The sequence below is a fragment of the Ochotona princeps genome, chromosome 13, assembly GCF_030435755.1.
Source record: "Ochotona princeps isolate mOchPri1 chromosome 13, mOchPri1.hap1, whole genome shotgun sequence".
NCBI lineage: Eukaryota > Metazoa > Chordata > Mammalia > Lagomorpha > Ochotonidae > Ochotona > Ochotona princeps.
Genome location: NC_080844.1, coordinates 32,213,582 through 32,328,851, shown reverse-complemented (window position 1 = coordinate 32,328,851; position 115,270 = coordinate 32,213,582). Strand labels below are relative to the sequence as shown.

The 115,270-nt window shown below is 53.7% G+C and overlaps 2 protein-coding genes across 5 annotated transcripts; one reads left to right on the top strand and one right to left on the bottom strand.

Moving 5' to 3' along the window:
• The first annotated feature begins 24,649 nt into the window (after nucleotides 1-24,649).
• On the top strand, nucleotides 24,650-28,566 carry PRF1 (perforin 1). The gene is made up of 3 exons (XM_004583453.2): nucleotides 24,650-24,805; nucleotides 25,651-26,222; nucleotides 27,295-28,566. The coding sequence occupies exons 2-3, from the start codon at nucleotides 25,684-25,686 to the stop codon at nucleotides 28,421-28,423; spliced, it is 1,668 nt and encodes a 555-aa protein (XP_004583510.2). The 5' UTR covers nucleotides 24,650-24,805; nucleotides 25,651-25,683; the 3' UTR covers nucleotides 28,424-28,566.
• A 13,179-nt stretch (nucleotides 28,567-41,745) lies between these two features.
• On the bottom strand, nucleotides 41,746-94,262 carry PALD1 (phosphatase domain containing paladin 1). 4 transcript variants are annotated; one of them, XM_058671497.1, is made up of 20 exons: nucleotides 94,152-94,262; nucleotides 66,627-66,843; nucleotides 64,711-64,813; nucleotides 63,685-63,864; nucleotides 62,656-62,820; nucleotides 62,233-62,393; nucleotides 62,052-62,127; nucleotides 59,462-59,613; nucleotides 59,103-59,190; nucleotides 58,867-58,959; nucleotides 56,316-56,411; nucleotides 55,956-56,084; nucleotides 55,542-55,658; nucleotides 55,308-55,463; nucleotides 55,015-55,197; nucleotides 53,641-53,781; nucleotides 53,358-53,429; nucleotides 51,923-52,063; nucleotides 43,274-43,429; nucleotides 41,746-42,195 (listed from the first exon to the last, which is right to left on the bottom strand). In XM_058671497.1, the coding sequence occupies exons 2-20, from the start codon at nucleotides 66,812-66,814 to the stop codon at nucleotides 42,043-42,045; spliced, it is 2,550 nt and encodes an 849-aa protein (XP_058527480.1). In that variant the 5' UTR covers nucleotides 66,815-66,843; nucleotides 94,152-94,262; the 3' UTR covers nucleotides 41,746-42,042. The 4 variants fall into 4 exon arrangements, with proteins under 4 accessions (XP_058527480.1, XP_058527477.1, XP_058527479.1 ...); XM_058671494.1 differs by lacking the exon at nucleotides 94,152-94,262 and adding an exon at nucleotides 93,375-93,666; XM_058671496.1 differs by lacking the exon at nucleotides 94,152-94,262 and adding an exon at nucleotides 80,242-80,410.
• Nucleotides 94,263-115,270: the final 21,008 nt, after the last annotated feature.

Genomic DNA, 115,270 nt, shown 5'->3' with positions numbered 1-115,270 from the left:
TCCATAGCCGCTCTGCCCCCGTGTCAGCCGCAGGACCCGCTGCTGCAGCTGCGGCTACAGAGGCTGGGTGCCAGACTGCGTTTGGGGGGAAAGGGTGGCTGAGCGTCCCTAGGACGGACATCTCGTTCTTTCTCTTCTAGTGATCATGGTGTCCACCCTTTCACCTACCCATTCTGCAGACTGTGGTTCCCTGGGCCCGGGGCTGGCTTGTGTGCTGACCTAGAACAGAGCTGTACCAGGTGAGGGAGCAACCTCCCTGTCCCGACCCCCAGCTTCACAGAAGGCCCTGATTCAAATCAGCCCTAGCTCTGTGCCTATTCCTGAACAACGCTCAACAAGCAGCCACCCTCTCCCAGGCCTCCCCTGGCTTCAGCACCTGCTGTGGCCTAAGGAGGTAAGCAAGCAGGAGTCTGGTCTGAGACTGGTATTGAAAACAACTCAGGAAGCAGGGCCCACAGCTCCCCAGGTTGCACTTAAACCCTGTTCCCTCTCCTCCCAAGGTTGGAGAAAGAAGGTCCTGGTTCGTTCTGGGAACTGTGGCGTAAAGACCGCAGGGCCAGCACACTGTGCAGCAGGTCCAAGAGCAGAAGGCTGGGTACCAGGCAGCATCAGCGCGTCCAGTTATTAGCAAAATGCACAATCAAACCACTGCACATTAACTTTACAGAGTTCTTCTTTCTCCTCCTTTTGAGAAGCCCAAGGCCAATGGTGTTTTCTGGGTGAGGACAGATGGAGCAGAAATATGGGAAACTAAGAGACTGGGGCTTGACCAGGCTGGAGTCATCCAGTCTTGGCCTTTCCTATCCCAAAGTATCAGTTTTCCAAGCGGTAGAGTGGGGACAGAGGTGAAGCACTGGCCTATGGCTGGGTTAGTTTCTCCCCTCTCTACAGAACCCCAGGGAAAGCCCAGGTCCACTCCACCCCCTTCTTCCTGCCTCTAGAGGAACAGGACAGCTGGCCCCCAGGAGGCCTGACTCAGGAACTGAGAGCCAGGGGCCTTCCCTGGAGCAGTCTTGGCCAACAGCAGGCCAAAACTCACCCAGGTTCTAGGCTCCACCCCCTTGCCTGGGGTCACAGTGGTCACTTTGTTGACAGGCAGTTGTGTGTGGACGCTCTTTTCCATTGAGTAGGACTTTGTTAGTACAGGGGTTAAGGGCCCTAACTTGGAGTCTGGGACAGATATGGGGAAATGGCCGGATGGTCCCATTCCTTGGGCTGAACAAGGCCAAAACAAAGAACTCACAGGAGTCAGCTGGGTCACTCCCTGGGAAGTGAGTTCTGGGTTTCCGAGTCTTCTGCCTTGGGATGGTGCACAAAGAACAGCTTGGTGTCTCTCCTACTGGTGGTTTCCCAACACCTACCCAGGGCTCCTTCTCAGGTCCCGGGCCAAAGGATGCCTACAGCAGGTGCTTCAGACAGCCAGCAACTTAGAAGACATGGCCACTGTGAGAGAAAGCCTGGAAGCCAGGGAGGGCAGTGAGGGGACAGTGCCTAGGGTGAGGAAACAGTGTTACCAGTCCTCACAGGAGGCTATAGGGAAGGGTTCACAAGAGACAAGGATGGGAGCTAAGGTATCCCAGGAAAGGTGGGGTCCCTGGAGCCCCGCAGAGCATCCAGGCATGGGCAGTGACCAGTGAGCTCTCCAACACCCTGGAGGACAGACAGCACCCCAGCTCAGGGAAGCCATCACCACCACCCACCTTACCTGCCCAACTGGGAATCGAGATGGCCAGGACCACCCAATCCCCTCCCACCTGCCACGTGTACCACCTTCAAGCCCAACAGGGTCTTCCAAACACAGCCATTCCCGACTATCTCAAAGGCATGCCTGCCCTTCCCAGTCACCAGCACCACTGTCCAGACACTGCCACAGTTGTATCCGAATGCTTCTCCCCTTTCCCCTCTGGCCTCAAGAGCACCTCTGCAGCTACATCCAGAGAGATCTGAGACCTCTCCCACAGCCAGCTCCCTGCTTGCATACGTCCAGAGCTCTGTGGTTTTTGAGGAAGACTGGACTCCCAGGTGCCCATCCTCTGCATCCCTCCTAGGCTTCCTGCCTCAGGGCCTTTGCACAGGCACTTCCCTCAGCCCTGGAGATTCTGTATTCCCTCCTCACCCAAGTCCCTGCTACCTTCAGACTCTAGCCTCCAGTGGCTCCTGGAGTCCTTCCTGGCCTTCCCTTCTGCCTCCCCACTAGGCCAGGTGCCCCTGCCCACCTGCAGTCTCCTTTGCAGCAAACCTCATGGCTGACATTCACCTGTTTCTACATGAGCCACAAATGAGCATCTGCTTTTCCCCAGATGGTAAGCTCCCCAGGAAGCAGACACCCTGGGACACCTGTCCTCACTGTGTCCCCATTGCCTGCTCCAATGAGGCACATAGTGGACCCTTAATAAATATGGGCTAAATTTCTCCTACACAAAGGGGAATCAGAGAAAGAACAGGCCCTGGAAAGCCTGTAAAGGCATGATTTTCACTGGGTATCCACTCAGGGAAAACTTGAGGTGCCCTTGGAAGCTCTGAACTCCCCATCATTCTCCACCAGCAGGTAGGGACTGGGGCAAGCCTGTTCTCCTGCTCCTTCAAGTCTTGGAAAAAGCAAAAATAACCTCCCATCACCACCACCACAGCTAACACTGCTGGCCAGGCACTCAACATGCATGCCTCCATTTCCCATGGCAACCTCACAAAGTCATCATCTCAGCCCCACATGCACACAGGGCCAAGGCTCTGCCCGGCTGGGTGGTCTGCCCCAGCACCAACAGCTGCTGGATATCGGAGCCATGTCCAAACCTAAGGTGGATTCCACTGCACAGGCTCCCGGTGCCTCATATGCCTGCCACAGATGCTTCTGCCTCCACGCCCTTTGGGTCACCCAGTTCATTCTGTTTCCTTTCATGTTGTAAAGAATGACAACATGGAGCCCAGCACAGTAGCCTAGTGGCTAAAGTCCTCACCTTGAGCACCCGAGATCCCATATGGGCACCAGTTTGTATCCCAGCTGCTGCACTTCCCTTCCAGATACCTGCTTGTGGCCTGGGAAAGCAGGGAAAGCCTTGGGACATTACACCAGTGTGGGAGATTCAGAAGAAGCTCTTGGCTCCTAGCTTTGGATCGACTGAATTCCAGCCGTTGTGGCTACCTGGGGAGTGAACCAGTGGATGGAAGATCTTCCTCTCTGCCTCTTCTCCTTCACTCTGTAAAAATCTGACTTTCCAATAAAAAAATAGTTCTTTTTTAAAAAAAATGACAACATAGTAACACAGACAGAGACTACCTGCTCATACTACAGATGGGCAAACTGAGGCCCAGAGAGCAAAGGTGACTTCACAAGACCACAGTGAGGTCATGCAGGATCAGGGAAATACTCCTGGCTCCTGGCCTGCCCAGGGGTCTGTGAGCCCTGGAGACCCTCGTTCCTCCCACCCACGACCCCGGCTCCTCTGTGCGTTCACAGTTGGTTCCCACCTTAGGAGGGAAGGTTCTGAACAACTTCCTTCTGTCCCCCTGACCAGGAGCTGCAGCTCCGCAGATAAGTTCTCAGTCAGCAGATCTCAAGCCCAGGTGGCTGGCAGCATCATCAGTATTGTGAAGTTGGTAGAAATGCACATTCCCAGCCCCTTCACAACCTTTCTAAATAAGACACTATGGAGGCGGGACCCAGCACTATATTTATTTGAGATGCAGAAAGAGAGACAGATCTTCCATCTGATGGTCCACTCCCTAAAAAGATGCAACAATGCCTGGAGCAGGGCAAGGTTGAACCCAGGAGCCTGGAACACTACCCAGGTCTCCCACGTGGGTGGCAGGGGTCTAGGTACTTGGCACCAACATCCGCAACTTTAGTAGTGTGAGCAGGGAGTAGTTTAGGAAGCAGAGCCTCTGGGCCTAGAACCCAGGATCCCATGTGGGATGCTGGCACTGCACACGGCTGCCATGCCACAACGCCTCCAGCAGTCTGTGCTCTGACACCGTTCCAGGGCATTTGGCTCCAAGATCCAGCTTAAGGGTCTATGTTCTCAGCCAAGCCTTGAAAATCAGGACCAAGTCAGGGCTAAGAAAAAACTCACTCACTGAGGCCCCGCGACCTGCACCTAATTAAGGGCTGCCCTGGCTACATCCCAGCCTCAGTCCCCAAAGCCCAGGGCCGGCTGCATCTGAACTCCAGGATCTGGGCAGAGCTCCAGGAGCAAGAAGATGAGCCAGGAAAGGCCATACCCATGGCCTTCTTCCACATCACCCTTCTCCTTCTCCCTGCAGCACTCACTCTGCACATTTCTTGGAAAATATCTGACAAGCGGCTGTAGGCAACCCGGATGGGTTAAGTTAACCACAGTGATTTGTCACGCATTATGAAACAGCTGATACCCCCAAGGCCAGCTGTGCCATGAGATCAGTGAGCAGCAGTGCCATGCATGCCTGGGAGTGGACATGGGGTGGGGTGGCAGGCACATGGCGAGGCGGTTCCCTTGCCCTTGGAAGTAGGGGCCAGGAAGACCAGCTGTCCTTCCGGAACTCCGGTTTGGCCGCCTCCTCTCCTGCAGCTGTAGGTCTGTGATGCCACATCGGCGCTGGTGCTCTGGGCTCAAGGGAGGTGAGGCAGAAAGCAGGGCCTGCATCTATTTCCTGAAACCCTCAGGTATTACAAAGGGACTCAGATTTGGAATGGGCTCATTGCTCCTGCTGCCCTCTTAGACACCATGGGTGATGTTCCACAGCCACAAGGGACCAGGCCTCCACCACTGTCCCTTTCTCCAGATCAATTACCATCCTTGAGATTACACATAAAAAGCACAGTACAGCAAAATTAAAGGAATCCTTGGAGGCCAGCACTGTGGCTCAATAGGCTAATCCTCCATCTATAAGTGCCAGGATCCCATACAGGCACTGGTTCTAATCCCTGTGGCCCTGCTTCCCATCCAGCCCCCTGCCTGTGGCCTGGGAAAGCAGAGGAGGATGGCCCAAATCCTTGGGACCCTGTGCCCACATGGGAGAGCCTGAAGAAGCTCCTGGTTCCTGGCTTCAGATTGGCTCAGCAAGGGTCTTTGTAGCCATTTGGGGAGTAAACCAGCAGATGGAGGATCTTTCTCTATGTAATTCTGCCTTTCTAATAAAAATCAGTAATTCTTTATATAAAGTTTTAAAAAGAAAGAGAGAGAGAAAGAAATCTGAAAAAGCATGGCTCTGAGTCTAGTTAATTTAGCAGCCACACAGAATCATCTAGAATCCTGGCTGCTGCTTCTTTCCATTTTGCCCTATCTGGTTGCTAGCTTTCTTCCCAGGTCTGTCCGCTCTGAATGAGAAAAAGGCTGCATTTGTTCCAGCAATCACATATTCACCAAATATCGTGGTGACCAGACAGCAGGGCAAGAGCAAACTCTTTCTTGCTCCTCTCCTTTAAATATATATATAATTTACACAGAAGAAGAGATCTTCAGACCACTGATTCCCTCCCCAGATGGCTTCAATGGCCAGGGCTGAGCCAGGCTAAAACCAGGAGCTTCTTCTGGATCTCCCAGTAGGGCGTGGAGACCAAGCACTTGGGCCATCTTCCATTGCTTTTCCCACATCATTACCAGAGAGCTAGATCAGAAGTAGAGCAGCCAGACTGGAACCAGCACCCATTTGGAATGCCAGCATCACAAGTGGAAGCTTATGCCACAACACCAGTCCCTCCCCTACATTTTTATTTTTTTTTTTTAAGATTTATTTGTTTTTATTGGAAAGGCAGATTTACAGAGAGAAGAATATACAGAAAGATCTTCCATCTGCTGATTCATTCCCCAAGTGGCTGCAATAGCCAGAGCTTGGCTAATTCAAACCCAGGAGATTCTTCTGGGTCTCCGTGGTGGGTACAGAGTCTCTGCTGCTTTCCCAAGCCACAAGCAGGGAGCTGGATGGGAAGTGGGACAACTGAGATCCAAACCAGTGCCCATATGGGATCTTGGCACCTGCAAGGGGAAGATTAGCCAACTGAGGCATTGTGCCGGGCCAGCCCCTCCTTCTTTTAAAAGGTTTTATTCTACTGATCCTCAAACAAGCACAGAAGAGGACAGGAAAGTGTGAAGACCACTCCCCCACCTACTCAGCAGTCAGTTCCATGCCCCGTGATCACAGAGCCAGCCTCACGTCACTTGTCTCCCTTTCCCACCACTTCTGGACATTACCTTTCATGTAGGATCAGAAGCTAGCAGAGAATGACTCTTTTCCAAAACACTATCCACAGCAAAAACCCCAGTGTCACTATCATACTTCACAAATCTTATCCACTGTGATTCCTTAGAGTCTTCTTAAGCCAATTGTGCAGGTCTTCCCAACCATCCCAAAAATGTTGACCTTGTTTCATTTCGAGTCAGGGCCAAAGTCAAGCCTCCACGTGGCACCAGGCTGCTGTGTCTCCTAACCACGCTGAGTGAACTCTACCTGCAGCCAAGCCCAGACCAGCCCCAGCCTGCTCTGTCAGGCATCTACCCAGGAGCCCAGCCTCTTCCCTATCTGGGTTTGCTGTGGCTTGTGTCATGCTGTGGAGACAGCACGGTCACAAAACCCAAAACATTGACCACTTGCCCACTACAGAAAAAAACCTTCTAGGCCCTGGCCTAGAGCATTCACTCTCTTTGACTTCCCAGGGTTCCTTGAGTTTTGATTTTGGTTGGTTCTTTTGACTGGATAAATCAGGACACCTGTTCTAGAAAGTTGGTAACATTCCCACACCTCTTTCCACAGACAAGGCCAAGCTTTGAGAGGCCGCTAGCAAGTACAGTGTGCTTTCAAGGGTGAGGGCCAACCTACCCCAACGAGGATGGCACCAGGCCACCCAGAGGAAGGTGAGCAAAGCTGGGTTCCCAGCAGACAGGAGGCAAGGGAGGGCATGGTTACAGGGTGGGAACTTGAAGGCAAGTCCGGTTTTCCCTCCCCAGCTAGGCTCTAACCTCCCAGGGGCCCCACACCTCAGGACACCACCTGCCCCACTTGTCAAGTCCGGTTCTGCCTGCAACACCAGCCAGAAACCAGCTCCTTTCCAGCTTTGTGCTGGACATCACAGGTGCACAGCTGGCCATGGCATGCCAGCTCACAGGAAGGCACAGGTGTTCCATGGTGGGGTGGAATATGGAGACAGGACATGCATCAGTGCTGGGAGGGGGCCAAACCCAGGACTGAGCTTCCTGGAGGAGATGTCATTTTGAAAGGGACCCAAGGGTGATCAGGAGTTAGCCAAGAGGAGGGAGCATGTTTCAGCACAGAGACCTACAGGGCTGGTGGAAGAAACTGAAAGGAGGCCAGAGGACAAAGGCCAAGGGGCATGGAGGAGTAGTGTGAGTGGGGCCTGAAAGACCCCATTAAGAGGGCTGGCCCAGGGCCCAGCGGCGTGGCCTAGAGGCTAAAGTCCTCGCCTTGAAAGCCCCGGGATCCCATATGGGCGCTGGTTCTAATCCCGGCAGCTCCACTTCCCATCCAGCTCCCTGCTTGTGGCCTGGGAAAGCAGTTGAGGACGGCCCAATGCATTGGGACCCTGCACCCATGTGGGAGACCCAGAAGAGGTTCCAGGTTCCCGGCATCGGATCGGCGCGCATCAGCCCGTTGCAGCTCACTTGGGGAGTGAATCATCGGACAGAAGATCTTCCTCTCTGTCTCTCCTCCTCTGTGAATATCTGGCTGTAATAAAAAAATGAATAAATCCTTAAAAAAAAAAAAGAGGGCTGGCCCATTCACAGAACTCTCAGCAGGCACTAGGGGGTTCTGCGAGGGGCAGGAACAGTGTGGGGCTTTGGAAAGCTCGAGAAATGCAAAACCTCCTCTTGGGCAGTGACTTGACATGGCTGCTTCCATATTAGAGTACCTGGTTTGAGTCCAGCTACATCCTTCTAATCCAGCTTCTGATAATGTACCCTGGAAGGCCACAGATGATGACTGGTTGGGCCCCTGGAAGATCCGGATGGAGCTCCAGGCTCCTGGTGTCCCACCTGGCCCAGCCCAGGCTGTGAAAGGCATTTGGGGGGTAAAGCAACAGATGCAAGATCTCTCTTGTCTCTTTCAAATAAAATGAAAGTCAATAGATAAATAAAATGTTAAGCCTCACTCTCACTAAGACACTGCAATTAGGGTTGTACAATGCCATTTTGAGAACTAAAATGGTCTTACGAAAGGGTGGGAGAGGCCAGCACTGTAACGTAGTATGTAACGTTGCCACTTGCTACATTGGCATTCAATATGGATGGCAGTTGGAGTCCCGGCTGCTCCACTTCCAATCCAGTTGCCTGTTAAGGTACCTGGGAAAGCAGCTAAGGATAGGCCAAGTACCTATGCCTCTGTCACCCCGGTGAGAGACCTGGATGAAGCTTCTGGCTTTAGCCTGGCCTGGCATTAGCACTGCAGCTATCTGAGTAGTGAATCAAAGATGAATGGTCTCTGTCTCTCCAGTCTTCAAAATATATAAATAAACCTTAAAAAGGAGAGACAGAGAGAGAGAGAGAAAGAGTGGGAAGGGTCCTTATAATAGTACCCTATCTTTTTGAAAGATAAATATGTATTTGTATGTAGCAAATATGTATTAGAATTTATATCTTGGGGCCAGTGTCATGGCATAGCAGGCTAATTTTCACCTGTGGCACCAGCTTCTCATACGGACACCAGTTGGGGCACCGGTTGGAGTCCCAGCTGTTCCACTTCCTATCCAGCTCCCTCTTTGTGGCCTGAGAAAGTAACAGAAGATGGCTCAAGTCCTTGGGTCCCTGCATCGATCTGGGAGACCTAGAAGAAGCTCCTGGCTCCTGACTTTGGATCTGCTTAGCTCTGGCCACTGCAGTCATTAGGGGAGTAAACCAGCAGAGGGAAGCATTCTGTCTCTCCTTCTCACTGCTTCATAAATAAAATCTTTTTTAAAAATAGGAAAAGCACATTCTCCTAGAAATTAATTTTTCAAAAAATCTGTCTTGTTATCATATATATATATACATATATATATATGTTTGTGTGTATATATATATATATATATGTATATATATATATATATTTCACTTGGGGAGTGAACCAGCAGATAGAAGATCTTTCCATCTCTATTTCTCTCTGTAAATCTGCCATTCTAATAAAAATAAACATTTAGTATATATAATTTCTATTCTAATACATTTATATGATAGTATGTATTGTATAATACATAAAATCATGTACTATAAATAGTAATAAATTCATAATTCAACATAAAGCATTTAACAATTCAATGTATACATGTAATGTATACATGTTTATTTTATCAACATAAAATATAATGTAACAATGCATAGTTTTTTGTAAGGCATATTTCACAAATCCAGAAGAAACAGCCTTGCTGAGGCCTGGCATTGGAATAACTGCAACTAGAATGTTCTAGTCTGTATATTTAAGGTGTAGTGGGGAAGCAGTCCTGAAGCAGCACCTTCAGGTGACTTTCCGTCTGCCTGAGCCAATTCTGCTGCAGCAGGTGGCTTAGGTGATGACACCTGTGGAGCTCACTTTCCCAGTGCAGAAGATGAGCACAGGAATGTGTACATCCTGCTGGGAAGGACACCAGCACACCAGTCCGCCCACGTCCAGAGGCTGCTGAAGAGACCTCTTGTTGCGACATTCCTCCCTTATACCTGGGCCTGTGACATGGAAATGCCGATAGGACTCAGACAGCCTGCTTGCAGCACCCACGCAAACTGCAGACAGGCGGGGTGCCAGGGAAAATGGTGCAGCTTCATTTCCACGACGACTTGCCCCCCCTCCCCAAATGGGAGACAGGCAACCATACTCAGCCTTGTGTAATTCAAGCCCGACTTCAAATAGTCCCAAGTCACAAGCTGTCATCTGTGGGTCCTCTGTAGGGTTAGGAGCCTCTACCCACCATCTGGTCACACGGGAGGTCATGGATATTGACTGGGAACCTACGAGGGGCCTTGGCAACAGGGGATGCACTAACCAGAAACTGCTCTCCACTCCCTACCTTCCAACTCAGTTCAGATGCCTCAGGTATCCACCTGCCTGTGGTGCAGCAGGTAGAAAGGATGCCTACCATTTGCTGAGGTAAGGCCAGGATCCAGCCCAAACACCGCCACTACTCAGCTGCATGGCTCTCAGCAGTCCCTCCAACCCTGTGTACCCCAGCCCCAGCTGCAGAACCGTGTTTTTGAGTGGGTGAATGAGATCATTAGGGGGACTAGGGAGGAGGCTTGAGCCCTGAGGTGTCATGACACCACTCACAAGCTCTAAGTCAAGCCTGGAAGCCCTTGGTCAGCAGCCACTTCCTGTGTACAAGTCTGGTTGGCACAGGAAATGCCATGCTCTCCCACCAGGTCACTAACTGCTCCCCCTCCACATCCATTCCTGGGACGCTGGCTGCTTTGTAGTTGCCTGTGCCCAGATTACTCAGGGGCTTACCAGCAGCCACGGAAAGGTCTCACAACTTCCTGTGTGCAACAGAGAACTCCGTCAGGCTCTGACGCATCTGGGAGCAAATGCACACAAGAATCCTGCATGGCCCCTGAGGCATGCGGCAGTGGTGGGAAAGTGCTACCGTGATCTGGAAACAGTCGTTCCTTGTCCAAACGTCTCTCATGCTTTCCCAAGGACAGGTTCACTCCTCACCTTGCCTTTGGCCCAGGAGAGATGTCTACCAAGTGTCTACCAAGTGTCTGTGGCACTGGACAGAGCTGAGATGTAAGCCCTCCCCCATGGGCAAACTCTTCTGGGAGATCAATAATTCCTTAAGACTTCGCACTTGGATTAGGAATCAGATCAAGGTAGATACCGCCTGCATTTGTTCTAGCATGGGACTTGCAAGCCAGGCTCTGGCAAAGAAAGCCCCTCCACCAGCCAGCACTCCCACAGGACCATCCATTCCCACTAAGGTTAATGGACCCAGACTTCAAGGAGAGACCCTACGGACACGCACTGTAGTTCATCAGTTAAGCCACTGTCTGTGGCATCAGCATCCCATATTGGTGCTAGTTCAGGTCACAGCTGCTCCACTTCCAATCCAGCTCCCTGCTTAGTAAGGCCTGAGAAAACAGCAGCAGATGACTCAAGTGCTTGAGCCCCTGCACTCACATGGGAGACCAAGACAAAGCTCCTGACTCCTGGCTTTGGTCTGGCCCCATCTTGGCTATGCTGCCATTTAAGGGGTGAACCAGCAGATGGAAGATCTCTCTGTCTCTCCTTTCTCTGTTAATTCTGATTTCCAAATAATATTTTTTTAAAGGAAGAGACCCTTTCCTACCACATAATAACAGTAATAGTGAGATGCGTGTGCAGTCAAGTTCAGGTCGTACAGGCTAAGCAGTACAAGCCTAAGCAGTGCAGAGGAAACATTTTCCCCCAAGGACACACTGTGGGGTCAAATGGATTTTGCTCTCTTCATGCATGTAATCCATGCAGGGTAAGTATGGTTCCCATTGTACAGAGAAGACAAACTCAAGTTCAGAGATGTTAAAGAACCGGTTCAAGGTCACCCAGTCAGGAAGTGCAGAGTTGGGATTGGATTCAACTTGTTAAACTCCAAAATCTACCCTCCCCACACTCCTGCACGGTCTACACATGCTCAGGTTGTCATCTGTCACCAAAACTGCAAGCTCCAGAAGTCTCCCTTGGAGTATATGTCTGGCCACTGTGCCAAGACGCAGCTGGAGCAGAGCTAACACTCAGGAGAGACGCTGGGTGCTAAGAGAGCTTTGTACTCCAAGGAGAGAGACCTGCAGCAGGGCTGGGAAGCCAGGCGGGACATCAGCCTGCAGGGGCAAGCCTTGGGAAGAATGTGAGGCTTGAGACCCATCCTCTCACTCAACAGCTGACAGTAACATCCCACGTGGCAACCCTTAGTCACCAGGCCCCACAGGCCCTGCCATGCTTTTTATAACCCCAGGCAGCTGAGCCCCAGCCCGGCCCTCCAGCCGCCTGGTTTTACCACTCTCTAGACCTCAGGGGGATAGACTTTGGCAGGAACTCCAAGTCAATTAGCCAAGTCAGTGGGGGCGCTTGGAAACTTGGGAGGTGGTGAGGTGGGAACCGGGTCAGAAATTCCTCCCCTCCCGCCCCCCCCAGGGGTGGGGGTGGCGCCCTGACTCGGGCATTCAAATGACTACTAGGACCAGGGGAGCAGAGCTGAGGCCTTGGGTGGAGCACACTACAAGAGACCCACAGAACACAAGGTCACACAGAGAGTCAAGTGCACAGAGCAGGGGTGTGAGGCCCCAAATGGGGAAGAAGCTAAAACGAGACTCCAGATTGTACGTTACAAGATACAAAACCAGCACCTTGAGCTATTGCTTCCCGGAGCCCACCCGGCCTGGGCGAGAGGAAGCTTCCTCCCACTTGGAGGCAATGACCTCACTGGATTTTCAAAATAGGTCTCCACACCCCAGCCTGGGAAGCGTGAGAGCTTTTATCTCTATCTCTCTGTTTCTCCAAAGGTCACCACTGTCAATGACCTCATCTTACTACGTAAGGATGAGCGCCGGACATCCCACTGCTCTGGTGATGAGAAGTGTTCCACTGTCATTCACAACTCAGTTTCATCTGTCATTAGCAGAGGCTAGCGGCTGCAAGCAGAGGAGGCTCAGAGGGCCAGGGCACTTGGTGGGGGGCACCAGCCCCCCACTTTTAGCTTGAGCAACCCCATCCATGGCCATGTGAACTCCATCTAGAACAGCTGGGAACAAGCGTTATGGGCAGGAAGGTAGCGGGGCACTGCTTCATGTGTGGTTCCCGCACGAGACCTCAGCCAACCAGATCGGATGGCAACACAAACTCCCGCATGTCCAAGTTTCATGGTGTCAAAGAAATGGGGTTGTTAAGCACACCCTCCCAGAAACCAGGAGAAATAATGGCCTCTCACCATCCAATCGGGCCAACGTCCCTCAATCAATGGTGCAGTGCACTCTTGTGTGAAGTCAAGTCTCACACAACAAACTTAAAACAGCCTGACGTTAGCCACCCCAGCACCCTGTTACTCTTTCAATTGTTCTGTTTTCCTGCCTTCCATGGAAAGCAACTTGGAAATGACCAATCCTTTTTTGTTCCTTCATTTGTGTTTGTTTTTTCAGCCCTTCTCTATAAAATCAGCGTTCCATTAGGCATTCTTTCTGTTGCATGGAATGAAATATTGCTCAATTGTAAACTTGCAAAACAAGGTCACTTAGAAGTTTTAGACCACAGATGTATATCTGACCGAGTAGTAAAGATACTGGAGCGTCTGGATTCAAGACCTAGCTTCACTCCCAATTCTGGCTTCCTGTTCATGCACACCCTTGGAGGCAGCCGACAATGGCTCAAGTCCTTGGGACCTCGTCATCCCTGGCCCAGGCCCCAGCTTGTTGTAGCATTTAGGGAGTGAACCAGTGGGTAGAGGGTCTGCCTCTCAGGCTTTCACACAGAATGAAAAAAAAAAATTAACGCTTAAAGACTGTTCGCACAAAGGTCAGACAGGTTCCATTTAACCCTCCGTCCTCATCACCCTGTGGCACCACTTTTCCCACTGCTTTTGGTTTCACTGCACTCATGATGAGTTACCCAGGAACACAAATTGTGAGCTCAGCAAGTGGGAAAGTGAGGGGCTCCCAGCTGAGCCCGTGGACGGCTATGGAAGCCCTCTGCAACCCACGCAGAGCAGCACAGGCAGGAGAGGCCACACTGAGCCTGAGGCAGGCAGCCCCGTGTGCTGCCAGCAGACAGCCCAGCAGCGGAGCCCACACATGGCATCGCGGCCACAGGCTGAGCCCAGCTCTCCACCCTTTCCCCTCACCAGAGGAAGCACACAGCAGCAGACACATACGCTGCCGGCCAGCCCTTCACCTTCAGTGACCCTCTGTGACTTGCAGAAACAATCAGAACAGAGCTGCTTCGGCAGAGCACATAGGGACTGAGGGTCAAAGGGCAGTCACAGGATCTGGGTGTCCTCTGACCTGCCACAGGGTAGATGGAGCGTTGGCTGCATGTGACACCAGAGTAACCATGGCCTGGCTTGCTCAAAACTTCCTGGTGTCAGTACGTAAAGTCCCTTTCTCAGCGGTTTGTGGTCTGCAGTCAGCTCCATGGCACCCCTGAGCAGGAGCACGTAGGCAAGGTTGAGGCCAGAGGGTGAGTCCTGTCTCTCACTGGCTAGCGCCTCCTGGCCTGCTCCTCTTTGGCATCCTCCTGCTGGCCTCTGCTCGCCCAGACCCCTGTGCCCACGGACGTTCCTGGACAACCAGTGAAGGTGTGACCAACCTCCACCACTCGGATTTCTTCCCAGGGGACACACGCAGGTTCCTGCAGCCCCATAGTACTCACACCCTCTGTGAAAACCTCGTGCCCGTGCGTGATGCCCATTCCCAGGGTGGGCCAAGTGCTCTGATCGCCAACATTCCCTTGTAAGGACCATGGGCAACCCAACTCTACTGAGAAAGTGGCAGAGGAGGAGGCAGCTAGCATCTGTCAGGCTGTACATGAGCCCCATGCTAGGGACCCACACTCCGAGGCTGCCAACTTCACAGATGAGAAGATGGATCCCACGCAACACAGTAGGTGGTGAGGGGTTTTTCCAGATGAGCAAACACCGGGGTGAAGCCTGCAGGGCTGGGGATGGAGGAGGAGCAGTGCCTCACACTCAGACATAGTGAGAGACCAGAAGAGCAGAAGCCTCCCACAGCGCCTCCCAGAGGCCTGACCTGGAGTTGCAAGACCAACCAAGGCACCTCATCCCAGTGCACATGCACCAGACACTGCTCTCCCTTCCCTTTGCACTGGGGAGTTAACTACTTCAAAAGGGTGCTTCTCTCTCTCTTTATCTCTCTCACTGTCAGTACGAGATGGTCTTTTTCTACCTGATGGTCTAGCCTTGGCTATGGACACCCGAGCAAAACCCCTCTGTCTAGCAGCAAGGAGTCCACCTTACCTGTTTGCTCACAAGTCTTCCCTCGTACACAGGTGGCTCCCAATCCTTGGCACATTTCAACAGGCTTCTGCTTTGACCCTCACAACAGCCCTGGCCATGGACAGGACTAATTTGGGCCTGGGTACAGAAGTGGACTTTGGAGAGCCTGCCCCAACACCTCTGGTTCGTGCATGCATAACCAAATTCCTTGGCCAGCAGCTGGTTTCCGTCAGGTAGCTGCTGCTCCCCAGAAAGTTCCAGGATCATCTGGCCTATGTCAGTCCTTTGTACACACTGGTTCATTTGGTCTCCACAGCAACACCGAGTTAGTGGTTGAGTAGTAGCTATGGGTGTTACAGCTGAGGACACGGAATCTTCAAGAGGTTCCATATTCATCCAAGGTGGGCTTTTCATTGCAAGGCAGAGCAGGATTCTGGATCGCAGAATTCTGAGCTCCTTCATGGTACCAAAACGTCCATTGGCTGTAATCTCCTCTGAGTACACATTCTTGTCTTAATTGTCTCTGTAACCATCAGTTCCTGGCACACGGCAGGTGCTAAGACTTCCATAGTGAGCAATGTGCAGGAGCACGCACAGCATGCTGTGCCTGTCAGATGCATGGAGCGCAGAGGCAGATGGAAAAGTCTCAGGCACTGCTCAGCTGCTTCCAAGGAGCCGTTAGTCAACTCTTACTCACACTTTCTTTTTGTCTTTCCATTCAAGTTTGAGCTCAGTAAGGCATTTATGTTCTCCCAAGTCATGGCCACAATCTATCAGAAACTCCCAGCCGTGTTCAGGTAGGGCTGCCTGGACAGACCCAAGTCATTGAGCTGTGTAATCCAAGGGGTTTTCATAGAACCATCACAGATCTACTGTTCTTTAACAGGAATTGAAAATTAGGGGCTCGGAGACAAGGATGAGATTCAGTTTTTCCAGACATTGGAATTGCTCTTGAATGCACTATGCAGCTTGCTGAGCTGGTCTCCTAGAAGAGCACTGGCCCCAAGCCAGGCAACCTGGGTTGGGTCCCTGCTCTGCCACTTACTGGCTTTTGGACATGGAGAAAGTACTTCCTGCTGGGTCTCAGAATTTTTTTAATTGAAAAAAAAATAAAAAGAATAGAAGTTCTGCCTGTGTCATGACATTGGTAGGCACAGATGAAATCATGGATGTGAGACTCCTTGGAAACTGTAGAGTCTGAACTATCATGAAAACAAGAGGGTGAGTTGTGGACTCCAAAAGGGAGGGGCAGGGGCTGCCATTCTTAAGTACATCTTAGGGAATCCAGACGCAAATGAGTGGGCGAGAAGGAGGCACCAGTGATGGTGGAGAGTGAGTGGGAGAAAGAGGAGGAGGGGGAAGGTCAGGAGGTCAAAAAGGGAAACAGAAGGGCAGGGAGGAGGTGGAGCCTAGTGTCTTTCCAGGCCCTCGGAGGACTGGCTGCATTCCAGGAAGCGCCTTGGGTCAGAGACCCTCACAGGGTGACCCTCTGGGGTGCGTGACCGCACCGCAGACGTACACAGGCTCGGCCGGAGGAGAGGTTGCCGGGCCGTCCTCTGCTGCTTTCCCAGGCACATCATTAGGACGTTGCAACAGCTGGGGCCAGAACTAGTGCTCTGACATGGGATAACAGCATCTCAGGCAGTGGCTTGTCTTGCAGTGCTATAGGCTGGGCCCCGAGATTCCTCCAGTAGAGATTCAATGTGGCAGAGTGAACTGCAAATCAAGGAGTTCCAAATGCCCCCTGTATGCTGCTTAAATTGAGTCAACCTCATAGGAAAATGCTATTAGTCTGAATTAGATTCCAATAGAAATCTATGCAGAGCCAATATCCACCATAAATTTAGATCTCTGGGTTAAAACAAAACAAAACAAAAAATTCCTTCATTAAATACGGTGAATTAACTGATGGCTGCCCAACCAACCAGAGTCCTTGGAGTCTTCTAACATAAAACTGGAAGACGAGAATTATCCAGCACATAGTAGACAATCAATAAATATTTACAGAAAGAACAAAGATCAGATACTGCAGACTAGCTCTCTTTCAAAGCTCCTGTTACAAAATACCTAGGAAACCTGGATCAAGCACAGTAACATCCATCAAAAGGGAGAGCTGAAGCCTTTCAAAGGGAAACGGAGGTGTCAAAAAGTCAGAGAAAGGGCAAGGTGAGAGTGAAGGAGGTCACCCTGCCAAGGAAAGCCCGAGGATGTATGCCCGGCCAAGAAAACCAGAGGTTCACTCACATGCCAGTGACCACATGGGCAGGGCAGGCAACATGTTCTTCTGGAATTGGAGAGAAGGGGAATTACAGCAGGGCCCACTCCATGTGAAGCCCGAATAAATACGCCAAGGGTGGACGATGTTAATGCAAGGACAGACTCTAAGAGGGAAAGGCAGTCGAGAAAGAACCGTGTTTGTCTCAGTCTCAAGTGGCAGTGGGAGGGGAGGGTCTCCTTAAATTTCATAACCACAAACCTACCTTCCCATTCGAGGTTCTAATTATACCACATGCCAAGCCACCAGATAAACACAAATAGGTATGGGTGAGTGGAACCTTAGGGAAGTAAGCCCAAACCCATTTCAGAAGCATGTTTTGGTTCTCTGGCTTCATGCAATTCCTGCAGGTAACAGGCAGCCAGGAATAAGCTCACGATCTACAACTGCAAACAAAGTTCTAAAGGAAACACAGGTCACCCACAGGAGATCCGGCTGCTGGAACAAAAGGACTTGTTAGATATAAAATCCCAAACTAGCATGTTCAAATGTGTGTGAGTTTTTAAAGAAAGCATGATCATGAAATTTGAAACAATTAAAAAAAGAGTTTATGGGCCCAGCATGGTAGCCTAGCGGCTAAAGTCCTCGCCTTGCACCCGCCAGGATCCCATATGGATGCCGGCTCTACTCAGCAGCCCTGCTTCCCATCTAGCTCCCTGCTTGTGGCCTGGGAAAGCAGTCAAGGACGGCCCAAAGCCTTGGGACCATGCACCCGTGTGGGAGACCCAGAGGAGGCTCCTGGCTCCTGGTTTTAGATCAGTTCAGCTCCAGCAGTTGCAGCCACTTTGGGAGTGAATCAATGGATGGAAGATCTTCCTGTCTCTCTCTCCTCCTCTCTGTATATCTGCCTTTCCAATTAAAATAAATAAATCTTTTTAAAAAAACAGAGTTTACAAATTTACAAAAATTATCACTAAAAATAAAAATTAACTAAACAAAAATTTAGAGGCTTGGGGTAGGAGCTGAGGCACAGCTACTCACCATATCCCACCTCCGCTCCCAATCCAGCTTCCAACCACTGTGCCTCGAAGCAGCATGTGATAGTTCTAGCACCCAGGTTCCTGACACCCAAGTGTCTGACCCAGATGGAGTTCCTGGCTCCTGGTTTCAGCTTGGCCACCCCTGGATGCTGTAGGTACTTGAGGAATAAGCCTTTAGGTGGAATGTGTGTGTGTGTGTCAGTGTGTGTGTGCCCGTGTATCTGTGACTCTACCTTTCAACTACAAAAAGTTCAAGAAAATCTAAAGTTTGACTATACACTCTACAGGTGAGGATGGGGGAACACATGCCCCTTAGTCATGCTGCTCAGAGTACCAATTCATGCTAGCTATCTGGAAGCTGTTGAGAGCAATTTTACACACAACTGAAAATGTGTAAGATTCTGACCTGGCATTTCAGCACTGGCACCTGGCATTTCTGTGTTCCACAGAAGGGCCTGCCTAGGTCCAAAATGAGATATGGACAAGTTCATTCATTGTAACATTATAGCAACAAAGATTGAAAACACCCAAATATCCCTCAATGGGAGACTGGCTCAATCAATTATAGTTCTTGCATACAATGAAATACTGTGCAACAGTTTGAAATGAATCAAGGACGGCCCAAAGATTTGGGACCCTGCACCCGTGTGGGAGACCCAGAAGAGGTTCCCGGTTCCCGGCTTCGGATCGGCATATCACCAGCCGTTGTGCTCACTTGGGGAGTGGATCATTGGACGGAAGATCTTCCTCTCTGTCTCTCTTCTCTGTATATCTGACTTTGTAATAAAAATAAAATAAAAATTAAAAAAAGAGAATGAATGAACTGGAATAAAAAACTGGAGACAAATAATGACAACTCAGGTGTAGGCATGTAGCCTAGCAGTTAGGATGCCATGTTAGAGTGTGGGTTCAGTACTGGGCTCTGACACCTGACACCAACTTCCTGATCATGGAGACCCTGGAGGCACAGTGATGGCCCCAGGGACTGGGGACTGGGTTCCTGTCACCTACCTGGGAGACCTGGATGGAACCTCCCGCTTAGTGTACTTGGAGGATCAGCCAGGAGGTGAGAATGAATTTTCTGTCTGTCCCTCTCTCTGTGTTAGCCTCTCCACTGGCCAAATAAATATTTTAGAAAAAAAAAATGACATCTTGGGGCAGGCATTGTGGCAGAGTGGGTTAAGCTGCTAACTTTAATGCCAGCATCCCACATCAATGCCAGTTCAAGTCCTGGCTGCTCCACTGCCAATCCATCTCCTTGCTAATGAGAAAAAAAGATGGCCCCAGTGCTTGGACTCCTGCATTCTTGTGGGAGACCCAGATGAAGTCCCTGGGTCCTGCTTCTACCTGGCCCAGCTCTAACTGCTATGGTCATTTGGGGAATGAGCCAGCAAATGGAAGATTGTTTCTGTCTCTCCCCCTCTCTGTATAATTGTGATTTTCCAATAAATAAAGTCTAAATAAAAAAGAATGACATCTCAGTAAAGAGAGATGAGAGTAGAGAATCAGAAAGAATATAACAGACATGAGAGAGTGAAAGATCCATTATACTTCCAATTGATATTCAGAACAGCAAAAAAAATAGGGACCAGCAGTTTTCACCTGCAACCATAGCATCCATCCAGCTCCCTGCTAATTCACCTGGGAAGGCAATAGAAGAAGGTCCGAGTACGTGGGCCCCTGCACCTATGTGGGAGTCCTGGATGGAGTTCAAGGCTCTGGTTTCAGCCTGTCCTGACCTAGGCTGTTGCCAAGTAAGCCAGAGAACAGAAAATCTCTCTTTCTCTGTCACTCGCCCCACTCTGTAACTGTGTCTTTCAAAAAAAAAAAAACTAAATCTTTTCTTAAAAAAATAAAATATAATGAGGAATGCAGAATATATATATTACATACACATATATGCTTACATATATATATATACACACACACACAAATGTTCTGAAGCACACCCCGGCTTTTACAAAAACTGGGCATTTAGTTGACCTCAGAAAAAGTTTCAATAAACATGAGAAAATGGGTGTCCCGAAGCACATGCTCAGTCTGCAGTGTGACTGTGTCAGGACTTCATAACACAACAACAGGGAAGGTCCCAAAGGCTGGAAGAGTTAAAAAGCTCACCCAGAACCTCCCTGTTAAACTCACAAGCCAAGAAAGAAACCAAGAGGAATAGAAAGTTAAGAAATGCCCCCATGCTAACACTTGAGAGATAAAATTTAAAAGATTCTTAATTTCTTACATTAATTCTTAATTAATCCTTACATTAATTCTTAGTGTAAGAAATGCTTACATTAAGAAGAAAGACTGAAAAATAGTGAATATGAATCAACTTACACAGTTAGAAAGGGAACAGTGGGAACATAGAGAATGCAGGAAAAGGACAGAAATGAAAAGATAAGAAGGAAAGTCATAAAATGGATAAAAATAATATAACCTACAGGTCAATAAAACCAGGAGCATATTTCCTTGCTTAAAAAAAAATCATACCATCTTTAGCCAGACTAATCAAGAAACACAAAGAAAAGCCATTTTTAAAAAGTTTTTTGACCAAAAGGGGGCATTTTTTATAAAGACAAAGGAAACATATTATAGACAACCTCATGCCCACAGTGTGAAATTTTAGACTACAAAAAAAAAATGTAACTTGGTCAAGCCAATACCAGAAAAGGCAACAGCAGGCATGAACCTGAATAGAACTGTAACAACTGAAGAAACGCACTCAGACTTGGGAGTGAGAAGTTTACCCAGCTTCTGAATGGAGGGCCAGACTCTTCCAAGGGATGGAACAAGAGGAAAAGAGTCGCTGGCTCATTTTACAAGACTAAAGGCAAAACAGGCAGAACTGTGGGTAACACATTTGAGGGGTGTTAAGGAAGAACTTCAAAGTTTCACAAGCCCATCAGGAAGGGACCGGAGAATGAAAACAGCATCTCTGGTTGCATTTGAATCTTTAAAACACGCACAACAGTTAAACAGTAAACATTTGCTTTCTTAAAACACCTCTGGTTATAGTTCATGGCTGTAGTTCAGGTAGCAAGTACAATGGATGGAAACAGACATAATCAGGATCAATCTGCCCTTAATGCACTCTCTTTTAATTCTTTTTTAAATTTGAGAGGAGAGTGCTCTCTTTCACCAGTCACTCCCCAGATGCTAGCAATGACTAGGGGTAGGCCGGGGCTGAAGCCAAGAGCTGGGTGGCAAACCCACCTATTTGAGCAAACACCTGCTGCTCCTGAGTGTGCACATTGGCAGGACCAGGAAGCAGAGCCAGGAATGAAACCCAGGCACCCCATCTGACATGGGACATAGGCTCCTTAATTAGCATCTTAACCACTGGACTAAACTGCCCTTCCCAAACCATGCACTGTGTGTAGAGTAGCATCTTAGTTTGTTCCCACTGGTAGAATAAAATGTCTCAGAGTACATATGTCACAGGAATGTATGCCTCCAGTTCTGAAGGCCAGCTCATCCCAGATCCAGAGACCAGCAATGCAGTGTACTTCATATATGGCTCCTTGTGTTACGTCCTATATAGCAGAGGGCCAGAAAGGGACTCAGTGTCCCTTGAGCCCTCTACAAATGCACTGATCCCAGGCCAATGCCATGACATAGCAGGCTAAGCCTCTGTCTGTGGCACCAGCATCCCTTATGGGAACCAGTTTGAGTGCCAGCTGCTCAACTTCCAAACCCACTCCCTGCTTATGGCCTGGGAAAGCAGTAGAAGACGATCCAAGTTCTTGGGCCCCTGCACCCACAGGGAAACCCTGGAAGAAGCTTCTCATTCCTGCCAGCCCAGCTCTGATTATTGCAGCCACTGGGAAACAAACCAGAGATGGAAGAGCTCTCTCTTTCTGTAACTCTGCCTTTCAAATAAACAAGTAAGTCTTTTTTTAAAAAAAAATTTATTCATTTTTTTATTACAGCCAGATATTCACAGAGGAGGAGAGATAGAGAGGAAGATCTTCCGTCCGATGATTCACTCCCCAAGTGAGCCGCGACGGGCCGATGTGTGCCAATCCGAAGCCGGGAACCTGGAACCTCTTCCGGGTCTCCCATGCGGGTGCAGGGTCCCAATGCATTGGGCCGTCCTCAACTACTTTCCCAGGCCACAAGCAGGGAGCTGGATGGGAAGTGGAGCTGCCGGGATTAGAACCGGCGCCCATATGGGATCCCGGGGCGTGCAAGGCGAGGAATTTAGCCGCTAGGCCACACCGCCGGGCCCAACAAATAAGTCTTAAAAACACATACACACACAAAGTGAGAGACCACTTCATACTCACTGGCTGTAACAAAATAGAAAGAGAACAAAGAGTAGGCATGAACTTGGGGGAATGGAGCCCTCAAATACTGCTGGGGGGACATGAGAGGGTGCAGCTGAAAATAGTTCCAGAGAAGATTACACCTAGAGTTACCATATGGCCTGGCAAAGACATATACACACAAAACCTCATTAAAAAATGCACATGGCAGCATGACTCGTAACAGTCAACAGTGGAGAAGAAGCTCAGAGTTCATCAGCGACTGGATGTAAGTATGCTTCTAATGAAATGTTATTCAGTCATGAAACAGGATGAAGGAGGCATTTCTACTACACCAAGAAACCCTGCAGAGCTATGAGAAGTGAGCTAAGTGGTGCACAGAAGGTCCTGAACGGCTCCACGGGTGTGGAACGTCTGACACACGCAATGCCATCAAATCCAGGCTCAGAGGACAGTGAGCACTGCCAGGAAACCCAGGGCTTCTTTTGCGAGGTAACAAACGCTCTAACAATAAGGCCTGGGGACACCTCTGAACATACTCCAGCAACTAGGCCCTGGGCTTTAGATGCACCACTCACCTGCTAGGCAAATGATAGTTCCATAATGCTGTTCACAAGAAGTCAGTGAACAAAGAATGACACCCATGCTGAGGGAAAACTGAATGCACATTTCAAGTACTACTAAGTTTCCATTTGGCAAGGCAGCAACCAGCATCAGCTGGTCCAAAACTCTGGGCACCTTTGGGACATGAGACGTCCCACCAACCTCGACACCTGCTAAAGGCACCTTGATCATGAGTGGGAAAGATTCTCAGGAATCCCAAAGGCTTCTCTTGATTTTTCTAATACTCATCTATGTATTTATTTGAGAGGCCAGGCCAGAGAGCCCTCCTTGGCTGGTTAACCTCCTCCATGGCTACAGTGCCAGAGCTGGATCAGCCTGAAGCCACGAGCTAAGAACCCAACTCACACACGTAGCGGAAATCCAAGCCATTGAGCCACCACCTGCTGCCTCCCAGGGTCCCTGAGTGAGAAGCTGGAATCATCCAGAACTCCGACATGGGTGCAGCATGCTGATGTCCCAAACAACAGGTGAATCAGATGGCAAACACCCTCCCCAGAAGACACAAAGGGAGAAAGGAGTTTCCAAAAATCTTTCAGAAGTCGCACAGCAGTTTCTGGTGCAGCTGGCATGAGGACCTGCTGGGAAGTGGGCCCCCTTCCCTGAAGAATGCGGGGCCTCTCTGGCAGACAGGACCTAAGCTCCCCTTAGCCTTGACATCCAGACCAGGCCATTAGCAGGGCTGGATGGGACTTGGGAGGCTACAGTTACTGGAAAGAGAGTGGAGAGGAGGTGGATCAGGTTCCCGGAAAGTGACACAAGCCCCTGTTCCTGTAAGAGCAGGGCAGTAGGGATGAACCTCAAGCCATGACCTGTACAACACAGGTCACACGTGGTCTGGGCCTGTGGCTGTTTGGCCCCATTGTGACTGCCGCTGGTGAGGGGGCCCCTTCTCACCACTTGTCCCCTAGATGGTGCTCCATGAGTCACCCCACCTGTGGAAACCACCCCCACCATGACTGCTGTCAAGGTCACTGGGAGACAGCCCCAGCCTCTGGTCCCACCAAAGTTCTCTCACCTGCAAGTTCAGGTCAGGTTGGGGGCTGGCACCAGAACCACTGTCATTTTCACCAAACAGGTAAACAAGCCTTCGTGTCCCCAGAATATGTTGAGGGATCAGAGCTTGGACTTGGGGAGAAGGGGCAGGCAGGAAGTGGGTGCCAGGTATGAAAATATTTTTCCCCTCATTGTCAGATGAGAAGGTGACGATCACACATGTAGACAGTACCAAGGGCAAGCACAACTCGGGGCGCCTTTTGTGTGATCACTACACCTCATGTTCACAACCCCGCTGAAGTCTGCAAAAAAGCCCAATCTTGGCTTTTTTTGATGAGGATACTGAGGCAGAGAAGCCCCCGTGCCTAACTGCAAAACTAGTGCTTAACAGAGCTGGCACAAGCCCAGGTGGCCCTGCTTCCATCCTGCAGGTGCCCTCCTAGCATGGCAATGGTCCTGCCAGCCTGCACATCAGTAGACTCCTCAGGAGGCTCTGCTTCCTCCACCTGCCAGCCCTGGGTCCCCCACCCAGGGGGGCTCTGCGGTGAAGATGAGCCTTTGGTCCCTCTAAGTTTCTTCCGTGATGGGCTGTCAACAGGGCCGGATGAGGAGCTGGTGGTGACAGGGGGTGTGCTGGTGAGACATGTGGCCACCCCTGGGGGTGGGACAGGAAGTAGATATCATGTGAATCACCCCAAGGATAGGCTGTGGGTAGGAAGGCCTGCCTCAGGGAGCTGGCGTCAATTCTTCAAGAGCTCCAGGTTGGGCAGTGGACGCCTAGCAAGAACTTCTCTGCTGTCTACTCCAGGTAGGAAACGGACTGGGAATTGCTGGGTGGCAGGGAACGGAGCTGCCCAGCTGCCTGGGGAGACTGAGGGGTAGGAAGTACCCGGGATGTTCCTGCTCTGTTATCTAGAGGGGCAAGTTTTCCCTGGAGCCAAGATAGGTCGGGCCAGAGCATTCCTCTAATCCTGGGCGCAGGGAGGCACCTGCCAGCCAGTGTTGCTTCCTAAGATAGGCCTCAGACAGGTGCCTGTCACAGCCAGGGCTGGGCAGTGAGTGTGTGAGAGGAGGCTTGAGTAGGAAACTCACAGACCTGCAGGGTCCTGTTCCGAGCAGATATGCAAGAAGCGGCAGGTCAGCAGCTGCCAGTGCAGAAGTCAGCCCGCGTTCCACCGCTCCCCACCAGCTGAGACTCACAGTGAGGAAAGAGGGGGACAAGAATGAAGCCAGATTTAAATTCTGATCACAGCTTGGTGAGAGAGTGAAGACAGATAGAAAGAGCATTGCAGTGGGGAAAGGAGTAGCCTAACACTTCAGAATGTGGGCTCCCCAGGGTCCCAGGCCCTTCCCCAAGCCTAGCCCTTCTCCAGCGGCCACACCCCACTCTGCACCATTACTTTAGAGCCCCATTAGGCCTGGAGTAGAGAAACCCTAGCAAGGGGGCACTTTCCAGCTTTATGGCCCCAGGCAAGGCACTTGCCCTCTCTGGGTTCATCTGAACAATCTCGGGGTAGACCCAGTCTGCACAGACCACTCGAGCCCTGACATTCAGTGATTTCAGAGAAGCCTCAGCCCCTTCCCTTCCCCATGCCTTTATGCCCCACCACTGACAGCGCACGAATCAGCCATCCTCTCTCCCTCTGCCCACAGCTTCTGCGACCCAGAAGCTCCGTCAGCAGCTCCATGGCCACCAGCCTGCTGCCCCTGGCATTCCTCCTCCTCCTGCTGCCCCTGCCCGTCCCAGCTCCCTGCCATACAGCCACACGTTCTGAATGCAAACGTGTCCGTAAATTTGTACCGGGTGCATGGTTGGCCGGGGAAGGGGTGGATGTGACCACCCTCCAGCGCTCAGGCTTCTTCCCCGTGGACACACACAGTTTCCTGAGGCCTGATGGCACCTGCACCCTCTGCCAAAACCCACTGCAGAACAGTGCCCTGCAGCACCTGCCCCTGGCACTCACCTCCTGGCGTGCCCAGGGCTCCAGCTGCCAGCGCCACGTGGCCAGAACCCAAGTCAGCTCCGTAGAGGAGGTGGCCCAAGATGCGGCCAAGAAAATCAACAATGATTGGAAAGCCGGGCTGGACGTGAATCCCCATCCTGGCAGAAATGTCCACGTGTCTGTGGCTGGCTCACACTCCCAGGAGGCCAACTTCGCAGCTGATATGTTACATAAGGACCAGTACACCTTCAACATGGACTCAGTGGAGTGTTCCCTATACAGGTGAGGGCTGGGCAAAGGTGTCATAAACCCTGCAGGGACAGGGTGGGGGCTGAGAGACTGCTACCACCAGGAGGGAACTCGGTCCTCACTTCTCTCACTCATGCTACTAGCCCCAGAGCTTCCTCCTGCTCACCAGGGTCCCATCTGCGGGTGCCCCATGGATGATGGGAGCAGAATTATACCCAAGAGCCCTGACATGGTGCCAATGAGCATCCAACCCCTTCTTCCTGGGCACTGCCAGCCCCCTAAGGGGTCTTTCATGGATTGGGGGGTTGGGGGGTCAGAGGCAAACGAGCTGCCTGGGTCTTCCCTCCATAGTGCTATGTGGCTTTGGGCGTCTTACTTCTCTCTGGGCCTCAGTTATTCCACCAATGCTCATGTCTTCCTGTGCCAGGGCTACAGTGCTGAGTGACAGCCCCTGGGGAGCAGGCAGAGGTCTGGGACCAAGGTCCCATGTCACATGTATCTTGCTGCTAGGCTTGAAAGTCCCGTCCAGCTCCATTCTCCATGGCTGACCCTCCAGGTATCTGGTTTGACTTTCAGAACTGGAGGCCATACCTTTAGAGCAAGCCACGATATTCTACAACTGTCAGGAGCCAGGTACTCAGGGTTTAATCCAAGGGGACAGACCAGGTTCCAAAGATAGACAGATACCATCAGGGTAGTGTCACTGCCATTTGTCATTGTGTGTGTGTGTGTGTGTGTGTGTGTGTGTGTTGCGTGAAAGGCAGAATTGCACAGAGGGAGCGAAAAGTAGAGGAGAGAGGACTTCCAACCACAATAGCCAGGGCTGGGCCAGCCCAAAGCCAGGAGCCTGGAGCTTCATCCAGGCTGCCAATATGGATGCAGGGACCAAGCATTTGGGGTCATCTTCCACTGCTTTCCCAGGCCATAGGTAGGGAGCTGGATCAGAAGTGGTGCAGCCAAGACTCAAACAGGAGTCCATATGGCTGCATGAGACAGCTCAACCCATGCACCACAATGCCGGGCCCCAGGAACAATCTGGGAGGAGTTCACGAGTGAGGGAATACTGCTCTCTGTGTCCCTACCTTGTTTCTTTCTCCCCACCCAGTTTTCACCTGGCACACAAACCCCCTCTGCACCGGGACTTCAGGAGAGCGCTCAGAGACCTGCCCCCCTACTTCAACACTTCTACGGAGCTTGATTACCAGAGGCTCATTTCCAACTATGGTACCCACTTCATCCGGGCCGTGGAGCTTGGTGGCCGCATCTCAGCCCTCACTGCCCTGCGCACCTGTGAGCTATCCCTGAATGGGCTCACAGATGACGAGGTGGCAGACTGCCTGACCGTGGAGGCCCAGGCCAGCATCGATGAGAAGGCCAGCTCCTCCTCTGAATACAAGGCCTGCCAGGAAAAGCGGAAGAAGCACAAGATGACCACCTCTTTCCACCAGTTCTTCCGTGATCGCAAAACACAGGTGGTAGGCGGCCACCACACCTCCATGTCTGACCTCCTGTTTGGGAGTCAGGCCGGGCCCGAGCAGTTCTCAGCCTGGGTGGCCTCGCTGCCTGCCAGTCCCAACCTATTGGATTACAGCCTAGAACCCCTGCACCTGCTCCTGGACAGCCAGGACCCACGACGGGAGGCGCTACAGCAGGCAGTGAGTAAGTACCTGAAAAGCAAGGCACGCTGGAGGGACTGCAACCGGCCCTGCCCCCCGGGGCAGCAGAAGAACCCCCGAGATCCATGCCAGTGTCAGTGCCCCAGCTCAGAGGCCACCAACCAGGACTGCTGTCCACGGAAGCGAGGCCTGGCCCGGCTGGAGGTCATGAACTTCCAGGCCTCAGGTCTGTGGGGGGATTGGATGACAGACACGGATGCATACGTGAAGGCCTTCTTTGGTGGTCAGGAGCTGAGGACAGACACCGTGTGGAACAACAACAATCCCAGGTGGAGGATGCGGCTGGACTTTGGGGACGTAGTCCTGGTCACACAGGGGCCCCTGAGGGTGCAGGTCTGGGATGCGGACCATATCTCAAGTGATGACCTCCTTGGCACCTGTGACCGATCTCCACAGTCGGGAACCCATGAGGTGTCCTGCAAACTGAACCACGGCCATCTGAAGTTCACCTATCGGGCCACCTGCCTGCCCCACCTGAGAGGGCCTACCTGCCTGGATTACAAACCCCAAGGACTCCTGCAGGAGGTCCCTGGAAACCGTAGTGGGGCTGTGTGGTAACAGCAGCGAGCAGCTCTCTTGATGGGAACCCTGGCCACCCTGCTTATTCCCATTAAACAGATGGAGCACAGAGGCTCCACCTTTTTCCCCCCAAGGTGACTGAATTCATAGGCCAACACTGAATCCCCTGTCTGAACCACCTTGGCTCTCAGGAGTTGGACACAACCACAACCAGAGTTGAGGCAGAGGCCAGGCGGCCCTTCCGTCCAGGTGGCTCGGAGCTTGTCCCTCAAAACCCTTCCCTTGCAATCCTCTTTCTTTTTAATAGACATCAGCTGAACCAAGTCAGAACTGTGTCTTTTTCTTTAATTTTGATGTGTTTTGAAAGGCAGAGTTAACAGAGAGCAGGAGAGACATAGAAAGATCTTCCAACTGTTGGTTCACTCCCCAAATGACTGCAACAACCAGGCCACAGACAGGAGCCAGGAGCTTCTTCTGGGTCTCCCAGGTGGATGCAGGGTCCCAGGGCTTTAGGCTATCCTCTGCTGCTTTCCCAGATGCATTAGCGAGGATCTGGAAAGGAAGTAGAGCAGCTGGGATTTGAACTGACATCCACATGGGATGCCAGCACAGCAGGTAGTGGCTTTACACCCAGCACCAGCTCCTGTATTGCTTTCTAGGGAGGCAGTTCTTTATTCCCACGGATCTAACCCTCTGTCTTGCTTGTTCTGTTTGAGCCTTTGCCCAACACACATTGCCTCTCAGACAGTCTTTCCCTGCCCCACTGCACACACAGCTTGACGAAGCCAACCTACACGATGCAGTGGCACCTGTGACAGAGGAGAGGGGACAGGGACCAAACACACCCCCGGGGGTCAACTCCTCCATCTGACACTCATATGCCATGGCAGACAGACCACGTATATAAGCTCTTTCCCACTGGGCTGCAAAATATCTTACTACCCTAACTTTCCAATTTAAGAAATCACAGCAGGAACTGGAGGGCAACCAGCTGCTAGCAGGAAGACAGCAGGGAACAGAGAGGATGGTGCAGGGCTGAACAGCAAGTGTCTCCTGCCCAGGGGCTGGCCACAGGTTAGCTCCCAGCCGGAATGGGAGCCCAGGCTTTCCCTTTCTCAGAATAATGTGGCCATGAACCTGACTTTATTAAAATAAACTCATGTAGTATCTATGACACAAGCCAGAAGGAACATGTACACAGGCCGGCCCCGACCCAAGGCTGTCCATTATGCAAAAGCTGTTTCCTACAGAACCTTCTGGCACTGGCTGGAAAGTTCCCCCATCTCAACTTGAAGGGGATGGGCAGTGGGTTCAGCACTGCAGAGTAGGGTGGGGAGGGTGTCGCAGAGGGCCTCCTGCCTCAGTACACAGGCCCCTGGGGTGGGAGCAAGATTTGGGGCAGCTTCCTAGATGTGGTGAGTTGCCTATGCAGGGTCACAATGAGAATTAATTCTCTCCCAGGGAGTGAGCTCACTGCTTCCTAAGGCAGCTGCAGCACTCTCACCATGCCCTCATGTATGCCACACACCTGACTCTGTAAGCCCAGCCCTGGCCTCAGCCCCAGGGAGTCGATGTATCTAAACCCCTGGCCCATCTCCAGTATGGTCAGGCCAAGGGCCATTGGCTTGATCATGATTCGTGCAGCTGCTTCCCCTCGCTCTTCTCCTGTGAGACACGGAGGGGTCACCCTCTGCTTGCAGGATGTGGAAATGGGGATGGGCTGGCACCTCTCTCCTCCGGTACTGACAGAAATGAGAGCCTCTTGGGGGAAGAGTCTTAATTCTCAGTGCTCCTGTTCCCCGCTGGAGTCCACTCCAATACAAGCACCAAAGCTGGTGCCCACGTGGCCTCTGGGTTGGAGTCCATGACCTGGGCCAGCTCATGGGTTCCCCCCACCACTGCCCAGTGAGGTCCTGTTCAATCTTGACTTCCATAACCCCGCCGGCACAGCTCTCCTAGGCCTAGAGACTGAGCATCAGCCTGGGTATTCACTATTGGGGATGGGTGTGTCTGGCACAGTGGGACCAATGCCACGGGGGAGGGTCTCTTGGGGTGGGGAGGGTTAATAGGGACACTTGGTCACAGGTAAGACCTAGACAGTGGCCAAGGACTGGCATCTGGGGCCACGGAGGATGAAACGTCCAACTGGCACTCACCCCAGACCTGCCCATTGAGACCAGTCCTGTGGACCCTGACTCGGGGCCAGGACTTCACCCAACATCCATACCCCAAGGTACCCTGTTCACCTCAGCCCCTGGCACCCAGAATGGGCAGGCCCGGCAGCTCCATCTTTATCAGCCCACAAGGGTGGCCACATCCCAGGAGCCCCACCCTCCTGCCTCTGTCCCTGCCAAGCAGAACCAGGATGGCTGCTGTTGTTTTTGCAATTTGTTGCAACCTCAGAGCTCCCAGTTCATCTCTGCAGCAACTGTGACATCAGTGTGACATCAGCCTCAGCCGGCTGGTGGGACACCAGCTGATCCCCAGGGGAATGTCATGCAGGCCTCTCCTTCCCTCCATTCCCAAGCCTCTGGCTCCACATGGCCCCAGGGCCTCCGCCCCAGGGCCTGCTACCAGCAGGAGGCTGTGGTTAGGACTGGACACACCTGGCCCCCATGCCTAGTTTGGGGCTTCCTGGAACTTGATTCAGTAAAGCATTTTCCCAAGTTGGAAAAGTTAATCGCTCCCTTTTCCTGCCCATTCATTCCATTTTCTTCCCACAAACACCAAGAGTGAAATGGGAGTGAAGAGCGCGTCCCAGGGCTGACTCCCCAGCCTTCCCACAAGGCTGGACTGGTGGCTTTCCACCACCCTGATGCTGGATTTTTTCCAACATGGGTAAAATGTAGGCAGCATTCATCTCCTTGGCCATTCCCAAGCGTGCAGTTGGTCATAAGTGGCACTAACTGCATTTCCAATGCTTTAATTTTTTTTTTAAAGATTTTATTGTTATTGGAAAGCTGGATATACACAGAGGAGGAGAGACAGAGAGGAAGATCCTCCATCCGATGTTTCACTCCCCAAGTGAGCCACAACGGGCCGATGTGTGCCGATCCGATGCCGGGAACCAGGAACCCTCTTCGGGTCTCCCATGTGGGTGCAGGGTCCCAAGCCTTGGGCCGTCCTCGACTGCTTTCCCAGGCCACAAGCAGGGAGCCGGATGGGAAGTGGAGCTGCCGGGATTAGAACTGGCGCCCATATGGAACCCCGGCGCATTCAAGGCGAGGACCTTAGCCGCTAGGCCACGCCGCAGGGCCCAATGCTTTATTATTGCATCAGGTTCACAGCACAAACTTCTGCATTCTCCTCCACAAAAAGTCTGCACCCGTCAAACACTGACATCTTGGCAAGTGTTTAGCCTAGTGGTTAAGACACATGTGCCCCACATCAGGGTGCCTGGGTTCAAATCCCAGCTCTGACTCCTGCTTCCTACTACTGCAGATCCAGGAAGCAAGTAGTGACGGCTCAAGAAAGCTGGCTCCCACCAACCATGAGGGAGCCCTGCATTGAGTTCTTGGTTTCCAGCTTCAGGCTGGCCCTGGCCCAGCTTCTGCAGGCATCTGGGTAGTGATCCCTGCCTCTCAAATATAAAAATAGCAGCCATTGTTGTGGTGTAGGGGGGTTAATCCACTGCCTATAAGACTGGCATCCCATATGGGCACTGGTTCAAGACCCGACTGTTCCACTTTTGATCCAGTTCCTTGCTACTGTGTCTGGAAAAGCAGCAGAGGACTGCCTAAAAGCTTGGGCCCTTACACCCACATGAGAAACCTGGATAAAGTGCCTGTCTTCAGTCAGGTTATATCCCAGCCCTAAGAGCCACTTGTGGAGTGACCCAGCAAATGGAAGACCTCCTTCTGCCTCTCCTTCTCTCAGTTACTCCTGCAAGTAAATAAAAGTAAATCTAAAAAAATAATAAATTAAAAAACAATGACTGCCCCAGTCCTTCTTCTGTCTCTAAGAAGCCTGTTCTAGGTTCTTAATATTAAAGTGAAATCAGACAAGACTTTCTCCTCTTTCTGGCTTAGTTTTTCTAGCACCGTGTTCTCAGGATCAACCCATGACATAGCATGAACCAAAATGTCCTTCCTTTGTGGCCGAAAATGCCCATTGTATATCAGGACCACACTTAGTCCACCAGTAGGTACTTGTGTGATTTCTGACTTTGGTGTCACGAATAACACCACCATGGACATTGCCATGTGCCTGTTGGTGTCTCTGTTCTCAACACACACACACACACCAAGAATGCACACGAGAGGGCTGCCAGAGTGTCAAGGAAAACGGAATTCACAGACAACGCGAATTTTCCATGCACAGGGCACAGCTTCTACATGCAGGTGTGGAGCTGCTGAGTCAGATGGAAGCTCACTCTTCTAGCCTTTAGAGAAACCAAACTTTTCCATTTGGGGCCACAAACTTTTCAGCTGGTCTCTGCCTTGGCCATCCTGGACCCACTTTCCCACCTGTCAGACCAGGACTTGAACCCAGATCCTGTATAGCCCTGCAGCATCAGAGAGATCCCTGACACCCCTGGAAGAGCTATGATGACTTCAGATCCCCCTTCCCCAGGAGCTGCAGGGGACCCAGTCCCCGACTGCTCTGTCCCACATGCTGTTCTCCAGGAGAGAGGAGGGAGAGGAGAGGTGAAGGAAAGTTGGGAATCTATCACCAGGTATCAGCATCCTTTTTTTTTAAGATTTATTTATTTTTTTGGAAAAGGTAGATATACAGAGAGAAGGTGATTCACTCCCTAAGTGGCTGCAATGACTGGAGCTTAGAAGATTCCAAGTCAAGAGCTTCTTCTGGGTTTCCCAGGTGGGTGCAGGGTCCCAAGGCTTTGGGCTGTCTTCGACTGCTTTCCCAGGCCACAAGTGGGGAGCTGGACGGGAAGTAGAGTAGCTGGGATATGAACCTGCACCCATATGGGATCTTGGAGGATGCAAGGCAAAGAGTTTAGCTGCTAGGCTACCAACTGGGCCCACCAGCATCCTTTCACCCAAGGAACCACCTCCTTCTGTCTTATTCACCAGTCTTCACAGCCACTCGCACATGCCTGGAATGCACACCAATGAGTGAAGAAAGGACAGCAGTCCCACCCCTGTGGGGGCTTATCCACCCCAGGATTCCCACAAAGACTGCCACAGATGAGGACATTTGTGGAACTAACATGAATGACAATGATGGAGAACTGAGAACAGATTGTTTGGTGGATGGGCAGGGTGGGGCCTTGGGGGTGTAGGCTGGGTCAGGTAGGGTACAGAACTTGGCTCCCATGCCCTCTTCTGAAGCAGAAGTTGGGTCCCCCAGCTGGATGTGGGTGCTCCAGGTAGCACCTGATGGAAAGGCAGATTTTACAGAGAGCGGGATAGGAAGATCTGCCATTCACTGGTTCACTCCCCACATGGCCTCAACAGCCAGAGCTGAGCTAATCCAAAGCCAGGAGCCAGGAGCTTCATCCAGGTCTCCCATATGGGTATAGGGGTACAAGGACCTGGACCAGTTTTTGCTGTTTTCCCAGGTCACAAGCAGGGAGCTGCATGGGAAGTGGAGCATCTGGGACCAGAACCAATGCCTGATGGGATAGCGGTGCCTGCAGGGAATTAGCCTGTTGAGCCATAGTGCCTCCCCCAGGCTGTGTACTTTGAATTACAGGAGCCAAGAAAACCTCAGAAGCCTCCCAGCTAGAGATGCTGAGACTCTCAGCAGAGGCCCTTGGCCTGAGTCCACCACATCAGGTCACACTTCCTGTCCAATCCCACTGCTACTCTGCTCTTCACTCCCACTGAATCTAAACACAGGTCCTTTTCCCCAGGGGTGTAGGGGCTGATACTCGGTGCAGCAAGTGAAGCCACTGTTGGTAACACTCACATCCCACGGCAGAGTGCAGGTTCTAGTCCTGGCTTCTCTACATTTCTAATCCAGCTCCCTGCTAATGCACCTGCGAGGCAGCAGATGAGGGGTGAAGTGCTTGGGGTTCCTGTCATCCACACAGAAGACCAGGATGGAGTTCTAGGCTCAGATAAAGGTATGATGAGTCTTCAAGATATTCGTGGAAAATGTGTATTATGAAAAACTCAAGCATCCCACAGAGGTGCTGGCTTGAGTCCTGCTTGTTCCACTTCCAACCCAAAAAATGTGCTAATTCCTTCCTTGCTAATGCGCCTGGGAAAGCAGTAGAAGATGTTTGAAGCACTTGGACCTCTACAAACACATGGGAGACATGGAAGAAGTTCTTGGCTCTTGGCTTTGGATTGAACCAGCCCAGGCCAGGCCATTGAGGCCAACTGAGAAGTGAACCAGTGGACAGAAGATCTCTCTTCTCCCTTTAAATTGAACAAAATCTTAAAAATTTCTCTTTAAAAATCTTATGCTTGGGGTCCAGCGCAATAGCGTAGTGGTTAAAGTGCTCGCCTTGCATACTCCGGGATCCCACATGGGCGCGGGTTCTAAACTCGGCGACCCTGTTTCCCATCCAGCTCCCTGCTTGTGGCCTGGGAAAGCAGTTGAGGATGGCCCAGAGCCCTGGGACCCTGCACCTGCATGGGAGACCCGGAAGAGCTCCTGGCTCCTGGCTTCGGGTCAGCTCAGCTCCAGCCGTTGAGGCTACTTGGGGAGTGAACCATTGGACGGAAGATCTTCCTCTCTGTCTCTCCTCCTCTCTGTATATCTGCCTTTCCAATAAAAATAAATCTTAAAAAAAATCTTGTGCATGAATTTCACAAAAATTTTTGCACCAAAATAAATTTATATTTTAATTCCATTTTCCCCCATGAATTTTCTTAAGTACCTTCAAATGAAACCTTGGGTATAGAAGGATACTTGTACTAACAAAAATGCAATATTACAACTTTTTGTAACAAACACCCTGCAAATGTCACAAGAGACACACTGAGAGAAAAAACTAAACACAGCAATCCAACAGAGAAATCAGCAAATACATCAAAGGATAAACCCAGCAGCCAATAAACTCTAGGTAAGACACTGCAACCCAATGAGAAAGCCACACACACAGATCAAAGTAAGACTTTTCCATCCCTCATCAAATTGGCCAACCTCAGACCTCAAGTACTGACTGAGTTGGGCACGGGGACGCCAGGGCTGTGGGTGCTTCCTCCAGCCCACTGGGTTCGGAGACAGAGTGACAAGCACTTCCGATGGGCCACACACCATTTACACACACACGTCACCGGTATCGGGTGAAGCAGTGGGTGTGGGAGAAGGGAAGGTGCAAAGCGAAACCGAAAAGACCCTGGTTGCAGATGAGCTGTTGGGGGAACCTCATAACAGCACCAAGGGGCCTGAGTGGTTGTGGGAACTTGACCCTGGGCCCCCACAGCCCGGGTGCTTTCCCCTCAAGACCCTCCCCAGACCACAAGCGAGAAGTTCTGACACTTCTTGCTCCCAAGGCCACCTGGGCAGCCAGCTCAGCCATGGGCTCCCACTCTGGGCTCCCCGGGAGCTGGCAGAATAGGTGGCGCAAGGTGACAGCAGTGCACCTGCTGAAGTATGTGCTTTAATGAAGAGCAGACAAGGGCATTTCAGGGTAGATGGTGGAGACTTGTGGAAATGATGAACACGGACAATGAAGCAACATCCTCTACCTAACCAACCGACAAGACCACACACCAAAGCCCCAAAGCCTGGACCGCATGATTCATACAAGAGAAAAGGTTAGTGGCCGACATACATAAAGCCTCACTATTCAAGAGAAGTGTCACATTAGGCAGTTCAGCCATTTAGCCAGGTGATTAAGACGCCTACATCCCACATCTGAGTGCTGTCTGGGTTCAATGTCCGGCTCCAGCATCCAGCTCCAGCTCTCTGTAGAGTCAGCGGGGCTGGCCTCAGGACTTGGGACCTGCCACCCACATGCGAACCTTGGATTAAGTTTCCACTCCCAGCTTTTGGCCATCACAGTCATTTGAGGATGAACTAATAGGGGTTCTCTGAATGTCTGTCTTCTTTTAGAATAATTAAAAATGTATAGAATACATTTATATAATTATATAATAAAATATAACTATATAATTTATATAAAATAAATATGTATGGTAAGTATGAGATTCTCTCCAAAATCATGAAACTCCCAAACATATCTAGACCACGTCCTGGGCAGCAGCAGCAAGAGCCCAGCCAAGGGCAGGCTCCTGAGCTGCTACCTGAGACTGCAGAATGGGAAGTCTCTGAATTGGATTGCTTCTCGGCCTTTTGGCTAAGATCAAGTGTAGTCTCTGAATTGGGACAGATGTAAAGTGAGCATGGGAAGCAGCTCTCCCCTTGGTGTAAGGAGTGGGAGCTGGTACCATCACACAGAGACAGGGTGTACCAACAGCTACAGCCTCCTCCCTCTGCGCACAGCAACATTAAGAAACAAGTGTGCGTACCTCTGTTGGCCCTCGTGGGAGGGCCAGCTGGGGGAGTGGGACAGGGAGGAGCAGCATGCTCAATCCAGAATCGGATCTTACAAAGTCAGGACCCATGGGGTTCATGTCCACCAAGTGGTGCCAGAGAAGGGTCAACCTTCACCCTGGAGACCAATGCGAGGGGAAGGGGATATGGTTCAAGGCCAAGCCATAGAGTCAGGATGGGATGAAGTGGGGAGGGAGGGAGGGAGGGGGCAGTATTCAGGGGAACAAAAAGAGAATGGAGGGGTAGAAACTGATGGGGGTAAAGGGGTCACCAGGGCTTCCCAGGTGCCAACCCCAGGGGCTGGAGCCACTACCCTACACTGTCCTTTTCACTGCTGGGTTTAAGTAGGCATGAAGACCTTTATAAACAGAAGGGAAAAAAAAGCTCAAAGGGAAGTTGGGCAAGGTCTCATGGTGGGCTTGGGGAACCAGGCAGAGTCAGGCTACTCACCTGGGGGCCAGGACCTCACCAGGCAGGAAGGATGTGGAGGGGAGTTCTGGCAGGGACCTGGCTAGTGGTGCTTGACTACACACAAGCACAAACCCAAGGCCTCATCTCTCACCTCCCAGGCTGGTCACCTGCACTGCAGCGCGTGCGGTGAGGTCTGAAGCTCTAGAGCAGCAGGGATGGCCATGTGACAGTAATGAGCCGTGTGGGTAAGCAGGGCCTCTTCCACTTTCCCATAACTGCTGAAACACCTCCTGCTAACTCACATTTTACAATTATCATTCAGCAATGTAGACTGGCATTAAGAAATTACTTAACAGAGAAGTCTTTAAAATAACTGGCCATGTGGGCCCGGCGCCGTGGCCTAGTGGCTAAAGTCCTCGCCTTGAACGCACCGGGATCTCATATGGGCGCCGGTTCTAATCCCGGCAGCTCCACTTCCCATCCAGCTCCCTGCTTGGGGCCTGGGAAAGCAGTAGAGGGCAGCCCAAAGCTTTGGGACCCTGCACCCACGTGGGAGACCTGGAAGAGGTTCCCGGCTTCGGATCGGCGCAGCACCGGCTGTTGCAGCTCACTTGGGGGGTGAATTATCGGACGGAAGATCTTCCTCTCTGTGTCTCCTCTCTGTATTTCTGACTTTGTAATAAAAATAAATGAATCTTTAAAAAAAAATAACTGGCCATTTGGACTAACCAAGAAAGAATCAAATTAAGTCATAAAACTACTTTCCTTTCTTCTAAATTAATTTCATTAAAAAAAAAAAGAATAGGCAGACAAACAAATGGAAATCTCCCATCTGGTGGTTTACTCTGCCCCACAACAGCTTAGGCTGAGCTGCGTCGAAGCCAGGAGCCTGGAACCCAACCCAGGTCTCCCACGTGAGTGGCAGATACCCAAGCGCATGAGTCATTTCCTGCACCTCTTAGGATGCACATTGGCAGAAAGTTGGAATTGGGAACAGAGTCGGGATTCAACCCAGGGTGTGGATATCCCAAACAGCACCTTAAGCACTTGGCCTGAGACCTGCTCCTAAAAAAAAACAATCTCTAGGGTCCAGTGTGGTGTCTAGTGGCTAAAGTTCTCATCTTGCATCCACTGGGATCCCATAAAGGCACTGGTTCATGTCCTGAGTGCTGCGCTTTCCTTCCAGCTCCCTGCTTGCGGCCTGGGAAAGCAGTTGAGGACGGCCCAAAGTCTTGGGACCCTCCACCCATGTGGGAGACCCAGAAGAAGCTCCTGACTCCTGGCTTTGGATCAGTTCAGCTCTGCCTGTTGTGGCCATTTGAGGAGTTAATCAATGGATGGAAGATCTTCCTCTCTGTCTCTCCTTTTCTCTGTAAATCTGCCTTTCCAATAAAAATAATTTTTTTTAAAATCTTGTAATTGGCAAAAATCGTACAGGATATCCCAATGTGAGTTATTCATTGTGCAATGGCTACACTGAGCTCATTACTGCAAGCAGTTTCTAGGCATGAGAACACAATCTACAAAAAAAAAAGAAAAAGAAAAGAAAACACAATCTACACAGGTAGAAATTTGCAATACAACACATTGCTGCTGAGAGCTCTTCAAACTACTCCTCACTGGTCCTCTGGCCAGTATTCCCTACTCCCACAGCCCCGCCTCTGGGAACCAGCATCTTAAGCTCTGTGAATTCTACTTTAAACATCCAAGTGAGAACTTGTGGCTCTTACCCGTGGGTGTCTAGTTTATGTCACTCAGCGTCATGTCCCCCAGGCTCACTGATGTCATCATGACAGATTCTTCTTGTTGAAGGCTTCATGACATTCCGTGACACATCAGCACTACACTCTCCATCCATTCACCTGCTGATGGGCACTGGTGTGGGTTCATATCTTGGCTGCTGCGAGGAAGGCTGCAGTGGACTGAGCCGGGCAGGGGCCTCCTCCACAGGCTCATTTCCTTATCTGCTCTGTTGCTATTACCCAGGAAGCAGAGCTGCCCCCGTTGGCTTTGTGAGTCTCCTCCGTGCTGCTTCCCACCAACAGGCTCCACCCCCTTGCCAGTGCAGGTGGCCTTCTGTCTTGTCACATCTGCTATTCCAGCTGGTGCAGATGCCACCTCACTGAGGCTTCCCTATGCATCCTTCAGGATTAGCCATGACACTGGACATGCTTTCTTTTTTTTTAATTTATTTATTATTTTTATTACAAAGTCAGATATACAGAGAGGAAGATCTTCCATCCGATGATTCACTCCCCAAGTGACCGCAACAGCCAGTGCTGCGCCGATCCAAAACCAGGAGTCAGGAACCTCCTCCAGGTCTCTCACATGGGTGCAGGGTCCCAAGGCTTTGGACCATCCTCGACTGCTTTCCCAGGCCACAAGCAGGGAGCTGCATGGGAACTGGAGCTGCTGGGATTAGAACTGATGATGCCCATATGGGATCCTGGCGCTTTCAAGATGAGGACTTTTAGCCACTAGGTCACTGCGCCGGGCCCAGCACTGAACATGTTTTCAAATCTGTCGGACATCTTCAGGTCTTATTCGGAGACATCAGCTAGGTTGTCATTTTTAAATGAAGCTTTTATTTTCTGAGAGTTGAGCTGTTCGGATTCCAAGCATGTTTCAGACCTTTATCAGTTGTATGGTCTCATTTAGTGACTGTTTCCTTGGCCGTGTTGTGTTAACTCATTGAATGGGACTAGCAGTACTGACAAGGAGCCAGTCCTATTGGTACAATCCCAGAGCCTAAAGCAGACCTAGGGGAGACATCCACCCACTCCTGGGGGCTTCTCAGCCTGCCCCTATCCCAAGTGAGAATGGCAGAGCCATACCCCCATCCCCAAGGCTCCACGCCAGCATGCAGGAGCCACACACAGCCTCTGGGGTGCAGGGAAGACGACTGCCACACCATGTTCAACTTTTCTGCCAGCCTGCACACTTCCCTCCTGACCACTATCCACTGACGATGGGCCCGCAACCCAGAGGGCCCTGCAGGGAGCTGGCCAGAGGCCTGGGGGCAGTGTTGTCCACCTCACCTCTCTACTGCCTCTCCACTCATCAATCTCCCTACACGAGTGTGCTCGACTAACCAGGGACCTGAAGCACCACGAGTGTCAGCGCAGGAAGTGGAAGCTGAGGTCCACTTTCCACACACTGTGTTCCCTACTGCTGTGAGAATTAGCTTGTCACATTGCTTTCCTCGGTGGGGGGAAGCTCAGCATGACAGTCCTGCACAAGCCAGGACACGACTGGGGGGCAGGAAGGAAGGAAGGGGGTAGGGACTCTGTGAAACCCTATCTAAAGCCCGAAGTGCAAGAGGCAGATGCTCTTGACCCACACTCCCCAACTCGGAAGGAGCAGGGACTTCAGCTGAGGCAGCCCCACCTGCCCACATGACAGACACCTCGGTACACCGCACACATTCAGCTGTTTTTAATGCTCAAAAGCTCTGTACAAAAAAAAAAACCTCTGGATCCTCACAACACCCCTGTGAGGTAGGTATGCCGGTATTCTCCCGTTTGATAGATGGGGAAACTGAGGCTGAGGCAGAGAGGTGAAGTGCCTGGTCCCAGCACAGCTGAAGAGTCAAGAGACAACCACAAGCACACCGAGGACCCTTCCCGGTTCAGCTTCATCCTGCCTCCTAATCTAGATGTTGGTGCAGAGAATGCTACCCATCTTCATCTGCGCGGTATGACGAGCAAGGCTGAACAGAGTGAACACACAAACACAGCAGTTCTGCCTCAGCCACGGAGTGCAGTGCTTTCCGGCACCGGCCGGCTCTGCATGGCATGGGCCTCTGCTCCCACCTCACGGCTCTGGGCTCCTGCCAAAGTGCCTGAGCCCAGCAAGGTGGCCAGTTGGATGGCGAACAACCTCCTCCTCGCTGGCCAGTGCCCGGGTTCCAGCAGACACTGGCCCTGGGCTGGAACAGTTGCAGGACTGCCACACGGCCCTCCTCTGCCACCACCCCTTCCGAGCAGGTGCACACAGCCTTCCCACAGGTGCACACAGGCTAGTCAGCGGCCTCCAGAGCCTCAGGGTCTGACCATCCTGTTCCTAACTGTGGGCGGCCCAGAAGCCTCAGCAAGGGCAGCCTGGCATCTGAGTGACACCCCTCCTCGCGCCACCCTGAGCCCAGTGCTTCACATGCCCACTGACCCAAACCCAGTGCTTCCTGCCTCGGGCTCCCGCTGCAGCCAGTGGGCAGCTGGGGCCCTCCTGGGCACTCAGGGCAGAGGGCAGGTGCAGCAGGATCTCAGCTCCAGGCTGTGGCTTCCTCAGCACCTCCCGCCTGGCTCTCAGGCACTCTGCTGTACCTGGTCCCCAAGAGGGACTCTGGGTGACTCTGACCTCTTGGGACCCTCTAACACCTTGTCAGCCCCCAGGAGGGGAATGGGCCAAGGAAGGAGAGAGACCCAGGCCTCTGCCCACCCACAGCCATGCGAGCTGCCCATGTGGTCTCCTAGGCCAGAGGGGACTTTGGGAAGCCAGACAAGTGAGAGGAGGGCAGCCAGGGTAGGGGGGTGAGAATATGAGGATGGGGAGGGAGGGCAGGCAAGAGGCAATGGACAGAACAGCCAGAGGGATCAAGGGAAGGGAACCGACACTGGTGGGGGGCTGCAGACTGGGACACTGTGTATGGTAATTTGGGGAGGGTGCCCCTGGAGGCTGACCACATGCTGTGCTAAGTGTCTCACATAGAGCTCTTTCCACACAGGCTACCCAGCCCATCCCAGTCGCTCCAGGAAGAGGAGGCAGTACAGGACCTGTTGGACACCTCCAGGTTTGCATGGGGCCCTGCCAGGGGAAGCTGGAAAGAAGCACCATCCCTACAGGAAGTCCCCAGTGGCCGAGGGCTCCGGGCTGTCAGGCCACTGCTGCCATCGGTAGCGCAGCCTGGAGCAGGGCTGGTCCTCGCCGCCCTCCAGCTCGGGGAAGCCCAGCTGGTTGAGCAGCTCATAGACTCCTGCACTGGCTGCCACCTGCGGAGGAGAGCAGAGATGGCACAGGATTTCAGGGTGTCTAGGTGACCCTGCCCCTGGCACTGCCTGAAGCCCCCGGCACCATCTGAAGCCCAGGGATGAGTTGGGGCCGGAGCTGCCTCCCACAATCCCAACCACCTCCACAACCTGCCTCCCAGGACTGTGCCTGGAGGCTCTACCTGCACCGGGCACTCAGCAGGGAGCGAGCGTCCCAGGAACACAGGCCCGAGCTCTGGGATCACCACTGGGACCTGCACTAGGGCTGGAGCGGCTGTCTGGGTGCAGCAGCAAACAGCAGCAAACAGCAGCCCCTTGGTGGGGGCTCCAGCTGTGGCCAGACCAGTTGGGGCCTCACCCCATAGCCCAGGCAGCAGCACCACACGCTTATCATCCCCTACTCTGCCCCCGTCTCTCCCACCACAGGAGAAGCAGCTGCTACCAAGAACACAGAGACAGTCTTACGCCCCTCCTGTTCCTGGCAACCTTCACCCCTGGGTCCCAAGGATGGCACTCACACTGTTGCAGGGACAGCCCTCATCCTTGCCCAACACCTGCAGCCTGCCCAGGAGCTCAAGGAGAAAACTGAACTCAGACCTGCTCCAGATGGTGGTTCAGGCATGGCCAGGCTGCCAGCTCCATGATCAACCTGTTCAGCTCGGGGCAGCTAATTCCAGTCTGGTATCCGGATTAGAACCACCCAGGTCTGCTGGTGACGTCAACAGATGCTGCTTCCTGGCACAGGTGTAACTACAGGAAGCGCGGAATGCCTTGCTCCTGGCCTGCAGGTGCCAGGCACAGCTCTTGCCTCTAAAAACAGCCGGGCCCATGGCAAAGCCAGAGTTTGAGCTCAGAGGGACGGAAGCGGCTGAGAGCCACTGCAGCATCTCAGGCGAGCAACCTGCTCTAACACAGACTCAGAACAAGCTATGCAACCTCTCTGCACCTAGTCTCCCCCTCTATTCAATGGGTGCATAGCAGTCAGGCTCTTTAAGGTATATTCGCCTCACACAGGTACAGCAGGTGCTACACTGCGCGTACACAGGCCAACAGGGCAGCCCCAGGACACGCCTCCTCTCACCTCCCGCATCCAGGTACTGAAGGGTCTCTGCCAAGAGGCTGCCTTCTCCAGGTGAAGGTAGGCATTGAAGAGAATCAGGTACACGTAGCGCTCCAGGTACTGCAGGCTCCGCAGCCGTAGCCTCCATGCCTCCTGCTCCTCTCGGGCGGCCTTGGCCTATACAGCAGGATGGGCGGAGTCAGTGCGAGGGCTCCAGTGCCCCCATTGCACACCCGCACCCCACTGCTGAGCCCCTGGGCAGGGAGGGGGTGGCTACACAGCATCCAGAGGGTACACCCCTCTGCTGGTGCTACAGGAAGGACCTGGGGCCTAGGCATGAGACCCCTTCCTTCCAAGGGGGCCTGTAGGACCCCAGCCTACTTCTCCTCCTGTGACCACTGCACTGTTCTGGGACCCCCAGAAGAGGACAGGCTGTCAGTTCTGACCACAGGGAGGGCCCTTACCACCAACACCTGTTGCCTCTGGCCCTGGCCCTGGCCCCTCCAGGGTTAAAGCAGACCTCATGTGACTCCCTCTGGCTTCTCAGACCTCTCCCCAGAGGGAGAGAGGGTTCTGACCACGACCTTGAAGGGGGCTGATGGATGGCAGTGAGTGTCAGGGCTGAGCTCTCCCGACTCTGCCTTGTGGAGGCAGCGCCAGCCCCTCTCTCCCTCCCCCGGCCTGAGCTCCCCATATCAGTGTGCCCTACAGGTCCCCAGTGATATCCCTACCTGTTATCCAAAAGCTCAGGAGCGGAGGCAGAAGAGGTGTGTGACCTCTGCCTTCCCTCTGGCCAGGGCAGAGGTGGGGTATGGGGTGGGGAGGAACAGACAAGATCTCAGAGCAAAGAGGGGCTCCAGGCCAGCCAAAGAGGGATGAGGGTGTATGTCCAATCTAGGGCGCCTCTTTCGCTCAGCCACTGCAGCATTACCTGTCTGGGAACCAGACTCAGGCCAGGGAGAGATGGGGACAGCCACACAGGTGAACAACATGTTTCTGGGAGCACATGGGAGGTCAGCTGGGCAATAAGGCATGAGAAGGCAATCCAAGTGGGGGACCCGGCTGTGGTAGCCTCTGGGCAGATAGGGAAGCCTTTCTTCCAGGTGTGCGACTCACGGCTGTGTCCCTGAGAACCCCTGGGGAGACTTGAGGAGCAGGGGCGGGCACTGGCACAGCAGCAGCTTTCCAAGGCCACAATTTGCACTGAGCCTCCAGGCTCCCCCGGCAGCTCTCTCTGCTGCAAGAGCTGGGCTCTCAATGGCTGCAAGTCTTCCTGCGCAGCACCCAATGCGACTCATGTGTCCCTCCTCAGCTGCATCAGGAACGCCAGGCTACCCTCCAAGAACTGGCACTGGAGGCAGGTCCCCATGTGTGCAGGACCTGGGGCTCCCTAACGCCCTCTTACTTGCCCCTTCCAGGTTCCTGCCACCTCTACTTCCAGGATTGCTTACCTGGGCAGTAACTGGCCAGGCTGACCCACCCACCCAGAGGGAGCTCTGGGGCCTCAGGGTGGGAGGCAGCCAGCAGCCAGAGCCCAGGAGGGTTGCAGGAGCAGGGATCACTGCTCTGACTGCCTGAGAATTCTGTGCACAGGGTCCTAGTCTTACTCTTCCACTGAACTCAGTCTCCCTGGTCTACAGAGCAAGGCTCTGGCAGCTGAAAGGGGAGAGAAGCTGGGGCAGCTGCTCACTGTGCAGGGCACACGGACACCCTTGAATCCACACCAGGAGGCCAGAAGCAGCCACCCGTTTCCCAAAGACACTGCTGGCCAGGGCTAGAAGAGGATTGTGGTCTGATGAGGAAGAAGCTAGGTTCAAAGCAAGCAGACCCGTGCACCACGGGGCGCAGGTCAGGCAGCCAGAGGAAGTGACACCTGGAGGGGCACCTGAGGCAGGCCAGGAAGACCGTGACACAGGGAGGGGTCAAAGATGAAGTCTGGCCCAGGGCAGGAAGTAGAGAGGAGCCGGTGGCAGGGGTGAGGGGTACAGTGGAAAGGCCAGGTCCAGACAGGCGTGAACTCGACCCTGTAGGGTCAATCAAGTAAAGGCTGTGAGAACTTCAGGCTGGGGACGCCCCACAGCTGTCATTGCAGATGGTCAGCCCAGGAGCGAGCAGGTCGCTGAGGGTTTTAAGGCACATTAAGCACGTGCTCAAAACATCAGTCGATTGATCAGTGTTACTTAGAAATCAGGCAGGGAACCACTGAGAAAAGTCTTTCCCTAAACACAAACCATGATCAGTGCAACATGCCCCTGCCTCTCTCACTCCCTCCTGCCTCCCTCCACCTCCCCTGCTGCCCGCCCTCCGACTGTGTCCTGTCCCCACGTCCGCCTAAGCCCATGCGCAAAAGCCTCTTTAAAAGCAGGTGAAGGGGCCCGGCGCCGTGGCCTAGCAGCTAAAGTCCTCGCCTTGAACACCCTGGGATCCCATATGGGCGCCGGTTCTAATCCCGGCAGCTCCACTTCCCATCCAGCTCCCTGCTTGTGGCCTGGGAAAGCAGTTGAGGACGGCCCAATGCTTTCGGACCCTGCACCCGCGTGGGAGACTGGAAGAGGTTCCTGGTTCCTGGCATCAGATCGGCGCGTATCAGCTGTTGGAGGCTCACTTGGGGAGTGAATCATCGGACGGAAGATCTTCCTCTCTGTCTCTCCTCTCTGTATATCTGACTTTGATAAAAATAAATCTTTAAAAAAAAAAAAAAAGCAGGTGAAGAAACCACTGCAATTCCCCTGGACAAGAGCCATCCTGTGAGGTGTGAGAAGCCTTCAGTATCGACCACAGCCACAGCCAGGGTCAAGGTCACAGCTGCATGGCCCTGACCTGAGCATGTCCACTCCCGGGGACGATGCTGGAAGGGCAGCTGCAGCATGAACATTTCCTTCCCAGAGGGTAAAATTATCTAAGCTCAAACCACTGAGATCAGGGGACACCTGCCACCCCCGAGTTTCCATGGGCACTTCCTGCCCGCTCACAGGACTGTGATTTCGGACAGGAACAAGGACGCATCTTTCTACCAAAGCCCTGGCTTCCTCAAGACAGCACTGCATTAGCGCTGCCCAGACGCTGGCCGTCTCCCTGGGGCAAGCCCAGTGGGGCTTGTTTAGACCACTTGGCATGCCAGGCTGTCATTAGCGGTGGTGGAGCCTACCAAGACTTCCTCACCCACTGAGACTGGGCCCTAAAATAGAAGGGGGCTGGGCCATGATGTGGGGGTGTTGGCCAGCGCCCTGGACACCTCAGGCCTCTCCAAGGTTCTCAGCCCCGTGCCCACTCCAAGCCTGTCTGCTGTCCCAATGTGGAGACAGAAGTTCAGAGCAGAGATATTCAACAGAAGTCTCCCCATCCTCTGTGCACACACACATACACACACACACACAGAGCCAACTGGCCGGACATCCTCTCTAATCTGCAGGTGGCTGGTCACCAGGGGTCCAGTCACCAAGAGCCACCCACCCTGCCCCCAAGCCTGCAGTCAGCTTCACAAGACCACCAACATGCAGAAATACAAATCCCCCCAGCTGTAGGCAATGCCTAAGTTGCACTGTATCTATCTAAGTGTTACACTGCTGGGAGTAAAGCAGCTAACAGCTGGTGGGCATTCTGGACCGGTTAATGCCAAATTTGTATTAACCATACCAGTGTGCTGGCATACTCACCTAATTCATCTATTCTAGTTTTTGTTATTTTTTTTTTTTTCAAGATACGTGGGGGGGGGCAGACACAGGCAAGCCAATAGAAAGGGTGTGGGGGCCAGCATGCAAGTGCTGCAGGCTGGCACGGCATAATGCCAGAGGGCCAGACATGGGGCACTATGGTTTGCTCAGGGAAGCAGGTCTGGAGGTGTGTGGGAGAGAAGACTGCTGAGGGAGAATGCATCAAGTGAGGAGTGACTTCTTGGGAACTTCCACCAACCTGGCTACTGCACTTGAAGGTAAACGAGGGGGTTAAGACTATGTAGTTCAGTGGAGGGAAACTGGAGGACCTTTTGAGGCCAAACCAATACACCTGCCCACATGTGAGCCCTGAACGGGGCTCCTTGTTATCAACTACTACCTACCAGTGAACACAAAAGTAATGTCTGGGGGGCCTGCTCAGAGGGCTTGAACACTGTACCCGCCAGGGACTTTGGGGCAGAGGATGGAGCATGTTAGGTTGGGCCATGACATTAACAAGCATGCGAGAGAACTGGATCTGGGAACAGATTCTGTAGGGGATCATGGGCTCACCCCTGTGGGACTGCCATATCAGCTGGTTTGCTCCAGGGCTGGGGTGGTGACAGGCTGAGCTAGGCATGACCATAGAACTCAACACCACTCATGGGTACTGGGATTCACAGGTAGTGGGGTTGAGAATAGGCTGGGCTGGTCCAGGCTACAGTACCCACAGACACACCCAAGAACTGGTGTGTGGCAGCCACCAGCTCACACAAAGGTCAACACTGTGGGAGCAGACTGCTGGGTAATGGCCTAGCACCTGCTGGCACATGTGAGATCTGGGTCCGAGAGTGAGCCTAGTGGGGGAACTTGAGGAACTCCCCTGGTGGGTCATCGCTCCTGCTAGTAAGTGTATAAGCCAGGACTGGGTGTTGGTCAGGACAGGCAGGGCTGCTTCACTTGTTGGCAGGTGTGTTGGTTGGCTCTGTAAGGGTTGGACCAGACAGGGCCATTCATATCACCCACTGGTGAATCCAAACGCCAGAATGGAGTGTAGGTTGGGCTGGGCCGGATTGAGTCGCAACACAATCCAGTTCATATGAGGGCTAGGACTGGGGGTTGGCGGGGCTAGGCTAGGCTGTAGCCCTAACCAATGTGAGCCAGTTCTGGGGGAGGGCCAGGCTGGGCCAGGCTACAGCACCCACTGGCAAAGGCCAAGGCTATGCCAGACTGGGCCGCAGCATATGTGAGACCAAGTGGGGAGCGGGCAAATCTGGTAGGGAAGCTGTGTGGGGCTCCCCCGATGGATCACTACTGCCATTGGACAGCATGAGTTGGGATGGGGGCAGACCAGGCTGGGCAGGGCTAAAACACCTGTTGGCCTCATGTGAGCTGGATTAGGGAAATGCCAGGCTGGATTGACTGTTCCTTCTGGTGGTACATGCATAAGTCAGAGTGGGTGTGGGGTGGCTGGGCTTTGTCGCAGCATCAGCTGGCAGATGCTGGCATGGGGGACAAATTCTGTCAAGTTAAACTGCAGAACCACCTGGAGAGAGCATGACCTGGGAGTGTGAGTAGGTTCATTGGGGAAGTAGGTACCTCCCTTTTGGGTTGCCACTCCGACTAGTGAGCATCAGAACCAGGACTGGGGCAGACATGGCTAAATAGAGAGTGGCACCCACCGGCAAATGTGTAGACTGGATGGTGGGGCTGGCTGGGCTGAACTGGGTTTCAATGCCCATTGACCTGCATGAGAGCTGAACAGGACATGGGACAGACTGGACCAGTCTGCTGTACACACTGGAAAGCATGGGAACCAGGGTAGGGAACGAGCCTGGTGGGAGTTATTGCAGGTTGCTCCTACTAGGCTGCAGCTCTCACCGGTTTGCGTGAGAGCCCAGTGTGTGCTGGGAAGGATCAGGCTGGACTGCAACACTCATTGGTTTATGTAGAAGATAGGGCTGGAGACAGAACTGACCCAGCAATTGCAACCACAGCATGTGCATAAGCTGATTGGGGTGATAAACTATGCCAGATCCTATACTGGCAAGAACACACAAGAATCAGGTCTGGGATGGCCTCAGACGAAGTTTCTTTGAAGATTCCCCCCAACTGAATCACTGGACTCAGAACCCCAACCATGGAGAGAACTGCAGGTTCCATGGTCTGACCATGGAGTGCATGCGTCAGAGCTGAGCCTCCTCGTGGCTCAGACAGAGCAGTGGTCAGCATATGCAGGTGCACATGGAGGATATGGCAGTACACTGGAGTCCGCAGAGGACACCTGGTACAATGACAGAGGACAGAACAAATTGATCAACTACCCTGGCCAAGTGTTGGCAGTGAATATCTGGGCAAATGGAGACTGGGCAAATGGCAAAAGGTGGACTGTGTCAGCCAGTGGATTCTGGAGAGATTTCATCGTGCTTGGAGTGGTGAGATCAGCAGTAATTCAGAACTGCTGAACTACTGAAATCTCTTGAGCAGGATCCTCAGAGCATGCCCCACATCTGGGACCCTGGGGTGGTGTCAGGTGGCTGCCCTCCATCCCAGGGTGCAGAGGAGTTTGGAAGGCTGGGTGTGGCTCCTCTCCTTATCTTCCTCCTTCCCCCAGGAAAAAAAGAGAATGCGGAAATGGTGATCTCTCCCACCTTCCTGTAGCCCTTGACCCTTACCACCCTAATCAACCATGTGAAAATCATCAAAAAACAAAAATTCTTTAAAAAAAAATTATAAAGTAGACTCTGTCCTGCACTCAGCTCACTGGTGCCACCTGGTGGCCATGCTGGGACTCAAGGATCCCGTTTACCGGCAGAGATCAGCAGCGCCCTGGCCTGGGGGATAGGGGTGGGGGCCAGAGACCACCCACAAAAGTCTGCTTCTCCCACGTCGTTACCACAGTCCACACCGAGAACAGAGCCAAAACAAGCACCTCTCTCGCCAGCCCCAGTCACAGCTGCCGTCCCCCAACTACAGACAGAGTTGCGCCAACCCCACCTCCAATGCCTGAGGGACCTACGTGGGCACCAAACCGCCCTGGCTGCTCTCCACTCGTGCTGCACCTGGCAGCCTCTCAGCCTTGGCCCACGCATTCCCCCCTCTCTCTCACAATGGGACTTGTGTGAACTCAACCCCGGGCAGTATCTCCACCCTCCCCACAGCTCAGGCAGGTCATGCCTTCTGACCCATCTTGTGTGTCCACAAAGGACATGCAGGCAGCTGTGGCTTGGGGATGAGGTATGGAGGAGGGGGCTCTGACAGCCCTGGCCAGCCAAGAACCCTGTCTCCACCGCTTGGCTCGTTGCTGCCACCTGGTGGCAACACACACAACTGCAACACAAGGCCACACTAGGCTCAGGGTAACTATCCCCAGCCCTGGAGGACTTGGACAAACTCTCTTCTGGAACCCCAGGGCACCCTTCCTCACCCACCTCTGTAGCTTCATCTCCACACACGCCCTCTTCCCTGATGACCTCTGACCTGAAATACAGTGGAGGTCATGGAGGAGCAGGTATCTGGCACAGTAGCTAAGATGCCTGCCTGGGTCTACTACTGGGGTGCCTGGGTTCGAGTCCCAGCCCAGGTTCCTGTCTTCAGCTTCCTGTGAATGAAGACCCTGAGAGGCGGTGGTGGCTACAGTGTTGGGTTCCTGCCACCCTTGGGGGAGACCTGGACAGAGGCTCTGAGCTTTGGCCTCAGACAGCAATCCCTGGGCATATCTGGGGAGTGAACCAGCAGATGGGAGCTGTTTCTCTTCTTTCTCTCTGTCCCTGTGTCTCTCTGCCCTCAAAGAGTAAAAGTAACTTTTTAAGGACATGGGGAAATGGGGTTAAAGGAGAATGCAAATTTGCCGTGGACCTTTTTTACAAAAAAATCTTCCATCAGTTGGCCAGGAGCTTCTTCCAGGTCTCCCACGTGTGTGCAAGATCCCAAGGCTTTGGGCCGTCCTCCTCTGCCTTGCCAGGTGCTTTAGCAGGGAGCTGTGTCAGAAACACAGCAGGACAAGAACTGATGCCCACACGAAATGCCAGCGCTTATAGAGTGAAGGACTAACTAGCTGTGCCACAGCGCCAATCCCTACCGTAAACTTCACAAATAACCCTTGTATACAGGAGCTGTTAGAATGAAGGTTAACAATAAAACTTGTACTGCCTAGTGACCCTGCTGCCATCCTGACACTGCAGCGCATGCCGCTGTCACGTATCTGTGGGGCTGTGGATGCAGACAAACCTCCCATCCCGCCACCCATAAACTGCAGCACAATCAGGCCAGGCGTTGCAGCAGAAGAAGCTAAGCCTCTGCACGTGACGCCGGCATCCCTTATGGGTTTTGGCCCCTGCTACCACGCAGAAAACCCAGGTGACGCTCCAGGCTCCTGGCTTGGCCCACTGTAGTCATCTGGGAAATGAACCAGAGGATAGAAGACCTCTCTGACTGCCTCCTCCTCTCTCTCTGTAATCCTGTCTCTCAAATAAGTAAAAAAAAAAAAACAAAAACAAAAAAACAGATAAATCTTTTTTTTAAAAGGAAGCACAACCCTGCCCAAGCTGTGGCCAGTGAGATTGGAAGTCAATGACCATATCAACGCATTCACTACGCTGTGCTTTCCTTCCGACACTAGGGGGCACACCTACCGCTGGCGAGGGACCAGGTTGACTGTAAAACCACCTTCCACCAAATCTCAGCAGCCTGGGATGCCACAGGTCCCAACTGCATCAAGAGCTCCAGCCAGAAGCTGACTTGTACCAGCCAGGCCCTGGGAGTTGCATTCTCTGGATGTTCACACAGCATTAAAGCCGCCTAATAAGCACCTGTTAGAAAGCATCCCGCTAGGAGGGACACAGGCTTGCACTTGGACCAGCACACATCCCACAGCACACTGCAGTCAAGTGACCGTGGCATGGGCCTGGGGACGTTTCCATACTAACAGTCATCTCCACTTCTAGAAGATGGAAAAGCACCTGGGGCCGACGTGGGAGTCCCAGGACCCCAGGCCCCTGGGCTGCGGCAGACTCACCTGGCGGTAGGTACAGATGATGATCTCCCGCAGGTGGTAGTGCATGGGCGTCATGGTCTCGCTGACCGTGTCCAGCGCCGCATCCACCTCCTTCTTCACGCGGAGTCCCTCAGGCAGCAGCTGCACCACCTTCATCACCACCTGGGACCAGGGCAGGGGTTCCTTAAGCACCAACCCGGTAGTCCCGGCTCCAGATTCAGCCCACTCCTAAGGCTGGGCTCTGACCATACACCCCTGCCTGTCACGTGTTCTCACACTGCGGGGGGAGGAGGCTCAGGAACACTGGACTGGGCAATGATTTCTCAGATGCAACAACAAAAGCAAAAACAAAGTGGACTTCATCAAAATGAAAAACAGCTTTGGTGAAGAGACATCCAGCATTAGTGAGCACACAGGCAGGCTGGGGCCCCTGCACCCCGCTGGTGCAGGTGGAAAATGGCACAGTGGTGGGGACAGTTCCTGGGAACAGTGAACAGCATGGCCTCCTGTCCAGCACGTCTCTCCTGGGTGCGCACACACAGGGACCGGGGCAGGGGACCTGGGGATTTACACAGCCACGATCACATAGCCCCACGTCCCAACAGCAAGATCGGCGTCCTGCAAGGGAGGATGGGAAAAACGGCAGAACTACGCACTGGGCTGCCAGGCGAGGGGACACCTGCCGCAGGGAACCTCGGGAGCACCCCACTGGGCACAATCACACATCAGACATGAGACTCCACTGCCCCGAGGCCCCAGCGCAGCCGGGTCCATGGAGCCAGGATGGGGGAGGGGCTGGGGGAGTCCCCGCCTTAGGGGCACAGAAACTCCAAACAGTGGCAACGGCTGCAGAGCCTGGTGAAGGCATTTGGTGGTGCATTTCCTGCAGCAAGAATCTCTCCCAGATAGCAGAAAAGAGCAGAAACAATGAGAGGGAGGCAATAGCAGCAGCAGATGCAAAGGCCCGGGGGCAGGACGAGCCTGGTCAGGGGGCAGGCATGCGGAGAGGCCGGCCAGGACGGGGGAGCTGACCCCTAGCTGGCCTCTTAGTGAGGGGATCCGTCCACGTGCTTGCACAGGGAGATGCCTGCAGAGCTAATGGCTTCCCAATCACTGTCCGTAATGGTAACTGGGCAGAACAGGCTGCACGTCATAGACACCAAACGTAGCTGGCTTCCCAGTGCCTAGGAGATGGCCATCAGCATTACCCCGACAAGAGAAAAGCTCCTGACCCACCCTCAGCAGGGTCAGGTGGGGTATGGGAATGCCTGGCCTCGCCCTCTCTGTGGACACCTGCCAGGGTCCCCCAAAGTCAAGGTACCCTGTGCCTCGGTTTACTTGTCAATGAAAAATGGGTGTAAGAAAGCATGTTCAGGAAGAGGTGACAGTGCTAGATGGGGCTTTGCCAATGCCCCCAGGCCTGCCAGCAAGGACTCCACCCATTGCCCCTACTCACCTGAAACTCGCCCTTGGTGAACTTGGCATCGGGCACACTCACAAATTCCTCCTCACCCACCTCGCAGAAACCCTGAGTGGGAACAGCTGCTGAGACAGGGGCCCCTGCCCAGGTTGCATCCACTCCCACCCCAGGGACCTGCCACAGCAGGACAGGAGGGTGTCTGCCCAGAACTGAGGAGGCTCCAGGACCACACCCCAGGCACCATCTCATCCCCACCCCTCCCGCCACAGCCACTGTCCCTTGGGCAGAGCCAGGTCCTCCCACGGGGAGCCTCACGCACTTGGATGTGCCAGAAGACCAGCACGGCTACCACCATGGCCATCGTGGTCCGGCCCTGGCCGCTGAGGCAGCTGAACACAAAGCCGCTGCCGGGGTCCTTGGCTAGGGCAGCCTGCAGGGCCTGCAGCAGCCGGTCAAAGTCCTAGTGGAGAGGCCAAGGCCTGAGTTGGGGTGGGCAGACTCTGGGCTGCAGCATTCTGAAGGGGACCCCACCCAGACACTGCCCTGGTGCCAGCAGCTCAGTGCATTCACACAACTCATGGAGGCCATACACAGGTAGCAGCTTCTTTTGGTACAGCTGTCCCTGCCCCAGACATGCGGGGTGGAGGTGGGAGCAAGTACACTACACCCCTGGGCCTCAGGGCACCCATCCTCCTCCGAGCAAGACACGTGTATGCACAGGCCACCCCCATGTGTGTGTGTGGGGGGGGTGCTGCTCCAGCTCCACCTGCAGTCACTGCATCGCAGGGCCACCAGGGGGCAGCACACCACAGGAGGAGGCGGCCAGAATTGAGGCCAGAAGGTCCCCCCGTCCCCAGCAGCACCAGCACAACCCGGTCACCCAGAGACCACAAGCAACAGGAGAGACACACGCAGCGCCCCCCCAGTAACTTGTCTACATGGCTGAAAGACCCGAACACCCAGGGAACACACGCCATGACTTGTCCACACGGCTGAAAGACACGGACACCCAGGGAGATACACGTCACATGCTCACATCCACACACACGCCAATAGTGCACCGCATCCTGCTCCCTAAACCCAGGCATGGACCTGAACCGATGAGCACCAAGACAAGACAGCTCCAGCACCAACGAGCACCATGACGACCTGGCACCAGTACCACTGAGCACCAAGGTGACCCAGCATGCCACTGACCACCAAGATAACACAGTACCAGTACAGTAAGAACCAAGGTGACCCAGCACCAGCACCAATGAACACCAAGATGACCTAGCACCAGTACCACTGAGCATCAAGATGACCCAGCACCCAGCACCACTCAGAACCAAAATGACCCAGCACTGACAGCATGCAGTGCCCCTGTAGGTGTGTCTTCTCCGAAAGACACACACCCTACAGAAACCAGAATCATGGTAACATATGCTCTCCTACAAGATGCACTGTGCCCACACACACACACACCTCAAACACCCAGCACATCATGGGCCCTCAAAAGACTCAGGAAAATGGACAAGATGGAAAACTCAGCATGGACTTCAGTATCCTGTACCAAAATGCATCTCAGTTCTTGTTTGTGAACTGCCTGAAACACCTTCACCACAGACACACACAGACATGCACACACACAGCCGCCTCCCAAGAGTCCCATGCCCACGCTTTGGCTGTGGGGCACCAGGCCCTTCCTCCTCACCTCTTCCTGTGGGGCACAGAAGTCAGGCAAAGGCACACGGTGGTAGTTGAGACCAGGGCAGGTGACACGCTGCTGGCTGAAGACCTCCTGCATGGTCAGGCACGTCTGGAACCGGGCACTAGTTGGGCCCTTGGTGGAAGGGGCAGGCAGGCCTAGCTGGGCCTTCAGCTGCATCTCCAGGGCCTGGGTAGGAAGGCACAGGCCCTGAGGCCAACTGCAGCCCAGCCCCACCCGAGGCCAGGGAGGACATGGGGCTCCCAGGTTGGCCACTCCCAAGGGCTACTACCCCTCACCTCCAGCTGGGCAGGGCCCAGGGGCGGCCCAGGCAGCCATAGGCTGTGAGTGTGCCCGTCACACTCCAGCACAGCCTCCGGCCTCAGGTTCACCCAGACCACCTGCCGCAGCTTCCGCTTGGCATCCGTCAGATAGGCCAGGATGCTGCCCAGGGCCTGTGGGACACAGGGTGGTGGGTGGCAGCACTCCGTCTAGCCCTCCCCCGGCCCCAAGGATCCAGCATCGTTGGTCACCTTGGTGCTGGGCTGGGCCATGCCATAGATGGACAGCCGGGGCACCCGTCGGAAGTTGGCCACGTCCATCTCCCGGATGGTGCTGAGGGCGTCCGGGGACACAAGATCGTCTGCTCCCTGCAGGGAAAGCACAGAACTGAGGACCCTCAGCCACATACAGAGAAGGGCAGAGGAGGGACAGAGCAGTGCTTTTGCACACCAGCCTGGCGAGGGCAGAGCGGCACACCCGTTCTCAGGATGGGAAAGCTAAGGCTCAGAAATGAGAGGCTGGTGGCAGAGACGCTGAGGCTCAGGCCTCTTGAACTTCCGCATCCGTCAGACAATGCTTTGCCCAAGCCCCAGGAACCCCCTGCTCAGTGGGCAGGGGACCCATCCCACCTCCCCACCCCCCACTGAGGACAGCCACGCACTCACCAGGGAACCCTTGGCAATGAGATCTCCAGGGGACATGGGCCCCGCCAGGCTTGGTGTCACAGGCAGGCGGCACAGCTCAGGGTGGGCACACAGCCAGCGGCTGAAACTGAGGGCGAGGGCCAGCGGGTACTGTAGCCCGTGGCAGAGAGAGGCAGCGTTTAGAGGTGCAGGGTGATTCTGGGCTCTGCCTGCCTGCCCCGGGCCGCCACTGCCCTGGCTGAGGATGCAGAAAGTAGAGCAGAGGCAAGGTGCAGGGCTACTCCCACCCTTCCTCCCCATTCCACCAGGGTCCCCCCAGCAACACAGGAAGCACTCCAGAGGAGAGTCCCTGGGAGGAGGGCCTGGACATTCCACACCCACCTGATCATGAAGGTAGTAGTTAAACAGCAGCAGGTAGAAGTATCGCTCCAGGCTCTGCAGCGCCCTCTGCCAGACACTGTGCCGGCGGCCGCTTTCCTGGGGAAGCAGCCAGCAAGGAGGCCGGGGGTATTAAATGGGAGGAACTCCTTAGGTCATCCTGTCACCCTCCCCAGAAAGGCAGGAGGGCAGCCTAGCTTCACAACACAGTTCTGCTAAGCATCTAACCACTTACTGCAGGAGAGGCTGCCAGTGACAATAGCAAGTTCCCCAGCAGACCCCACCACCTCCGCCTCAGGCCTGGACTGGACAGAGGTTCCCTGGCTCTGCTCCCACCCCAGCCCCGTACCATGTCCTGCACCTTCCATGTTAAAGAAATAAGTGTTCACACCACCATCCACCCACACCCACTGGAGCCAGAGGCTCTCCTATGGGAACTGGGTCCCCCCACCCCATCTCCAGCCACTCTCCAGGGGCCCATGACAGACCCCTGGTTTACAGAGGCAAACAGAGGCTCGGTAGGCAAGGCAGGGCGGGAGGACACAACTTCCTGAAGTCACACAGCGAGGGCAAACACTGCCGAATCCCCAAATCTCCAAAGCCCAGCTCTGCATCCTCCAGGGCAGGGACCATCACAGAGAACTGGGGATCCCCTCATCAACCCTGGGTGTCAGGGTACCCCTGGCTGGGTCAGCCTTCCCAGGAGGGCAAGTGAGATTGGCTCAGGCCCCAAAGAAGGCTCCTGTCAGTTGATCCAAATGATCCCAGCTCCAGCCTCAGCAAACTTCTCCAGCGACTCAGGAAACTTCCATGTCTGTGGGCAGCAACAATTCGACCCCACCATGACAACATGAGAGCAGGCAGGCAAGGCAGGAACCAGCAAGACTGCACCACTAACACTGGCCTACAGGAGGCAGGTAACTCACCCAACAGGTTAAATACCTGCCTCCCACACTAGGGTGCTCAGGCTCAGTCCTGGCTCCAGCTTCCTGCTAACGCACCCCCTGGAGGCAGTAGGGGATGGCTCACCTAGCTGGGTCCCTGCCATATCCACATCCATGGGAGAACCTGGACTAGGCTCACGGCTCCCAGCTTCAGTCCAGCCTGTCCAGGTCCTGACACTGTGAGGATCTGGGTAATGGATAGAAGATATTCCCTGACTCCTGCCTCTCAGATAATTTTTAAAATGATTTACAAAAATGGGTGAGGGGGCTGGATTTAACCCAGGAGTTTGCTGACCCTGATCTAGACCAAGGAAAGAGTTGTTAAGTTTCTGGAAGATTTCTCGCTCAAGCGGCTGCTCAGCACATGCGGATGCAGAGCCAGAACAACCCAACAACCCAGGAAGACAAGACTGCCTGGTGAGTCACGTAAGAGCCGGTCCAGAGACACTTGCTGTACCACCCGTCCTTTCTCACCTGTCCACAGTAGCCGCACAAGCCACAGAACCCCACTCATGGACAGAGAGATGGAGGCACAGGGTGGACGATGCACAGGTTGCCCAAGCACATGCACCTGTAAGTGGCATGTGCAGTAGGGCCCAGGACCGGACTCCAGGCAGCTGGCTCCAAGCTGAGATTCACATGAGGCCAGGGTGGCCAAGCACATTCCAGGTTTGAGTCACTGAGCCGCCAACAATCTCAGTGACAGACCCCCGGGAGCAGGAAGGGGCAGGTGGAGGCTGGGCAGGCAACAAAGCAGGCAGGAAACAATGCTGGGATGACCTTGACAACCCAGTCCCAGCAGATGCTCCACGTGCCCCCAGCAGCCAAGTGTCCTTTTTCTTTTCTCATGTCTCCCAGCTCAGTCCTAGAATACTACCTTTAAGCAATAGTTCTTTTAAAAAAAAATACAATCAATTTGAAAAGCCAAGTTACAGAAAGGAGGAAAAAGAGAGCATTGATTCACTTCCCACGTGGCCATGAAGATGGGGGCTTGGCATGGAACACCATCTGGATCTCCCATGTGGGTGCACGGGCCCCCATGCTTGAGTCAGCCTCTGGGTTTTCCCAGGTGCATTAGCAAGAAGTTGGATGAGAAGTAGAGCAGCTGAAACATAAGCAATGCTGGCAACAGTCAGCAGTTTAACCCACTGTGCCCCAGTACCTAGAAGGCATTTCTTGAAAGTGTTACAGAAGAAAAGGGTCCTGTGCCTCTAGATCCTTCTCAAACACTGTGTCTACCAGAGTGGGAAAACAGGCAGGCCGGGGGAGCCCACTGCCCTCTGCACCACCAGGGGCTGTCGGGTAGACTGAACCGAGGCCTCCTGGAGAAATCCCCACAGCTCTGCCTGTGCGGGGAGCCGAGCGGCCCAGGTCGCGTCTGAATCCAGAGGCCCTGGCCGCCCTGGCCAGCAGCCCCTTCCTCCATCCTGTTTATGCTGCAGTCAAGAGGAACTGATCAGGGAAACATAAACTTCCCCAGGCGCTCCTTCCTGCTGGGCCTTGAGCCTTAGCTCACCTTCCTCCCAACCCCGGAAAAGTCAGCCTGAAAGAACACAGCCGACCGTCCGCAGCCAGTCTGTTGCAGGGCTCTGGGTCAGCCTGGGCCTCACCTCAGGCCCAGCGCTGTCCAGCTCCCTCTGGTTTTTCAAGACTACTTCCTTCAGGTCCTGCAGCTCTGCACATGCACTGATGGCTTGGTCCACCTGGACAGGAGACAGGGCAACGATGGGAGAGGCGGGTAGCCAAACAGAAGGGTTGATAGGAAAGATGCACACGGCATGGGAAGGAAGAGAGGAGTGGCTGCACCCCCACTGGCCATGCCCCAGACTCCCCCAGCCCCGCTCACCTCCTCCACCATTTTCCGGCCCTGCGGCACCACTCGAAGGAAGCTCTGGATCACCTCGAACTGCTCCATGGGCAGCGGCCGGGCGGCCCTGGCAGGGCAGCATCAGTCATGGGGGATCACGAAGCCCAGCCCCACACACCCAGCCACTAGGGTGGGAAGCAAAGGGCCGCGCCCCCAGCAGAGAAACACATTGAAAGGCCTAGTGATACTGTCAGGTCACACAGCATGCGGTTGGGGGGGGCGCGGAAGGAGGCCCAGGTGCCAGTGCTGGCTCTGGGCTCCTGGCCACGCCCCTGTCAGCCCCAGGGCCAGCACGCCCCCTCCCCTCCTCACCCTCCCATAGCCCCAGGACCACTCACTCTGGCTGAGAGGTGGTCCCGCTACGGTGAAGGAGGATGAGTGTCCCCAGGACCATGCCCAGGCTAGCTCTGTCCACACCCGTCTGACAGCTGAAGAGGAGGGCAGGGGGCGGCCCGTGGGTATCACGGAGCGGCAGCAGGCTGGGGGTCTCCTGGGAAAAGACCATGGCCATGAGGCAGCCACATGGCCCCAAGGCCTAAGGCTGGGGACCAAGCCAGGGAACTGAAACAGCAGCCCCTACCCCAGCACCTGGAGCAAGCTGGCGCTGCCAGCCAGCCAGCTCAACCTCTCATGCCAAATCCACAGCCCAGGCTGCTCTACTTGCCCCACTCGGAACCTGGAAGGCACCCAATGAGCTGGTGTATAAGTGCCTAGGCCCTGGGAGTGACGACTACTCAGGGGAGCTGAGCCTGCATGCAAAACTTCCTGGGAGACGCACATGCAGAGGCTGGCACAGAAACACTGCCAGGATCCAGGAAGTACCAGCCAAAAGGGAAGGGTGAGGCTCGCCTGCTCCCCTAAAGCAATGAGGTAGAGTAGGTATGGCGACCTGGCCAAGACCACACAGCATCCGAGCAGCAGAGCCATGGCTGCACCTGGTCCTCCAGCAGCCAGTGCTGCGAGCGGCTGCTCAAGCATGCACAAGGCAACACACATGCATGACCACACAGGGGCACACACACAACTTCTTCCATACAGGTGTACACACATACATGCTATACAAGAGTACTTAAAAGTTGACAGAAAAATAGAATTGAAAGGGCCTGGCGCCGTGGCCTAGCAGCTAAAGGTCCTCGCCTTGGGAGCCCCGGGATCCCATGTGGGCGCCGGTTCTAATCCCGGCAGCTCCACTTCCCATCCAGCTCCCTGCTTGTGGCCTGGGAAAGCGGTCGGGGACGGCCCAGTGCATTGGGACACTGCACCCGCGTGGGAGACCCGGAAAAAGTTCCAGGTTCCCGGCTTCGGATCGGCGCGCATCAGCCCGTTGCGGCTCACTTGGGGAGTGAATCATCGGATGGAGGATCTTCCTCTCTGTCTCTCCTCCTCTGTGTATATCTGGCTGTAATAAAATGAATAAATCTTTAAAAAAAATAGAATTGAAAGATAAATTTATTTTGGTGAGGTGAGCTGGCATGGTGGCATACTAGGTTAATTCACCTATATAGTGCTGGCATCCCAAAAAGGTGCCAGTTTGTTTCCTGGCTGTTCCATTTCCCATCACTTCCCATCCAGCTCCTGCTTGTAGCCTGGGAAGGCAGCAGAGGATGGCCCAAAGCCTTGGGACCCTGCACCCGTGTGGGAGACCCAGAAGAAGCTCCTGGTTCCTGGCTTTGGATTAGCTTAGCTCCGATCATCGCAGCCATTGGGGAGTAAATGAGCAGATGGAAGATCTCTGTCTCTCCCTTTCTTCCTCTCTGATTCTGACTTCAAAACAAAATGAATAAATTTTTTAAACCTGCATGAATGCCAATTATTTAAATTTTATTTATTTTATTTTTATTTTTTTATTTTGGGGCCTGGCGTGATGGCTCAGGACTAAATCCTCACCTTGCATGCACCAGGATCCCATATGGACACCAGTTCATGTCTCAGATGCTCCACTTCATGTCCAGTTGCCTGCTTGTGGCTTAGGAAAGCAATTGAGGACGGCCCAAAGCTTGGGACCCTGCATTTGCATGGAAGACCTGGAAGAGGCTCCTGGCTTCTGGCTTTGGATCAGCTCAGCTCCAGCTGTTGCAGCCACTTGGGGTTTGAAACAGCAGATGGAAGATCTTTCTGTCTCTCCTTCTCTCTGTAAATCTGCTTTTCCAATAAAAATAGGTAAATCTTTAAAGAAAATAAACTTTTAATTTTAGATCAAAAAAACTGTTGAAATTCACACATACAAGAAAACTTCTTGGAAAATGTGGATTATGAAAATCTATGCTGAGATTTCCAAACATTTTTGCATCAAAATCAACTTTTTAAATTTTTTTAAAAGGTTTATTTTATTGGAAAGCCAGATATACAAAGAGGAAGATCTTGCATCTGCTAGTTCATTCCCCAAGTGGCCACAACAGCTGGAGCTGAGCCAATCTGAAGTCAGGAGCAAGGAGCCTCTTCCAGGTCTCCCATGCAGATGCACGGTCTCAAGGCATTGGACCGTCCTCTACTGCTTTCTTAGGCCACAAGCAAGGAGCTGGATGGAAAGTCAGGCTACCGGGACACAAACCGGCGCCCATATGGGATCTCAGTGCATGCAAGGAGAGGACTTTAGCCACTAGGCTACTGCACCAGGCCTCTTCTTGTTAATAATTTTCAACATCGATTTTATGTATTTGAAAGTTATAGGCAGAAGGAGGAGGGAGAAATGAGAGAGAATGAATTCAAACCCAGCCAGATACCCTCCCTTGCTTTTAATTCCATTTTTCATGAATTTTTGCAGTGCCCTCACACACACACACACACGGACATGTGTCCAACATGGAGAGACACAGAACTTGCATACTGCACGCTCACTACTAAAGACCCTGACACCAGTCCAACACAGAGGCCCCAGGCACACCACAGAGCCACGCCTGGCCCAGCAAACCACCCCTGCCCACTTACCCGCAGGACATGGACAAAGGCATCCAACTGAGCTTCCAGAGGGGCTCCTTGCTCTGGCAGGGGCAGCCGGTGGTACCTGCCAGGTGAGGGAGCCCATCAGGCAGGCCCCCTGCTGTGAGGGGGCATGGAAGAAGGCAGGAGTGCTAGAGCAGGTGCAAGGGCACCCGGGGCCAGGCGCTACCTGTAGCTGGGCTGCAGGAAGAGCGGCCGCTTGTACACCTCCTCAGGCACATGCACGTCGTCCTCCCCCCGGATGGCCACGGTGTGGGGCTCACCCCGCAGGTCCTCCGTGTCATGGTACACGTGGTATGTATTCTCACTCAGTCGGGCAAAGTCGTGGATCTGGCAGAAGGTGCAGGAGGCTAAGGGCCACAATCCCCCAATACACACCAGCTGAGCTCAGGGAACACCAGGCCCCTGGCCCGAGAGCAGCAGTGCCAAGCCAAGGGCTCTGTGCGGAGATTGCTGGCTGGGGCAGGGCAGGGCAGGCTCAGGTGGCCAGGAGCTGCAGCCAAGCCCACAGCACAACCAGCAGAGCCAGGCCCAGGGAGGTGTGTCCAACTGCCCGAGGCTCCCAAGGGAGGGGAGCTCCGCCTGGCCTCACCTCTTTGCGGATGGCCAGCTCCAGGCTCTCAGCAGGGACCCCAGGGCCAAGGCCCTGGAGGTTGTGGGGCAGGCTCTGCTTGTCCCGAGGTGTGTAGGGCACAAAGTCCTCCTTGGCACGCAGGAACAGCACCGGCTCCTCCCGCACGCAGAAGATGATACACTCCTGTGGGAGCCCAGGGTGAGAGGGGCTGTCCACACTAGACAGCACTCGCAGCAGCCACTCCCCAGCCCGGTCTCAGGCCTCTGTCCAGGCCCAGCCTCCCTCCCTGAGCTCCCAGCACTGTGGGGAACGGCCGACCCCACATGGATGAGGGGCTTCAAGATGGCGGCTGGCCGAGTGCCAGGAGGCGGGACTTGTCCCCCGCCAGTGGGCAGGCAGGAAGTCACAAGGATAGGTTAATTCTCCCTCGCTGTGATTCCTGGCCTATCAGATAGCGCCCCGTGGACCACGTGCAGAAGTGATTGGTGGAAGAACTAGATATAAGCAGTCCGTTTCTCGGCAATAAAGCCCTTTTGGTTCGCTCTCTCTTTTGGCTCATGACAAATGGGGGAATACAGAAATGGGAAGAATTGGGAAGAAGGGTGGTGAAAAACGGGAGGAAGGGTGTCGAAGCAGCGGGTAGGAAAGCTTAGACAAACAGTGCAGGCGCAGCTGAGAGAAGGTTTTAAGCGCAGCCGCTTTTGCCAGTTTTCCCCAGACCTCCAAGAGTATGACTTTGCGTTTTTAGTGTGGCTGCAGCTAGAGCGGTGATGACACAGCACTCCATCCTAGCCTTGCAACCTGACTCCTACCCCAGAGACAGAACTCAGTACCAAAGCAACCTCCAATGCCACCATCAATGCCATCATCAGAATGTCTCAACCCATGTTGACTACAATGGCCATCCCTGCATTTGGCAGGGCCTGGTCCAGGCCGCCACCTTCTCTCCTCGGTACATAGCCAGGCCCCCTCCGGAGAGTCCTTTTCCCAGACTTGAGGGGCTATCCTGGGCAGCAGAGTACCTGGAGGCGCTAGCCTAGTGCTTACCTTGTGCCCATCCTTCTGGAGTTTCTGGAGCACCTGTCTGAAGCCCAACATGCTGGGCTGTCCCATGCCAAACACAGCGAGACTGCCCCGTGCCTGTCGGAAGTTGGGGGCACCACAGCTCCCCAAGGTGCCCAGTGTGTCCGTCTTCTCAGTAACATCCCGCACCAGGAAGTAGCGGCCCTGGCAAGGGGACAGCCACAGGGCATCACTCAGATAGGGCAGGGGTGACTTCTATAAAGCGGGGCTCTGTCCTGAGCTCCAGGAAACAGGAAGTGGGGACAGAATGGGTACCCAAGAGCTTGTCCACATCCCAAAACGTCCATCTTGGATCCAGCTTCCTGCTAATGCACCTGGGGAGCAGCAGAGGGTGGCTGCTGGCCAGTGTGGCCCACCCCGTTACTACAGCCATGTGGGAAGTAAATGAGCTGGTGCAGGATTGATTCCTCTCCCTCTCCCTGCCCCCCCTTCCAATATACATTTCAAATAGATACTTTTTTTTTCCCTAAAAAAGTCAGGTACCAGGCCCGGCGGCATGGCCTAGCGGCTAAAGTTCTCGCCTTGAAAGCCCCAGGATCCCATATGGGCGCCGGTTCTAATCCCAGCAGCTCCACTTCCCATCCAGCTCCCTGCTTGTGGCCTGGGAAAGCAGTCGAGGACGGCCCAAAGCTTTGGGACCCTGCACCCACGTGGGAGACCCGGAAGAGGTTCCAGGTTCCCAGCTTCGGATCGGCACAGCACCGGCTGTTGCGGCTCACTTGGGGAGTGAAACATCGGATGGAAGATCTTCCTCTCTGTCTCTCCTCCTCTCTGTATATCCGGCTTCCCAATAATAAAAAATCTTACAAAAAAAAAAAAAAAGTCAGGGACCAGTACAGCAGCATAGTGGGTAAAGCTGTGGTCTGTAACAACAGCATTCTGTACGTGTCCCGTGGAATGGGGGTGGGGCAGTGCAGGTGCAGGAGGGAACCCCTGAAGGAAGAGGATGGAGGAGGAAGCGGAGGCTGCCAGGGCAGGGCTTGACTTCACCTGCACCAGGTAGTGCTCGGGGGTGGCGTCCGAGAGCCGGCCCATGGTGTAGTGAGCCTTGAGTGGTTCGTCGTGGATCTGGAACTCCTCCTTGCAGTTGTACCTGCCAGGGGCAGGATGGAAACCACATCAGAGTCAGGGTCCCATCTGCCTCCCCAGAACCTAGGACCACCCACCCATTTGGGGCAGAAATAGATCACTGCCCACCAGTATCCACTGCCACCTAGTCCTTCAGCATCAGGACCCTAGAATTGAGAAAAGAAGCTGGGTAACCCCAATGCGAACTAGGTATCCCAGCCTTCCTTTCACGTATCAAAGGACTAAGTTCTGGCCAATGAGATATGAGGAAAAGTGCTATGTGCAAATGTTGAGCCATTCCTAAAAAGAAGATGCTTTCAGCTTTGTTTTTGCTCCTTCTTTCCAGCTAAAGTCCTAATGTAATGGTAGAAATAGAAAAGTCCCCTCAGTCCAGAAAATGGAAGCCACCTGCTGATGTCACTGGGGTAGTAAGCACGGTTGCTGGCCCATGAGGACGCCAGAGCTCAAAGCACCCATAGCACCATGAATGAGAGCAGCAGTGTCTCAATAAAACTTAATTTACAAGAATGGATGGTGGGCCACTGCTGACCACAGGATGCTGTTTGTCAGCCTATGTTTCATCACATGATCTCTAAGGTTCCTTCCCCGAGAACACTCCACAACCCAAAAGTGGAGCGCCCCTGGCTGCCTCCAAGCCCTAAGCACAATGACACATGCTAGATCTCACACCTGGCTAGTGGCTCTTCTGAGACACACACACTTGGCCAAATCCTTATGAATTTTCATCTACTTGAAAGGCAGAGCAAGAGAGAGAGACTTTCCATCTGCTGGTTCACTCTCCAAATGCCAGCCACAGCCAGGAACTCCATCCAAGTCTCCCAAGTGGCTGCCTGGGACTCTGCCCCTGGGCTATCCTCCGCTGCTCCCAGCAGGAAGCCAGATTTCAAACAAAGTAGTGGGGACCTAAACTGGAACCCCTGACACAGGCTGAGCCCTCAGCACCGCGCCACCTGCCCCAGTTAACTGCTTTGTGAGTCATCTAACTAAAGCCCAAAGTGGGAAAGGGTGCGGGCCAGGACCAGGCATGGGACACGCTGCCTTTAAGGTGCGAACCCACTCTAGATGTCTGTCAGTACAGAAACAACACATCATGTCTCACTCAGCACCTCTTCTCCTCCCCGTCATGGGTACAGTAGTATTTTATGGCACCTTTTCCAGTCAGGCACGGAGGCCCGATCCTTCCTACCGCTTGGCCCTCCTGACACACAGACCCCGCTGCTCCATCCTGAGCTCCCCACCTCATAGAAGGCAGGGATGCAGGGCGGGCAGGTGTCATGGAAAGAACAAGGCTTCCCAACTCACTGGAAACGGAGTCAAGATCCTCTCCGAGCTCCAGTCCTTGGGCCCTTCAGGACAGACAAGTGCCAAAGCTTTGGGTACATGCACAGTGGCCCGGTGCCCCTCACAGGGCACTGCCAGCCCCCACAGGAGAGACTCCTGCAGACCCACACCACCAGCACCAAGCGGCAGTTCCCAGCTTCCTGCCTTGGCCCTCAAAGGCCTTCACGGGTTTGCAGTCAGACCAATAAAACAGTTAAAAGTCTGTTTATCTATGAACCCCCTCTGCAAATGTTCAGCCAAAAAGGGTCTTCAAAGGGGTCTCCCTCCTGCTCCTCCCCAGGACTCGCCGGTCCTGTGGTTGTGTAAGGAATGTAGGCTCAGGGACACATGACAGAGCACCCCCAACCTTGTCCCCCACATGTCACGCGGCTCCGGACAAACCTCTCTGGGCCTCAGTGTCTTCATCTACAAAACCAAAGGCAGGCTAGGTGCTTGGGGCCACCACACCTCCCGACAGGTAGGTCCCTGTCACTCACGTGATCACGACGGGGGCCACCTTGTTGGGGATGATGGACTTGGCCTTGCTGTTGTGCAAGCTGGTGGTCTGGAAGGAGTGAACGCTGAGTGAATGTCGACCGTCCATTGCACCCACGGAGCCTGGGAGGCTCTCAAAGGCAGCCGCCGCCGACACCGTCTGCTGGGCCGTGCTGGCCGTTGTACCCATAGTCTGCCGGCAGCCTCAGGACCCAAGACCTGCGGGCGAAGAGGGCATATAGTGAAGGGAGAGGTGGAACCAGCCAGGGCAGGGATGGACCCCTTTGCCCCAGCATATGATGGAGGGGGTGCCCACTCTGGCTGGAGAAAGGTAGGCAGCCATGTCACTTCCCCTTGGGTGCTCAGAAATGCACAAGCTCTGGGGCAGGGAATGACCTAAGGGCTCAGCGTCATTCAGGATGCCTGCATCCCATACTGGAGGGCCTGGGTTCGAGTCCCAGCTCTACTCCCAGATCCAGCTGCCTGCTAATGGTAACCTGGGAGGCAGCAGGTGACATATCTCCAGTCTTGGAGTCCCTGTCATCCTTGTGGGAGACCTGGACCAAGTTCCCAGCACCTGGCCTGGCCATCTTGTTATGGGCACTTCGGAGTCAATCGACAATAATGTTTAAAAGACAATACAGTGCTTAGTGGTGGCTCCTTGTTGATGCTTTGCAAAAGTTATGGATCTGCAGAGGCATCAAGAACACAGCCTTGGGTGTTGTGGCGCAGCTGGTTAAGCTGCCACTTGGAATGTACATATCTCATATCACAGTGCCTGTCCTCCTTCTGATCCAGCTTCCTGGTGGGGCACCCTAGGAGGCAGTGAGGATGGCTCCACCCAAGCAGAGACCCAGCTGGACTTCCTGCTCCTGGCTTCAGCCTGGCCAGGCAGCCCTGGCTGTCATGGATCCCTGGGGAATGAACCAGCAGATGGAAGCTCCCACATGTGTTCACTCTCTCTCTCTAGCTTGATTGTTCTCTCTCTGGCTCTGCCTTACAAACACACGAAAAAATAAAACAAAAAAGGGACACCAAGGGCCAGCACAATGGCTCAATCCTCTACATGCAAATGCCAGTATCCCCACATAGGCACTGGTTTGTGTTCCAGCTGCACCACTTCCCATCTAGCTCCTTGCTAATAGCCTGGGAAAGCAGTAGAGGATGTCCCAAGTCCTTGGGCTTCATGGAAGACTTGGAAAAAGCTCCTGGCTCTTGGCTTAGGATTAGCTCAGCTCTGGCCACTGCAGCCTTTTAGGGAATGAACCAGCAGATAGAAGATCTTCCTCTGTCTCTTCTTCTCTCTGTAGATCTGCCTAAAAATTAATCTTTAAAAAAAACTTTTTTAAAGACATTGCCAAGACCCTGAGAGTTTACAGTCTCTCAGGGTCTGTTGAAAACAAAAACAGCTGGGCCCAGCACGGTAGCCAAGTGGCTAAAGTCCTCACCTTGCATGCACTGGGATCCCATATGGGTGCCGGTTTGTATTCCAGAAGCCCCACTTCCCATCCAGCTCCCTGTTTGTAGCCTGGGAAAGCAGTCAAGGACAGCCCAAGCCCTGGGACCCTGTACCCGCATGGGAAATCCGGAAGAGGCTCCTGGCTTCAGATCGGTTCAGTTCTGGCCATTGCAGTCACTTAGGGAGTGAATCAGTGGACAGAGGATCTTCCTCTCTGTCACTTCTCTCTGTATATCTGACTTTCCAATAATAAATTAATAAATCTTTTTTTAAACAGAAAAAGAAAACAAAAACAACTAAGAAGGGGTTAACTGTCCATACCACATCTAGGATCTTAGTCATGGGATCCTGGCTGGGACGAGAACCTGGGGCAAGCAGCAAAGATGCGGGAAAGCATTCCAGCTGCAGTCTCGTGTGATGAGGGCACACATGCCCTGACAGGTGAGCTCTCGGTACCTCCAGGGTCACAGGAGATGCCATCAGCAGCATCTGCCCTTGGCATGAACCCTGCCCCTGGCAGCACACAGGGACTTGAGCCTCAGGTGTTGAAGGCTTGCACCTCTTTTCGTCACAAGTGTAAAGGTTTTCCCTATCTTGGACTAAACGCAACTCCTCAGGTCTGGCCATTCTCCCTACCCCACCAAGGCTGAGGCATGTGAGCTGGGACACTCCCCAACAGGACAACAGTTTCGAGAGGCGGTGACTTAGGGTGGCCCTCCAGCTGCCACTTTGACTCCATGTCACCAGTCCCAATAGGCCCCCAACAATGCAGACCCCAGTTTCCCAAACCCCTCCCAGCAGCCTGGGTGGGAACAGCCAGGAAAAGAGCGGGAGCAGTAGCCAGAAGTGGGCGGGGCCTGCAGGAAACAACAGCTGGCCACGGCTGCAGGGCCAAGGCCAGGCCTCAGGCCTGTGGTTCCCACAGGGTCAGGCTCACACTGACTGGCACCTCTGCTTCTCCCGCCCCTGGCCAGCCACAGAAGGCGATGTATGACAGGCCCCAGCTGGTGCCTGGAGGCAATGCAGATGTGCACAGTGCGAGGACAGAGGCAGAACAGGGTCCTTGAAAACTGAGCCCACTGAAAGCCACTCACACAACCACCAAGTGGTAAGCCTGTGAACCGGACATGGTGGACCCGGGCAAGAGCTGTGACACAGTGACCCCCAGGGTCAGCAGACTGGGAGGAGACAGCTGGGCTCCCAAAGACACCCCCACCCAGAGCAGAAGCCCACATATGGGCAGAAAGCAGGTGGGTTCACAGGCAGTTCTGGGGGACACAACAGCACCTGCAGAGACAGTCAGCCTACACCTTACCCTCAGATGAGCCATATCAGACATCCATCTTGGTAAACAACAAAAGCAATACGCACCCCCCTCCACAGCCTCTGCTCCCACATGTTGGCCCTCCAGGGGCACCTCCCTTGCAGCTCTCCACCGGGCCCCCTCTCTGTGAAACGGGGACAAGACCTGCACTGAGAACCGGGCAGCTGTGAAACAGGAAGAACAGCACGTGATGGCCTCAGAGGACCCAGCCAGGCCACCCTGAACTTTTCTCCCTAAGAACACCTGGGCCCGGCCCACCACCACCTGTAAATGATTTGGGGGTGCAGGGACAGTGCATGGGCTCAGCAGCCCCGGCTACCCTCCCCATCAGCCCAGCATAGTACCATACCATCATCACTGCCCTAATACTCAACTCCATAGGCACAGAGGGAGGTTCCCACGGCTCCTGGCCTCCCTCAGCAACCAGGAGACCCCAGCCCCACTCTGGGACCATGGGCAAGTCCCCCATCCTCCTAGGACAGAAATGTACCCCATGCAGTCACATCAGCCCCCAGTCAGTCTCGTTCCTCGTCCCCCACAACCCATCCCCTACTTGCAGCCCAATGCTGCCCAAGCCAGATTCCATCTGTGCCTTTCACTTGGTACGCGGCTCCATTCCCACTTCCATCCCCTGACCCCTCACACAGGACTGTCCAGAATGTCCCCTCCTGGGACAGGCCATGGTATAACCCCAACAGCCCCTTTCCACCTGGTGACCCCCACTCCTTAGTCACCTCACTAGGAGCAAACATCTGGCCTGGCAGCTAAAAGGCCACTTGGGATGATCACATCGCACACCAGAGAGCCAGGGTTTGAATCCTGGCCCTGTTTTCAACCCCAGCTTCTTGCTGAGGCACACATTGAGAGGCAGTAGGCAAGGGCTCCAGGCCTGGGACCCCTGAATGGAGTCCCCCGACCTTGTGTTCTTGTACCCATGTGCAAGACTCCAATGGAGCTCCTGACTCTCAGCTTCAGGCTGGCCCAGTCCCGGCTGCTACAGACATCCGGGGAGTGAGCCCTGCAGATGAACCCTTCAGGAGCACATGTGCATTCTGATAGCCAGCTGGGCCCTGGGCCTGTCCACCTACCCACACCACAGGCATCAACAAGCCCAGCACGGTCTCAGGAAACATCCCCCAGGGGGACAGATGACACCTTCAGTTCTCAGGAGCCTGGGGCAGCAAGCAGCTGGCCCCAAAGCACTTAGCTCATAAGACAGTGTGATGGAAGCAGCTCCCAGCCCCATGTCTCTCCCCTGGGCCAGCTTTGTCCCACACCTTCCACATGGAAGCTGGAGCCCCACTCCTCCAGGAAGCCCTCCCTCTCTGCCCCCAACACCTGGTAACTTCCACAGTCCTTCATGAGCCTCGCAAGCCAGGATGCTCCATTCCATGCATTTGGTGCAGTTCCCAGTAGAATGTGCCTCCTGCCTGGCTCAGGGAGAGGGCAGCCAGGTAATTGCTGAGAACAAACCAGCCTGGAGAGGGAGGCCAGGGTCTCTGAACTGTTTTACTTCCCAACCCAGGGGCTGGGCCAGGCCAACGTTCCAAAGCCAGTGCACACACAAGCCTGAGGGACAGCTCCACAGGTTCCTCCTCCATGGTTCCTGCAAAGCAGGCAGAATATGGCACCTCTCCTTCTCCCCCTGCCTCTGGCTTATCTGTCACTTCTGAAACTCCAACAAGCAACATAACTGGGGATTTTAAGCACAGCTATTTGTACCAGTTTCTTCCTTCTTTTTTATTTAATGATTTATTTGTTTTAAAGAGTTAGAGAGCAGGGCCCAGTGCGATAGCCTAGTGGCTAAAGTCCTCACCTTGCATCCTCCATGATCCAACATGAGCACCAGTTCATATACTGGCTGCTGTACTTCCCATCCAGCTCCCTGCTTGTGCCCTGGGAAAGCAGTTGAGAACGGCCCAAAGCCTTGGGACCCTGCCACTTGGGAAGTGAACCAACAGAAGAAAGATCTTTCTCTCTGTCTCTCCTCTCTACAAAAAAAATTTTTTTTGACTTTCCAATGAAAATAAATAAATCTTTAAAAAAAAGAGTTCGAGATAGAAAGATAGAGATCTTTCATTTACTGATTCACTCCTCAGATGGCCTCAATAGCCAGGACCACACTGAAGCCAGGAGCTTTTTCTCATGTGTGTGGTAAGGGCCCAAACACTTGGGTCATCTGCTGCCTTCCCAGGTACATGAGCAGGGAATTGGGTCAGACATGGAGTAGCCAGGTCTTGAACCACCACCTACATGGAACACTGACATCACAGGCAGCAGTTTTATCTGCCTTACCACAATGCCAGTCCATGGTCCCATCACACAGGGTGTGCCCACCCCACCCTGCTCCTTCAGCTGCACAGCTGGACCCAGACCCCCACCCAGGACCTGGTGCCTCCTGAAGGTCCTGCGCTTGGTGCTGACTCCACTGAACTGCTGGATGGGTCCTGCTGCTGCACTCCCTGCCTTCACCACTGACAGCAGCCCTCAAGAGAGCCAAGGAGAGGGTGTGACCTCCACTTCACAGCAGACAGCTGAGGGAAGCATAAAATAACTAGTCCCAGGGATGGATGCCCAGCACATGCGGAGTGTCCTGCCCATTCACAGCCTCTGCCCGGGCCTCCTCCTCTCTCTCACTAGATCTGTTCAAAATCTAAACACTTAAAGCTGGAATCCCAGGAGCCTGCCACCTGCTGAGTTATATGTCTAGCAAATACTCCTGTTTCCCTACAGGATAAAAGGATCTGAAAAGTTAAAAAACAGAGAAGGCCCGGGGAGACTGCCGTGTGCCCAGCAGGTGTTGCTGTCACAGCGTGCTGGGCTGTGGGGACCTCTACAGGCAGGCAGGAACGTCCTACATTGGGATGACAACACCTTGAGGTGGGCTGGAAGCATGCAGTAGACCGGGTCAGACGGAGTGGCCGGTCGAGGTGTTGGGCAGGTGGGGCCAGCTGGGGGCGGCAGCAGAGTTAGGTTTGGGATCGGACTGCAGGGGGACCCACTGGGCTAGGCGTAGCTGCAGTGCAGGCTTGGCCTCAGAGATCAGATAAGCGGCTGGCACAGCTCACCAGATAGGTAGAAGGCCGAGCAGGGGCTCTGGGGTGGCAGAGAATGTCCTACAGCCTGAATCAGTCACTAAGTTACCAGATGCTTGGTGGCACACAGCAGCCTCCACATCTCCCGTGCAGCCCCTGGGGCTACAGGGAGACAGAGTACAAGGGAACAGAAGCAACATCATATGCCAACTTCTAACCCCCTCCCTTGAAAGACATCCCCCTTCTCCCACCTTACTGCCTGGAACACAGATGCAATGGCAGAAGTTTCGCAGCCCTCCTGGGTCACGAATACATCATGCCACACGCTGGGGACTATGATCAACCCCTCTCCCCAACCCAGAAAAACATGGAACAGAACTACCACCACAGCCTGATCCATGGAGTTCTAGAATCTCCCTGGATGGATAAATAAACCTTCAACTCATGTAAAGCCTTGTTGTTTGGTTTTTCCTACTCCTTGAAGCCAAATCTAATCCTAACTAAAGCACCCTGTTATTTTTAGGTTTGACCCTCGGTGACCACACGTCACGTGGCCACAGCACAGGACCGACTTGACCCTCTCACAGAGGGTGAACACCAGGCTGTGAGGCTGTAGACTCAGCCAGAGCTTCCTGTGAGCTGGGGATCCAGAAGCCATCATGCCCAGCCACCAGGGCCCTTAGGCAGTGGAGGAGGCACACACAGGAGACCATCTGAGCAGTGCCATTGGTCACAGCTCAGTCCTCACACCCACCACTCCCTCCCCACCCTGAGCATCCAGGACCCACTCACTATCGCTCCCTGGCCAGCCCTCTCTGCACCATCACTTCCAGCAGCAGTGCAGCTATAGGCTCCAGAAGCAGATGTGCAGCCTCTTGCCCTCAGCCACAGCTTGCAGCCCCTCCAAGGAGAAAGGTCTAGCTCTAGGGCCAGACAAGAACCTGAGGGGGACAGCCTCTGCCCTCCTGGCTCCCACTTCCTGGAATACCATCCCCACTCATACACTCACCATCCTCCTTCACTCTGTGAGCACCCTCGCCCACGCTCCACCCCATCCAACCCTGGCCTTGACCCCCACAGGCCTTCATTTCTGAGTTGGCTGCTCTTTCATGCCCTGTCCCCAACAGGATAAAAGCCACGGTGTCTGTAGGTCCCAACATCATCTTACCATACAGATGTCCTAGTCACTCTCTCGACAGAGCTTCTGAACAAGTCTGCGAGAAGACCACTGTCCCACTGAGCCAGTGAACAACACTGAGGTACCAAGGGTGGAACATAGCGACAGGGCCAGGCCTCTGGTTCCAAAGCCCTGGTTCTTCTGACCACAATGCCCCCTGGCTGCCCACTTCCCTCTCTTCTGAGGCCACCAGGCTTCCCAGCAAACACAGGGAGGCTCGCAGCAGACCCTGTAGTGGACCTGGGGGAGGGGTCCCCCTACCAGGGCTGCAGCTTCCCACTTGCCCCTGGCAGCCAGATGCCCCGGGTGAGTAACAATGGAACTAAAAATAGGGTAGTCCTTCTTGGTGGGGGAGGGGAGCTGAGCAGCCAGCTGCAGGAAACATCTGCCTCAGCTACAGAACAAACACACAGGAAGTGGCCCTCTGCAGGGCTCCCTACCATGCAGGAGTGCGGTGGGACAGGCACATCCAACTGTCATCAAGCCAGCAGGCTGGGAGCTCAGCCCTGCCCCTCGCCTGCCTGCCCTGGGGCCTCAAACTCCCAACACACTAGACATGCACACAAACACATACACACACGTACACGCATGTCATCAGAGAAGGAGAGCCAAATGTGGCTTGGAGACCCTAGTCTGCTCCCCTCACTTTATAGATACAGAAATGGAGACCCAGAGGTGGCCAGGGTCACACCCACAGTCCCAGAGCCAAGCATCCCTGCCCCCTCCCTCTGCCCTACTCTCTAGCTCCACCTCTGCAGCTGGAGGGAACACACACCATGCCTGCGACAGGCAGCAGCTGATGAACGCTGACACAACTGGGGACCAAACAGAGGCGGTGGGTTCCACAGTCTGCACGAGGCAGGGTTCTGCCTCTGAACCTCTGGCACTTGGCTGCAAACAGCTCAGCAGGGCCACCTCGTCACTTGTTCTCGCTGGCCTCAGCACAGCACAGGTGCCACTCTTCCTCCACTGCTGCCTCTTGGATGTGGCAGTGACACACGACCTCATGCTCTCTGCATTCACTCTTCCTGCCCACTCCCCACCATCCCCTGCACCAGGAAGCCTTCCTCAACTTCCCCTCCTCATCTTCCAATCATGGGTGTCTTCCCATCCCAAAGTCCACCAGCCAGGGGTGGGGAGACCCTACTAGCCTGGCACATAGAGCCTCCTGAACAAACATAAACAAGAAAGACTGCTGGAGGATGCTAGAAGGATAGACTCTACGATGTCTGTGTCATGAAAATGAGCAAGACAGGGCCCAGAGCCCATCACACAACCATCGCTCCAGGTTTGGGCTACTTTAGGGAGAACATGGTGGAGCAGAGAGTGGGAGTTGGAGTCCTACATGGTTGAGAAGGCCCATGGAGAAGGGACATGTTGGTGAGAGGCTGTGGGCTCCAGCTGTGGGAAAGGAAACCATGAAAGCGCTCCTATCCGAGAGGCAGGCCCTGGCCATGCAGGACGGAGCCTGGCTGGGCGCTTCACACCTGCTGCTCAGAGGGGCAAGGAAAAGGGGGCCCACGGAAACACACAGGCCAACTCCTTACTCCCCCAGACCAAAGGCATCAGCACTTGAGGAATTTCACTTTTCATAAATGCTTATTTTCTTTGACTTCCAAGAGTAACAAAGGAGGGATAGAGATGGGGTATAGAACAAAGAAAGACAGAAAGATCTCCCATCTTCTGGCTTACTCCCCAAATGCTCCCAATAACTAGCAGTGGACCAGGCAGATGACAGGAACTCCATCTGGGTCTCCCCGACGGGTTGCAGGAACACAAGGCCTTGAGCTGTGGCCCACTGCCTCCCAGGACGCATCAGCTAGGTTAGAAGCAGAGGAGCCAAGTCCCAGGCACTCTGACACAGCAGGTGGGTATCCCAGGGGTGCCCTGGTTTCACAGCTCATTCTGTTATGCCACAATACCCACCCACAAATGACGAGCTGGGCCTCAGCTCCAGCCATTTTTTGGCATTTGGGGAGATCTATCTCTATTGTTCTCCCTGTCTTTAAAATAAATACTTTTCTAAAATAGAAAGAGAGAGAGAAGAAACAAATGGCCAACAAATATGGGAGGAAATAATTCAATCTAGTTTGTAAGTTAAACACTGGAAACAAAACGATACCAGGTATGGTACTGCCCAGGCCCATTTCAGAGGTAAGGCAGGATGGACGTCCCAGTGCTGGCCCCAATCCTGGGCCTGGGGCTTGCTTTCTCTCCAAGCACCTGGCAGGGCAGAAACTGGCACAGCTCTCTGGAGGCCAATCTGGCGAGGTTTCTAAGGCTTGACCAACATGCTGCACGTGGGCACAGCAATTCTTCCAGTGACTTATGCAATAGAAGTAAGCCCTAGCCACAAAGGGGCCCAGTGCAGCCTAGTTCACACAAGTCTGACCAGAGATCTCTCTCGTGGCAATAAAAACCCAGGTTCAAAGCACCCTAGGTGTCAGCATGCAGTCACCAGCACAAAGAAAGTAACAAACGTCACCGACAGAACATGGTACCCAGGAAGGCTACACATGCCAGCGCCATGGGACTCCCCTCTCTAGACACCCAGGAACAGCCACCCCATGCAATACACAGGAAATCAGGTGAGAGCTGGCACCTGAAGCAGGAGGCAGGGCATGGTGATGAGGCTCTGGGGGTGCCCTGACTGCCCCCCCCCCAACCTGAGGTGCCCTGGTTTCATAAATCCCTCAAGCCCCCTGCCTACCTGTGCGGGGCAGTCCTTTCCCATGTGCCTTAATCCGCAGTTTGGACAAAAGAATGAGGCAGCCAACTGAAGAGACAAAGGGAGACAGCTGTTCACTGATTATTTTTTTTAAACGCACCAAATTATTTCCGAGTTACATCCCTTAAAAAGCAGAGAGGCCTCTCAGACACAGCTGTGCACACATGTTGCAGAAAACCTGGGAGCCTGGATGGGGAGCCAGGACCACGGCCAGGAGCAGGAAGCGGAGACAGCTTGTCTCATCGTCCTGAGTGTCTTTATTTTCCTGCAATAAACACCTGCCACTCACAGGAGAGGGAGGGAGGGAGGGACAGATGGAGAGAGAGGGAGATGCAGAAGCAAGCAGAGAACAAGATCTACACGCATGGCCATAGGCCTGCAGCCCTCCTGACAGCCATAGACAGAGTACAAATACCCACCCCAGGGGGAGGCTAGGTTTCCAGGATCAGAAAGTTCCCCAGTCTCTCCAAGCCTCCCAACCCAAAGGCAGTAAGGGTGACATGAGATCACAACGCCCTGGCCTGACCAGGCCCCTAATGCCCGGGTGGCTCTCACAGGCAGATGCACCCAGCTCAATAGAAAGGGACCGGCTAAGCAGAGCAGCTTCCTTATCTCACACTGCCAGTCTCTGCACCTCAGCCCCTCCCAGGCCTCAGGGCACTCCAGGAGCCAAAAAAGCAAGCCAGACATTGCACTTGACATTAAGTAACCTTCTCCAGCCACCCCCATGCCCATCATGCCCACCAAAGCCCCCCAGTGGAGTGCACAGGCAGGAAAGGTGGACGGCCTACCCAGACAGGAAGTGACCTCTCCGGATGAATGACAGGCCCACATTCCAGCGGGAGTCCCCACCTGCTGCTGACCCACAGGGTCATGGGAGCCAGGAGTGGGTGGGCACATGGAAGCCAAGGAGGAAACAGGATTCGGTGTGGAAGGCCAGGCACATGGCAGTCCCCCCGGCAGGGAAGTGACTTCATTTCACACTCTGTCCTCTTGGCTTCCGCCCGTGGCAAGGGACACACTTAACCCTGAGAGGCCCAGCGCTGGCCAGGCCAGACAGTTGAGCCTTCTCCCCCACCAGCGCCTCTGCCACTGTACAGAGCAGCACAAAGGAGCGAGGCGTGAACTGACGCAGCAGGAATGCAGGGAAGGTTTCCTGGTGGAGGAACTGGGCCAGAACTGGGAGCAACATTTGACACAGAAGGAGAGGACTCAGCTGGGTCCTGCACGGAGCCACTCGGGAGCAGGAAAGAGACACAGGATGGAGCGGGGTGGGGCCAGGCCCCCAGTGCCCATCGGAGCACACACAATTCCCTGCTGTCGCTCCATTCCTACAAGTGCCCTGTGGACTGAGCTGGTCCCCAGAGGGGTTGAGGGATGTGGAGTGGCTTTAAACCCAAAGTCAGGCCTCCCTGCCCCACCCTCCTCCCAGCCCACCCGCCAAAGCAAAACCTACAACCCTGACAGTGAGGCCTGCTGGATTGTCAGGGCAGCGGCTGGCAAGCGAGTACACCACCGCCTCCACCCTCCTGGGTTGGGGCCCAGCAGGGCAAGGAAAATCTTGTTGGAGTTTCTCTCACCTCCTGTCTCTCTAACTCCCTCACCCCCGCAGCTCCTGGCGGCTGGTGGCAGGAGTGACCTCCTGCTGTGTGGCCTGCCAGCTTTGTACTGGGATACGGTGGGGTGGGTGTGGGGGGAAGGAGGAGGTGTTCCAGGAGGCAGCTACATAAAGAAGCTTTCAGCAAAAAACTGGGGCCCCAGCACGGTGCCATGGACCTGGGAGGAGGGGCCCACTGACCACAGCCCAAGTGCCAAATGGTGCCACCATAAGAAAGAAACAAGGACACTGTGGCTCAGAGAGGCACCTGGGCCTGCCCTGGGTTGAGCCATGAGGAGCACAAGCTGGATGGTCAGGCAGTCCCACATGCAGTCCAGGCTGCACATGATGTGTTGTGTGATCTTGATCAAGCTGCTGAGCTTCTCTGAGCCTAGAACCTTTACCTGTAAGAGGAGATTCTGATCCTTAGCTCAAGAAGTCGTGGTAAGGATTGCACACAACAACCTATGCATACAGAAGGGGCCCTACCTTGTACCTCTCAGGGTTTATTTCCATTCCTACCATCAGCTGACCTCCCCCATCCAATCCTGAAGACGTGAAGTGCCTTCAGAATGTGTTCTGGCACGCTGTCTGTGTCATCTGTGTCTGGCACAGTGGCAGAGCAAGCTAATCCTCCACCTGTGCCATTGGCATCCCTCGTCAGTACCAGCTCATGTCCTATCTGCTCCATTTCCAATCCAGCTCTCTGCCTATGACCTGGGAAAGCAGCAGAAGATGACCCAAGGCTCTGGGCCCCTACACCTATGTGGGAGACTAGAATCTGCTCAGCTCTGGCCATTGCAGCCATCTGGAGAGTGAACTAGTGGATGGAAGAGCTGCAGCCTGAAAAAGGAGAGAAATCCTGACACAAACTTCAACAGTCAGGGACCCTGAGGACATTACGCTTAGTGTTTTAACAGAGCCAGACACAATATGACTGCATGCCCAGCCAGCCTCCTAAGCCAGTTTCCTGCTCTCGCCAACTCTGGGAGGTAGCAGGCAATGGCTCAAGCACTTGGCCCCGGCCTCCCACATGGGAGACCTGGATTGAGTTGCCAGCTCCAGCCCAGCCCAGCCCTGGAAGCTGCAGCCATGTGGGATAGAAACAGGCTTGCTCATTATAAACTACAACTACTCTCAGACTATGCTCATGTCTGGTTACTAGAGCAATCAAATGCCAAATGCACAGACAGACAGTGGGACAGTGGTCCCAGGGTGTGCAGAGAGAGGGGTGAGAAGTAGGTGCTGCATGGGTACTAAGCTTGAGCTAGAGAGGAGAGCATGCCAGCTCCTCCCTACCTCTCACAGGCAGCCAGCCCCTGCCAAGGAGGGCAAGCAGGGCCTGGTCTCCACCTCTGGAGCCGGGGACATGGCAGGAGGCGGAGGAGACTGCCATGCAATGGGCCTGTTCGAGACCCTGGCAGTGGGAAATGGTTAGGATTTACCACGGTGGGGGCAGGAAAAGGCAGGGAGGGGGACAGGCTGCACGACCACAAGGCCATGGGCAAGTCTCTTCCTCTCTCAGTTCCCTTCATGGTACGACAAGGACCCATCCCGGGCATGCATCCCAGGCCAGCGGGTGTGAATTACAAGCTGTCCAGAGCCCTGGGTATCCATAACCACCACAAACCAGAAATGCGGTGAAGGCCTGTGCACAAGTGTCCTGTCCACACACAGGACACAACACAGCTGACACAGACAACACAGACACAGGATCTGTGCCATGTGGCCCCAGCCAACCAGGAACAGGTCTGGCTGCATGGTGCACTGATGCAAAGTTCAAGAACAGGCCAACTAACGCTGGGGAAGCAGGAGGTGAGGAGCTAACTAGGCATGGGTGGCAGAGACTCCCACGGGACACAGAGAGGTCCTAGACCTTGAGCAGAATGGCAGCACACTCACCAAACGACACCCCAATTCACACTGGAATAGACAGCTCAGCCTGCAGAAGGCCAAAGAAACAGTAGCTCCCACTTGGTCAGTGAAAAGGGGCTGTGAGCAAAGCCAGGATCCAGAAACTCCAGCCAGGTCTCCCAAGTGGGTGCAGGGACCTAGATACTTAGGCCAGCTTCCACTGCTTTTCCAAGCACGTTAGAAGGGACCTGGATGGAAAATGAAGCAGCTGGGACTTGAACCAGTGCCCATTTGTTAAGCTTCTTTTTACAATAAGCTTTTTCCCTTAAGAGGACAGCACACACATATACACCCCAGTCGATACACGTGATTGCATCCCTGCCTGGTATGTCATTATTTGAAAGGCATTATTTGAGAGTGAGAGAGACCATAAATGAGTTCACATTTGCTGGTGTTCTTCCCAAATGCCCTCAGTTCCTGGGGTGAGGTCTGAACCTGGACCAAAGCCAGCCTCCCAGGGTCTACATCTGTAGGAAACTCAAGTCAGGAGTCGGAGACAGATACCAACCTAGGAACTCCAATCTGGAATATGGGCGTCTTTTTATCTTCATCACCATCACTGTCTAAAAGGCAGAGACAGAGGCAGAGCGAGACTGACAGTGAACGCAGGAGTGTGGAGACAGAGAGTTCTCCTATCTGCCGGGCCTCTCCCCAGATGCCTGCAACAGCTGGAGCTGAGCCAGGCTGAAGCCAGGAACTGGACACTCCATCCAGGACCCCATGTGGTTGGCAGGGACCCAAGCATGGGAGCCCTCCCTCAGCTGCCTCCCAGGGTTAGCAGGAAGCTGGACAGGGAACCAGGTAAGGACATGAACCCAGACACTAAAACATGAAGTGCAATTGCCACTCATCAGGGCTTCACTCTTGGGAGCAGCCTTCACCCCCTTAAGATGCAGGCATTTTAACCAGCATCTGTATTCTACACACTAGCTCCACCCTGTATGATCGCCTGCCTCCCATTTATTCTATCACTACTACTCATTCAATGAAGAACTACTAAGCATCGATTGTGGACCAGACAGGCATGGTCCTGGACCCTCAAGGGAGCAACTAGAGGACAGGGAAAAGTCAGCAGAAAGACAACTGAGACGCATGGTGGGTTGGGTTGCAAGGGGCTCAGAGGCTGGGACAGAAAATGCAGAAGGCATAACAATGCCTCATATTAGGTCTGATGGTCACAGAAGACCTGTATTGACACAGGACAGGTAAGAGGCCAGGCCATGGAAGCAAGCATAAGGAGCAACAGGTACCAACATCCTGAGACTAAGAGGAGACGGGGGCCTCAGTTCCCCGCCACAGGCTGCCCCAGCATCCTTGTGTGCATGGCCCAGTGTTGTGGCAGGTACTCAAATTTAGGAACGACTGCCACACTCCAAAGGCTCAGATGGAAGGGCCTGTGCATGGCCACTGCCCAGCCAGCTTCCAAACAGCTGCAGCAGTTCACACAGCAACTGGCTCCCTCTGGCAGGGCAGGTCTCCCCACATCTTCACGATTTCAAAATGTTTCCCAGTTGCTACATTTCCAACCCCACAAAAGTGCCCCACTTCCTTGTCTGTGAAGCAGAAAAAAACACCATTCCTTGTCAAGACAAACCCACCAGCTGTGGAGATGGCACCTACCACATCTCTGCACAGACGCGAAGGGTGACTGCCAAGTCCATGTCCACCACACTGTCAAAAGGGACTTCCCACAGGAAGGTCGGGGTGCTCAGATTCACAACGTTAACACAGCTTTCTTGGACGGATTCAGGGACATGGGAAAGTGGCAGTGGCCACTGGGCTAATAAGCCAAGGCCCATGAGCAGGAGTTTCAGAAACAGGTGCCAGTCAACCTTCCCAGGGCATTGGCTATGTGGGAGATGCTGCCCCTGCGATACAGAAGACGACAGCCTGCCTGGCACATGCCAATAGCAGGCACAGAATACACTGTACCTGCCAGCCACACACAGGGCATTCATGCGTAGCTCCACCCAGGGCCTCACACGTGAGTAAGGGTCTGAAAGCAATGAGCCAGCCAGCTCTGAGGCTCTCCACCTCCCCATGGCGGGGCCAGCCCAGGCAAAGGTTCTGAGTCAGGATGTGTTCCCAGTCCATGAAAGGATCAGTGAAGGCTGGTGGGGTGGCAGCAAGGCGGGTGGGAAGCTGGCTCCAGGATGGAGACCAGCACAGGGCAGGTTCAGAGAAGAGTCCTAACTTCTGCGTTCCTGATTTCATAAACAGAGAAGAGACAGAGAATTCCCTTCCACTGGCTCACTCCCCAAATGCCCACTACAGCTGAGGCTGGATCCCATGTCAAAGCAAAGGTCTGGGAACTCAGTCTAGGTCTGTCATGTGGATGGTAAGGAACCAGTCTGTTGGCACATCACCGCTGCCTCCCAGGGCGCACTCGGGCAGGAAGCTAGGCTCAGAACAGGCCTGAGACTCAGACCCAGGCACCCCAATGTGGGCCACGGGCATCTCAAGCAGCCTCTATTGACACACCAACTGTCCGTCCTTGCTCTGACTTTCACAGTTTACCTGGGTCCTCGGAACTGCTGGGTTAGCAAGACTCGTAGGGACACATCTGGGAGTCACCCTGGGGACCTTGGACTGGAACAGCAGGACAGGACAGGCAGATAAGTGTCCCAGGGCTGTCAGGATAAGGCCAGGGGAACTGGTGACACAGTTTGGAAGGTGTGACAAACAGGGGAGTCGTGGGCCCCTTTGAGCTGTCTGGGCTGAACCACCAGCGGGATGGTGAAGACGGGGCATGCTGATAAGGTGGCCACAGCCTCCACCCTGTCCCCCACTACAATCTCAGAAAGAAGCCAGGTCCTGCCCCACAGAGAAAGAGGAACTGGCCCCAGGGCTTTCACAGGCAGCCCTGGAAAGTAACTGAGACCAAGAGGGAAGGAGCGACCAGACAGGAAATCCGCGAGCATGTCTGCCTCCTTACAGCCTGCAACACGGTGGGAGCTGCTCCCAGGCCCACGTGGCAAGTGGGGAAATTGAGGAAACAGGGCTACAGCAAGCACCTCTAGCCAAGACGCCAGGAAGAGGCCAGATAAGCCAAGAGAGCAGTGGTTCTCACAGCCCCCCAGATCTACATTGTGTGGGGAAGCAGGGGACACAGCACAACTAACTCAGTTCAGACTCCACACATGCCTGTGAGAGATCTCCGAGCTACCGTTCACCAACCATAAAATCTACCCTTGAACGCAGACAAATCAGAGGTTTTCAGTTGATTCATACAGGTAGAAGTCAACATGCAACTGGGAAACTTCCACACAAAAGTATTATGGAGTAGAACTGGGCCACCCCACCCATTGGTACATCCCAAAGAGCACAGAGCAGCTAAACCCAAGCAAATGCTTCTACTCAGAGGCACCACTCCCAACAGCTTTACAGAGGAACAGCCCAAACATCCGCTGACCCTGTAGGAGGCTGGCAGGGCATGCCCACCCAATGGGGCGCTACCCCTTAACAGAAAGAATGGAGTCCTGGCCAGACCACCACATGGCCACCCAGGACATCAGCAGGCTGCCTCATCAGTGGTCTCCAGCACGTGAGGATGCTGTAAGAAGTTTGTGGGAAATGGAACTGAAAGACAGATCTACTGGTACGTCAACCATGTGAAGTCTAAACAGCTCAGCCGTGTGCACTCTGAGCATGGATTTCAAAACTGACCCAAATCGACCCCTTTTAATTCTGTCCTCTACAACCTTTAAGTGCCCTCTCAGGACTCCATTTGTATGAAATATCCAAGGTTCTGGCCTTGTAGCTGGCAAATGGTACGGCAAGTCAAGTCGCTGCCTGTGTTGGCAGCATTCCATTTGAGAGCTGATTGGAGTCCTGGCTGCTCCACTTCGGATCCAGCTCCCTGCTAATGCACCTGAGAAAGCAGAAGATGGCCCAAGTGCTTGGGGCCCTGCACCCATGTAGGAGACTTGGAGGAATCTCCTGGCTCTGATTTGAGCCTGACCCAGCCCCTGCTATTGCAGTCATTTGGAGAGTGAACCAACAGGTGGAAGGTCTGTCTTTCCTCCTCTCTCTCTGTAACTCTGCCTTTCAAATAAACAAATCTTTAATAGTAATGATAATAAGATACATAACTGACAAGAGGACAGGGAGCAGACTGGGGGTGGCCAGGACCCCCAGGGAGGGCACATGACTGCTTCATAGACTTGAGGTTTCTTTTTGGCAGAGAGAAATGTTTTTGGAACTAGACAGAGGAGATAGTTGTGCAATACGCAACTGTGCTAAATGCCACCAAATTATGTACTTTAAAATGGACAAATTTTGCAGCCAGCTTGAAGTGCAGCGAATTCAGCCACCACCTGCGACTCTGATATCCCACGTCAAAGCACCAGTTCACTCTGAGCTGATCTACTTCCAACCCAGCTCCCTGCTAATGTGCCTGGGAATGCAAAGGACGGCTCAAGAACTGGGTCCCCTGGCACCCACGTGGGATACCTGCATGGAGTTCCAGGCTCCTGGCTTCAGCCCCAGAGCAGCCCTTTAGCACTGCAGCCATTTTGGGCAGTGAACCAACAGACACCAATCCCATATGGGATGCCAGCTTTGCAGGCAACGGCGTTGCCAGCTGTGCCACAATCCCAACCCCAAAAGATCTCTCTCTCTTCTGTCATTGTTTTTCAAATAATTCTTTCTAAAAATGAGATGTACAGTTCTTCTCTCAGAGGACACTACACAACGTAAATTGCAGAAAGAAAGCAACAAGCTCATCGGTGGTCACCTACTGCCTACCTCCTGAGCAAGTCCTGCCAGGCCATTTTAAGCTCAAGCTTGCTCCTATGTTTGTGATCCAGCTCCCTCTCCATGAAGGCCATCACAGCCACAGCCCAAACAAAGACAGGTTGTGGCTCGAATGGCGGGGCGGGGGTAGGGAGTAGGGGGTGGAGAGAGAATGAAGCCACCCTACAGCCCATAGCATCCTGGGCGTGTCCAATTCCAAGGTCCTGCCTCTTAGCAGCCAGGGCCTGGCTCACAAGCACAGCATCTGTGTAAACTACACAAAGCCCATCTCTATCTGTGACAAATTTGTGATTCTCACCCACAGTGTGTTTTAGGGCCACTGTACACATCCCTCTTCCGCTCTGATTGTCCAACCATCAGACGATGCCCTATTAAAACAGGGATTTCTACTGGGGCAGTGGGGTCTGATCACCCTGTGGGATCCTGTCACGGAGTAGCAAATACTCTACAGCAGGTACAGGAAACACAGGCAGGTGAGTGGGATAGAGAAGCCCACCAGGCGCAGGCCCCACACCCCCAAGTCCACAACGGTGCCTTCCTTGCAGTTAACAACCTTCCAAGGAAGCTAGCATTATTCACCAGGAAATGAGTGGTCTTTCTGAGGGTATTTCATATTCATTTTAGGCTTATGAAAAAGCCTCAAGCCTAAGAAATGTGTATCTGGTCATATACATAATGATGTTATATTCCAATGAGAATAAAAGAAATCAAAATGGGTGAAGTATTTCTCCTTTAAAAGGGGAATCCACAAAAATCTACCTGTGGTATGATTTCATGTATATGACATGTCTAGGATAGGCAAGTCTACAGAGATGAAAAATGAAGCAGCGGCCAGGGGCTGGGGGTGACTGCTCATGGCATGAGGGATCCCAGAGCCTTAATAAGGATGTTATAAAGGAAGACTACGTGATAGATGCCAAAGCTGTTGAACTGGGTGCTTTAAACAGGTGGGGGCATTGTGCGTGAATTATATCTTAAAGGGGGCAGGGGTGGGCATCCGATCCAACCTAGTGGTTATTTGGACGTCATCACCAAATCAAACACAAGTTCACATGGAAAGAGAGGAAGAGACCCAGGAACATTCGGCAGAGCACTGCCCGTGCTGTTCACACCTTTGAGGAGGACACAGAAAATGAGGAGGGAGACAAAGCTTTGCATTTTTCTTTCTTTCCATGGAGCTGTGGCTTGATCTTTTTTCTTTGATCTATTTATTATATTTCTTTTTTTTATTAAATTTATTCATTAATTACATTGTATTGTAATTACATAGAATCTGGGATTCTCCCCCCCACCCTCCCCCCATGGTGGGTTCCTCCACCTTGTTGCATAACCATAGTTCAAGTTCAGTTGAAATTCCCTCTTTGCAAGTATTTGCCAAGCATAGAGTCCAACATCTTATAGTCCAGACAAGTCCAACTACTTATTGGGTAGACCCTCTCTGGTCTGAGGGCAGAGTCAGCATAGTATCATCCCGGTCAAGTAAAAGCACTAATATACCATCTGCAACAATTAACATCATTATGGAATTAATTGACATGGTATTGAGCAGTCAACATGTTAAAAATAAATGTAATTTCTTAACCACTTTCTGTGACCCCCCATTCACAGTTCAATTTTAGTTTATATACTACATATGACATAATATCCATAACATAACATGATATGCTTAACATCATATCATCTTAAATTAAGGCAAACATGTGGTATCTAACCTTTTGGGATTGGTTCATTTCCCTTAGCATTATGGTTTCCAGTTTGGCCCATTTGGCCACAAAGAACTGCATTTTGTTTTTTTTAATAGCTGAGTAGTATTCCATGGAGTAGATGAACCATAGCTTTCTTATCCAATCCTCTGCTGATGGGCATTTTGGTTGTTTCCATGTTTTTGCAATTACTGATTGTGCTGCTATGAACATAGGAGTGCATGTTGGTTTGTCATAAAACAAGTGTTCTGGATATATTCCTAGGAGTGCTATAGCTGGGTCATACGGTATGTCGATTTTGAGTTGTTTGAATATTCTCTATACTGATTGCCATAGAGGCTGTACCATCCTGCAGCCCCACCAGCAGTGGAGTAGGGTTCCTTTTTCCCCACAACCTCGCCAGCAAGTGTTGTTGGTGTTTTTCATGTGGGCCACCCTTACTGGCGTTAGGTGGTATCTCATTGATGTTTTAATTTGGATTTCCCTTATTGCCAGAGAGCTTGAGCATTTTTTCATATGTTTATTTGCCATTTGGGATTGTCCCTTTGTGAAATGTCTGCCCATTTCCCGTGCCCATTTCTTGAGTGGCTTGTTTATTTTGGTGTTTTGGCTGTTTTGTAATTCTTTGTATACTCTGGAGATTAGTCCTCTATCACCTATGTCGTACGCGAAGATCTTCTCCCATTCTGTGGGCTGCTTTTTTACTTTGTTGATTGTTTCCTTTGCTGTGCAGAAGCTTCTTAGTTTGATGAGGTTCCATTTGTTTATTTTGGTCTCGATTTCTACTGCTTTTGGTATCCTTCTTAGGAAGTAGGGACCTACCCCTAGATCTTATTTATTATATTTCAAAAGGCAAATTTTACAGAGGAGAGACAGAGAGAGATCGTCCATCCAGTGGTTCACTTCCAAATGGCCGCAACAGCTAGAACTGAGCTAATCCAAAGCTGGGAACCATGAACTTCCTCTTGGTCTCCCACGTGGGTGCAGGAGCTCATGGACCTGATTCACCCTCTGATGCTTTGCCAGGCCATAAGCAGAGAGCTGAATCAGAAGTGGAGCACCTGGAACCTGAACTGGCACCCACATGGGATGCCAGTGCTTCCAAGTAGAGAATAAGGCTACTATGCCACCACATCAGCTCCCGGAGGCTTCATCTTTTACAGATATAACAATTGTATGTCTGCTATTTTAAAGATAGTCCATAGTGGAATATTACTCAGCAATGAGAACGGCATGGATGCACCCAAATATGCAACAACGTAAGATCAAGTATAAGATCAACATGGATCTTTTTTTTTTTTTAAAGATTTTATTGTTATTGGAAAGCCGGATATACAGAGAGGAGGAGAGACAGAGAGGAAGATCTTGCATCCGATGTTTCACTCCCCAAGTGAGCCGCGACGGGCCGGTGTGCGCCAATCCGATGCCGGGAACCTGGAACCTCTTCCGGGTCTCCCACGTGGGTGCAGTGTCCCAATGCATTGGGTCGTCCTCAACTGCTTTCCCAGGCCACAAGCAGGGAGCTGGATGGGAAGTGGAGCTGCCGGGATTAGAACCGGCGCCCATATGGAATCCCGGAGCGTTCAAGGAGAGGACTTTAGCCACTAGGCCACGCCGCCGGGCCCCCAACATGGACCTTAAACATGTTTGAGGGCCCGGCGCAGTGGCCTAGTGGCTAAAGTCCTTACCTTGAATGTGCCAGGATCCCATACAGGCACTGGTTCTAATCCCGGCAGCTCCACTTCCCATCCAGTTCCCTGCTTGTGGCCCGGGAAAGCAGTTGAGGATAGCCCAAAGCCTTGGGACCCTGCACCCATGTGGCAGACCTGGAGGAAGTTCCTGGCTCCTGGCTTCAGATCAGCACAGTACCAACCGTTGCAGCCACTTGGGGAGTGAAACATCGGACGTAAGATCTTCCTGTCTCTCCTCCTCTCTCTCTCTCTCTATATATATATATCTGACTTTGCAATAAAAATAAATCTTTTTTAAAAAAATAAAAAATTTCTAAAAATTTTTTAAATGTATCTTAAAAAAAAAAAAAGAAAAAAGGTAACATGTTGAGTCAAGAAGCCAGCCAGACATGGATATTACATGATCCTGGTATGTGAAAATCTAGGAAAACAAAACAATGACAGAAAGTGGGTGAGGGGGCCCAGACCACAGGTGAGAACAGGAGGAGCTTCCTGGGTGATGAAAACATTCTCAGGCTTGGGTGAGGCGGTGGCTGCATGGCCATGACTTTAACCAACGCTCATGCACTTGCACACTTCACCAGGTGAGCTAACCTCGGTAAAACTATTTTGCTTAAGTAGATGAAATGGGGGTCACTGATGAGCAGTACAGGGTTTTCCTGGGGTGGCAAAAACATTCTGGAACCTTATGGAGCTGGGGATTACACACTCTCATCTTTATGCTGGGTGAATTTCAAAGTGTGTTAAAGGTAGAGGGGGAAAGAAATCACTCATTCCACGGGTGAGAAAATAGGCCTCAGCGGAACAGCCAACTGCCACTTCTGGACATATTCCTCAGTTGTCCCAGGTTCTGCAGGGCCAGGGTTATCCCCAGGGTGGACCCCTGGGCCCCTCCTCCTGGGGCACCAAGAAATCAGATCTTCCATCAGGCCTTGGAGAGAGCAGGAACCCAAGGTGCCCACAGAGGACTCCCAATGCCCAGGAGCTCCAGGGCAGCCTGACTGGGAGGACATGAAAACACCATTCAGAAGGGAGGCCAACCCAGCACTGGCAGCAGGCTAGATGTGGCCCAGACAGCCCTGCTATCAATACTCTGGTGGCTCCAGTGGGACACTGCCCCTGGGGAGCTAATGGAGGGAGAGGGGGCCCTGCACCCCCACCAGGGGTCCCAGCCACTGCGAGGCAGCAATCACAGAGGGCAGGTCCTGCTGTACTCAGTGTTGGGCAGGAAAAGGTCAATCCCTTCAGTCAGTTCTCCAGGCCCAGGAAAAGGAAAGGGCGGAGAGGCTCTCCTCCCACTAGCCAAACAGAATCTTTAAAAAAAAAAAAAGTGTCCCTGTCCCCCCTTCCCTCTAGAAAAGCACAGACAACAGACAAGCACAGACAACAGACAAGCAGGACCTGGGGATCAGAGGCAGGACAGACGCAAAGGGTTGCCAAGGCCCCAGACCATCTGAGGGCCCCTCCCTGGAATCTTGGCAGGCGGGACCCATTTTCAAGGGTACTCCCAGCACCCCAGCTCCAGGAAGCCTGAAAGTTAGCCTGCAGCACATGCAGTGCCCAGAGACTGCTGCAGGGTCACTGCCACCTCTAGCATGGGTAATGTCCCAGCTCGGCCCAGGTAAGGATGCCTGTTGAGCTACACCCATAGTCCATTCCATGCACAAGTCACGGGAAACACAAGGGCCACCTCCCCACGGGTTGTCACCTAGCACAGCTCCCTCCTCCTGCTGTGCAGCCCTCCCTCCTGGGGGAACTTCAGGTCCTCTTCCAAAGCTCACAGGCAAGACCCCACAACAACTAACACAGACTCCACCCACCACCACTACCACCACCACCACCACCACCAACATCAGGGCACCAGTGCAACCTGGCACAAGGCAAGCAAGTCCACACCTCTCACTCCCCCACCATCAGGGACTGACTCTAACCCATTTTTGGAAGCCCTGTTCCTCATACCAAACTTCAGGCCAAGAAATTCAGGAACCTAAGTCAAGACACCACCCACGGCAAATCCCAGTCACTCCCTCCCATGCATCAAGAGCCCTGGCCAAAGGCTTCTGGTGCTTACCCTCTGATGCCAGCCATTCCCCTGCCCCCACCCTCGCCAAGCATCAGCCTCTTTCACCCTTGAGTTCAATAAGGAGCACCCATCAGTGCACACGTGCGTGTCAGTGCAGCAGGAAGGTGGTCCCAGGCAACCCTGAGGACAAGCTCCGCCCACAGAGGAAGGCAACATTATAAATGCCAGTGCTTGCCCAGCTCTCTGCTCCCCAGGCCCCAGCCCCAGGCCTAGGATGAGCCTCCCCTCACACCGCGTCCACTGCTCCAGGCCCAGGGCTGTGCCCACTCCAGAGACATGGGCAGGCCAGGATTTGGGCTATTCTTAGTAAACCACTGGTTCCCCTCCCAGAGGCCCAGCAGGCGGACAGCCCGGCCTCCCATCCAGCCTACCCACTTCCTGACCCTGCAATGAGAGCTAAGCAGTGGCTGCCTGGGCAGACACAAGCACCAAGTCCTTCAGCTTTCCAACAGGACTCTGCGCCTGGCTATGGAGGGGACTCCTGCCCATAGCACCTGAGCTGCCCCAGCACTTGCTGTATCAGGTCCCAGGCCACACGCCTGCCACTGGGTTTCTCCCAGTTAACCCTGCCAATGTCCCCAAGGAGCTAGGGGTTCCTGGTCCCACTTTAAAGATGAGGCAATGAAGACCCAAGGTCACACAAGGATCATCCAGAATCTGGGCTGCTGCCCAGCTGACAAGCTGGACAGAGGAGATCTGGACCTTGGCCAGGGCTGGCAGGGGGCACCACACCAGAGGGCATGGCTCTCCCATAGACCCAACTGCCCAGTGCACAGCCCACCCTTCCTCTACCCACTCCCCAGCAAGGGCCCACAGGCTTGGATTCAGAAGCAAACTCCCACATCCAGGAAACCCCCCCCCCAATCAATTCCCCAAATCTGGGAGGCAAAATGCAGCTGGAGCAACCAGGCCACACAGAAGCTTCTAAAAATACAAGCTTGATAAAAATCAAAGGTTCAGGGAACTCCGGCCAAGGCTGAAGGCACAAACCAGCCCTGCAGCTTAGCGAGCAAGAAGGTTAAAGGGCTCAGAGAGTAAAGCTGGGAGTCCAGACATGAAGCCTTGGCACCTACTGTCAGGACCGCCACCATCCCAGACAGAACAACCTCGAGGCATGCCCCAGGACCCACAGCCAACTCCAGATCTGCTCAAGTACTCAAGCCAGCTCTGTGATCTGTCCACTGCCTTGTGGTTGTGAACATATGAAGGACAGCTCATGTCCATGCTCTGAGGGCCACCAAGGTGTCTGCCTTGTCTGTGGGTGGTTTCAAATCCCAGAGATGGTACATACTGGTCTATAGTTGACTCAGTGGCCCACAAGAGCTTCACACTGATGCCTGCACAAGGTTTTGTGTCCTGCCATGCATGTCCCCGGGCTGCTGGCCCACCTCCACTGTCTTGCCCTGTCTGCTCAAGCACACGACCCTCCATGACTCTACCCATGAACCTGCGCATACACCTGCTTCTCTGTCCACACAGGGGTTCCCCTGCCTGTGCCCAGGGGACCTGGCGGGATGTGTGCCACCTGCCCGGAAGCAGCTGAGTATTCCCTCAAGGTCTCAAGGGGCCCAAAGCCACAGGCAGGAGCACAACACTACCTCCACAAAGCAGAAACCTGCCAGTGATCAAGACGAACGTGGCAGAGTCCCTCCGTGGTCAGAATTGAACCGCCTGAGATGTCGCCCATCTGGAGCCAGCTGAGGGAGTGGGGGAGCCCAATCTGCCTGTCCGCAGATCCCACCAAAAACAGGAGAGTACACACCATCACTCAGGGCCCTGTCTGCACTCACAGGAAACCATGTCTAGCTTGGGGCCTCTCAGCACCACCCGCACCCCTGGTGATGGAGGCAGGCTCCACAGAAAGGAAGTCAGGGCTTCCTCCCTACCAGGCTGCCTTTTGACCTTAGCCTCAGGTGCCCCAGGACAGGCGGGACAGTTCCATGCCAGCCCCACCCAAGAGAACCAACACCTGGGCATGGGTACAGCAGCCCCTGCCCAGTCCTCCAGCTGAGCCCTGCCCTGGGAGGTGGCCAGCACCCCTGCTTACCAGCAGGGTAACAGGGAAGGGGCACACAAATCGCAGTGGTGTGCTCCCATGAGAATACAATCCCAGCTCCACCAGCCACCTGCATGTAGCAATTCACTGTGTGCAGCCTCCTGGCATTTCCATGAGTACCAGGCTAGGATCAGGAAAAACAGCATTTCAGCTCATTTTCTGCATGCTTGTGGAGCCTGGCTGCCTGAAGGACAGTACCCCACCCCACCAGAGCCAACCACCACTGCCTGGAGCCATCTAGCAGGTGCCAGGAGTTCAGGTTGCTCGGCCCAGAGGCCAGAGTTGGTGCCTGGACCCCTGGCTGGAAGAAAGAGAAGCTGAGAGGAGGGAGCTTTCCTTCGGCCCTCCTCCCTAGGGACAAAAGGTGCTCCATCCACCCTGGCACTTGAAAGTCCCCACCTCCAGGGTCCCCCATTCCCTACCCTCTTGACAAGTTGGAAAAATGGGCTCTCCCAGGTCAGCCACGCCCACAGACGAAGAAGAGGACGGGAAGGAGGACAGACAGGATCAAGGATCCCAGCCCCTGCGCACTAGTTCGCCGGTCTGCTGGGCTCAGGCACCCTAAAGATGAGTCAGGAGACCCCAACTGTGGATCACCAAAGGGCTCCCCCTTCCTCTGGGTGGCACAGGGCGCCCAGCTAACAAGTCCAGAGATGCAGAAGCGAGAGAACTTCAGACCACGTCCACCCCCAGAAGGGTCGCAGCAGATGACGAGCTAGCCCAGACCCAAGAGCCCAGTCACTGCTGGCAGCTGGCTTACAAAATGAAGTCCAGGGCCCGGCGCCGTGGTCTAGCGGCTAAAGTCCTCGCCTTGAAAGCCCCGGGATCCCATATGGCCAACGGTTCTAATCCCAGTAGCTCCACTTCCCATCCAGCTCCCTGCTTGTGGCCTGGGAAAGCAGTCGAGGATGGCCCAATGCATTGGGACCCTGCACCCGCGTGGGAGACCCGGAAGAGGTTCCAGGTTCCCGGCTTCGGATCGGCACACATCGGCCCGTTGCGGCTCACTTGGGGAGTGAATCATCGGAAGGAAGATCTTCCTCTCTATCTCTCCTCCTCTGTGAATATCTGGCTGTAATAAAAAAATGAATAAATCTTTTAAAAAAATGAAGTCCCGCTGGCCTCCCAAGAACCAATTCTGGGCTGCCCGGGGTGGAGACGCACGACCCCTCCTCTCCCGAGCCTAGAGTGTGAATGGTCAGAGCAGCCCCAGAACCCGCGTCGGTACCTGCCAGCCCTCGGCTCCTGGGGGCATCCGTGCTCCTGCAGCCGGCGCGCTCCGCCCGCACTGCGGGCACCAAGTCAGGCAGCGTCTGGACGCGCCCAGCGCGGGATCCGGTTCGCTCCTCCCTACGTCCCCAGCCCATCCGCGGGCAAAGGCGGCTCCAGAGGCGGCCAGGCCGGGCCCGCCAGGCGACACCGCGAGAGCTGCAGCCCGCAGGCGCCGGCAGTGGGAACTGCGCGCCGGGCCGAGTGCGCCTCGTCGCGCCCCAGCTCCGCGCGGCCCCCACGCCGAGGGGCGGACCGGCTCGGCCGCCAATCACCGCGCCCGCCGCCGCCGGCCCGCCGGAGCCCCGGCCCTACCGCCCGGGGTGGGGGGTGGGGGCTCGGATTTAAAGATACACTCACCCAAGTCGGGCTCCGGAGGCCGGGATCCGGGAGAGAATCGCGGCCCCGCCCGCCCACCCCCTCCGGGTCCCGCTTCCTCCCTTCGCCAGGAGGAAAAGTTTGGGGCGGGAGAGACTGCCCGGGAAGCCAGTTCCTCTTCCTTTGAGTTTAGCCGGGCTCCGTCCGGCCTCGCTGGCCCGGGAAGGACGCGAGTGTCCGCGGCGCCACACCCCCTCCCAGATTCCAGCTCCTGGGGAGATAAGCAATCGCGTGCTTCCGTCGTTCAGCTCTGCTTCGAACTACGACAGAACTGAGACGGCATCTGGGCTCCAGAGCTGGCCTCCCTGGGCTGTGCGACCTGAGCCAGGGGATTGCCCTCTCGGGGCTTCGTCCTCACCGCGGGTACCAAGGCGATTCCTGCTGCACGGTTCTTCTCCCACTCCACGGTGGCTTCCTCCAAGCTCTGTTTGCTTCTCGTAGCCCCAGAGACCAGGAGGGCACAGTCGGACCACAGTTGGTGAGAGCCCCAAGCCCCCAGTCCGTGGCGCCAGACCCTGGGCCCGCCCCTTACTCCCGCGCCGCTCCAGCTGGACTGCTGCCCGACCTGTCCCGCCCTCCGCCCCCGCGGCCCTGCCTGGCTCTGGGCTCGCACGCCCCCCGCGGGCACCCACATGCATTGGCTCCCTGGCCGCGGCTTCCTCTCGGGGAGACAGGCTTTGTTGTGTTTTGTGAATCACTTCCTTCCTCTCTGCTCCTCACTCGGGAAATCCTTCCTCACCTGTCACACTACCTGCCTCGCCCGCAATCGGTTCTGGAAGGGGTTTTGGACGAGCCCCCGAGCGTCCGCCACCACTGCAGGAAGGCAGCTCAGGCGTTCTGACCAGAGTACCAGGCTAGGGGAGACAGGGCAGCCCCTGTGACCTCCTAAGAATGAGTAACAACAGGGTAAGGAGATACATTTGGGTGGTCCTACCAGGTCCTGGCCCCCAGGGCGCAGGTGCTTTGACTGGATGCCTGGTGAGGGTAGCTGCTTTGGTTACCCCAATGAGAAGTAGAAAAAAATGTTCTAGGGCCAGCCTTGGGAGACAAGCGATCTGCAAAATCCAGCAGGTCTCTGCTCCAATTGGCATATTGGTTATTGGCTGTGTGGCCTGGGGAAAAGGGCACACACTCTCTGATCCCCAGCTTCCCCATCCATGAGAGGAACTCATCGTCCTGCTTCGGAGTGGGTGTGGGATGCCCAGGGACAGTGTGTGGCAGCTGCTAAGACTCCACCCCTCAGGCGGGTCCTTTCCTTCCTCTTGCTGCCCCTTGTCCCATGCCCGCTCCTGCCAGATTCCTCCAAGTGGTACCATCCTCAGCATGCCTTCCAACACCTGGGTAAGGGTGTCCATGTGCATAAACTCTTTTTTTTTTTTTTTTTTTTTTTTTTTTTTTTTTAAGATTTATTTTATTTTTATTACAAAGTCAGATATACTGAGAGGAGGAGAGACAGAGAGGAAGTGGAGCTGCCGGGATTAGAACCAGCAGCCATATGGGATCAAGGCAAGGACCTTAGCCACTAGGCCACACTGCCAAGCCCAATATAAACTCTTATTTACATGAAACCATACCTGTTCATTTCATACCCAAACAGCACATGCATGCATGTGTGCACGTGGCTATACATGAGCATTCACACATATACACATGTACACATGTATACCCCAGACACATATACCCACCCAAAAACAGCATTTGCGCAAGCGCTTGCACCCACACCCACATACACACAGTACTCCCCTCCTCTGCTGCCAATGTCTGGGGGGCTCTTGGCTGCCTCCCTGGGCGCAGTTCCTGTAGCATAAGCCAGCTCTGAGCTGTCATCCCCTGCCCAGCACGGAGCCTGGCACATCTTCATTCACAGTGTTCCCATGCAGCCACCAGAAACACCCTTGACAGAGAACTTTCAGTAGGGCCAGCAGGCACTGTCCCTATGGCTCAGCTGGTGGGCTGCAGAAGTAAATGCTGGCAGCTCAAAGGTGACTTGGGGACAGGCTTCAGACAGAATCCAAAGTGCAGTACCCAACTTCCCAGAGGGTCTGCACATCCCAGCAGCAGGCCCTGCAGCACTGGCAGCAGGCATATTTCAGTACTTTCTCCAGAGCCCCATGCAAGGAGTCAGTGGATCCACTTGGAGCCTTTCAGGCTGGAGCAGAGCCTCCCACCCCCCCCCCCCCCCGAGAAGCCTGGAAGCTCAGGCTAAAGCCCAGACCCCATGAGAGGAGCCATGGGTCCCACAACAGGGGCCTCAAAAAGCACAGGCCCAGGACCAACACCCACACACCCAGCTCCTGCCACCAGCACTCCCTGCACCCACATCCCCCCAACACACACACACAAGCACCTGAGACCCTTTATCATCTAAAGGAACCCAGGCAGGGCCTCAGTCTGTGCTTAAGTGGAACACATGTGCATGAACACACAGCTGTTTATGTGGCTTGTGTGTGAGCTCAAGGGTGCAAGGATGCAAATCGGGGCATGCCTGCTTCTGCAAGAACCTGGCAGGAGTGAGTGTGAGTACACAGGTGTGCATGTGTGGGTCAGCATTGCACGCACACATAAAGAAACCCCAGTGCAAAACCACCTAGGACAATGAGTGACTCCATGACACACTGGCCAGTGACCATCTGCAAGATGTGGCAGCTGTGGGAGGGAACTCTCAAGTTCAGTCCCTGGGCAGAAAGGCAGGCAATGGGGACCCAGTTCCCTCGTGGGGAGACTCCAACCAAGAGTTCTTTCCCAGTAGGCAGGTGAGTCTGCAGAAGGCAGACAGGAAACAGCTGCCCACTCTCCTGGCTCCCCGTGGAGTCTCCCACAGACTGGGGGACCCTGACCAGGGCATGCACCATGTCAGGACAAGGGCTAATGTCTCCTTATTCCTTGTGGCCATGTTACTGCCAAGAACAGGAAGCATATGGGCCATCCAGGGCTGGTGTCTTAGGGGAAGCCATTTCCTCCCATCCCACCCTGTTCTAGCCTCCCACCCTAGGAGTCCCAGAAGGATGCCCTGTATACCCTGGCCGTGGCTGCAGGACACAGCACCCCTCTCCTGCAGTTTGCCTACTTATGAAGTTAGGACTCTGTACCCAGCCTGCCTCTAGCCTTGACTGCTAGACCGTTGGGAACACCCCTCCCTCCCCTTCTCTGCCCTCTTCATCTGGAACCAGTGCCAAGAGTGGATCTTGCCTCCCAGGAATGTCTCAAGGACTACAAGGGCGCCTGGCACTGAGCCAGTGCAGCTGCTCTTGTCATTGTTGTCACCACTGAGCTCGGTTTGACCGGGCCCTAAACCTGTCAGGGCCACTCAGTCTTTCCAAATGGATTTCAAATCCCACCTCCTCCAGGTAGTCTTCCCTGGACCCTTCTCTCACCTGCCCTTGCGAACTTGTCTGCTCAGGACTCCTCTCTCTCTTCTTTCTTTCCTTTCCTTTTTTTTTCTTAATGTTTATTTAAAAGGCAACGTTTCAGAAAGAAAAAGAGCAAGCTTCCTTCTACTGGCTTACTGTCCAAATGGCCACAACCATGGGGACTGGTCCAGGTGCCTGACACGCCATCCAGGTCTACCATATGGGTGGCAGGGATCCAAGCACCTGGATCATCCTCCACTGCTTTCCCAGGCATATTAGCAGAGAGTTGAGTGGGAAGTGGAACAGCTAGAAATCAATGAGATGCTGGCATTGTTGCAGATAGCAGCCTAACCCACTATGTCACGACCCTGGCCTCACCCTACCCCATCTTCTTTCTATCCATGGGGGGGCCTGTGACCCAGTCACCGCAACCCAGCACAGGATATGCGTTCCATAATTGGTGTCACCCTTCTTTGCATAGGTGGTGATTTTACTGGCAAGAGCCTCCTTTGAGTTCAGGCCCAAGGCTTACATCTCCCTATCTGCCCACAGTTCACACACAAGCTGACCAAGATCCCAAATAGGAATTGCATTCTTCCATGAAAACAGCAGCTACCCAGATAATGAATGTTCCCTGCACCCAGAAACCACATAACCTTAAAGCAGCCGGCACACTTCCACACATCCCAGGTCTGTTGTGTCACAGTTCCTTCTGCCATTGCTGACCAAGGTTGCCAGTGACTGGCACTGTACAGGGGCCCCTGAGAACAGGAATTGGATCTTGCTCCCCTCCCACGCCCAGCACCACTCAGGGCCAGGATGTACAGGGGACCGGAGACCCTGCCCCCAGGCTATTCTCTGGCTCTCCTGTGGGACCAGCAACCAGGGAATCCTGGCTGGAAGCTCTCTGCTGAGCCATGCCAGGACACTGCCAGCCCAGCCATGTTCCAGCTTCCAGCACAGACAAACCTTGGGTGAGTTGGTTAGCATTTCTGAACCTCAGGGTCTACACCTGTAAAATGGGGAATGGCCCTGCCCACCCTGAGGGGGCTTTGAGACCAAATGAACTTGCGTATGCAAAGCCCTTACTAATATCTGCAGGAAAGCCAGTACAGAGCAGCAGCCCGGCCTGTCCTCTCGGGGCACCCTCCTCCTTCCCCTAGCCAGCACGATGCACACACCCCACCTCCACCCCTGCTGCTGTCCACAAGGAATGCCAGGGAGCTTTCTGCAGCATCCCAGTCCCTGGGAAACAATGGAAGCATGGGGAGGGGGCTGCTCCCTGAACACACACACTGTCTCCCTCCCCCCTACGCTTTTGTCTCTTAAATCACCCAGATCTGTTGCCCAGGCGTCTCCAGGCAACCCCACTACAGGCCCTCGGAGCGATTACAAAGATGCTGTCCTTAAGCATGGGGCCAGACCTGTCCTCTTCCTCCCCTGCCCTCCTTGTGGACTCCCAGGAACTTCATGCAATGACTCCCCGACCCCAGAAGCGAACTGCTGGGCTTGACCACCAGTGGGCATGAGTGGGTGCTAGGGACCAGCAGTGCCCCAGGGAAGGCTGAGGCCTGCCCCCCCCCCCAGGCTGACAGGGAGGATCCTGAACTTTGTGTGATACTTGCCCCCACAGGAGCCAGTGCCTTAGAAAGATCCCTGTCTTAAGCACAGACACCTGGTTACCCTCAGAGACCACACTTCGTGGCGGTGTCATCCCAGCCAGGCTACTCACCTGCTCTCATTCCCAAGAACCTCAATGCCAGAGGACAACTTTGTTGGGGCACATTTTGTGGCACAGCAGACTAAGCCACTGCTTATGATGTCAAGCATCCCAGTCCCCAGCTGCTGCGCCTCTGACCCAGCTCCCTACTAACAGGACTAGGAAAGCAGGGGACGATGAGGGTTTGAGTGCTTGGGTCCTTGTCACCCACTTGGAAGACATCGATGAAGCTCTTGGTTCCTCATCTTGGCGCTGAGCCAGCTGTTATGATCATCTGGGGAATGTCTCTTTGTCTCTCCCTTTCTCTGTCTGTCACCTGCCTTTCAAATAAAACAGGCAAATGTTTAACAAGAAGGCAGCTTTGGTATAAGGTGGGCAAAAGGCCTCTATCCCTATAGAACCCTCTATGCGATAGAACCGGATCCCTTCGCAGTGTGCAGGGGTAAAAAGGAGTCAAGGCAGCCTGAGAGGTCTGTCGGGGCAATGGGAGATGGTGAGCCAGAGGAGCTGTGGGGCACCCAGAAACCGGAAACTCCAAGCAGCAATTTCCCTTGCCAGGCAGATACACATGGGCTGCTGGGAAATGCTGTGGAGAGCAGAGGGGTGGGGAGGCTGCAGTCCTGAGGTGGACTGAACAGCATGCTGGGGAAAGGGGGTGTCTGTGACAGTGGATGCCCAATGGGGCCACCCTCCCTGTCCCCAGCGAGAGAGATGCAGGGCAAAGAGCTCTCATTTGGTACAGTGCCAGCACCCCACCCTTCCTCCCTGGCATAACTACATTCCACACAGCACCTGCATGTGAATGCCAAATCCAGCTAGGTCCCCAGACACAGCCCCGAGGGGTGGTGGCCACTGCCTGTCCTTGACCCTTCACCAGGACAAGGAACTCATCACCCCACCCTGTCTCCCTCTTTGTCCTGTGGCACAGAGCTGGACTTGTCAGAAAAGACAGTGGCCATCCACAGGCACCCAGCCAACAGAGGGCAGGGATAGCTCCAAGGCACCCAAGAGCTCAGCCCAGCAAAGTCAGTGCAGCCAGCCACTGCAGTGTCCTGGACCACCACCTCAAAGGAAGGCCACATCCTGGGGAAGCCCCTCCTCCTCTCACCCTGGGGCGGGGTTCAAGGCAGCACTTTTGCTTGGGAGCCCCTGGGCCAAGTGATCCAGACCCTCCTACCAGACACCATGACTTGCAGCTTCTGTTCACCGGCACAGCTGCCATGATCCTGGAGGGGGCCATAACAATGCCCCTGTGTGTGCTTCTGGGGCCAGAGGCCAGGCATCCAGAGAGGACGCCTTGGCCCTCCCTGCAGAGAGAGAAGGGCAAGCTTCGCACTTCTGCCGGGTTTGCATCCCAGCTGTATGGATTGGTATCCCTGGGCCTCAGCTGCCCCATCTACTGGTGAGGGTAGGAAGAGCCCTTCCGATGGGTGGATTCCAGGGACTCTGTGTCTCCCCTCTCCATCATTGCCTCCCAGCCTAGCTGTCCTGAGTACTGTCCCTACACCAGCCCCAGGGGCAGGAGCTCCTGGTAGGGAGGGGACTATTGTGAGGCAGAGTAGCAGGATCCTCCCTTGGGCCCCAGAGGAAGGAATTTTCCCCCAAGATCTGGCTGCGTTCCCATCTAACTGGGAGAAAAACTAAAGGGCTTCGGTACTTCATTCAGGCTTCTAGACACAACCCTCTCCCTAATCCCCATCTAGTTCTGCCTCCTCATGGCCACACTAGGCAAGGCGAGGGCTCTCTCTCTTGAGGGGCTAGTGCTGTGCTCAACACACCTGCAGCACCTGCTGGAGTCCTGGCTGACTGCTCTGCTTCCCATCTAGCTCCCTGCTGATATACCTGGGAAAGCTGGGGAAGATGGTACAAGTGTTGAGAGCCTGTGCCACTCACACGGGAGACCCAAATGAAGCTACAGACTCCTGGCTTCAACCTGGCCCAGCAGCAGTCACTGCAGCCATTTGGGGCATCAACAAGAGATAGCAAACCTCTTTGTGTCTCCCCTCTCTATAACCCTGCCTTATAAATAAATAGAAAAAAGTTTATAAGAAAAAAAAAAGCATTTCTGGGGACCTGGCACAGTGGCCTAGCAGCTAAAGTCCTCCCCTTGAATGCGCCAGGATCCCATATGGGCGCCGATTCTGATCCCGGAGGCCCCACTACCCATCCAGTTCCCTGCTTGTAGCCCGGGAGGGGAGTTGAGAATGGCCCAAAGCCTTGGGACCCTGCATCCGCGTTGGAGACCTGGAAGAAGTTCCTGGCTCCTGGCTTCGGATCGGTGCAGCTCCTGTCATTGCGGTCACTTGGGGAGTGAATCATCAGAAGGAAGATCTTCCTCTCTGTCTCTCCTCCTCTCTGTGTATCTGATTTTTTTCAATAAAAATAAATAAATCGGCCCGGGGGCGTGGCCTAGCAGCTAAAGTCCTCGCCTTGAACACCCCGGGATCCCATATGGGCGCCGGTTCTAATCCTGGCAGCTCCACTTCCCATCCAGCTCCCTGCTTGTGGCCTGGGAAAGCAGTTGAGGACGGCCCAAAGCCTTGGGACCCTGCACCCGTATGGGAGACCTGGAAGAGGTTCCTGCTTCCTGGCTTCGGATTGGCGCAGCACAGGCCGTTGCGGTCACTTGGGGAGTGAATCATCGGACGGAAGATCTTCCTCTCTGTCTTTCCTTTCTGTATATCTGACTTTGTAATAAAAATAAATAAATCTTTAAAAAATAAATAAATAAATCTTTTTTTTTTTTAAAAGAACAAAGCATTTCTGGACCTCAGTCTCCCTATTTATAAAATGGGATAAGTGCTCCCTACCTTAAACAGGAACACATGACTCTCTTGTCATCATTGGTGTGGATACAAACGGCTCACATGATGACAGATGACAATTCAGGCATTGCCAGCATGAGTCCCTGTTCTCTCCTCATGGGACATCGGGTCTGAGGGGCTCATGGTGAGATTTAACCTGAGTCCCCCTCCTCTCCCATGGATCACCCCCACACAGCTGCCATCCTCATTTGGGAGTGTTCTCAGACCTAAGTCCTGGGCACTATACTCAGGTCTATTTCCCCACAAAGCCCTAAAGCAGGTACTTTAAGCTGTTGAGGGGCTCACCCAATACCCCCCAGCCCTCTCTGACTTGATTCCCTTCCCTCCCCCAGTTCCTGATGTGTGACCCACTCCCTTAGAGGCATCCCATGATCCTGCCAGAGCACACTAGGGCAGGGATGTCTCACCTCTTCTCACGTGAATCCCACATCCACTTCCAGGTTGCTTCCTCTCTCACATACCCAGGGACCGCTCCCCACCCCCGCACCATCAGACATCCCCTGGGGTGGGGGGATGCCTCTCAAATATTTGAGCAGCACCTGTTCACACCCCACCCCCCTACTCCTCCAGTGTGGCTACTCAGCACTTCCCAGCCCAGAAGGGGGTCTTCGCTGCTATTTCGCCTCCTGCTTCCCATGGGGGTGGGGCTCTGTGCAAGGGTTCCCACAGACAATGGGGTCCTTCTGCCTGTAGCCACTGAACAGTGTTTCCCATGGCTGGGACTTGGCACTTGGCTGTCATTTTACAATTAGAGACTTGCAGACAAACCCCCTGCTGGGAGATCCCGCCCCACCTCCCAGCCCTCAAGTCCCTGGGGAGATGAGCACTGGGCTGAACGAGACCATCCTCCCACTCAGGGTCATGGGCTCCTCTCACCGCAGATCAGCCATCAGCCTTACCCTACCACTGGGGGCTTCCACCTCCATTCCCAAAATCACATTTGAGAAGTCTCCAGGTTACACTGTGTATGTTGAGGGGAAAGGGGAAGTGGTTCTGTTTGAGAAGATGAAGACCTTATGGAGACCAGAGTGGGCACAGCTATGCAACAGTAGGGAGGGACGCAATACCATGGTTGTGTTTCCCAAAAGGGTAGAACCACAAATTTGATGTCACGTACATTGTACCCTATAGTTTTGCAAAGATAAAAGGGTGGTGCATAGAGTCAGATAACATAATTGTCCACTTCCCCCCCAAAAAAATTCCTTCCTCCAAATCCCAAGGAGTCTGAGTTCCAGCTCTGAGTCCAGAAGAAAGGCCCCAATGACCCCAAAGGGTGACCCACAGCCCCGTTCTGCTTCGGCCTGTCTGGAGGCAGCATAGGGGCAAGAGGCATTGTTGGGCCCATGAAGGCCAAGATATCCCCAGTCTTAACCTCAGCTCAGTAAGGCAGAGGTGGTCCACAGGCATATAGCCAGCTACCCAGGAAGCTGGGGCTGGCAACTGATGAGGTGCTCCAGTGCTGAATCCCCTCCCCCGGCACCTGTTTTCCCAGTTATAACCCATTCCAGGTGGAGAGCTGCCTGATCCCAGGACCCTCCTCAAGTCCAGCCTTTGCCTTTGACCTTTACCCTACCCTGGGTGGCAGTATGATGTCGTACAGGGAGTCATGCTTCAGAGCAGACAGGCTCCCCAAGTCCTGACTGCACCCAGCTAGGGTGTTTCTTTGACTTGAGTCCTCATCTCTAAAGTGGGCACACTTCAAAGATGGTAGCAAAGGATGCAGTGCTGTGCAGGACTTGGAGATGGGGAATAGGGGACACTCAGGGGACAACTGAGCTCGAAGTCTCTGCCTCCTGCCTGTGGTCAACAGTGAGGCTGGCATTGTGGGGTCAGTGCATGTCCCTCCACATGCCTCTGCACCTGCCACGGCCTCCCACTAGAACGCCCTTCCTCCAGAGCTGCCACATGGATCTGTCCCTGCTCTAATGTCACCTCCTTGGAGAGGCTGCCCCTGCCCCCCAACAAACACACACACTCAGCACCTCTCTGTCGCACTGCCCCATTCCAGTTCCCAGTTTTGTTTCCTGACTATTTCTTATCCTTTCCCACCCCACGGCGAGAGGTCAGCTTTAAGAGGTCAGAAGCTTGCCTACCTGGATTCCAATCTCAGAACGCCCCCACCTTGAGAACACTGGCTGGCACACAATGAGAACTAAATAAACACATGTGGGATGAGCAGGTGGGGTGACACCGCCACACTGGACTCTCCTTGGGGTGGTGTGCAGAAACTGGGATTTTGTTTGTTTTATTCACCCTGCAGTATCTAAGAGTGGCTACTATGTGCTGGGCCCAGTCTGACCTCCCACGGGGAGAGGAGAAAGCCTCCCTGTCAGACCTCTCCAAATAAGGATGAGAAATGGGCAAAGGGGCTGTGCCCAGGCCAGGGGGACCCCTAGTAGTGAGAAGCTACCTCAGCCTCTGTTTCCCAGGACCTAGAACTGCCATGGGCTCTGGGTACCATCACAGCTGCAGCCAAATGGCAAGAAGGCCTGTGCATTGGCAGGAAGCCAGCTCCTCTAAAAAGCCAGAGGGCTCAGCCAAGACCAGCTACTGTCCAGCCAGCAGCCTGGCCATCTGTTGTTATGGCAACTTGCCTTGCCAAGACAGTGGTGCCTAGTGTAGGAGGCACAGGGTCAGGGAGGTGACAGGTGCTTGCTGGACTCCTCCTGCCCTGGTTAGAGCTTAGGCTAGGAAAGCCATGTGATATTTCTTCACCTGCTCCATGTGTGTGTGCACAAGCATGTACAGTTAAGCTCAGGGTAACAATGGGCATCCCCAGGCCATTGCCCGAGCTGTGCCCTGGGGCTGCCCTGGCAGATAAAGAACTGTTTAGGCACCAAAGCTCTCATGCAGCCAGTGTTTCCTCCACACCAAGTCCCTGCTTCAGGGTTTCTCAGGTCTCTCCTCACTGGGACCCCACAGCAGCCTAGGAGCCGGGACTGTCCCTGCTTTACAGAGGGCAGGAGCAACAGCTGGGCTGGCTGAGGGGCTCGCCTGCATCTCATACCCAGCAAATCACAGAGCAGGGACTGAAATTCAGGCAACTGGGCTCACGGTGTTCACTGGGAATGGTCTCTTTTGGGGGGCCGAGTGCCTCTGCTCCCTCCAGGAGTCATTCCTTTGTCTGAGCTCTGTGCAGGTACCCAGGGGGAAAAAACAGTTTTAGTTGGGGGCCCTGGCTTCCAGTTGTCCCCGGCTGGAGAGACAGGTGAGTAATCATGATGGGAACCAGAAGTTCCAAAAAAAGCAAGAATAGGGTAGAGAGTTCTCGGGGACTGGAAGGCATGAGAGGGTGGCTTGGCTCCTGTATCTGCCATGTGTTTCTCACCTAGGGTAAGAGCTGTTCTGGAATCTGAAAATGCATGCTGCTGTTTAGCTCAGGAAGTGTTGCCTTGGCCTGGGAGGCCACCTGCTGGCCGCGTGGCTACAGGACACCCTAGACCGCCTGGCCATGAGTTTGCTCCATCACAGCAGGTGTTCTGGGCAAGGGAATGTCCACTATGTGGCCTAGGCACAGGAGATGCAGAGCCAGCAAACCAGATAGCCCTGGCAGAGCTCACAGTCTGAGACACAGGAAGCAAATACTAGCCAGAATTCCACAAATACCTTACGGTCACAGGTGACAGCAAGAGCTCCCAGGGGAGAGGTCAAGATGCTCTGGGGGCGGGCAAGAGGGGTGGCTGCAAGTCAGACTAAAACTTGCCAGCTAAGTAGACAGTGACTGGGCACAGAGTGGGAGAGAGGGTACTGCAGGCAACAGGGAAACTGGCCAGGAAGGAGCCCTGAAGGGGAACATACACATAGGATTTGGAACTGAGAGAGGGTGACTGCCCTGGAGGGACATAGCTCACAAACCAGGGCACCGGAGCCTGCTTTCAATTCCGGAGGCTGGGGGAGGCATCCAGAGGCTTGCTAATATCAGGGACGCCTTCCCAGCTAGCATTGGTTTCCTCCGGGGATGAATGGAAGGGGCACAGGATCCAGAGGGGAGGCCATTGCCAGAGACAGAGGAAGGTGGCTGGCATTGGTGCTGGGGGAGGTGGCAAGGAAGATGGGAAGGAACTCATGATGCCAGAGAACAGTTTTAAAAGTAGAACCTGTGGGGGTGGTGTGGGTGGGACACCACAAAGATAGCAGGAAGGAGGGCCCAGGCAGCGGGAGGGGGCAGTGCTTGGCTGAAGTGAGAACTGTGGACAGAAGACAGGTGGAGGGGTAAATCTGCCTCTCAGAGTGTCTGGGGTGCCTGTGAGGGAGCACACGGGAGGTACCCAGTGCGCAGCTAAACAGGGGTGAGGGGAGGGATGGGGAAAGACAGAGGCTATGGGACGTCTCCAGGAAAAACATAGGAGGGCAGAAGTCAGAACCTGTGGCCAGAGAAGGGGACGGAGCTGCCAGGACACAGAGAGCTGGGCCAGGAACATGGAGGGGAGCCAAGAGATGGGGAGCCCTGTCAACCACAGCGCCAAGCAGGGCCGCAACGGCCCTGGCAACACCGATGTTCCCACAGCCCACATCAGAGTGGAGCCCATGGTGACTGGGGCAGGCGGGAGGCACAGAATGGGGTTAGGCAAGCAGTGACCCCAGTTATGCACAGCTGGCACGGGTGGGCATAACTACAAAGGAGAGGTGCTATCCAACATCCGGGTGGGCACTGAGGCCAGCCATGTCAGAGGGACTTGATGGGCTGCCCAGGTGGGGCTCCAGGACCAGGGGTTCAGGGCCCTTTTTTCTGCCCCTTCTATGTTTGGCCTGGAATACACACACAGGCACTGCTTCCTCGGTTGGCCCCAGAGAGGTGCCTGGTGTCACACGAGGGCACACTGCTGGCACAGCGGGCTGTTGGGAGTACTGGGAGGCAAGGTACTGGGAGGTCCTATGGGCTTCTGGACAGGGTCTCGGAGCCTTTCTCTCCCTGTCAGGCACTTCCCTGCCAGGGCCTGGCCATCCCCACCCACTCCCTGGGCAGCACCAAGGCAGATCCAGACAGAGCAAGGGTAGCAAATTTCTTCTTTCCCCTCACCCACTTTGCCTTCCAGGGTTTTGGTTCCCTAGTCCACTGCACTCTGCAGACATCACTTGGACGATTCCAGAAACACACAACGCTGACATAGTTCTGGGCAGGGTGGAATCTCACTGTTCTACCTAACATGCCTTAGGGACCAGCAGACTTTTAACAGGGTTGTCCATCTAGGGATTGGACATATTCTCGGCACCCTGATGCCAAGAGTCTCCTGATGCCCAGTCGTCCAGAGCTTTGCAAATAACCCAAGAATGCAAGGCCCCCTGAGGATGGCTGTGGGTGACAATGCACTCCTTCCAGTGAATTCCCTACCCTGAGCAGATACTTCCTGCCCCTCCTTGGGTCCCTGGTTAATCGTATTAGCTCTAGCTAGCTTCCCTGCATACCCAGCGACTATGTGCATCTCCCCACGCTGCCTTTGAAGCCTGGGGTTCTTTGATGTGAGTAGGGGAGGCACCAGCCAACGAGTGGTCAGTGGCCAACGGAGGGCATGGGGTGAGGAGGTGGGAAGGAACAGGGTTTAGAGAATTGGAGATGCAATTCTCCCACCCTTCTTGAGCTACCTAAGCATGAATCTGGGAGTCAGGCTGCCTGAGTCCCCATCCTAGCCCTCCTGGTAATCAGCTGTGTGGCCGCAGTCAAGCCCCTAGCCTCTCTGAGCAACAGATCCCTCCACTTTATCAAGAAGACAACAGAAAGAAACACCTGCTTTGTGGGCTTGGGGGAAACTAGAGGAAAAAAACAAAGAGAAAGAGACAGTGTGTGTTCTTTCCGGCCTCACCTTAGGAGGCTGCCTGGGAGGGTGAGGATTCCTGGGTCCCCTTCAGGCCTGAGAATCTAAACTACCAGCTCCCTGAGACTCAGAATGCTATCAAGCTTTACTGGAAGTACACTGCTACTGCCAAAGGATAAAATCTGTGAGTACACAGAACATCAGTGTTTACTCAGTTACTTTGGTCTCATGAATTTTGACCAATAATTTTTATGTGTAGCTTTAAAGTTTTATTAAGTGAATTTGTTTAAAGAGTGACAGAGAGGAAGCAGGAGTTTTCATCTGCTGGTTCACTCTACAAATGCCCACAGTTGTCAGGGCTGAAGCAGGCTGAAGCCAGGAGCCCAGATCTCTGTCCAGGTCTCCCACCTGGCTGGCAGGACCCCGTGTACTCTGCTGCTTCCCAGGTACATTGAAGCCAGGCTGGGGACAGAGTTGGGATTTCTTCACAGGTCCTCTGATATGGGAAATGAGCATCCCAAGCAATGTCTTAATCCCCTTTCATACACTTGGCCCAAATGTTTACAAGCTTGTTATACTTAGAGCCAATGTTGCAGCATATCAGGCTAAGTCTCCACTTGATATGCCAGCATCCCACATAGGCAACGGTGTGGGTCCTAGCTGTTCCGCTTCCCATCCGACTCCCTGTTTGTGGGCTGGAAAAGCAGTGGAGGATGGCCCAAAGCACTGGGACCCTGCACCCACATGGAAGACCCAGAAGAAGCTCCTGGGTCCTGGCTTTGGCTCAGTTCCAGCCTTTGCAACCATTTGGGGAATGAATCAGTAGATGGAAAATCTTTGTCTCTTCTCTGTAAATCTGCCTTTCCAATAAAAATAAATAAATCTTGGGCCCAGCATGATAGCCTAGCAGTTAAAGTCCTCTTCTTGCGTGTGTCAGGATCCCATATGGGTGACAATTCTAATTCCAGCAGCTTCCCATCCAGCTCCCTGCAAGTGGCCTGGGAAAGCAGTCGAGGACCCTGCAACCACGTGGGACCTGGAAGCGTCTCCTGGCTCCTGGCTTTGGGTTGGTTCAACTCCAACGGTTGTGGCCACTTGGGGAGTGAATCATCGGACGGAAGATCTTCCTCTCTGTCTTTCCTTTCTGTATATCTGACTTTCCAATAAAAAATAAATAAATGTTTAAGAAAAAATTTTTTTAATTTACAAAACTAATTACAATGGAAATTTACATAACTCATCAGAGGACAGTTCTGTAAGTTTCTGTTCTTTTTTTAAAGACTTATTTATTTTTATTGGAAAGTCAGATATACAGAGAGGAGCAGAGACAGAGAGGAAGATCTCTCATCTGATGATTCACTCCCCAAGTCACCACAACGGCCGGTGCTGCACCAATCTGAAGCCAGGAGCCAGGAGCTCTTCTGGGTCTCCCATGCAGGTTCAGGGTCCCAAGGCTTTGGACTGTCCTCAACTGCTTTCCCAGGCCACAAACAGGGAACTGGATGGGAAACAGGGCCGCCGCTATTAGAACCAGTGCCCATATGGGATCCCAGCTCATGCACACACATACCAGGCCTGGAGTTCAGTCACCAACTCCAAATCCACTTCAACCCCAGGGTCTCCTGGAGCAGAGGCAGGGGTAAGGGGGTAGGTAGAAGTGGGCTGAGGCCATGGTGTCTGTCTGGGTCGTGGGAATCCCTCAGAAGCTTCCGGGGTGGGAGGAGAGAGGCATCCTCCTGGTGGTCCCTTTGTTTGTTTCACAAAACCTTCCCATTCCACAGGGTTCCCAGGCCAGCCTGAGCTGTCACCTCCTGACCCTGTGGGAAGCAGGCCTGAGCCTGGGCTCCACTGGGAAGGGGCTGGGAGGACAGCCTGGCCATGGAAGCAGAGGCAGACAGACCCGTCCCCACCCCCAAAACTGGCTGGACAAGACACCCTCCGGGTGACACTGCCCCTCGCAGGCCACTTGGCCTCTGCTGGGCTCACAGGGGAGGATGGCAGTGAGAAGGTAGGAGGAGCAACACACAGCAGATCACTGTGAGTCCTGCTGGCAAGCGCCTAGGAGCACCAGGAAGAGGCTTTCTGGCTGATGGCATGACAGGCAAGACCTTCACCATGTGCTCTTGAGGCCAAGTACCCTGAAATCATAGCAAACTGCGACCTAGGAGCTTAGGATCCTTTGGTGACTACTGGGCCAAAAAGGCTCCTCCCAGTCCTGGCCCTAGCTCTGTGTCCCCCAAGGACAGATGCTGAGTTAAATGTATTCATTCAATCATTGTGTACTAAGCACCTGCACTACTTGAGAGCTATGGCAGGGCAGGCATATGGCAGGACCAGCAGCTAAGATCCCATGTCCAAATGCCTGGCTGTAGTTCCGGCTCCTCTGCTTCCCATCCGGCTTCCTGTTTTCGCTCACCTTGGGTGGTGGGGAGGGGTAACAGATGATGGCTCAAGTCCTTGGGTCCCTAACACCCAGACAGAGTTCTGGGTTCCCAGATTTTGGGGGCATTTGGAAAGTGAAACAATGGATGAAATATTTTTCTCTCTGCCTTTCAAATGAAGTAAAAATAAATGACAAAAAAAAAAAAAGACCCAGAGCAGTGGGCTAATGACTAAAATCCTTGCCTTGCATGTGCTGGGATCCCATATGGCTGCTTGTTTATATCCTAGTTGCTCCACTTCCCTTCCAACTCCCTGTTTGTGGCCTGGGAAAGCAATCAAGGACAACCCAAAGCCTTGGGACCCTGCACCCATATGGGAGACCCAGAAGAAGCTCCTGGCTTCGGATCAGCTGAGTTCCAGCCATTGTGACCACTTGGGGAGTGAACCAATGGATGGAAAATCTTTGTCTCTCCTTCTCTCAGTGAATCTGACTTTCCAATAAAAATAAATAAATCTTTAAAAACAACAACAAAAACCTCTGCTAAGTCCAGGGGGGTCAAGGACTGACCTGGACAACTGGAAAACCTAAGTTTTGGCTCTGCGCAGGGCAAGGGAAACAGATAAAAGATTAAGCGAGACAGACAGAACAAGTTGAACATTGACCCTGGTTTCACCATGGAGAAAATGGGCAGGGTCGTGAGGCAGAGGGCAGGAGGACAGCTTAGAAGATGTGAGTTGCTAAAGGCTCATCTGTCTATACAGGGAACATAGCAGTATCCATGCTGGGACACGGCAAGCTGCTTAAGCCCTCTGAACCTCAAGTTTTCTCACCATAAAATGGGAGTAAATCCCCAATCTATTTCATTGGCTCAAGGGAAAGGCTAAAACAAGTAATGCAAGCATACTTCAAAACTATAGATCACTTCTATTTCCTCCAGCCCAGGTCAGGTCCCCAGACCCTCAGGTGGGTCCCTAAGAAAAGGGACATGGGGCAGCCAGGCACCTGCTGTCCCCAGCTGACCGCAGAGTATCCGTCTTGCCATCCACCATGTAGCGGGCACTGTGGCTGTCTCCAGAGGACAGACCCTGTCTAAAAGCTGTGGTAGCAGCTTCCTTCTAAGGAGCATTGGCCATGGGGAAACGAGACACACCTGAGCACAAGCCAGGCCTGTTGCAGCACAGGTGGCAGTCTCCATTTAGTGAGTGCCAGGCTCTTGACTCAGCATTTTGCAGAAGATGCAGAAGCAGGCCCCAGGATGAGCAGTGGCAGTAGAGGCCTGGGCCAGGAGCACCTTGTCGCAGGATCAAGGAGGCTGAATGAGGAGGGTGCTGTGGGGCTGGGATAGTGCATGAGGGTTTTGTGGAAGAACAACTTCTAAAGCCAGTCTGTGGGGCACACAGCAATGCCCTGGGTGGGTGAGCAAGGGGCAAAAGCGGTCACAATGAGGAGGGACAGCCAAGAATGCTACCGTGCCTGTGGAAGGGAGGAACTTGGAGGGAAGCAGGGCTGGAGGTGGGGGCTTGGCACTACCTCCTGGTCAATGCAAGCCATGTGTGTTCAGTGGATGGTGCCTCAGCCCTGGACATGGTTTCCTTATGGGCATCTTAACTGCTTCACCAAGTTCCCCTTTCTTGCCATATATTTCACACCTGCCTCCAGGTGATTTATAATAACTAACACAATGGAAATTCTAGGCAGAACATTGTACTGAATTATTTAGGGGAAAAAGACATGTTCTAGTACAGGAGGGGTGGTTTTTCTGAATATTTTCCCTCTGGGTTTGGCTGAATCCACGGATGCAAAACTGCACATGTCAAAGGGCCACTCCATGTGCAGGTGGCCAGAGGCAAGCCTGGCACAAGAAAATGTTTGTTAGTTATATGTCCTTGACCCCAGCTGGTTAACCCTGCTGCAGACTCACAGAGCAGCAGGTTGATTCAAAGAATGCCTAAATGAATGACCAAATGCTCCAGGTACTATGATTTCCTCCCATACACCAGATTTATCTGTTTATTTGAAAACACAGTAGGACAGAGATCTTCGCTCCCCTAAATGATCACAAGACCTGGGACTGGGTCAAGTTGAAGTCAGGGCCCTGGAACTCCATCCAGGTCTCCCATTTGGGTGACAGGGTCTCAAGTACTTGGGCCATCTTCTACAGCCTTCCCAGGTATATTAGCAGGAGGCTGGAGAGGAAGTAGAGCAGCTAGGACTCAAAGTGGTGCTCACAGGGGATGCTGCCACCACAAGTGGCAGGTTAACCTGCTGCTCCTACAAGGTCAGCCCCGTGTACCAGGCATGATGTACAATCTGTCAGGTGGATGGTGTTATTTTTCTCCAGTTTATAGCCAAGTAAGCAGAAGCTTGACTGGTTTGAAGCATCCAGGTCCTAAGTGATGGAGAAGGATCCAAATTCTGCCTTCTGGGCCTAGCGCAGTGGCCTAGTGGCTAAAGTCCTCACCTTGAACACACCAGGATCCCATTTGGGCGCCGGTTCTAATTCTGGCAGCCCCACTTCCCATCCAACTCCCTGTTTGTGGCCTGGGAAAGCAGTCAAAGACTGCCCAAAGCCTTGGGACCCTGCACATCTTTGAAAAAAAAAATTCTGCCTTCTGGAACTCAAAGCACTGAGCCATACATACCAGCCCTTGCTGCTCCTGGCTGGGAAGGGTCCCAGATGTCCCATGGAAAGCACTGGAGAACTTCAAGGGACTTTGCCCTCCCTTCCCGCAGCTGGCTGGGACAGCCCTCAGGGGTTATCTCCTGGGTCAGGTAATCAGTGGGTCAGTCTGTCTGGGGCAGGGGAAGTGTGAAGTGTCACTCCCCAAAAGGACACTTCTAGTGTTTCTTGCAGGAAACAGATCCCAGATTACGTGATACACGTTTCTAATGAGATGCACGTTACCCTCTGTCCCAGTGAGGCTCAGCTTCTTCCAGAAAGTTCAGAGATAGATGAGTTTCATTAAATTGCCCTGACTGGACAGAGAAATTCCAGAACCCAGGTTGCGGCTGTGGGGCAATACACATCAGAAACCAGCTCTGTCTGCGGTTGCCAGGTCTGAGAAAGACAAGGCTTGGAAAGTGTTTAAAACGTTTCCTGGGTACTAGTTCCACTTTCAACCCTAGCTGTGAAGGAGCAATGGGAACCGGCATAGAGCCCTTGAGGCCCAGCAGTTTCCACTTTTAATGCCTGGAGCAAGTTACCTCATCGCCTCTCAATTTCTGCCAGGATCAGTGCCTGGTGCGCTGGGCGTGCAGTGGAGGTTGGCTACGGCTATTGTTATCAGCATTCATTCTAATGAAAAGGTGATTGGGCACCTACTGGGTGCCACCTGGTGTGAAGGACAGAAGATAAAGAAAGCTTTGATTTTAAGAAGCTTCAGGCCCTGCATAGAAAGTAAATGCGTCATCAGTTTGTTCCTTTGCAATCCTGGTGACCAAGGCTGTTTGGCCCCACCTAACTGAGCCCCGAAATGTACAGTTTTTTTTTTTCAATTTATTTAATTGTATTGGAAAGGCAGGTTTTTTTTTTTTTGAAAAATGATGCCATCGTATAATTCATGAGCACGTGATGAATTCAGCTAGAGAAAAGAGATTATTTGGAAGGAATCAAACTGAAATAAAAATATCAAAACACATGGGATACAGCCAAAAAAGCAAACAAAGGGTTTTAAAAAAAGATTTGTTAATTATTTTTATTGGAAAGTCAGATATGCAGAGAGGAGGAGAGACAGAGAGGAAGATCTTACACCCAATGATTCACCCCCCCAAGTGGTCACAAGAGCGGTGCTGCACTGATCCAAAGCCAGGAGCCAGAAACTTCTTCCAGGTATCCCACGCAGGTGCAGGGTCCCAAGGCTTTGGGCGTCATCAATTGCTTTTCCAGGCCACAAACAGGGAGCTGGGTGGGAAGTGGAGCACCTGGGATATGAACCAGTCTCCAAATGAAATGCCGACACATGCAATGCAGCGACTTAAGCCGCTAGGCCACCACGCCGGGCCCAGAAAGGCAGATTTACAGAGACACTGCTTTACTCCCCAAATGGCCACAATGGCTGGGACTGAGCCAATCTGAAGCCAGGAGTCCGGAGCCTCTTCCAGTCTTTCACTCAAGTATAGGACTCTGTACTTCTTTTTTTAACCATCCTACTCTGCTTTCCCAGACAAGCAGTGATCTGGATGGGAAGTGGAGCAGCTGGGACATGAACCAGCACCCATTTGGGATAGAAGCACTTGGAAGTAGAGGATTAGCCAGATGAACCATTGAGTCAGCCTTGTAAAGCTGGATTTGGAATGAACTTCTAACTCTTGTGCTCCAATTGCCTGTACGTAAGGCGTGCTGCCATTCTTGGGACCATGTCCCAGACAGGGACTTCCACAATGATCTTTGGTTTTTGTTTGTTGTTTAAAGATTTATTTCATTTTATTTTATTTTATTTTATTTTATTTTTTTAAAAGATTTATTCATTTTATTACAGCCAGATGTACACAGAGGAGGAGAGACAGAGAGGAAGATCTTCCATCCGATGATTCACTACCAAAGTGAGCCACAACGGGCCGATGCGTGCCGATCTGAAGCCGGGAACCTGGAACCTCCTCCAGGTCTCCCACGCGGGTGCAGGGTCCCAATGCATTGGGCCGTCCTCAACTGCTTTCCCAGGCCACAAGCAGGGAGCTGGATGGGAAGTGGAGCTGCCGGGATTAGAACCGGCGGCCATATGGGATCCCGGTGCGTTCAAGGCGAGGACTTTAGCTGCTAGGCCACGGCGCCGGGCCCAGATTTATTTTATTTTTATTGCAAAGTCAGATATACAGAAAGCAGGAGACAGAGAGGAAGATTTTCCGTCCAATCATTCACTCCCTAAGTGACCACAACAGCCGGTGCTGCTCCAATCCGAAGCCAGGAGCAAGGAACTTCTTCCAGGTCTCCCATGTGGGTGCAGGGTCCCAAGGCTTTGGGCAGTCTTTGACTGCTTTCCCAGGCCACAGACAGGGAGTTGGATGGGAAGTGGGGCTGCCAGGATTAGAACCGGAGCCCAAATGGGATCCTGGCGTGTTCAAGGTGAGGACTTTAGTCACTAGGCCACTGCGCTAGGCCCCACAATGACCTTTGTTCCATGAATGTATCCACAACCTGGAAGGGAGGATCTTCAACCCTTGGGGAGAAGTCTATAAACAAGAGGGGCTGGGTTGAAGTAACCTATGCTCTAAGGCTGCAAGCTGGAGAGGAGGGAAGACAACCTCCCCGCCCAGGGCTCCTAACCAGGCCTGCATGTGTAGTCCTTGGCAGTGACACAAGGTCTTGGAGCTCCCAGAGGTTGGTTACAAGTCCACTTAATTTGTGGGGGGAGGGAAAGGTATTTCCAGCCAAGTATGAAAGCTTGCAGAGAATAGAACCAACTAAAACTCTCCCCTTCTCCCCCACCAAGGTTCCCAAAGGCACCTG

Coding starts and splice junctions, on each gene's coding strand:
- PRF1 (XM_004583453.2), top strand. CDS start 25,684: ATGGCCACCAGCCTGCTGCCCCTGGCATTCCTCCTCCTCCTGCTGCCC. Junction 26,223..27,294: donor GTGGAGTGTTCCCTATACAG/GTGAGGGCTGGG, acceptor CTCCCCACCCAG/TTTTCACCTGGCACACAAAC.
- PALD1 (XM_058671497.1), bottom strand. CDS start 66,814: ATGGGTACAACGGCCAGCACGGCCCAGCAGACGGTGTCGGCGGCGGCT. Junction 63,865..64,710: donor CCGAGCACTACCTGGTGCAG/GTGAAGTCAAGC, acceptor TCCCCTTGCCAG/GGCCGCTACTTCCTGGTGCG. Junction 56,412..58,866: donor TGGACAGCGCTGGGCCTGAG/GTGAGGCCCAGG, acceptor CTGCTTCCCCAG/GAAAGCGGCCGCCGGCACAG.